We start from the raw sequence: 143,455 nt of genomic DNA, 5'->3' as shown, positions 1-143,455 counted from the left end.
CTGAGGATGGACCCGGGGCTGCCTGCCGGGGCCGAGGGGAGAAGCAGCAACCAGAAGCACAGCCAGCTGTGCCTCACATCCCTCCTGGAAAGCTGCTGTTCATTCACCTGTTGGGGGTTGCAGATGCTGCCTCCAAAGTGATGGAACAGGAGTGGCGGGAGAAGGCCAAGAAGGACCTGGAGGAATGGAACCAGCGCCAGAGTGAACAAGTTGAGAAGAATAAGATCAACAACCGGTGAGAGGAGCTGTGAGGGTGCGAGGGGACTGTAGGGTCATGAGAGAACTATGGGGACATGAGAGGACCTACAGGGATATGAGGAGCTATGGGGACATGAGAGGACCTATGGAGACATGAGAGGACCTATGGGGACATGAGAGGACCTACAGGGATATGAGGAGCTATTGGGGACATAAGAGGACCTATGGGGACACGAGAGGACCTATGGGGCATGAGAGGACCTATGGGGATAAGAGGACCTATGGTGACATGAGAGGACTGATGGGGACATGAGAGGACCTATGGGGACATGAGAGGACCTATGGGGATATGAGGAGCTATGGGGACATAAGAGGACCTATGGTGACATGAGACGACTGATGGGGACACGAGAGGACCTATGGGGACATGAGAGGACCTATGGGGACGTGAGGAGCTATGGGGACATGAGAGGACTGATGGGGACAATGAGAGGAACTATGGTGGGGGGACTGTCTTGAGGATGGGTGATTTGGTGGCAAGAACGCGGAGGAAGGAGAAGCCGAACCCACAATGATGTTTCCTCAGTGGCCTGTGGAACTCAGCGCGCTGAGCTCTGCAGAGCTGGTATGCCGTTAAGCTCTGACCTCCTCACCATGACAGACAAAAGTGAGTCTGCCAGTAAGCAGACGAGGTCCTGGGACCCAGTGGGATGTAAGCCAGGCCGTCCTGGAGCCCAGTGGCCAACAGCTCGACCTGGGCCCCCTGTGGCCATGGTTATCATGACAGAGAACACAGGCCTGGCAGGAAGGGAAGAACCAAGCCGTGTGCAGGATTTTGTTGCTTATAGAAATGATAATGCTTCGACCCAGAAGTGGCTAAAGAATAAAGGGAAGTTAGTGGCCTATATAACTGGAAGGGCCAGGGGTAAGGGCTGCAGACCCAGTGGACTCAGGCACTGAAACAAAGTCCGTCAGTGCTCACTTTTACTGTCTCTCGGTCTGCTTTCCCCTGCGTGGCCTTCACTCTTGGGCATACACCCCTGGGATGGGGGCAAAGGTGGCCACTAGCAGCTCCAGGCTTCTGCTCGATTTTCTTGGCAACTTCAGTGAATATAAGCCTCTTGCTCCCGACAGCTCTAGCTGAAGTCCTCCACCTGACCTTCATTGGTCTGGTGTGGGTCACGTGCCCACCCCAGGCCCAGTGATTGTCTCGGGGGAGGGACTCTCCCATAGACCCAGCTTGGTCGATAGTCCCATTACTTGGGTTGTGCACGGGGTCCGGTCCCACCCAAACCACAGGGACTGAGTGGGGGCAGCTGATGCTTCAAAGGACAATCAGGATGCCCCCTTCCTGGAAGAAGGGGGACAGATGTTGGTCAGGAAAGATAGCAGAGGCCCACCGGAGAATACCTTGCAGAAATGGTCTCAGATTAGAGACTGCCAGCAGCCCCTACCTCTGAGGCTGTGCACATCAAGGTACAAGACTTGCCAGAAAGGAAAAGGCTGGCTCTGGGAAGCCACCAGCTGGAAGCTGCTGCATGCCAGGCCCTGGGCCGGGCACTGCGGAGGCCGAGCTGAGAAGGACGCAGTCTGTGTCCTCAAAGAGCAGAGGAGGGAAACACACGGGTACAGCTGAACTCAGTAGTAGGGCCCTCTGCAGGAAAGCTGTGGAAGCAAGGGATGTGGGTGGCAGAGGGACCTCTGTGCCTAGGGACCTGGGCTTTGGAAGGTGGCTAAGAGTTCACCAGGAGAAAGAGGGCAGGGGGTGGGGGAGGGTATTCTAGACTAGGGAACAGCATGATACGAAAGAAAGGACGTTGTGCTTGGGCACCAGGGAGTGGCGGGAGACAGGGCCGGAATGAGGGCTCCCATGTGCAGGGCCTCGGAGGCGAGGGGCGGGCAGACACAGGCGGTGGGGAGCCACTGAAGGTTTGTAAACAGGGGGACTAATATGATAGGGCTGAGTTTTAGGAAAGGCCACCCACTCGGGTGGGTGGAGGATCCCTGCTCTCCTCTCAGGACTGTGGAGAGTTGCTGAGCCTTCCAGAACTATGCTTCCTAACACGTCTCCAACTGGAGGTACTAACGCTGTCTCTCTTTCTCTTTAACCCTCTGCCTGTCTGTCCATCTTGCCATCCCGTCTTCCCCCACCTAACCCCCTTCCCTCAAGGATCGCCGACAAAGCATTCTACCAGCAGCCAGATGCTGATATCATCGGCTACGTGTACGTGTCTCCTTTGCTCCTCTGCAAGGGCCTGTGTGTGGCTGGCAGTTTCTTGAGTCTCCCCCTTGTGGGGTATAAATGAGTATGGCTGGGCCTGGGGCAATGATCAGAGCAGGAGGTGAGCCCGAGGGGTGGGTACAGGCACCAACCCTCCCCTCCATCCCTCCAGCAAATGTTTATTGAGCATCTTTGAGACAGCTTTGCTAAAATCCAGGCAAAGAAAAGAATGTCCGGCCATCCCCAGGTGAGAGAGGCAAAGGGCAAAGCAGCCCAACTCCCTCCTTCTGAGATGCCTCTTGGAGGGGGGAAGTGGGGTGAGTCTTCTATTGAACAAACATTGAGTGCTGGTGCTGGAGGTATAAAGAATGCACAGCCATTCCCCGCTCCTGCCCACAAGTGCACTGCTCCTCCTTAGAACTTCAGCCTGAATTTGGTCATGAGCCCCTGTCCAGACCACCCGTGGTTCCCTTTCACGTGTTTCTGCTTTGAGGTCTAGTTGGTCCTGTGCCTGATCCAGACCAGAGATGGCAGAGATTTCCTCTTATGCCGCCCCGCTGGCTGGTAGCGACAGCCTGGACAGTGTGCTGGGGATTGTGAAGCCGAAGAAAATAATGCAGTGATGAATGTGTGATGATTGCCACGTGTGTATGTGCCAAATATTTGCTGTTCCTCGCTCTGGATACGCCCTTGGCAGGCCTCTGACACTGTCTGGGCTAACGCTTCTCTCACAGATCATGGGACACACCAGAATAACAGCTTTCCACTCCTTCCTTCCGTCCACTCTCCCATCTGTCCAGTGCCAGTCTCTGGTCAGACAGGAGTAAGACACACACGGTCTGTCCCCCCAACTTGCTCATGATCAAGAGTGTGTTGTGATAAGAGCCACATGCAAGGACACAGTGGGCTCAGGGAGAGCCCGGGCAGGCTTCAGAGGTCAGAGTCCGCCGGCCCTTAAAGTGTGAGAAGGAGTGTGCTGGGTGGGGAGGGTGGGAAGGGAATGGCATCCTAGGTGGGAAAAGCTGCTGGGGCAAAGGCGATGAGATGGGAAATATCTAGCGGCCTGCAGCGCCTGGAGCGGTGGGAATGGGGAGAGAAGGTCAGTTTGGAGGCAGTTGCAAAAAGCCTGTCGTGAGATGTTAAAAAGCTCAGACTTGATCCTGAAGGCAGCGGGGAGCCATGGGAGGTTTCAAGCAGGAGAGTGGGGATGGAGGAAGGGCATTGGCGCTGAGTAATACCACAGGGCGTTCAGTGCTCCTGTTGCACCCGAAGAAATGGTCCAAGGAGCACCCAAGGGAGTCCTGAAGAGAGGAATAGTCTAGACCAGCGCTTCTCAGACTTCCATGTGCCTATGAATCACCAGGGCCTCTTGTCAAAATGGAGATTCTGATTCAGAAGGACTGAGGTGAGGCCATGATTCTGCATTTGCAACAAGCTCCACGGTGATGCCGGTGCTGCTGGACCATGAACCCCACTTTGAGCAACAAGGTTAGAGGCAATCCTCTTGACCCAGAAGAGAGAGCTCCTAGGATCGCTCCCCTCAGCCCCACTGGTCAGCCAATGCCACACAGCACCTTACATTTTCTCAAGCCTACACACACCTGCTACGTTGTTTGATTCTCAGGCCGGTGAGACAGATCAGCAAGGTGGAGGCACTGATCCTCCCTTCCCAGGTTAGGAAATAAGCACACACCAGGGAAGCAAGATCACTAGCAAGGGGCTGGGTCACCTGATCTGGGGCCAGCTCATCCTGAGCCGTGGGGATCACGTGGAGAGCTCCCTGCCATCAGTCAGTGCCTGGCATGTGGCAGAACTGGTCCTGCTTGAGATGCAGGGGGCTTCTAAGGAGAAAGGGGCTTTAGGGACACTTGTTGGCTAAACAGGACAGAGACCCAGCCCTCCCCACCCCAGAATCCCTCATTGCTTTTCTCTTAATGACTCCCATGTTTAGGTTTTGTCCACTAAACTACATTTATTATACTTCGTTTCCCCATTGTTCTTTAATCACTGGCTTCTGTAACTGTCAGCCAGAACTTCTGATGAAAAACCCACCAGTTTCCACCCTAATTTGATTCCAATCAAAGGCAAAGACTCCAGTGGAGCATTCCTCAGCCTGTGGCGCCAAAGAGATAACAGTCATTTGGGGCTAAAAAGAGTTCTGTAGTCAAGTATGCTTGGGACATGGCAGATTCTATATCCATCGTGTACTCACATTCGTGGTGCACATAAGCACATTAAAGGCTTTGCAAGTCTTGTTTTGAAGATCTTCTTTAACTGATTCTTCTATACATTTTTAACCACAGCTCTTTTCTAAAGAACACTTATAGGGTCCACAGAACCCCGAGGCAATGCTGAACCAGAGACTTCAGCTAGGTGGTTAGTTAATGTCCTGCTCAGTTTTTGGAAATGTTGAAAATAGCTGAGATACTGCATTAGTTCCTCCAAGGGCCTTTAGGTGTCAGGAGCCCCAGTTTGGGAACTCTTGATAGAGAGGTAATGAACAGACAGTGCTGGGGCAGGAGGGGTAGGAGGCTACTTGAGCTACAGTGGCAAGGGAAGACCTTTCTGAGGAGGTAAGGCCTGCACTCAGACCTGAATTACAAGAAGCAACAAGCCATGAACAGGTCTGGGGGAAGAGGTGACCGAAAGTACAAAGGCCCTGAGGTAGGACCAAACTAGGCTTCCTCTGAGGGCAAGGCTGTTCCTGGGGGCCTGAGGTCAGAGGGCCCGGGGCTGGGGAGGAGACGTCTAGACAAAGGACCCCAGAGTAGGCTGGACAAAGCAGCCTTGCTCAGTGGGAGCAGAGCATCACTGATTAAGGGGAAAGGCAGACAGCTATGAAACCTCTGTCCTATCTCCACCTGCAGGGCATCTGAGGAGGCTTTTGTGAAGGAATCCAAGGAGGAGACCCCAGGCACAGAGTGGGAGAAGGTGGCCCAGCTGTGTGACTTCAACCCCAAGAGCAGCAAGCAGTGCAAAGACGTGTCCCGCCTGCGCTCGGTGCTCATGTCCCTGAAGCAGACGCCGCTGTCCCGCTAGGAGCCTGCCACCAACATGGCCGCCATACAGGGGCCGGGCCGGGCAGAGGAGGAGCAGCTGCTTTGGCCAGGGGGGAAATGCCTCCAGCAGCTGCTACACAGCCTATTCCGTTCCTCGCCATCTCCCGGGGCCGGGAAGGGGAACCCTCACCCCTCTCAACTGTCATTCCCTCATGGCCCTACGGCCCAGCCCCTCACATCTCCTCTCAGTCCACAAAATTGTGACTGTCCCTCCTGATGTATTTTTTTTTCTTGGCTTAAAGGGTGTGTTGTTAACTCTTTTTACACTTATTTCATTCTCATTTCTCTGGAAGCCACAAACTGGCGTCAGGGCTGTTTGTGCTTAGAACTTTCCCAGCTTCATGGGCTTGAGAGAAGGTAGGGCTATTTCCCTGGTAACCCAGGAGCTCCCAGCTGGCAGAGGGCATCCCAATCTGTCTATGTCTGCTGCCTCCAGCCCCAGGAGGAAAGACAACCTCTCACAGAATGCTTTTGCAAGCTTGATCCTTTCTGATCCTTGAACAAACCCATGACATAGGGATTCTGTTGGTCTGTCATATAGCCACAGACACCCAGAGGGGAAGCAGCTTGGAGGGAAGAGGCAAGACCAGAGGTTCCCGGTGGGTGCTTCCTCTTTGCCTGGGTGAGGGGCTGGTGAAGGTAGCCTCTGCCACAACCCTTCCTTGGGATTGGTCAGGACCCTCTGCCTCTTTCAGCTGTGCTCTTCTGTGGATTTGGGAGAAACAATCAGTGACAACACCTTCCCCTTCAAGAGAGTTGCAAACAGGTTATGTTCAAGCCATTGTGATCTGAACAATGTTTAAAAATATTTAATTGCCAACCGTATTAGTTTCCTAGAGCTGCCATAACAAAATACCACAGCGTCTGGTTTAGAACAACAGAAATTTATTGTCTCACTGTTCTGGAAGTCATAAATCTGAAATCATGGTGTCAGCAGGGCCATGATCCCTCTAAAGGCACTAGGGAAGTATCTGTGTTCCTTGGTGTTCCTTGCCTTGTACAAGCATTACTACAATCCTGAGTTCATCTTCACATCGCCTGCACTCTATACGTGTCTGTTGCTGTGTCCAAATTTCCCCTTTGTATAAGGACACCAGTCATATTGGATTAGGGCCCACCCTACTGACCTCATTTTAACTTGATTACCTCTGAAAAGACCCTATTCCCAAATAAGGTCACATTCTGAGGTACTGGGGTTAGGACTTCAACTAATCTTTTCTTTTTTGGAGTGGGGGGAGCCCACAACACCAACAGTTAAAAATAGTGGCCATCCTCTCTAGAAGTGCCATAGTCCTCACCACTTCATATCTGTTCCTTGTGGAGGCCAAGGGTCACCACAAGTACTGCTTTACATTTATAATCTCTGTCTTACAGCTGAAAGAGCATGGTGGGGGCAAGAAACTTAGCTGGCCTAAGTCATTCAGCTGGTGTTGAAAGTGATGGAGTCACAGATGGAAGGAACCTGAATCCGAATCAACACTTTAGGGATGACTGCAGACCAGGAACACCTGTTTGAGACTTTACATGAATGAGAAACTCATGAGTTGCCTCTCTTCTAGAGGTTGCTCAGGTCCCCAGCCTCCTTTTTTCCTTAGCCATAAAACACTAGGTGCTGCCACAAGCCACTGGCAAGCTTTGGGGATTATGCTTTATGCTCTTTCTGTTACACCACGCTGCTTCTCTAAGCCTCAGTTTCCTGGTCCACAAAATGCATCAAGAACCAAGCTGAGATGGTCTAGATCAGTGGAGCCTTAGGTGCTCTCAGGAGGTGGGATTGGGGTCAGGAGCAGAAGTGGAAGGCAGAGCCCCCTGCCTCTGACAGAACCATGGCAGGCCTCATATGAAGGAAGGTTTTCTACTGAAAGTTTGAAAACTGTTGGAAAGCTCAGTTTTTTGTTTTTTGTTTTCATATAACATCACTGTAGAGACTCTCTACTTTTAATAAGTACCCCAGGGTGACTGTTACCAGGAAAGTTGGAGAATCAGTAGACTATTGGAATTCTAAGAGCCCCTGCAGTCTTTAGTCTGTTTTCTCCTAAAACCAAAGACCAGGGCTTCCCTGGTGGCGCAGTGGTTGAGAGTTCACCTGCCGATGCAGGGGACACAGGTTCGTGCCCCGGTCCAGGAAGATCCCACATGCCCCAGAGCGGCTAGGCCCGTGAGCCATGGCCGCTGAGCCTGCGCGTCCAAAGCCTGTGCTCTGCAACGGGAGAGGCCACAATAGTGAGAGGCCCGCGTACCGCAAAAAAAAAAAAAAAAAAAAAAAAACCAAAGACCAAAAGCCATGGGGGTGAGACTGGGAATGAATTCACCAAACTACAAGTGGATCAGAGTTTATTAAGTAGGGAGTGGTGAAGGTGCAGCACAACTAGAAGTATGCAACACTCAAACTGAACCGAACCTGAGATTCCTGAAAAAAATCTGTCGGTTACGCAATTGGCCACTTCTGCCCCCACTGATACAGGGGCTTGTCAGGGGAGATGAGGGAATAATGCCAGTGGCAGGACCGGTGGTTGCTCCTGGAGCTGGGAACGATCTCCGCGGAGCTTTCAAGGGCAGGCCACCGACTCAGGGTCGAGATTTCATAGTAGATGCAGCCAGACCCATCAAGATGGCTACGACCGTGAAGCCCTGGGCGGCGATTCGGGTGCGCATCATGAGCTGGGAGCGCTGGCTCTGACCCCGGTGGAAGCAGTAGAGGCCGTAGGTAAGGGCGGCCGCTGTGCCCAGGCAGCCTGAAGAGGCGACAAAGCAGGTGGGAAGCACCCTCCGCGCTTTGGGCTCCTGCCCCCAGGGTCAAAATCTCTAAACCGCAGCTGAGGAGAGGGGGGCATGGGGTGGAGCTGAGGTGGGAGGGGCTGGCCAAAGCGGGGGTCCTCCGTGTCAGAATCGGCCCCATCTCAGCGCCCCAATCCCGTCCAGCTCCTGCTCCAATCACCGCCCGGCCCCTCACCGCCCGGCCCCTTCGCTACATCTCTGGTCCACTCTCATTCCAGTCCCCCCTGGCGTCCCCGGTCCTCCCCGATTTCATTCCCCTCTACATCACTGTCTTCTTGGTCTACAGTACCTTTAGCGCCCGCTTGCTTACCTATGGGTACCATTGGGTTCTCGCGGGTCTTGCGAAGAAACTTTTCCTTGAAGCTTTCCGAAGTGCTGTATACACTGGGGCTAAAGCCCTCAATCACTGGGGGCTGCGATGGTTCAAAGGGTGCCTCCGGAGTGACGGGGCCAGGAGTCGCCATGTTTTAGGCTACAGCAGTAGAAGAAAATGCGGACGCTAAACCCCGCCTCCTGATGAGGTCATCAAAGAGGGCGGGGAAAAGGACTTTGCTCAGTGTTGTACGCAGGTGTAATCCCTCATGGCACTCTGGGAGTCGTAGTAATCGGTCTGCTGTCGCTGCGTGGAGGACTACATTTCCCCAAAGCCTGCGAAACCACGCGATCACTAGCCGGAAGGAGTCGCTACACGAGGTACTTGGAGTGAGAGGCACGGAGTCTGAGTTACCCGTGCTGGGGTCAGCGCGATGCCTAAAGCCAAGGGGAAGACCCGGAGGCAGAAGTTCGGTTATAATGTTAACCGGAAGCGTCTGAACCGGAATGCTCGACGGAAGGCAGCGCCGCGGATCGAATGGTGAGGGGACCAAGGTTCAGGAGGCAGGGCGCCTGGGGCGGGACAGCCGGCGAGATGATGGTTACGCGATCGCCCTCTCTTTTCCCGTAGCTCCCACATCCGACATGCCTGGGACCAGACCAAATCGGTGCGGCAGAACCTGGCCGATATGGGTTTGGCTATGGACCCCAACAGGGCAGTGCCCCTTCTTAAGAGAAAGGTAGTGACGTGGTAGGGTCCCGGCCCTTGCCCTCCACCTCCAGCTCCCCCCCGCCCCCCACTCCCGCCATACTTAGCTGGGTTTCAGAACTTAATCCTGTCTATTATTACCTCCCTCACGCCCTTCCTGGGTTTGCGACTTCCCCACAGCCAAGTCGGCCAGGCTGTACTGACTGTGGTTGAGGGTCCCTTCATATTCCCTCCCCCAGCACACATTGGACCTGGGTTGGAACTTCCCCTTTCCTTCTGCACTTACTTTTTTTCCTCTGAAATTAAACTGTTTGGGTCCCTTGGCATCTCAGCCATATTTTCCAGAGTTTATCTTTTTCTGCCCTTAACTTTTCTAATAAGGAGTTTGGAATCTTTACTTACTGTTCCTTACACCTTTCCTCAGTTATCCAGTCGTCCTTGGTCTGAGGCTTCCCTAGGGGTAGTTTTTCCCAGGGCTAATTTCTCCGGAATAATTCTTTTTCTGGACCCGCTCTCAAAAATAGCACCCCTTTTCACTCAGTAACTTCTTTCCTGCTTTATTTTAATTCATTGGCAGTTGTAAATCCTTGATGGTATATTATATTTGTATATTTGCTTATTGTCTGTGCCTCTTTCCGCCAACATAATCTCCTGGGGACAAGAATCTGTGTTCCATTCACTACTAAATCCTGTGCTGCTTAGGATGTGACTAGTGCTCAATAAATAGTCAACCTAATGAATGGGCTTGCTGATTGGATTTGTCCCATTGCCTTCAGACATGTTTCTTTTTATCCCTTCATGCCAGAAGAAAATGGTGCTACTGTTTCTTGAACAATTATGAAGCTATAGCCAAGCACCGTCAGCTTGCTCTTCTGCATAAGATGTCTGACATCTCTCCCTCACTGTAAAGTATAAAGTGCTTTCACGTGCATTGTTTCATTTGCTAACCGCACAGTTAAGTGAGGCAGGCAAGCGGTATTATGCCCATTTTATAGTTAGGCACAGAAAGATGAATTGCTTACTTGAGCCTCTTGGGAACCACAAAGCTTCCAGGGAGGGCATTAGTTCTTTTTGTCATCTATTCTTGCCTTTGTGGAGGGATCCTTGTGGGTAATGCAGCTGTGTTGGGACGGGCAGGAGCCTTTAGAATTTCCCCTCATCCAGGATCTTTTCCTGTGTCTCCTAATCTCACGGTCTGTGTTCTCTGCAGGTAAAGGCCCTGGAAGTGGACGTGGAGGAGGGGCCTAAGGAGCTCATGCGGAAGCCCTATGTGCTCAATGGTGGGTGTGGGCCACATTCCTCTAGGTCACCATCCTGCTCAGTTAGAGCTGGAAAGGACCCTCAGATGTTCTCATTTCACAGATAGAGAAACTGAGGTTCAGAGGGAAAAAGTGAGCTGTTCTAGGGCTCAGCTTGCAGAGTTAGGACTGTGTCCCGGCTGAGACATTTTCAGTCTACTGACTAAGCTCCAGTGTGTGAAGGGAGGTCAGAGATGTTCAGGGAGGATGTAACTAGTGCCTGAGAGGATAGAAGAGAAAACGGTAAGTCTCAGGCATACATTCAGCTTCTTATGAGATTAAGGATGAACCGATTTTTTTAAAGATTCCACCATGTAATCTTTCCAATGATAAATCCAATTTTATGTATATTAAGGCTATAGAGACTGAATATTAAAACAGAAGAGGGTAAATTCTGCAGGGAAGCAGGAATACTCTGGAATATTCTACCCATCCTTCCTCTTTCCTGTCTGTGGTTTTTAACAGTTCTCCTAAAGTTTAAAGTATCTGAATGACCAGACATTTGATGTAGAATTCTGTGAGTTCCCGTCTGTAGTCTATTTTAATGATTCTTGTAAGAGTTACTGACTGCACAGGACTGTATATACAAAATCGTGTGTACTCTCTGTAGTCAAAGCTTATCTTAAAAAGTTTTACTTTTAATTCTTTAATTAAAACAAAATTTAATTGTGGTTTAAAAGCACATAAAATTTACCATCTTAATCATTTTAAAATGTATAGCTCATTAGTGTTAAGTATATTCACATCGTCTTGCAACAGAACTCCAGAACTTTCATCTTGCACGACTGAAACTCTTTACTCATGAAACAATAATGCCCTGTTCCCCCCCCCACCCCGCAACCCATGGCAACCAAGTTAAAGATAATTTTGACGATAAGCAATTTTAGCACCTGACCCCGGATAAGATTTGACTACATTTCCATGAGGTAGCTATTTTTCTCCCTTCATAGATGAGGAATGGGGGAGTATTTACCTAGCTATTTTAGGTGTGAGGCCATTATTGGAGCTTGGCTTTTCCCCTCACAAAGTAGTAGATACACAAAGGAGTAGAGAGGTGCCTCAGGCCCCTAGTTCTTACAGCTCGAGTTCTCATTTATTCACACCTTTCCATTCCACGTATTGTTATTAACTCTTCAAGAAGTTCTCAGAGAGTTTTAGAGCTGGAAGGGAGCCCTGTCCTGTGGACAGGCACTGCATCTTCATCTCTGTCCCCAGGACCTGGCATTAAGTAGAGATTTTTAGTTTGGTGCCTTTCTTTCACCCATCTGAGGCCCAAAGAGTGGTGACTTGCCTTTCAGTTCATTGCTATACTGATAGATGCTTGTGCCCCAGGCAGAGCCTGGGACCTGAGGGGCTAAAAAGAAGTTTCTAGCACTGAATTTGCAGATGGAAATGCTCATCCGATGGTTGGTGTAGCAACTCTTGTGGCTTGGGATTGACTGAGCAGCTCAACTTGTGCAGGAAGCAAAGCCTCATTCCCTGTCTCTTGGCTTCTCTCAACCCAGACCTGGAGGCAGAAGCCAGCCTTCCAGAAAAGAAAGGAAATACGCTATCTCGGGATCTCATTGACTATGTTTGCTACATGGTGGAGAACCATGGGGAGGACTATAAGGTGAGTGGGCTTAGGCCTGGCAGGAGGAACCACTTGGGGCCCTTTGGGAAGGTACCCTGGACCATTCAGGGTCTGATATGCTTGGCTACTGCCTGTTTCCTGAGACTGAATGGAAACAGAGAGGAAAGAGAGACCCTAAGAAATGGATGCCATTGACAGAATGCTTATAATTGGATAGACTGAGTGGCCTGTGGTTCATATCACACTCATTAATATGTTTTGCTTGCATGGTATTTTTATTAATCAACTTGAACTACAGGTGACCCTTGAACAACTTGAGAGTTAATCTGTCTATATTTATAGTTGGTCCTCCAAGTCTCCGGTTCCTCGCATCTAGGGATTCAACCAACCATGGACCATGTAGTGCTGTAGTATTTACTACTGAAAAATATCCGTGTATAAGTCAACCCATGCAGTTCACATCTGTGTTGTTCAAGGGTTAACTGTAGTTGCCATTTTAATTATCGGAGGTTTCAAATAAAAGTCCTTATTTTTGGCTTCTCCTAAAAATTGAAAGATCTGGGTACATTGGACCCCCGTGCCCAGGTGGGATCAGTTGGCAATGGATGGAGAATGAGCTACTCAGTTGGTCCCAGTTCCTGCCTAGTCTCTGAGGGCATTTCCCCACATACACTATGGCTTTTAAGGTGAGGAATCTGAACCTCAGGGATGGGAAGTAGCTTGCCCAACTCAGGGCTAGGATTTGAACCTTGCCTGTCCAGCCTTCTTCAAGTGGCCCTTCTCCCTTCTTAGGCTATGGCCCGGGATGAGAAGAATTACTATCAAGATACCCCAAAACAGATTCGGAATAAGATCAACGTCTATAAGCGTTTTTACCCAGCGGAGTGGCAAGCCTTTGTCGATTCGTTGCAAAAGAATAAGATGGAGGTTGAGTGACTGGTTTACATCTGCCCCAGGTTGAGGCTTCCTCCTGGACCAGAAAAGCTGAGCCAGGGTTTAAGGCAAGGAGAGTTGTGCGGCTACAGATGAGTCTAGCGCACGCGCGCGCGCACACACACACACACACACACACACACACAAAATCTCTCTCACACTTCCCTTTGGGGAAGACACTGTCTCCCAGAGGCTTCAATTTATGTTCTTCTGGAGTCTCTGGGAAAAGCCAGAACCTGCTGTTTTCAGAGTGGGTGGTTTGTTTGAATATAGTCTGTGTACAATAAAATACAGTATTTTACTTCTCTGATGGTTTTGTATTTGCCCCTCCCAGCCAATCCCTGGGGCTGCCCCTGCAAAAACCTACTCAGTCAAGGTAAAGAGGCCATTCAGCCCTTTTTGCTCCATATTCACATGCCTTTCTAGGCACAGCCTCCCTCCTCTTCTCCCCTGTTCTGGTTCCACTGCTCTCTGCCTTGGTTTCCTGCATAGCAGTTCCACTAACGCTTCTACAGAAGCCGGCTGGGAACCCTGGGCTGCTTGGGAGGGGCTTCCAGTGCTTGCCTCGCCCCAGGCTGGGGGCTGGTGGACGGGTTCTCCATGGCCCTGGTCTGAGGCCAGCTGTGGCTCAAGGGCCAGAGGGTAAGGAGCTGTATAGCTGCTTCCTGGTCTGTCTTCAAGTGACCTGCCTTTGCTACTTGTCTTTCCTGAAGGGAGTCTGAGGCCCCCAAACTTGCTTTCTGAGACCGTCTGGGGACTGCTGAATACCACTGTGCTGTGTGCCAAGCACTGGGCTACACACTGCATGGCCATTCCCTGGGGCCAGGCCTGCCTAATTCGGTGGCACGGCTGGTATGTAGCAGGATCACAGACAAAGTGTGGGGTGGGTGCTGGGCATTTTCTTGTCTTGATACGTTATCCTCAGCTATTAATAATACAGAAAACCTGTTCCTAAGCTTTCTCCTTAAAGCACGTAAAATTTGTCTCTCCTCACTGCTCTTGAAAAGAAGGGCTTATGTTTTTACATAGAACATTTCACATAAAACCCTGTAAGGTTGTGTGGGATCCTCGTCTTGCAGGTAAAGAAACAGGCTTGAGAGGCGTTAACGTGGGGTTTGAAGTCAAGTCTGCACGATGACTAAGTCTAGACTTTCTCTTGCTGACCTTCTCTTTGGACCCTGAAGGCAGCCCACCTGTCCCACACCATTAAGGCAGGCTGGAAACTAGACAGAAACCACCCCCCATCAGATCCGGCCTGCTAGACTCCAGCAGTGACTGGCCATTGTGAACACCTCAAGCACAGCCTTTATGATTTGAGTCTGCAGCAGAGCTCCTGGGGGCCTCCGTGATTTGGCCTCCTAACTTCTGCCCTTCACAGCATTCCAAATTCAGGCCTTTGACCAGGCTGGGCCCTTAACCTTGTTTCTTCACCCAGTTCAGGTGCCAACTTTAGGAAGTCTTCCATACCACTTTCCTCTGCCCCCAGGCTGGAGTTCCCATGCCCCAGACTTCCTGTAGCAGTGCCTATCACAGTCATAACTACCTTTTAGTCTGGCTGACATTCTCTACCAGACTGGGCTTGAGTGCAGGGACCTTGTCTGGGAATCCCAGAGCCCAGCCCAAGGCAGGTACTGGGGGAATGCTTGTGGAATGGCGCCGCCTGCATTCTGACCTCTGGCATGGAGGCACTCAAAAGATGTTCTTGCTCCCATTTCCACGCCTAGCTTTGGCCCCGACAGCTAGAACTCCTCCCAAGAAAGGGTTTGGGTTCCTCCCCAAAAGTACTGAATTAGGCCAAAGCTGATGTTCCTTAACCCCCCCACCCCTACGTGGACTGAAGAGCCAGGGAACTGGAACTTGCTGTTTGACACGTTGTGTCACAGGAAGTGTTATGGGACCACACTCCATAGCTGCCCCTCACTGGAACTATAAGCACCAAGCACACGTTCCTCAAAATCAGAATTTACGTGAAACCATATCCAAATTTTTTGCGTTTATTGTATACCTTAAACAGCCACCAACACTCCGTTTTATGCAGTTCGTGGGTCCGTGTTCACAGGGCATGGGCTGGGACAGCAAGGCTCCTTTACTTCAGATCTTTGATGGCAATCTTCCCCTTGTCCCTTAATAGGCCCACCTCCTGGAGGCAGCAGGAAAACTTGGAGGTGCCCCTTTTCAGTTACTAGAAAGGACTTAGAGGATGTGGGAGCACACAGCAAAAATGAGAGGCAGACTGCTCAGACTGCCCAGGTCTGAGGTCTGGGGCAGGATGAGGACGACGATGGACACCACAGGCGAGTTTTAGCAGCTGGTTCAAGATGCTGGCAGTTGATACTAAACTAGCATAAGAACAAAATGTTTCTTTCCCAAAGGCAAGTGGAAACATTATTTTGGAGAACCTGGGGTTTCATTCAGACAGGCTAGAGTTGTGAGATTTCTCATTAGCATTTCTCTGTGGAGGATCGGGAGGCCAGGATGGACCAACTTCACCTCCTCCCCAGTCTTTACAGCTGGATACCAATGTGTCAGTGCAAGCTTGCAACAGGCAGTTCTGGGCGCCAAGAAGTGCCAGAGGAGGCTTCTTAGAATAGGCGGCCAGTCCAAGGTGATGGTCCCAGCAGCCTCAGGATCCCTCTTGCCCAGACCATCCACATGTCCAAGCTCTGGGCCAGGCTGGCCTCTCTTCAGAGGGATAGCAGCAGGTCAGAAGCCATGGTTTCATTTAAATAACTCTTAAGAACAGAAGCCCCTAGAGCCAGGGTAAGTGATCCAGGCACAGGTTCAACCAGCAAGTAGGTGCAGAAACTTCCTTCCCGTGTGAAGTGGGCACTGTATTGTCTTCATTAGAATATGAGAGCTGCCCAGCCATTCACTCCCTATTCCCAAGCTCAGGTAGAGTCAGGGCAGTAGGGGGAACACAGCGTCACCCAGACTAGTCAGGAACCTCACTTTGAGATGAACAGCTCCAGGTAATGACTGGTTCCCTAAAGCAGTCATCTGGGCTCCAGAACCAAAGTCACATTCAGGAACAACTAGGTAAGAGCACCACAAGGCCAGGCAGTTAGCTGTTCATAAGAAAGGCCTTTCCCCCACTTTGCCCAATCTGGTCCTGGTAGGAACTGGAGCAGATGAGTACTGTTTGCCACCCAGCCAGGGCAGGCCAGCAGCTCCACACGTGAGGCACAGCCACAGGCCAAAAGAATGTCTATACACTCTGTGCAAGTACCAGGGACCTTCAGTGCTCCTCAGTGGTGTCTTCTGGTGTGCCACTGGGACCTGTCAGTTCTGAGAGTGGTCTTTGAAAGTTGCTAAAGTACATATAAACTCTAGCCAAGTTCACCTCCCCACAGTGGGGACTTTAAAAACCTTACTACATAGTGATACTCATTAGACCAAAGGCAGATCTTAATTAGTAGAAAAGGGTGCCCCCCTCAACAATGCTGGCTCCAAAGGTAACTTTTAAGTACTAGAGGACAAGGTGGAGTTCATAGAACAGAGAAGTAAAGTCTCTCAACCTTCTAATGGTGAAATGAAAAGTGTCAGCAGAGCTTCAAAGTCTACTCTAAAACCCAAGTCATTCCCGAAATATTTAAAATAAAATCATTCAAATCACTTCTTAAAGCAGAAAGTTAATCAGAATTTCAAAGAAAGTGATTCTATTTTGAGACATCTACAGCCCACCTTCCTGGCCTGCCCCTTTTGCACCGGTCAAATGAAACAAAGGCACATAATCTCTATTCTCAATTAAAAAGCAAACTGAGTTGGATATCTCCTTGAAAAAAAGGCCCATTTGTGGAGATGACAGTTCAGTGGCCCCTGACAGACAAAAGACTCCTTTTGTCTGCACTAAAGAGAAGTGTCAATCCAGAGACAGTCCTTAAACTGGCTGATCACTGGAAACAGGAGAATCGTGGAATGTGTACTGGAGAGGACAGCAGAAATTCCGTCCAACTTTGCCTTAGCTGGGCAATCAGCAGGTCTAGAAAGGCTGAGTGATGTACCCAAGGCTACCCTGTTGGTTGGTCTGCTGATTCTCATTTCTTTTTATTTGGGTAACTATGATGAAATTGCCTCTCCCAGAGTCATGTTACCTACACAGACTTTGTGTCCCTTTGACTACTGGGCCAAGTGGTGGAGTTCAAGTTCATATGGACCATTGTGAAGTATTATGACATCAATGACAGCCACAGAGGGTCAGGGGAGTGCGAGCTCTGTCTCCACTGACACATGTAGCTTACCACACTGTCATTCATGATTCCAGTTATTTTCCTCAACGATCCAAATTTTCCATGACAATCATCTGGGGGTTTTAATAACAGCACCTAGAAACAGAGCCTAAACTTTGGCCTGTTCCTTTTATAAATAAATAAATAAATAAATGCAGTTTGGAGGGCAACGTCCCGCTCCACTGACAGTCTTCTTCCCAGGAACACAGGCAGGCTCCTTCCTTCCCCAGACTTATGTAAACATGGGCATTGGCACAGTTAGTGTAAGAGCAGCAGCTTCTGTCTCCAGATTTTGGTGGGGTGGGGGGCTGGGGGAAGCTTTCAATTTTTCTGATTAGCGGGTGAATACCACTTACTCTGTAGTCAAGAGGCTGGTGGGCCAGGCCTCAACCTCGGGGAAGCAGGGAGGTTTCAGAAAGCTCCTTGCTAGGATCTCTAGGTTCGTCCTTGAGCTTCTTATCTTCATGGCTGGGAAATACATCTCCAAGTTAGAAAAAAAACATAGAAATCACTTCTCTTTAAAAAGGATGGCCCTGGGGCCAGAGAGGGAGGGATTGCACAAGGCCATGAGCCAGCTGGGGTTGGAGGATAATGCAGGAGTGGGGGTCTGAGCTCACAGCGTACTGCCCAGAACCTGCCCACATTAGAGGGGTGTGAAGTCACCAGGAGGGAATGGTCTAGACTGGGCATACTTCGGACACCTACAATGGTCCTCAACCACTGGGACATATAGGGCGGGGAGAACTAAGCCTGCTGAGCAGCTCACTGTACAGGTCAGAGGACGAGGCTGCCTTCCCTGGTGAAAGTGGGATTCACTCCCAGCCCAGAATGGGCAAGACACCATTCTCTCCCACCCTCAGCCTCACCCATCTCCCTGCTTCAGCCTCATGGCTAGCTCACCAAGGCTTCCATATGGTTCCTGGCCTTGCCCAGGCCCTGCTCTTGAGAGGGCGAGGAGGGGAGAAGGGAAGTGCTGCCACATAGCCTGTGCCCCAGGCCCCGGCTGGGGATGAAGAAGCAGGAGGAGCAGAACTGGGGTCCCAGGGCTGGCTGGTGAGCAGGTGGGTACCAGCCTAGGAGAGAAGCTCCAGGAGCAGTCTCCAGATGTGCACGGTGCCAGGATTTTCAAAGCCGGCTCCTGCAGGGGCAATGCTGGCTGCCAAGAGGAAGACTTCCCGCTGGTTATCGACAGCCTGAAGGCCCAGCTCCTGCTGCAGCTCCACCACACTCACGGCCTCGCTCAGGTCCTGGGATGAAACAGAGATGTCAGGCGGGACTGACAGTGTTTCCCAACAACCCACCCTTGTCATCTATGAAATAAACTGTTCTTCGGCTCCCTGGGGGAACACTGGGGCCTAAGTTCTCTCACGGCCACTTGGTCTAAACTCTCTTCCTCATCTCTGACTTTCTTGGTATCAATCTCTTTCCACCCCGTCATTCTTACCCACAGCCACTGTGCTAAGAAAGAGCACTTCCTCTAAGTCAGGCATTGTGATAGGCACTTAATCTTACTTAATTCTCACAGTCCACACTTAACGGATGAGGAAATAAGCTCAGGGAGGTGAAGTCATTTAGCCAATGAAACAGTGATAAGTGGCAGAGCCAGGTTTCAAACTCAGGTTGGCTTGATAACCAAGTTTATAACCTTTATAGGAATCCTAGCTGAGTTTCCTAAACTTAATGGTGGAGAGAGAGATCTTACAGTAAGGTCACTTCCAGACAAGGGCCTTACCTTCCCTAGACTTCTAGAAACCCAGTGACAAGAAAAAGAAGCCACTACACAACATGGCTGGTGATGGTACATTTTAATTTCAAGCCTAGCCCAAGATTAAAATGATTCTTCTTGGAGCAATTCATAAGAGTGCTGGGACCTCAGGTTCAAAATCACTATAAATTATAGTTTATATACAAGATGATGATGTGATTCACTGTCCAAACTGGCGTACTTCTTTTTATTTTAATTAATTAATTTATTTTAACGTCTTTATTGGAGTCTAATTGCTTTACAATGTTGTGTTAGTTTCTGCTTTGTAACAAAGTGAATCAGCTATACATATACATATATACCCATATCCCCTCCCTCTTGCATCTCCCTCTCACCGTCCCTATCCCACCCCTCTAGGTGGACACAAAGCACTGAACTGATCTCCCTGTGCTATGCAGCTGCTTCCCACTAGCTATTTTACATTTGACCCCTCTAGGCAGTCACAAAGCACCGAGCACCAAGCTGATCTCCCTGTGCTATGCAGCTGCTTCCCACTAGCTAGCTATTTTACATTTGGTAATGTATATATGTCACTGCTACTCTCTCACTTTGTCCCAGCTTACCCTTCCCCCTCCCCATGTCAAACTGGGGTACTTCAGAGACTCAAAGTAGGTAGTATTAATAGTTATACGAGAGCAACAGGCATAAATGGGGGCTGTCCCAGGCAGACCAGGACATATGGTTACCCTATTTATAAATGACGGTCAAGTATTTCCTGATAGGCAGAGGGAATTTGAGGTCAAAAATGGACAGCCTCTCTCCAAGCCAGGCTGGAAACATGCCCCACAGCTATCAGGACCATGGGCACAGGCCACATGAAATATGACAGGACTCTATACTGTGGCAGAGAATGGCATCTTAAGTGTGTGATGCCGAGAGTTGCTCGGCCAGGAGAGGTAGAGTGAAGAGCAGGAACTTTGAGGAAGATCTAAGCTCAACTCCTGGCTTTGCCACATACCAGCTGTAACTTTGGGCTAACAGCAAGGCCTATAGTGGGGTTTTTGTAAGGCTGGAGTGAGGTCACGATTACCAGGTGCTTAGCATGCTGTAAGCACACAATAAATGTTAGTTCTTCTTCTTATTTAATCTGTTCAACTTCTTATCACTTCCTAGCTATAGCTCTCTGATCTAGAGTCAGAAATCATATGGACATAGAAGAGTGGAAAAGGTGCAGGTTTTGGAGTTAAGACATTCCAATTTTACTATTTTCAAGGCGTACAAAATTTCTCTGAGCTTCAGATTCCCCATCTGTAAAATGGAAAGAGTATCCCATATCTTGCAGGGTGAACAGAAGCATAATATGAAATGTTATTTGAAACCACACCTGGGAAATAGTGGACACTTAATAATAATTTTTCTCATTTCTCTAGGATGACAAATGACAGGCAAAGAGGAAGGCAGAGAGAGGATGCGGATTAGGAATGGGAAAAGAGTACAGGTAGCAGAGGTGGGGGACAGTTTCTCAGCTAAGCGTTGCAGGTCATGGGCCTGGGCCCGAATACCTCTCCAGTGCTCCCTGCCCCTGCTCAGGCATCTGTGGACCAAGCCCGCCTGGCCTGAGCCAGCCTCCCATGGCCCTCACCTGCTTGTTGGCCACGATGACGACAGGCAGGTCAGGGTCCTTGTCCAGTAGCTTGTGCAGCTCCTGTCGGGCCCAGGGCAACCGCAGCCGGTCAGCCGAGTCCACCATGAACACCAGCACGTCCACTTCATTCACAAACTCCTTCCAGTAGAAACGCAGATTCTGGCTGCCACCGACTGAGGAGAGGCCAGGGGCCAGCTCAGAGCCTCCCTAGGCCCTGGCTCGCTACATATAGCCTGACCCCACCCCACTTCCTGCCTTCCAAGGCTCCACTGGCCAGGAGCAAGGGTAAGTCCACAGGTTCCAGAGCCAATCAGACCTGGGTTTAGCTCCAGCTCTGACAACTAGGTCGCCCTGCGCAGGTCGCTACCTCCAAGCATCAGTCTCCTCCTCACTGAACTTACCTAACAGGTTGCAGCAAGACCCAAAGGTACCACATGCAATGCACCTTTCACAGGACTGGTGTATACTATATGCTCAATAAATAGTACTCTGGTTCTTTCTCCTGGGCTGCCTTGCCTCCTCCCAAATCCTAGCTTCCTCCTGGGTCAGTGGCAGCTGTGGTCAGCAGCCAGGACTCCCTGCCCTGCCTGTGCACAGCCATTCTCCATTTGGCTTCTCTTGTTCAGTCTAGTCGCCCCATTTTCTTTCCTTGGAAACACCATACTCAATAGTGTCACCAAGTGGCTGCCCAAGTAGCACCCCCAACCTGGGTTATTCCTGTTCCCCTCTGTCCCTCTGCAAAGTCCCCACTGGTCATCCTGCATCCTAGTGTTTCTGGTTATACTTCTGACACTTGTGGGCTCTAAGCTCTTTGAGAGTTAGAGCTATTTATCTCTGGATCCCCCCAAAGCCCTCAGCACAATGCCTGGCACATAGCAGGCACTCAACAAGTATATACTGAGTGCTTACTAGGTGCCAAGCACTGATCTGGGTGCTGGAGATACAGAGGTGAGCAAGGCAGGCAGGGGCCCTGCTCTCAAGGAGCTCCCTCCGTAACCAGAAACAACACAGCAGTAACACATAAACACATTCCACAAAGGAAGGAAGTAAAACAGAAAAAGTGAAAGGGGTGGGGTGAGGTGGTTGTATGTGCTGGTGGCTTTGGACTGGTTGGTCTGGGAAGGTGGTCTAAGGAGGCAGCATGTGAGCTGAGTCTGGGATGACGAGAAGGAGCTAGTCATGAGATGAGGCAGAGAGAAGCAGAGCAAGATCCATGTGTTTGAGAAACAGAAGGCTGAGGCACCGCCAGAAGGGGAGAGGAAGAAGCCATGACCAGCAAGGCTGCCCAGGGCTGGACCACACAGGGCCTGTAAAGCCACAGTGAGTCTGTGGGGAGCCCCTGAAGCATTTTAAGCAAGAATGACATGATCTGATACGGGTTTCTGAAAGATACCTATGGCCAACATTGAGGACAGAAGTGGAAGCTGGAAGACCAGCAAGGAGACTGTTGTAGTCCTGACAGGTGACCATGGCTTGGACCAATTAGGCAGAGATGGAGGTGGGGAGAAGTGAACAGACGCAGACTCGACTGGAGGATAAAGCTGACAGAACTAGCTAATAAAATGGATATAGGAGGTGTGGGGAAGGCAAAAGTCGTCAAAAATGCACAAATTGCTCACTCTCAGCTGGGCTGCAGGCCAGGCACTGTAGGAGACCACAGTGAAGTGTGTGCTGTGGGAGGGGAAAGCCCCAGGACTTGAATGGGAGATCTGGGTTTGAATCCAGGTTGGGTGACCTTACTGAGCCTGGGATGTTAACAGGGCAGACCCCTGGGTAACATGAAAACACCAAACCCCTTCTTCCAAGGTGAAGGGAGGGGGATACTGTCTCTGCCAGACAGAGTGGGCCTTAAGTGCAGAACCCCCACTTGAATTTTCTGTGTCCCTGGCACAAGAGATGGAGACAGGGAAAGCCTGTTGAAAGGACTAAATCTCAGGTGAATGTCAACGTTTGCTACAGTCAGGGAGAAAAGATGTAGCCAGGGCAGGCTAGCAGGCAAGGCCCTGAGACCAGAGGAACTGGACCCATTCAGGCCAAAAGCCAGGTCCTCAGAGTCTGATCCCACCACTTTAGGACTTAACTAAACCCACCTAGTCTTTATGGTCTGAGTCCTTTGGCTGGCAGGAAGGCTACCTGTCCATCCCCACTGAGTCTGTGGCTGGACACAGGTGGTTAAGTACTGCTGCGCTCTCAATACCCTCTCTCCCATCCTCTCCTGGGATCCCAAGAGGCCTAACACTGAGGGCAGGAGGATGCTCAGACCCTCTCCGATCACTCACTCAACAAGCTCTCCCAGGTACCTGATTGGGGCTGGGCCCTAGAGGCCAGAGCTGGAGCGGATTTATCGGTGCCCCAGATGCCTAGTCAGGGACACAGGGTGGTATGTGGCAAACACTGCAGCAGGAGGAGCTCTTAATCTAGCCTATAGGGGTCAGAGAAGGCTTCAGAGGGATATCATGCTTGACTTAAATCTTGAAGGATGACCAGCAGTTTAACAAGGGAAGAAGGGCTTTCCGGACTGGGGGAACAGTGTGCATGCAAAGCACAGAAGATTAGAAAAAAAACAGCAAGCACCCTTCAGAAACAAGCACTGCAAATGGTGCTTAACATCGAGAGCCCAGAGCCAGATAGTCTGCATTAGCTGACCGGCAAGCTGCGTGCGCTTGGATAAATTATTTTACTGGGCCTCAATAAATAAAAAAAAAATTATTTTTCTGGGCCTCCTTTCCTCACATATAATGAAGGTGGTAACTGTTTCCGGTTTTATGGAGTTGTTGGGAGGGTTTTTTAAGTGATGTCTGTCAAGGGCTTGGCATACTGGAAACTTTAGTTGTTAGTATCTCAGTTTTAGGCATGTGGGCTGCAGTAAGGGTGAGGGACAGGGGTCGACCAAGCCAGAGTACAGAGCTTGGACTATATCCTGTGTCGCAGGGAAGCGTGGGAAGGACTTTCTACAGGGGCGTGTCCTGCTTAGATAAAAAGCCACAGCTTGGGTCCAGCTGAGATGATGGGGAGACAGCAGGAGACACGGAGGGAGGGTCTGCTCACTCTCCAGCAGGTCCACCTCGAAGTTCTTGGTGGGCAGCCGCACGGAGTTGAAGCCCCAGGTGGGGATGTGGCCTTCCAGCGGTGGCTTCCCGGCCAGAACGCGCAGGAACGTGCTCTTCCCAGAGCCATCCAGCCCCAGCACCAGCACCTCGCGCTGCTCCAACTCCTCCAACGCCGGCTCCTCGTCCGCTTCGTCCTCGGGCTGTGGGGTACGGGTCAGGCTGCGGTTGGCACCCTCCCGCCTGACCCTTCCCCATAGAAGACCGGAGGCCCAAAGCGCCCATCCCCGCCCTGCCGCCGTTAAAGGGGCAGCCAGGCCCGCTCTGCTGCAAAGGGACTAGCGGGGCCTATGGAGTCCTGAGTCTCAAGACCCGTTCTTCAGGTTTTTCCTGAGTGACCTCGGGCAAATTCCTACCCCTCGCGGAGCGTCAACCTCCTCAGACTGACAATCCCCACATCCCACAGCGAAAGGAACAACCGAGTCGGGGTAACGCGCAAATGAACCGCGCGGGCTGGGTAAGGGGGCGGAGGGCCTCTCCCGGCATCCTCCGGCCCGCGCGCACTGCGCAGGCGCCGGGCGGGCGAGGGCTGGGCCCGGCGCGGGCCCGGCGCGGGCCCGCCAGGCTCCGGCTGCCCGGAGGAAGCCCTAGGCCTACGCCGGCGCATCATAGCACACTCCCCCAAACGCCCACCCGTTCCTCGGTTCCGGGACTCCCGGCCGCCCGACGCGCGTCCACCCGCGCGAGGCCTGCGGCGTCAAGCTCCCGCCCCGCAGGGCGGCGGTCACACCCCTCGGCTGCGCGCGCGGAGGCGCAGAACCCCTCCAGGTACTCACGTCCCATTCGTCCCACTCCGGAAGGCAGGCAGGCTCCGTGCCCCACCAGGCTTCGCCTCCGTCCCAGCGCCGCTCCCGTCCGCGGCCGAAGTAGGTCTTCCAGAGGATGAAGATCACCGAACCGAGCACGGCCGCCGCGCCACCCAGCGCCAGCACCAACGGGCTTAGCGGCCGCGGCGCCATCGGGCCGGGCGAGGGGCGCGGGTACCGGCTGCACAGGCCGAGCCAGCCGGCCTGCCGAAGATGGCCCCGCTGCGAACTGCCTCGGCCGCGCCCACCCACCCAACCGAGACCCGCACTACAAGCCCCACAATGCACCGCCGCTGTCGCGACAGGCCGTCCGCGCCCTGGCGGCTGGAGTGGGGGCGCTGGCCGGAGCGCGGGGACCTCCTGCCTACTCTGCAAGGTGCGATGTGGAGCGAGAGGCTGTGTCTGGGCAGGACAAGAGGCGGTGATACTGGCATCTACCGAGCACTTGCTGTGTGCCAAGGGGTTAGCTCACAGCTGTTCTAGGTTACCCCTTAAAACAGTGCCTCTTAGAAGGGAAAACCGAGGCCCAAGCCACACCGTAGTGCTTTGGTGAAGCCTGCATTCAAACCCAGGCGATCTGTTTCCTGCATCCCTCAAGATCTCGGAAAGGAATTCTATGGGATGGCAGGTTATGGAGTGCAGAAACAGGACTGGAACCCAGGTCCACGACTGTTAGTACGCCCTACCCTGCCTTGGCTGCTGCCTGGTTCCCAGGGGTTCTGCTCTCTTGTGGTCTCTTGGCATCCTGATGAAGCAGGCAGGTCCAGGAGTCTGTTTAGACCTGACCACTTTGTCCTCCGTGACCCCCAGTGACTGCCAAAGTTTCCAGATGTAACACAAGGAGGAAAAGCAGGAGAAACGGGCCTGGGCACTTAAGAGGAGGACCCTGTGAGGAGAATGTAAACCACCTCAAGCCATCTTATACAACAGGGAGGACTCTAGGCTTTTTTCTAGTCATCCCCCGGTATGCTCAGATCTCTCCTGTTTCCTCTGACTTTGGTTGCTACCTCTCCTTTCCATTTTAGCCCTGCATTTACTATTCTTTGACCCACCCACCCAGAGAAGCTGTTCTCACCAGGGTCTCTAACAAACCACTTGTTGGTAAATCCCTTAGTGGCATCTAGTTCTTATCTTGCTTGACCTCCTGGCACCATTTAACACCGTTAAATCTTTTTTTTTTTTTTTTTTCAGTACGCGGACCTCTCACTATTGTGGCCTCTCCCGTTGCGGGGCACAGCCTCCGGACGCGCAGGCTCAGCGGCCATGGCTCACGGGCCCAGCCGCTCCGCGGCATGTGGGGCCTTCCCGGATCGGGGCGTGAACCCGTGTACCCTGCATCGCCAGGCGGACTCTCAACCACTGCGCCACAAGAGAAGCCCTTTTTTTTTTTTAATTTTATTTTTGGCTGCATTGGGTCTTTGTTGCTGCGCACGGGCTTTCTCTAGTTGTGGCGAGTGGGGGCTACTCTTCTTTGTAGTGCGCGGGCTTCTCATTACAGTGGCTTCTCTTGTTGCAGAGCACAGGCTCTAGGCACGCAGGCTCAGTAGTTGTGGTGCACGGGCTTAGTTGCTCCGCGGCATATGGGATCTTCTCGGACCAGGGCTCGAACCCATATCCCCTGCATTGGCAGGCGGATTCTTAACCACTGCACCACCAGGGAAGCCCCAACACTGTTAAATCTTAGCAGATGTTTTAATCTTCTTGGGCTGTCATAACAAAATACCACAGACTGGGTGAAAAACAGTAAGAATTTAGTTCTCACAGTTCTGGAGGCTAGGAAGTCCAAGATCAAGGTATCAGCAGATTCAGTTCCCAGCTAGTGCCCTCTTGACTTGCAGGCAGCCACCTTCTCACTGTGTACTCATGTGGCAGAGAGAGTGAGCTCTGCTCTCTCTTCCTCTTATGTGGACGCTAATCCCATAGTGGGGCCCCACCCTCTTGACCTCATTTAAATTTAATTACCTCCCAAGAGCACCACCTCCAAATACTATCATTACTATTACACTGGGGATTAGGGCATCAACATAATGTATTTTGGGGGGATACCACCATTTGGTCCATAACAGCAGGTTTATAAAGAATGCTTCTGCTCCCCAAGTTTAGAACTAATGGAGAAGACAAAGAAGATGTTCAAATGGAGAGAAAAATGTCATCTTTGTTGTCAATAAATGCTGAATTGGAGAAAGTGGCTTAGACGTGGGGCCGAAATAGACTTGCTGATACTTTCTCCTGAAACAGATGGACTACCCACCAGATCAGTGACTCAAGTCATCACGCAAGGGCAGGAGTTTTATACTAAGAATATTAACTGCCAGTATGGCAGAGGCCCCAAATAGTCAGAAAGGGGTAGGCACTGAAGTGAGAACAGAAACTGTCTAGGAACCTTACAGGGCCAGGCCCCTCCCGAGCAGTCAGAAAGCATCCTGATCCACCATCTGTACAGATGGGCAGGGCAGAAGAGCCCAGAAGCAGCTGGGTTGAGCATACCTACTATCTTCTCCCAAACTCCGCATTCAAAGAAGTCATTCCTCTGGAGAGAAGTAATGCTTAGCAAGAGAGCCTAAGAGTATGACTCCAGTCCTGTGTTTCAAACTGTAGTTTAAGACCATTAGTGAATTGTGAAATCAATTTATATCATATATATGTTTTATACATAGATATATATATATATGGAATACAGTGGACAATAACACCCTCTCATGAAACTTTTGTTTTAAGGGTGTGTGTGTGTGTGTGTGTACTGGGGTACCATGTAAAATATCTATACCTTCTTCATGCTTTTTAGGAGATTTTCTCAACCTGATCTTAATATCAATACTTGCTTATTTGGTCTTTCTTTGGCTATATCCACTCTGCTATTCACCCCAGACTTTGAGGTCTTTATTTCATCTATGACATTTTTCATGTCTGACTCTATAGTTGGTTCTTCTGTATGACTTCCTGTTCCTCCTTCATATTTCCCCAATCCTCTCTTTTCCTTTTTAGAATAATACTTAAAATGGGTATTTCATTTCCTGTCCTGCCTAGTCCATGAACTCTGCTGTGTCTGGTTATGGTTGCCCTGTATGTTGTCTTTCTCTTGATGGGTGTGTGTCCCTCAGCTGTCTCTTATCTGCCCCTGTGAGCACCTATTTCTTTGGGGCCAGGACTGAGTGCCTGGGGGAGGGGGCAAAGCCCAAGTGTAGCTTGAACTTTTCCTGGTGAGTTGAGAAGGAGACTCGTGTACAGTCTATACCTCCTGGTTTATACTGTCCTGAGCAGACATCTGCATCCCTGAAGTACCTCCCTGTACCTCTCTCTATCCAGGTAGGACTCTTACTAGAAGCTGCCACCCATGGTTGCCATAACCTAGTGCCTAAGGTATCAGGAGGGCGGAGAGGAGTGGTGGAAGAGAAGCTAAGGTACAGGCCAGTTCACTGCCTTGTACTTGTTTTTGACTTCCCTCCTCACCCAGAGGCTGTAAGCCACCCCACCCAGCCAGTGCCTTCTCAGCCTGCAGTATTAGTATGGTGACAGCTGTAGGGCTGGCCAAGGTCTGCTCCGGGCAAGGGGGGGAAGAAGAAAGTGTGTGTCTATCAGAAAACTCTGATGGGGCTGTGTCCTATTCTGCTCTGGGCTGCCATTGTCCACACCCCAGCCCGGCCCTCTTCTGGTAGCCGCAGGGCTAGTTTCTCTGATCTGCCAACTTCCCTGTGACTCCTGGGTATCCCCCTGACCTGGGGCTGGCTTGCGCTATCTGCCAACTTGTCAGCTTATCTCCACCTCCTAAAAGAGAAAACTGAAGCCTGGAGAGAGGAAGTGACTTCCCCAAGACCACAGAGTCAATAAATGATGCAACTGGGGTTTGTACCAGGTCTGTGTGATTGCAAAACCATGCTTTAAATATCCTAGATCCCCCTTTACAGTTGCTGGAACCTAGGTCCACTCATTTTATCATACTTTTCATCTGAAAAAGAAGCAAAACTCAGAGTTTGGCTCTGAAGTCTCTCATATGTACTGGAGGAGAGAAGAGTAGCAGGGTTAAAAGTTATTAGAGCATAATAGAGTTATGTGAGGAGCAGTTAACAAAAGGCCTTCATAGGAGGTGAGGCAGCTGACTGAGAAATGTTGAGTGTGATGAGAACTCAGGAAGGCTTCTACTGCATGAGGTACAAAGATGATTAAAGGGGATCCCACAATAATTTTCTTGGTGCTCTTAACCAAAAGGGCAGTGGCCGTAATGGCTCTAAGGCAAGGAGGGTGTCCCCATGCCACAGGGTCCAGTTGCTGGCTATAATACCCTAAGCATCAATGGTGGTCCCATGTTTTTGGGTGAATATCCCCAGGGCATTCTTTTCCTTTTCATAAACAAAAAGGATTTCAAAACCATGCTTTAAACATCCTAGATCCCCCTTCACAGTTGCTGGAACCTAGGTCCACTCATTTTATCATACTTTTATCATACTGATAATTTTATCATACTTTTATCATACTGATAATTGCAATGTCCAAGAGCAAGTGGGTTCATCAAACTCTCCTTTAAGGCCTTGGAAACTATGTTGTCTGGTTCTCATAAAATTGGGTCCAGGTTTTTATTGTTTAGTAAAATATTACAGAGGTTTGGCCATAAGAAATTTGAAATCCAATTTTGGCAATAACCAACTAGCCCAAGAAAACCTCCCAGTGGGCACTTAGTTTTGGGTTTTAGGAAACTTAGGACACCATGAAGTCTGTCTGAATCTTGAGTGTAGCCCTTGTTCTGATATCAGATATCCTAAATATCAAACCTGGGTTCGGGCAAACTGCAATTTTTCTTTTGGTGAACTTCGGTCCCTTTGAGGCTAAAAGCTTTAGCAAGTCGATGCTGTCTTTCTGTGAGAAACCTTGAGAAAGAGAGAAAAGAAGTAAATCATCTACATATTGCAACAAAGTAGAACCTCTAGGGGACTTTATATCATCCAGATCAGCTTCTGGGATTTGCAAGAAATAAGAAATAATGTCTCAAGTAGAACCTTGAGACATTACTGTCCAGGTGAATTGTTTTTCTTCCCAAGTGAAGGCAAAAAGGTAGGTAGGTAGCTTCATGAACAAGAATACTAAAGAATGCACTGCATAAATCAATTACAGTAAAGAATTTACATCTGGTGGGAATGGATGTTAGCAACATACAAGGATTAGGAACAACAGGGTGTGGAGAGATAACAGCGATGTTTGTTGCCCTGAGGTGCAGCACAAACCTCCACCCTTGACCCTTAGGTTTTCTCACTGGTAAAATGGGAGTGTTACAGGGCTACTGCAAGGGATAATGAGGCCTTGAGCCTTGTAACTGTTATGGGTCTTATGCCCTGAAGAACTTCTTATAGGGTGTTAACTAATTCTGGGGAGAGGTTTTGAGGGGTCTATATGAATCTTGATGGGAGGTACGCTATGAATTTTGCCAACATCAGTTGGAGATTTTGCCCAGAAGGGGGATGGTAGCTGATTCAATAGGCACAAATGATCTGTGTTTCTAGAATAAGCTCTAATACTGTCAGAGATGGAACAAATAAAAGATGTCAAAGGATCATTTAATTCACCTGGTGGGTGACTTTGATGACTACTGTCAAATTCTAGAATTATTTCCTTTTTTGGGGAGAAAGAAATTCTGGCACGATACTTTTTTATTTCTTGGCCACACCACACAGCATTCAGGACCCAGACCAGGGATAGAACCCATTCCCCCTGCAGTGGAAGCATGGAGTCCTAACCACTGGACCGCCAGGGAAGTCCCTGGTGTGATACTTCTGTAAGAAGTCTTGGCCTAATAAATGGATGAGGTGGAGGGACTGAGGAGAAAGGCATGTATATCTTTCAAAGGGTCTAGACAAAAAAGAATAGGTTCAGGGACAGGAAGCGCTTGAGGTTCATTAGAGATCCCCACTGCTTGAACTGTATTAGTACTCCGAGGCAGGGGCTGCTTTATAGTAGTGGGGTTGAGCACCGAGACTGTGGCTGCAGTGTCAGTTAGGATGAGAAGAGACCCATCCCAAGTCTAGAGGAGTGTTTCTCCAAGCTGATTAAGAGGGAGGATTGGGAAGTGGCCCCGTAGTTCCTTGGAGCCCTGTCAGTGAGAATTGGGAAGAAGTTGGAAAGGCTGGTTAGAGGGATAATGGTGCCTGAAGTGCTTGAGTCTGTAACAATCTCTTTTCCATGTCCTGGCTCTTTGCAGTAATAGCAGAAACTGGGAGGGTGTTGATTTTCTTTAGGGGACTTCATTTTTGGAGTTGAAGATTAAGAATTTTGGTGGTGACTCACCTACAGTGTGAGAGCTGGTTTGCCAGATTACCTAAATCTAGAGTGGATATAATTTCCCACTTCATCCTGGTCCTTTATATTAGAAGGGAAAGGTCCTGGTTCAGCCCACTAATAAACAGAGTTAAAAGTTACCCATGGGGAATCAACATCTGAAGGAAGATGAGAATTTTCTTAAAAAATAATCTGAAGTTGACTGTAATAGTCATGAACAGGTTCATCAGATTTTTGTGGGCAAGCTTGAATTTTGTCTCAATCAATAGGCTTTGGAAAAGCCCTAGAAATTGCTCAGTGAAGTCACCTAGCAATTGAACAAGCCTGATCATATAATCAATTAGTGGGCTGCTCTCCCAGTTGTAATTCTAGAGCCCTTTCATGATTTTCCCAATTAGGGGTTTTTATCTAAGGCTGGGCCACTGACAAGCATATTAACTAGCTGATATAAGTTGGAGAAACCAGGTTCATAAGTTTGAATGACTATACTTTTAAATTCCTCAGCAAACCTGGGAGGACCTTCAGTTACTTTGGGAAAATCTTTTAACTATGGCTCGCAGTTTAATTTTAATCCAGGGAATATAAGAAATTAAGGGTTTTTCTCTGGGTCCTCAGGAGGCTTAATTTTAAAGGGACAGATTTTCCTCTGAACCTTTAATTTTAAAGGTTCAGAGGAAAAGGGGGTAGGGAGAGTTTCAGAAAAAAGGACAAGTTTGGTGAGAGATTTAGCATGGGGGACTCGAGAGTATAGAGGAGGTGTAGGTGGTATAGAAGGGAAGGAGGAAGATGGCGCTGGGAACAGGGCCTGAACATGAAGAACCAAGGGAAAGAGAGATAAGATGGTGTCAGAGGCAGAATGGGAGACAAAAGAAGCCAAGGAAGAAGAGTCCAAGGCTTTGGGAGCCATTTTGTTTTTCTTCATTTGCCGTACTTAATCTTATTTTTCAGAGAGGCAATTTTAGACTCCTGATAACATTGGGAATCCTCAAAGTACCAATTGAAATAGGCATACAACTCAGTTCTGGAAAATTTTTGAGCCATTTTAGTCCAATTTGGTTTTAATGAAATTAAGTTTGTGGATTTCGAAAGTTCCTCCAAATGGCCTTTGATATTCTAAATTGCCTTTGGTTGGGTTGGTCCATTTGTTGAAATGTGCATGAAGAATGATGCAGTTTTTAAACATAAAATCATTCAGAGTCACTATAGGGAGGACACCCTCAAACTATTTAGGTAACTGATATCCTATTTCTTACAGGTTTTTCTCTAGAGTAAAAACAATTTTCAAACAGCTCAAACAACTTGAAAGCTGATACCATCCAATTCTAAGGAAACAGGTTGGTCCCAGAGAAGCCAGGCCAAAGACTTTCTCAGTCAGTTTCTAGAGAATAGCCCCTATTCCTAAGGAATGGGCTGACAGCTGAACTGGCACAGTTTCAGTGAAGCAGCTCTTGTTTCCCATAGGAATGGGCCCACAGCTTCTCAGCCAGCTTCAATTGAAACATTCTGATCTCAAAAATCAGACCAAAGTGCAAAAAAAGTACTCGCATACAGAAAAAGACCTTAACCAGAAAGACGAAAGCTTTAAGTAGACCCCCCAAAAGCCTGGAGAGCTTCAAAGGCAAAGAGAGTGTGGGCTTGATCCAGGAGAAAGACCAGGGCTGGTGAGAAAAGCAGTGAGTGACAGTGGGCTCAACTGTGGTACTGCATCTGTTTGCTCACCAGTCCTCGAACCAGCAGGGATCATCTCTGGCCCCCATATGGGCCACCAAAATGTTGACCTAAAATAAAAAGACTGCCAGATATTTCTCCAGCCAAGGTGGGTTTATTCAAGATGAGCAGAGAATTGCAATTTGGGGCCTGCAATTGTGGGAAGCCATGTGCAAGTCCTTGCATGGCAAGGGAAGGAGAACTCTTTTATAAAGGGGAAAAGGAAGCTGGGAGGGCTACAGTAAACAAAGAGTCCATGGCTTTTCACTGGATGAGTCCTTGTCAGGAAGGAAGAGGAATCTTTCTTTTTTTTTGCAGTATGCGGGCCTCTCACTGTTGTGGCCTTTCCCGTTGTGGAGCACAGGCTCTGGACGCGCAGGCTCAGCAGCCATGGCTCACGGGCCCAGCCGCTCTGCGGCATGTGGGATCTTCCCAGACTGGGGCACGAACCCGTGTCCCCTGCATCGGCAGGCGGACTCTCAACCACTGCGCCACCAGGGAAGCCCAAGAGGAATCTTTCTTATTCCTTTTGGGCTCTGTTATCATCATCACAGAGTGTGAGAGCCCCCTGCTTCTGGTCTCCTGACTATTTAATTAAGGTTTCTCTTTATTAATTTTTTTACACTGGAAATAAATACCCAGGAAGTTCCCTCCTCTCCCCAACTCTCAGTAGGGGCTATAGGGACCCCTAGTTGGGAACCATTGTTACATGCAAAGAAAACTGGTCTTAGAGTCAGCAAGACCTGAACAGGGCACAGCATAGTGGTATCCGAAGGATCTGGGCTCAGTTTCCGGACCCACTCTGACCTTCATCATGCCACATAACCTCTTTGAACCTGTTTCTTCAACTGTAAAATGAGGATAATGATCGTGCAGACACTGTTGGTGGCCTATCCAACAGAGCCATCCCTCTGTTTTTCTTGCTAACAGAATCCCAACTTTATTTATTTGGTATGTGCTCAGCCTTGGGAGGAGTCATGACTTAAAACTAAGATGATTGGAGCCTTCCAGTTCTTGTTGATCAGTTTCAGTGTAGGGGTGAGCATCTGGCTCAGTTCTGGCCCAGGGGTTGTAGGTAGAAGACTGCTAGCCTTCTAGGAAGCAATTTTCTCCCTTCCCACAGAGAGTGCTGTCATGTGAGGAAACTCTGCTTTGTGAGCTGGAACGACCACAGTTCAAACGTGAGGTCCAAGCCTGCAAATGAAACCCAACTTGCTGAGGGAAGGCACAAAAGGGAAGGGAAAACCCAGGTCTCTGAGGATATTATGGAGCTTCCAAACCAATCCGAGGTCTAATTTCCTACAGACTCCTAAATAAACAACAAATACCTTTAGGCCATTGTTAGTTGAGTTTTTCTCTTGACTGCAGCCAAACGCATCGTAACCAATATAATGATCCTTATGGATCAGGCAGTGTATGTAAGAGTGTCTATTCTTGTGCACACGATGTAGGCACTCAAGTGATGTTAACTTCCTCACCTCCTTTGACCCTTCATCCTGCTCACCCTATTGAACCCCAGCCCTGGGTGAATCCAGGGTGTTCCTGCTTCCAGACCGTTAAACTATGCTCCTGAATACACACAACTAGACACATTGGCACAATCAGTTACTCGTGGTGACCAGCCTCAACTGGGTCATCCACACTTTCCAGTCAGTTTCTCCTCCTCCACTCTCTGAAATGGCAATTTCAAATCTTTACGTTCTTCTCTCTTTGCCCCTCACCTCACCTCCCCCTCTCTGCTCACAGACAGAAGAGACAGCTCACCTTCTACCTCACCGACAACAAAAAAGCCAGTAGAGGGGGCCTTGCCAATCTTCTCCACCAAACACACTGAAAACTTCCTTCTTTCCGAGGCCAGCCCCTCACATGTCACATGCTTTGGACCCACCCCAGGGTGGTTTTTAGGTCTCCTCTGCCCTAGTCTGTCCTTCCTTAGAACATTCCACCATATACTGTACCAAACAAACATATTCAAATGTACTCACGTCCCATGTTAAACATTTAAATAATTTAAAAGTTTTTCTTTAAAAATTACTTAGCTACAGATAACTTGTCTAATTTTTTTTTATAAATTTATTTATTTTATTTATTTATTTTTGACTGCGTTGGGTCTTTGTTGCTGTGCGCGGGCTTTCTCTAGTTGTGGCGAGCGGGGGCTACTCCTTGTTGCGGTGCACGGGCTTCAGTAGTCGTGGTGTGTGGGCTCAGTAGTTGTGGCGCACGGGCTTAGTTGCTCCGCGGCATGTGAGATCTTCCCAGACCAGGGCTTGAACCCGTGTCCCCTGCATGGGCAGGCAGATTCTTAACCACTGTGCCACCAGGGAAGTCCCAACTTGTCTAATTTGTGATTGACTATTGTTTTTTTGCTTTTTGTTTTTTTTTGGGGAGCATTAAGTTGCTCATTGGGAGTATTTTTCAAGGTGAGAAAAATCTAGCTCTCAATTTGTTTTCAAATGCAACGGCATCTTTATGAGAGTTAAATATTATCATAAAAGAAGTTGATGTAATACTCTGTTGTGCGGACATTTAATTAAACATATTAGTTTTGATTCTGCAGTTTTAAAAAAATCTTGGAGCCAATCATTTACCTTTTAGCGTTCAAAGATGTTTTTGTGGGTCTCTGAAAAACCTGTAGGCCCTAGGTAATTGATCAAATGCCAGGTGCCCCTTCCTGCATCTCAGGGCTCTTAACCCCTTACTCACCTGCATCTTGCACACTTCCCTCTCTGCTGATTCTTCCCAATGCATTTAAATGTGCTCCAACTGCCGTCCAGATAAACCCCAACCCTAATAAAACCTAGCTTAACAAAATCACCCCAGGGCCCGTTGCACTAACCTTTCTAACTCTCCCCTCTCTTCCCCTCCCCACCCAAGGCCAACTATGGACTTGTTTACACTATGTCCACTTCCAGGTGGCCCCTCACCCCCATGGCTCTCAGGGGAAAGACCAAAATCCATACCTTGGCCTATAAACCTTGAGCTGGTGGGGGCTCTGCCACCTCAAGGACTCTGCTAATTGCTCCCCACCCTCCAATTCTCCTCAGACACAAGCTTTCTCCTGCCTCTGGGCCTTTGCCCTTGCTTTGGTGCCCCACGTGGAGCACCCACTTCCACCTACTTCCTTGCCTCTGTAACTCGTATTTCTCTGGGCACCCTCCCCTGATGTTCCAGAGTCAGTCCCCCTATTACATAGCACTTGGTGCTATTGCCTCCTGATATCTGGCTTTTAATTATTCATAATCTCTCATTCGTTGTCTGTCTCCTCGTATTAGTTTGGTAGGGCTGCCATAACAAAGTATCACAGAGTGGGTGGCTTAAACAACAGAAATTAATTTTCTCACAGTTCTGGAGGCTAGAAGTCCAAGATCAAGGTACCGGCAGGTTTGGTTTCTTTTGCAGCCTCTCTTCTTGGCTTGCAAATTGCCACCTCTCACTGTATCCTCACATGGCCTTTTCCCTGTGCTTGTGTAACTCTGGGGCCTCTTCCTCTTCTTATGAGGACACCAGCCTTATTTTAACCTAATCACCCCTTTACAGCCCTTATCTATAAATACTGTTAAGTTCTGACGCACTGGGGTTTGAGATTTCATCACATGAATTTTGGGAGGACACAAGTCAGCCTATAACATCCAGGGACCCTTCCCAGTGTATCCTGAGTACCACGCATAGTACCTGACACAAAGTAAGAAACAAAAACACATTTTCTAGCTAACCAACTGCCTAACTTTGTGACAGTGGCCGGGTTCCTTCTGTTCTCTGCACCTTAGTTGCTTCATCTGTGATATTAGGCGGGAGAAGTTTGTCTCTAAGGACAGTCTGACAGCTGACCAAGCATCCTTATTTTTTTCAGTGAAATCTTTACCCCTCACCACGAGAGGGCAGTGTTACTGATCTTTGTTTCTTCCTTGGGAATGCGCCTTCAACCCTCTAGCCCCAGGGACGTTAAAGTGGAGGAGCTGAGGCCAAGGATAGCCAGCAGCGAAACTATCAGCTGGGCACTCAGCCCGTCTTGAATTTCAACTCTGCCGCTTCCTGGCTGAGGTATCTTATCCAAAGTTCCCTTGAGAGTGTTAGTTTCCTCTGCTGCGAAATGGGCAACGGAAATGGACAATGCCTAAGCACTACTAGGTGGAATGCCTTATCTGTGATATTATAGGGGGCAGATTTCCAGAGTTCCAAGTCTAGAGATCCCAAAAATGCAAATGCCCCACCTGCTACTATCCCAGTGACCAAGTTTCAGTCCGCTGATGGGTCGTGAGAATGTTGGCAGATCTATCTAGGGAGTGGACCTTTCTGAGGGCTTGTACTGGCCAGAGAGCGCAGACGTCTAGAGGAAGGCAGGTGGGCAGAGTCTGGTTCCAATCTCTGCCCGTCCCCCATGAAGTAGAAATGCAGAATGATTTGGGGCATCCTGGGTGGATGTAAGAGAGATTCTGGTCAATTTCAGAGGCTCCAAGTTTATTAAAGTATGAAGTGCCCAAGGAGGTGCAAAAAGAAAATTCCGAGTCAAAAGTATTTAGAAAATTAGTTTCGGGACTTCCCTGATGGCACAGTGGTTAAGAATCTTCCTGCCCATGCAGGGGACACGGGTGCGAGCCCTGGTCCAGGAAGATCCCACATGCCGTGGAGCAACTAAGCCCGTGCGCCACAACTACTGAGCCCACACGCCTAGAGCCCATGCTCCACAATAAGAGAAGCCACCCCAATGAGAAGCCTGCGCACCGCAAAGAAGAGTAACCCCCAACTCGCAGCAACTAGAGAGAGCCCATGCACAGCAATGAAGACCCAACGCAGCCCCCCCCAAAATAATAAAATAAATAAATACGTAAATAAATAAAATATTTTTTTAAAAAAAGAAAATTAGTTTCGTGGTAAGTGTATGTTGTAAACATACATAAAAAGGCAACCAGATTCCCTGGTCAACCACACACAGGGACCCTTGACTGTTGTCTGTCCCCAGATAAGAACCAACAATCAGACCTCAAAGACCAACCTCCCAAGGATGCTGCCACTCTTGGGGAAATAAAGTGGCTGTGACAATTAAAAGTAGGCTTGGCTAAGAACCAAAACCAGAGGGACTTCCCTGGCGGTCCAGTGCTTAAGACTTCACCTTCCAATGCAGGGGGTGTGGGTTCGATCCCTGGTCGGGGAGCAAAGATCCCACATGCCTCGTGGCCAAAAAACCAAAACATAAAACAGAAGCAATATTGTAACAAATGCAATAAAGACTTTAAAAGAAAGAAAGAAAGAAAAAAAGAACCAAAACCAGAGTGAGAAAAAAAGCACAGAAAAGGCAGTGGAGGGGAATCTCTATTGCCACAAGAGATCCACCCCCGGCACTGAAAAAAACGGCCTGAGATCAAACAGCTCTGAAGGTGCCCTTCTTGGGCCTCATGGATTCAGCTGTGACTGAATCCTCTTTAGCTATGCAACCAGACCATTTAGAAAAGTAGTTTACTTACAAAGAAGGGTTCGAAGGAAGTCCAGGCTTTAGAAGAATAAGCTCCCTAAATAAAAAATACAACACCGATTTAAAGGGGAAAACCCTGTAAGCTTGCAAAGGCTAAAAGTTTATAGCTAGTCTGCTCTTTGGGGAAAACAGCAATTTTCTCAAACGGCTACTATCTGCCAACATCATGTCACAGCTTCAGACATCAGTATCACAAGAGTCAGGGATAAAGTTGTCTTAGTTAAGAGTCAGTAACTTCCAGAAAAGCCTTCAGTTTTCATTAATTTGGGAATAAGACTGAAACAAGGTGATCCTGTCCTGCAATTTATATAAAGGTGCAAAGTGCTCTTTCCTCCCCTTCTGACTAAGATTGTGATGTGTATGCCTTCCTTGTGATGAAGGAGGGCAAGGTGTCAGCTTTGTCCCCACAGAGGGCAAAAATTATGGCATATTTTAAAAGTTGCAAATTTACAAAGTAACACTTTTTTTAATGAGAATCTATTTTAATTAATTTTGGGCTGCGTTGGGTCTTCGTTGCTGCGTGCGGGCTTTCTCTAGTTACGGCAAGCAGGGGCTACTCTTTGTTGTGGTGTGCCGGCTTCTCTTGTTGTGGAGCACGGGCTCTAGGTGCGCGGGCTTCAGTAGTTGTGGCTCACGGGCTCTAGAGAGCAGGCTCAGTAGTTGTGGCACATGGACTTATTTGCTCTGCAGCATGTGGGATCTTCCTGGACCAGGGCTTGAACCCGTGTCCCCTGCATTGGCAGGCGGATTCTTAACCACTGTGCCACCAGGGAAGCCCTGAAGTAACAATTTTTTTTTTTTTTTTTTTTTTGCGGTACACGGGCCTCTCACTGTCTTGGCCTCTCCCATTGCGGAGCACAGGCTCCGGACGCGCAGACTCAGCGGCCATGGCTCACGGGCCCAGCCGCTCCGGGGCATGCGGGATCTTCCCGGAACAGGGCACGAACCCGTGTTCCCCGCATCGGCAGGCGGACTCTCAACCACTGCACCACCAGGGAAGCCCATGAAAGAATACTTTTAACACGAGAAAAAAATCACACTGCAATGTAATTGTGCTATTTATAAGCTAATCACAGAATTTAGAAAAGACTCTAATTACTGGCATATTCAAGTTTAAAGGTGCATGAAGAAAGCCTCTCAGTCCCGCCAGTAGGCCTGGCCAATGGTCAAATGCTGAAATCTAAAAGTCCCAGCCCCAAGCCCCTATAGCCCTCTTGAAATGAGCCTTGATGGCAAACTTTGGACATGTGGATAGATTGTTTTTCAACTTCATTTACTTCCTCAACTTTATTGCTTTGTCATATTTGTAAACCCTTTAAGAAAAAAGAAGTCTTCAGGGTATGACAGTTGAGCTGGCACCTCTCCAAGTGTCACTTTCCTTAGTGTAAAAGGGAAATAATGTTACGACCACCTTACCTAGCAGAGGCTGGTGCTATTTGCTTCCCCTTTTGGTTCTGCTACTAGTATGAACCCTGCCTAACCCAGCTGTTCCTGGAAGAGGGTCCCTGCTCACTTCATCTCTTCTTAGTCAAAGTGCCTTCGCATCTCTTCAACTTCCCCTCCGTGAAACGGGTTTGAGGGTGTCACTTTACTATGCCACCTCCATCTGCCCTCAGCCTGTCACAGACCCAGGCATAAAATGCTAGTCAAGGGTAGCTTTTCGTATGGGAGCTGGCAGTTTCCACACACGGAGCTCTGGCCCTACCAACCTGCAGTGCAGCTAAGATCCTGGGGCTTTCCCGACCATGGACTACAACTCCCAGCATGCATCGAGCCCCCGCCAAATCTCGCGTGAAATGACTCGGCCTCAGGAGACTTTATCGGGAAGGCTGTGGGCCAGCCCCCTGTGGTCCCTCCCTGTTTGGTGTCTGGGGCCTTCTGTGTCGCCACGGGCACAGCGCCGCTCACACCATGGCTTGGGTCCCGAATGCGCCACAGCCTCTCGAGAGACGTGGGTCCTCGGAGCCTCTTTAGTGCCGGAGCTCGGGCCGCAGGCGGCTCCGCGGCGGCGGAAAAACAGGTAATCAGATGAGCCGGACCGGACCCTCCTTGGGGCTCGGTCCTCCACCGGTAAGGAGGGGCGTGCCCCCGTCCCCTCCACCGAGGCCCTGGCCCGGGTCCTCGTGGTGCTTCTCTCCTCTCCCCTTACTCAGGCTCAGATCTTTGCCGGACCGCTCCGTGCATCTCTCGTCCCGCCTTCTGGGGTCCCCCCGTGGGGTATCTCTGTGATCATGCCCCGGCACCGGGCTTCGCCTCTACTTTACTAGGCCGGCCTTGTCCTGGACCCCCCCATTTCTCGCCCATACCTCCCAGGCCTCCTACTTGCCTTGCCCCGGGGAACTTTCGGCTTGTGCCAGGCCCTGGCCCTAATCGCCTTAATCTTTCTTATCCTCGCCGGGTGGAAGAGGCGGTTCAGTCAGCCCAGGCGTTTCACATCCTGGTGGCATTGTCCTGTATCTTATGAAGGAGAAGTCAGAGCTCTGCGGGGAGGGGGGAGGGGATGGGCACTGGGAAGTGGAAGGGGAGGTGTCGGGTCGGGATGCTGCCTGGACCCTGAGGATGGCCGACTTTGGTTTCAGTGATATTCTTTAATGAGGAACTAACAATTTTGCCTTCTGAGCTTCATCAGGATAGAGGGGGGAGTGCAGCAAGCTGAAAAGCAAGTAACTTGGCTTTCTCGGAGCTTTGTTTGAGCTCCCCTGTAAAATGGAGATGAAACTACCTGCCTTACAGATGGGCCACTTGTCTGTAATCTTGGACAAATCACTTCTGCTTTTTAGTTTCCTTTTCTTTAAATTGGGGGTAAACAATGCCTGCTTTGCAAGGGTTGCTGCAAGGGTTAAAACACAAGATAAGTGTTGTATAAAACCCTTATGAATATCAGTCAGTACTAGCAGCAAGGAATGAATTTACCCACTGTGGATCCCTCGTCCCTTGCTGTGGGTCAGGTTATTTGGACCCTGAGCCCTAACTTATTTAAAAACGAAATGAGTATAGTATCTCTTGCAAGGTTGTTACAGGAGATACATGAAAGTACAGGAAGGTGTTTGGCAGACTCTGAAGGGCTGTGCCAATGGTGGTTGTTTGTTGTTCTCAGAACCTCTGGAATGGATGGACTCTTCCCGAGCAGCTTTGCTAACTTGCAGCAGCTGAGCAGTGTTCCTCATTAATATCTGTCTGTCAGCATAATCGTCACATCATTTCACTCTGGTAAGGTGACCTTTTCACTGTGTATGGTGTCTGTCGTATCACAGGTGTTAAGATCAGTGACAGGTACAGTGAGACCTTTGATTTTATCCTTTTTTTTCTCCCTCGCATGTTTGTCCCTCTTTTGTGTGTGTTTCAACCTTGTAACCAAGCCATAAAACTCTGTGTGCTTGTCAGAAGAACAGCATTGGAGCTATTCTTTGGTGTTCACTGTAAGAAAATGCCCTTTGTCGTTTTTATTAGGTGGCAGGGACTCAGCTCTGAATTCTGTATAGAAAAAGCACCTGGATCCCAGTCTTTCAATGGCTTCGAGACAACCAGAAGTGCCTGGTAAACTTAATTCTTTTTGGTAAAGTTATGTTTTGCCCTTAACATTTTGAGCTAGACAGAAACTACTTTTTTGAACCACATATTAATAGTAACTCTGTGCCACCAGGAGAGTATTTAGACTTAATAGATTGGCATCATTTAAATATTATCTTATTAACCACCCAGCCAGGGTGTGAACCCAAAAATCTAACTTGAAAGAGAACAGTTATTTCACTTAAGGGTATGACAGATTTGTCACTTTCCTATGTATCAAATAAAAATTTAGAATAAGCTGCGTAGTTCTTAAACCAAAATGATTAAACTCACCCCCTTTTTTTGTGAGGATGAGATAGGAGGGTGGGAGGAATGAAAGTTTGGGCAAAAAGGCACCAGCCTGATTTCAAGACACAATGAACTTAGTCATGAAAATGCTCACTGCAACATTTAGTGAGTCCTGGGTCTGTACAGGGTTATAATTTCTGGGTTAGTGAAGTCATTGATTCCTCCTTGGACTGTTTTAGTGGGAAGGGCTAGTGATTTTTAAAATCTGAATCACTCAATTTTTGATTCTCAGTAAAGTATAGACGATAGTGCCTGTCTCTCAGGTTTGCTGTGAAGATCAAACATAAAATACATGAAAATGTGAGTTAAAGATGAATATACATTTACTGCCCAGAAAATTTTTTGGTCTCTATTTGTGGGAATTTATCTCCTAGTAAATATTAGCTGACTTTATTATTATTCTTAGGAAGGCTATTGGGATGGCTCTTGGGATGAGTCTTTAAGATGTTTCTGAAATTGCTCCCAAATTAAGTGGAGTCATAGGAGTCTCCCTTGTGTCTCCCGATAAGGATCCATTTCTAGTCTCTAACTTCAACTTGTGTTTTAGTTTGTCTTTCATTGTCGTTGTGATGACTGTGAACTCCCTGTAAGCACCCTGGCCGCAGGGTTGCATGCATTAGGTTAATGCTTATAGGGTGGGGAGCATGGAGTGTTGCATGGCGGGTGTGAGAGCTGGCTGAGATCTGTGTTCCAGCCCCCACCTCACACTTGCTAGTGGGGTGTTGCTTAAGATCTATGCCTCAGTTTCCTGAGCTGGAAAAGGGGAAGAATATCTGCTTAATGAGGATTAGGAAAGATGAGGGATGTAAGTTCCTGGCAAGGAAGGGTACTTGTAATTACGATTTGCTTGTGTGTTTGTTTTAATTGAGATAATTCACATACCATACAATTCAGCCATTTAAAATGAACAGTATAGTGATTTTTAGTATATTCACAAGGTTGTGCAACCATCACCACTGTCTGATTCCAGAACATCTTCCTCACCCACAAAAGAAAACCTTGTCCCTTTAGTAGTCACTCCTGTGGCTCCTCCCTCCCCCCAGGTCCTGGCAACTACTAATCCTCTTTCTGTTTCTATGGATTTGTTAGTAATTGTCATTAATCATAATAATAATGGTAACTGCTTGGCCCTCTTGTTGTTTACACGGAATGTCTTTGCTGGTTTTGGACTTACTGCCGAACAGGTTGATGTCTTGGAGAGTGTGATTGTGTAATTATAGCAGCAGGATAACGTCACACTGAAGGCAGGATCTGGACGTTAGTTCTGCTCTGAAAGGATCCACAAACAAACAATATGAACTTTGCTCCCTGATCTGGCAGAGCTGAGTGTGCCCTTGAGGTGGGGAGCCTGCGTCACTGGGGCATTCTGCCAGTCCGTTCCGGTGGACAGGAATGGCAGGATCAGCTGGCAGTGCTTTGTGAGAACCGTTGTCAGTAGTTTCTGTGATGAAAATTGGCTGTGCCATTTAAGTCATATAGAACATTCGAAACTGTTCTAGATGCTGCTGGACAGCATATTATTTGACATATTTCTTGTCATGGTGCTCTTGTTATCTTAGGTGAGTTAGTAAAGACAGAGGATTTTCCACCTCTGGGCCTTCATTTCCTCATGTATAAACTGGGAACAAGATTTCATGGTGTTTTTTTTTTTTTTTTTGGCCATGAGGCTTGTGGGATTTTAGTCCCCCCAACCAGGGATTGAACCCTGGCCCTCAGCAGTGAAAGCATGGAGTCCTAACCACTAGACTGCCAGGGAATTCCCAAGACTGCATATCCTCAGTTTTGCCTGAGTTGAGAGTCTTGGGATTGCCACGGGCTTCTGTGGCCTAAAGAATACAAGCTTTGAGGGCTTCCCTGGTGGCGCAGTGGTTGAGAGTCCGCCTGCTGATGCAGGGGTCATGGGTTCGTGCCCCGGTCCGGGAAGATCCCACATGCCGTGGAGTGTCTGGGCCCGTGAGCCATGGCTGCTGAGCCTGCACGTCCGGAGCCTGTGTTCCGCCACAGGAGAGGCCACAACAGTAAGAGGCCCGTGTACCCCCGCCCCCCAAAAAAATAAAAAAGAATACAAGCTTTGAAATCAGATTGCTTTGGGTTTTGATTCCTTACTGCACTTTCAAGTTATGTGACCTTGCTCAGGTAAATTGAAATTGAATTTTGGTTTCCTAATCCATAAAAATGAATTAGGGCTGCTGTGTGGGCTAAGTGGAGAATCCAGTGTCAGGCAGAGAGGAAGGAATTTGTAGTTACCTTACCTTGACTGGATTAGCTCTTCCAGAACGAGCTTTTCTTGCTCTGTCCCAGAATAAGAGTGTTTCAGAGCTTTCCTGCCTACAGATTAATTTAAAGCTACTGGTATGTTCAGTTGATGAGCCCATCCTGACAGGTGTGTCTGTTCTTAGCTCTTGAGCCTAGTGGGCCTCTAGGCAAGATGTCCCTGCCCATCGGGATGTACCGCCGGGCATTCAGCTATGATGATGCCCTCGAGGACCCTACGCCCATGACTCCTCCTCCATCGGACATGGGCAGCATCCCCTGGAAGCCAGTGATTCCAGAGCGCAAGTATCAGCACCTCGCCAAGGTATCTGACCCCGCTGACTGCTGTTGGCAGGCCCAACCCCTTCGTTCTCCTTCCTCTGCTCCAGAAGCTGTCAGCGGTTCCTGACACCCATAGAATTGGGCAGCCACCAATCCCTATATATGTTATATTTTCTGTAGAGTTGGTAGGCCTTTTTCCTTTTTAATTCAAAACTAGAATGGCTGTGTCTTCTACCTGAAATACAACCTCTCCATCCCTCTCCTCCCCGTCCTCCCCACCCTCGTTTCCACAGTATTAAATCCAAGCTCCTTAGTCTTAGTCTGGCTCTGCATGGTCTAGGTCCTGTCTGCGCTCCCTCCCCTCCGAATCCACCCCCCACCCTCTGTGATCCAGCCATGCAAGTTACCTAAGATTTCTTGTATTTAATAGGGTATTTGATGCCTCTAAGTCTTTGCTTCTCGCTGCTCCGATTGCCTGGAATGTTCACAGTCCCCATCCTATCCTCGTACTTCATCTGCCTGACAGATGGCATCCTTTAAGTCTTAGCTCAACCATCTCTTCTGTGATTTTCCTCCGTCCTCCCAGTAAGACTATCACCCCTCCTTTTGAGGTCTCCAGTGTACTGTGGACCCCTGTTACAATCCCTGTGTTACTTCATTGCCCTCCATTAGCTTCCTGCAGGCAGGGGCCCTGTCTGATTCATACTCCATCTACAGTATCTAGCAGAGGACTTGGCATAAAGTGATTGCAAAAAGATGCTCATTGAGTGATTAAAAATTGGCTCTTTCCTGAACATATGCTGTGCTTTTCCTCATGCTGTCCCTCCTGCCTCAGATGCCCTTCCCCACTGCCATCCTATGTGAGAGCTGCCTCCTTTGTAAGGCCCTCCTGACATGCACACACATGCACACACATACCTCGTTACACACTGATCTGCTCTCACAGCCCTTTTGTGCAGTTGGCCTTCATGGGTTCTGACATGCTTGTTGCAGGCTTGTTTCTGAAGCCTGTGCTTCCTGACTGCAGGGACTGTGTCTCTCTCGCCTCTGACTTTCCAACCACCAAGAATGCCAGAAAGGTGGTCCTGTTGCCTGAATAAGCTAGGCCCACCCAGTTCAGATGAATCCTTTTAAGCGGCAGCTATCGTTTCACTGCACTTTGAGCTGTGTGACAGCTAGGTCCTGACAGCAAGTACCAGTAAGCAGCTATCTAAGCAGACCTGGGTGTGAGCCACCTAACAGTCTGTGCACCAGCTGTGAGCTTGGGCTTCACCCCTGAGCCACAGTGTCTCTGTGTGAGAGATGAAAATACTTTGTCATGGAGGTGCCGTGGGCATTAAATAAAAGAGGACTGGAGGGACTTCCCTGGTGGCACAGTGGTTAAGAATCTGCCTGCCATTGCAGCGGACACGGGTTCAAGCCCTGGTCTGGGAAGATCCCATATGCCATGGAGCAACTAAGCCCGTGCGCCACAACTACGGAGCCTGCGCTCTAGAGCCCGAGAGCCACAACTACTGAGCCCACGCACCTAGAGCCCGTGCTCCGCAACAAGAGAAGCCACCGCACTGGGAAGCCCGTGCACCGCAATGAAGAGTAGCCCCCACTCGCCGCAGCTAGAAAAAACCCGCGCGCAGCAACGAAGACCCAACGCAGCCAAAAATAAATAAATAAAATAGATAAATTTATAAAAAAAAAAAAAAGAGGATTGAAAGGCCTGGCACATATTAGGTGTGGAGCTGATGTTGTGACTCCTGGCTCCGGGCTTAGTTTCCCTTGGCAGAGCTGTATGTGATCCTTCCTTTCTAAAGAGTGTAGTGTTCCCCCCCGCCCCCCCAATACCATTAAGCTCTCAGAACAGGGCGCTCCTTGCTATGAAAGTGCCCCCTACAGCTCTGGGGCAAGTTCCCTATATCAGTTTTCTACTGAAATCTGACCCAGTCAGTTGTTGAGGTGGAAACATTTTGTGTAAAAAGTATTGGCGGTACTAGGGGGAAAGGGCCCCAGCAGCCTGCCTGTGATGCCAAAACAGCAGACTCAAAGGACGGGAGCAGAAAAGAAGCAAGGCTCCTGATAGCTCTTGGGAGGGCAGCCCACTACCCTCTTCATTTATGAAGGCTGCTGCTTGCTTCTCTAGGCAAAGAATGGGCTTCCAGTTTTCTGCTGTGTCCCAGCTGGAACAGCTGACAGTTTGGAACAACTGGCCTTTCTAAGGAGAGCTCAACTTGACTCATTACATGCATTCTTTTGTTTGTCCTAACCATCCATGCCCTAGGCATCCATGTCCCAATCGTCAGCCGTCTTCCAAGTGAGAAAGCAGAGGTTCAAGTTTTGCTCGAGTAAGGTCACAGCTGAAGAGTTTAAATCCTGTTTTGTAACAGGGATACATTTCAATACTTCCTTCTACTCCCCTCCTTTCTGACCATCTTTCTTCTCGATTCCTTTGGAGAAGTAGAGAACAAAGAGTAAAACCCAGTCCTCTGCTTCCAGTCAGTCCTGAGCACGGTGTCAGGTGTTTAGATTAAGGAAGGCAGCGTGCTCCAGCTCTCTCATGTTAAAGCTGAGGAGCTACGTAGACTTTCTGGTTTGTTTTAAAAGACCGTTATTGAACCCTTAGAGCAGTGGTCCTCAAAGTGTGGTCTCAGGGACCAACAGCATCAGCATCACTTGGTAATTTGTTAGAAACAAAATTCTTGAGCCCTACCTACTGAATCAGCTCTGGGTTGGGGCCCAGCAGTCTGTTTAACAAGCCCTCCAGGGGATTCTGGTGCTTGGCAAAATTTGCGAACCACTTAGCGAATGCAGTGATTAATTAAGCAAAAGCAAGCATGGTGCTTGGTACACGGTCAATGCTTAGTAATAGTTGTTTCTTCTGTATCCTTAGGGGCATATTGTGTTTTGGACAGACATAATCTGGAAAGATAATAGAGCTCAGAGCTTCAAATTCTGGCTCTCCCACTTTTATAAATACAGGCTATTCGTATAATGTCATATCTTTTGTTACTATGGATAATACATATCTAATTGGGTGTGGACAACCAAGCCCCCCTTCACATATTTTCTCCTGTATCTGATGACTCCCAGAGGAGTAAGTTGAGGCGTGTGACTCCCTTGTCTGGCTCAGGTGCCTCCTTGCCCCTCTTGAACAGGTGGAGGAAGGAGAGGCCAGCGTCTCATCCTGTGCCCTGCCATCGGCCATTGATGGTGCGGACAAGGTCCCCGTGGTGAAGGCTAAAGCTACCCATGTCATCATGAGTTCTCTGATCACAAGTAAGCATTCTGCGCTCTCAGAACTGGGGACGGGGAAGAGTTTAGGCTTCCTACAACTAGCTGCGGGAGTTCTGCAGACACACTTGCCTTAACCTGTCCTAACCCGGCCCGGCAGAGGTCAGTCTGGCTGCTGAGTCATCACCAGTGTCGAAGCTACATTTAGGTGGAAGACTTGCCCAACGTTAAGCATCTCAGTTGATTCAGGTGCGCTCCTGCTGCTTCGTTGCTACAGCCTTATTTTCCCATATCCATCAGCGTGACCTTGGGCAAGTTACTTAACTACTGAGGCTGTTTCCTCCTCTGTGAGATGGGGAATCTGGCCGGCAGGTGGAGGGGAGGATTAGATGGCACCAGTGCTCAGTGGCCGGGAGTGGCTGCTGATACTGTTTCAAGCTCTGCTGGAGAAGGAGACACACTGAGACATCTCCCACCGCCCCTGCGCTTATTTTTTTAAATTAAATGGCTCAAAGTTGTTCCTCCTCTTGGATCTTGAGACAAGATTGGTGCCTCAAGTGTCTTTGGTCTTAAGAATGTGTGATTTGTGGTCCTGATAAGACTGGAAACAAGAGAGCTTGAATTTTTTAAAAAAATCTTACAAGTTAACTAAACTTGTTGGTTCCAGAGGGCCCTTCTAGTTGCTTCTAGTGGGAAGTTAACAATTATTAGATATACAGCTCTGCTTGTCAGCAGCAGCCTCTGCCAGGGGCAGGGCACGTAGAGGTTCTCTTCAGTTGGCTCAGTTTTGATGTCGGAAGCCCTTGTTTATCTGCTCTGGAGGGCATCAGTTAGTCTTGGGCAATTCCTGAAGAACTCACCCAGGAACCAAAAGTCCAAACTCTTACTTGGACTTTTTCTTATTCACACATAAATGCACTGTTTGAATCAGCAACTATTGCTTGTATTTTGCAAGCTTGAGAAGGTGTCCTGGCAGTGTTAGGAAGCTTAGTCATTGTTCTTTTAGAACAGTGTAACTTCTTTATTGAAAATAGAGTTTACTAAAAGTATAGAACATTATAGCGCCCCAGTATATATTACTATCACTCAGATACTTATTTGGCTTAGTCATTTCCACATATATGCATATTTTTATATAATTGCAAATCTAATAGACAAACCATTCTATCAGTATTTTTTCAATTTATATTACGATGAACTTTTCATGTTGCTGTAGTCATAAATTAAAAAAAAAAAGCTGCATTTAAAATCCTGGCATTTTAAATACCAGGTATCGTGTTCATTAAATCCTTTCCTGCTTTTAAAATTTTCAAGTGACTACATGGCAAGACTGGAAAACACCTTTATACGTTTAGTGTGTGTGTGTGTGTGTGTGTGTATGTTTCCTTTGCTTCTATTTCTGTTGGAAATAAACTAGTCCCTTAGAAGGGGAATGACTAAGTCATAAAGGACATCTGGCATCTGGACTTTTGGTCCTCAGCTGCCACATTCTTGTACATGGGGGTGTATTACGTAGCGTGTGTACAGATTAAGCAAAAATTCCACTGTCAGTCATTCCCAGGTATAACTGACATTGATGACAAGATAATCGGGTCAGACTGCCCTGATAGTGAGTTGAGTCTGCCTGCTGTGCCAGGCACTGTGGTGGGCAGTTTCACACACAGGAAACATTGGGTCAGTAGACCTTGGTTAGTTCAAGGCACATTCTCTCTGGTTTGGGTCCAGTTGCTACTTTGGTGCCATCTGTCCTAAACGTGGCCCATTTCTCTTTGGTGAAGATCGTAAAGAGGGTGGTGAGTATCTCTGAGGAAACTTTATATTTGGAGAACTTGCACTGTTTCTGAATGTCAGCTGCCTTCTTCATGTTGCATTTCTGAATACAAAGAAAATGTCCTAGGGTATGAATGAGAGGAAGGTAAGGAGTGTTTCCCTGGAGGTTATCAGGCTGTCCCTTTAGGAGTAACCTGCTCTTTAGCTTGCTGTAAGGGAAGGCTTCTTTCTGCCTAGGCTTCGTGTGAGGTTCAGAACTCCTGCCACGATGCCTGTCTGGGCGTCCTTCTCGGGTGGCCAGTGTGTATGCCCTTGCTCCCGGGGAGAACAGTGGATATCTGTGTTCATCTCCTCCAGTTTGTGATGGGAGAGGGGGGTGGGCATGACTGTTATCTCCTCTGTTCCCAGAACAGACCCAGGAGAGCATTCAGCGTTTTGAGCAACAGGCAGGGCTGAGAGATGCTGGCTACACACCCCACAAGGGCCTCACCACCGAGGAGACCAAGTACCTTCGAGTGGCAGAAGCACTCCACGTAAGCTTGTTTCTTAGGAACTTTTAAAAAACAAAACCCTCGGGCTTCCCGGGTGGCGCAGTGGTTGAGAGTCCGCCTGTGGATACAGGGGACACGGGTTCGTGCCCCGGTCCGGGAAGATCCCACGTGCCGCGGGGCGGCTGGGCCCGTGAGCCATGGCCGCTGAGCCTGCGCGTCCGGAGCCTGTGCTCCACAACGGGAGAGGCCACAACAGTGAGAGGCCCGTGTACCGCAAAAAAAACAAAACCCTCATCATTCACAGCTTGAGGTGTGGCTGTGGTTTTGAAGTTACCAGCTCAGCTAGTTGGGGGTGTGGAGAGTGGTGGAAAGAGGCTTGAGCAAGGAATTTAGAGCAGGTTTAGTCCCCCTTGTGGTCGCACTTTCTAGCTGAAAGCTCCCGGGCTCTTGGCCTCGTAGTTTCTGCTTATCCATCTATAAAACTTACTGTTTCCCTTACTTCTAGTTCGGAGGGTCAGATGAGATTCTGAGCTTACACAGGTGATATGTGTGAGCACGTTATGAACAACAAAGCCAACGTGGGTCACTATGTACCAGGGTGATTGACTCTGAGGGCGAGAAATGGGAGTCAGGCAACCTCAACAGAAGTAACACTGGCTAGAAAGGAATGTTATGCTCTATGTTTAGTTTTTTAAAAATTAAAATAAATATAGAATTGGGATGTTTTTGCTTTCATTTTAAAAATTGGAACAAATGGAGAATTTTCAGTAAGGTTAATAATGACCAAATAATTGTATGAATAAAATAAAATAGTTTCAAATGATTTTCTTTCAGGGAATATCACTTTATACTTAATAGTGCTTTTAAGATTTATCAAGCACTCATATTCACTTCATCTTCTTATTAATCCTCTGACATAGATACATCCATGTTTTATAAATGAAGAAGCTGAGGTCCAGGGTTATGTATTTATTAACCAGTCATAGTACCTGAAATCAAGTCTCCTGATGCCCTATTTCCTGTTGGTTTTTCTCCATATTCCAGAGTTGCCTGAGAATCTGGCTCCCGAGGGGCTCACAAGGAGGATCATGATATACAATACATGGAGGAGGAATAGTTGGGGGTTAGTGGCCTGTGGGCAGGGATATGAGACGTTGTGGATGGCTGCATTTTGTAATGAGCATCCCGGATGATGTTTGCACACTAAACTTAAAACCACTGCTGTGGCGGGTCAGGGTTGGTTTGGTGTCCAGCTTAAGCTCTCAGACAAGACAGATCCTTCCGGAGAGGGGCACTGTCAGCCTTTGACACTGAGAACTTTCCAGGGTGGGTGTCAGTCTGAATTCCATTTGCACAGTTCACCCCATATAATGGTGGAACTGAATCTGGCCCACCTTCTGCATCTTGGCCATAGGAGTAGAACATGAGGATGGCTGAAATGCCAGCTCATGTAACTTGATATGTTGAGTGTTGAGAAAATTCATCACGGTCATTTGTTTGAAGTATAGCCTGGGCTGAGCATTGGTGTACTAGACACGGAGCACGGAGACCGTATGGAAGCCTTGACCTAGGAGCAGTGAGAAGTAGGCTTGTCTCCCCTGCTAGACTGCTGGTCTGTCTGTTAGATGTCTGTTTACAACGCTGAGGGCAGCTGGAGTGACTGGTTATGGGAAGGAAGGGCTGCACAGAGGGAGCATTTAGCTGGAGGGGTTAGCGGCCAAGTCTTGGCGCTGAGAGGCTGGGGATGGCGGGGTGTGCGCGGTAGCGGCAAAGAGGGCAGTTGAGGAAGGCCCGCCACTGGGGTTCTGGCTCGTCCACTTATTGGTTGGTCAATGTGGACAGTCGAAAGCTCTGGTGTGGAATTAGTACAGAGATGTTCAGGATATGCTATAGAATGAATACGTTTTTTTAAAAGATGGAACTCTAGTATGGCAGAATCAAAGGAATATCTTCCTATAATCCAAAACTATTTCACCTCTTCATGTTTCCTTTTGCCTGAAGTTAGTGTGAACCAGGTTGTTTATACCCAAACTTAGCTGTTTTGTATTTGCTGTGATTTTTAAAAAGCCTCTCTTCTTACCCATCTGAGCAGAAACTAAAGCTCCAGAGCGGAGAGATAACAAGAGAGGAGAAGCAGCCGGCCTCCACCCAGTCCACCCCAAGCAGCAGCCCCCACTCGTCCCCTAAGCAGAAGCCCAGGTGAGCCCTTCCTGCAGCCCCCACCCCCCCCCAGTAGCCGTGGGCTAAAGCAAAGCCAGTGCCACGTCCAACACTGGGAGGTCAGCCTGTGGCTTCCGAGCCAGGAGGGGGAGCTGACAGTCCCTAGTCCTGGCGTGGGACACTTCTAGAGGTGTAGGAAGAGGATGTGTTACCATTTCATTCTTTCTCTTCCAGAGGCTGGTTCACTTCTGGTTCTTCCACAGCCTTACCTGGCCCCAATCTTAGCACCATGGATTCTGGAAGCGGGGAAAAAGACAGAAGCTCGGCAGATAAATGGAGCGTCTTTGGACCAAGATCCCTCCAGAAGTCTGATTCGGGTAAGGCTGCCGCTTCACGAAAGAGAGCAGTGGTGGGCATTTTACCATGTATGTTGGTAGCTTCTTACTAATTTTGAAATCGTTTGCTCTGTGGTTTACTTCTGTAGGAGGTTTTGCCATCCAGGCCTACAAAGGAGCCCAGAAGCCTTCTCCAATGGAACTGATTCGCACACAAGCCACCCGAATGGCCGAGGATCCAGCAGTGTTCAAGCCACCCAAAATGGACATCCCAGTGATAGAAGGGAAGAAACAGCTGCCGCGGGCCCACAATCTAAAACCGCGGGACTTGAATGTTCTCACACCCACTGGCTTCTAGAGCTCTTTCTGTTCCAGGGACTCTGGATAGAGGTGGCTTAAGCCCAGCTCCCCTTTACCTTGGCTCTGACATAGGAAAAGTTTTGTTTTCTCTTTTTAAAAAACTCTCAAACTGAGGCTAGAGCTGGAGACATAATTGGCTTTTGAGAAACATTAGTGCAAAGCTTGTCCTTGTGTGGAAGAAGCCATTTTGTACTGCTTTAATTTAAAGTTAGGCTAAACCTCAGCAGTGATGTATGGGGACCTCATTACCTATTTTTGTATCACTTACCCTACACAAGAACTTTGATCATTACTTAATAGGTAAATAATATTTGTGTTGTTCCAAAACCAAGGCTTCTTGATTCCTTTACCACTGTCCATGTGCGCATGGACAAATCATGGCATAGAGGCGTTCACTGACTAGTTTAGATGACTTTGGCCCTCTTGGCTGTGCTGGCACTGTGTGCTCCAGCCTTGTCAGTTATGGGGACCCAGGATCTGTTTGAGATCTGGGTATAGTTAAGAGCCAGCCTTGGTAGGGATCCCCTCTGTTTTCTGCTGAAACCGGAATCTCCTTGCTTTTTGGTAGACCTCATGGATCACTTTGTCCTGCAGCCAGTTCTTACGTAGTACCTCTTGGGCCAGTGCTGTTGGAGGGATGCTTCTCTTTTGTGTGTCACAGAACAAACACTAGCCTTACATATCCTTTGTTGCACTTTAAAGTGAGATTAATTTAACTCCCATTTGGTTGAAAACTTCCAAAGGGAGAAAATCCAGTCTACTGGTTTGGTATAGATAAATGGATGTTAAACTTTCTTAAAGGAAGTGGCAACTGCAGTTCGAGTATAGTCTTGCGGTTCATACGAAACTAGTGTCACCCTATTTTGAGTTTCTTGTTCAGGCCAGGGCCTGAAAAATTCTTTTCTGGGAGGTGGAAGAATTAAAAAATTTTCTGCATGCAATCATTTTCCCCCCAAAAGAGCCTCATACCTTTCTAAACACGTACCTCACTGAGGAAAGGGACGAGGGGAACCACCTTTTCATTTCTCCTCACTGTGTACATGTTCAATCATTGTCTGGAACACTGTCTCAAATTCCTGCTGTCTTTTGCTTTGGACAGTATGGTGTCTACACAAGGAGCTGAGCTGACCTTCCCACAGAGATGCCCTGGAGTCTAAAATGATCAGAACAGTTAATTTATTTGTGTTTTCTGTTATGCTTGTATCTCTTAACTTGTTTTGACAATAAAAATCCTTACTACTTTCTCAAATGTGGATGGAACTTTTTTTGGTTCTGTTAAGAGTAGTTATTCCATTCTGCCTGCTTGCAGTCATGAAACCGAAGCGTGATAAACTTGGTATTTTGAAAAACCATTGCTTTTTTATTGTATGTATGCTTTTAACATCAGATTTTTTGTAACACACTCAATCCTTTTGTTTTTACCCCTTTCATTGCATTAGATCTTGACAGACTGGCCACAAAGTCAAATTCATAGGCAATATCACAGGTCCAATATAGGATGTTTGTTTTCCATTAGGGAGAAACAAATATCTCTCTCTCTTTCGAAACAGGTTGTCAGTACCTTGAATGACATAACATTGATGTCTAGAATTTGTTCAGCACACGGATTCTTTTTTCACATCTTGAAATGTTAAACATATAGTGCATATAGTATTACCTGTTTCAAAAGAAGTATAGATAAATAATTTATTAAAAAATATATACACCTTATATATTTAAGCCATATCTGAGAACAGGCTAGGATAGGATTATAAAAAAAAAGATATTTACTAAACAGAAAGTTATTATAGCCTACAGATAAATAAGATAGGTTTGGTCCTATAAGATTTTAAACTACTTTTTATACTTTTAGAACTTCCAAGTAATTTGAGATAGAGTTCAGGAGGTATTCTTGGCGTTCAGTGCTTAGAAGGACCTCAGGGTCTGCTCCAGGCCTGTGGAGAGGTGTCTGCGTCAGGGTTCAGGTCTGCGGCATAGAAAAGCAGGAGCTTCAACAGGTGCACCTTGTCTTGGAGCTGTGGGACGAGCGGCTCCCCCAGCATCTGGACCAGGCGGCTGCGGAAGGCCTCGATCTGTTTCTCCACGTCCACCACTGTGATGTCATCTCCTTGCTGGGGCTTGGGCTTAATCCTTTTGATTATTAAGTCTTTTCGATCGATCACTGAACTCCGTAAGTGCTCTGCAAGAGGGAAAAGGTTAGCGGAACTGTTCTTAACTGCTTTTTATTCCTTTATGACTTGGGAAGATGAAGTCCAATTTTGGTAGGTAGGGTCTAGGCAAAGACTTGATGAGTTACTAGGATACAAGTCAAAGGGCATGTGAGTACCTGTGGTACCTCCATTTCCAGTCCTTTGTTCTTGGTCCTCTTTGGACCTCAAGTTTTACGTATTAAAAAATGTATTTCAAAGTCATTTTAATTTTTTTCAGAGTAGTACATGCGTTGTTTAAGAAAATCAAATTCTACTCAAAGGCTTTTGTCCCCTGTGACCGTTCTCCTCCAGTAGCAGAGTGAAATAGAGCACATTTCCCTGCTTAAAACCCTCCAGATACTTGCCTTTGCTTTCAGAGGCCAAACTCCACATTGTTCTGTGGCCCAGCCTGCCTGCCAGTCTCCTCTAGTCCTGCTCTCCTTCTTACTACCCGGATCTTACCTCCAGTTCTTGAAACAAGCTCTTCCTGCATCATGGCATTTGCACTTGTTCTCTCTATCTGGACTGCTTTCCCCCTAGACCTTTGCATGCTTACGTCCTTCTCATCCTTTGGGACTCAGCTAAGAGGCCCTCCCTGACTAGAGTGAGCTGCTTCCCTCGTTTCCCCAGTGTTCCTCTTCATCACAGCACCTGATTTATTTATTGGGTTGCACTCACCAAAACTATAATTGTTTTTGTTGGCTTGTTCACTGTCAGGCACTGTCACTGCAGCTAGAATGTCAGTCCATGAGGGCTGGGCTCAAGTCTCTGCCTCTGACATCACGCACTGGGAAAGGGGTGTACATCCTCATCTCTTCCATGTTCTTGCTGGTCACCAGAGAATAACTAGGCAACCCCAATTGTGGGGCATCCTACAAAATAACTGCCCTGGACTCTTCAAAAATGTACATATTACGAGAGACAAGTAAAGGCTGGGAGCTGTGTTAGATGACAGGAGACTGAAGAGCATAACAACCAAGTACAATGTGTGCTGTTTGACTGAATCCTGGCCCAAAGCAAAACTGCACACCTATAAAGGATGTTATCGGCGCACATTAGATAATACTAAATCAAGGATAAAATGAGCGGGATGACGCATAGTTGTTATGTAGGGGAATATTCGTATTCTCAAGCTGAAGTATTTAAGCATGAAGGATTATGACAGTGCAACTTACTCTTAACTGGTTCAGCAAGAAAAAGGGAAAGAAAAAAGCGTATAGATGGATTAACAGATAAACCAAATGTGGCAAAATGTTAACAGCTTATGAATCAAGGTAAAGTTTATATGGGTGTGCATCGTACTATGCTTTAAACTTTTCTGTAAGTCCAAAAATAAAATACTGGGGAAAAGTACAAAGGTCTAAAGGTATCTCATTCCAAATCCATAACTCAGTCCCAACAAGGTTCTGGAAGTGTGTAGAATTGAGGGAAAGGAGCTCAAGGTTACATATAAGGCAAATGAAGTGAGAAGAGCCCTGCAGCCCTTCTGACTCCCAGGTGCGCCAGAGGCCACAACAGTATCATTTTCTCTATCTCATTTATAAAATGGGGGTAATGGCACCTTCATTAACAGGGTTATTAGAAGGACTGAACTACAGTGTCCAGAAATTTGGGAAACAGAATAAACTGAAAAGAAAGTACAATAAATACACTGTAGAGTATCCAAAAAGTCTGGAAACATAGGAGGTGAAGCTGCCTTGAGATGTCATTACAGGGCCCTTTCAACATTCAATCAACAAACATTTACAGTGAGCACCTACTCTGTGGAACTGGGCTAGACTTCGGGGATGCAGTGGGATCACAGCCTTGGGCCCAGCCCTCATGGACTGACGTTCTAGCTGCAGTGACAGTGCCTGACAGTGAACAAGCCAACAAAAACAATTATAGTTTTGGTGAGTGCAACCCAATAAATAAATCAGGTGCTGTGATGAAGAGGAACACTGGGGAAACGAGGGAAGCAGCTCACTCTAGTCAGGGAGGGCCTCTTAGCTGAGTCCCAAAGGATGAGAAGGACGTAAGCATGCAAAGGTCTAGGGGGAAAGCAGTCCAGATAGAGAGAACAAGTGCAAATGCCATGATGCAGGAAGAGCTTGTTTCAAGAACTGGAGGTAAGATCTGGGTAGTAAGAAGGAGAGCAGGACTAGAGGAGACTGGCAGGCAGGCTGGGCCACAGAACAATGTGGAGTTTGGCCTCTGAAAGCAAAGGCAAGTATCTGGAGGGTTTTAAGCAGGGAAATGTGCTCTATTTCACTCTGCTACTGGAGGAGAACGGTCACAGGGGACAAAAGCCTTTGAGTAGAATTTGATTTTCTTAAACAAAGCATGTACTACTCTGAAAAACATTAAAATGACTTTGAAAAGATAGAATTGGCTGAATAGAGTGGGATATAGGGAACATGTGGGTTAGGAGCAAGAATTTGGAATTTATTAATACAGGAAATTCAAAGAAGCAAAGGTTGGCAGTGCCCACCTAACCACCATCCAAGGGGAGGAAGTCTTGGCCAGTGGACTTGAACCATTCTGGTCCAGTTGGCAACGCCTTGGATTTTATGCTTCAGTAGAGGAGAGTTCTTACATCGGAGGTTCTTGTGATTATTGTGTGAGGTGATTTATGTAAAGGGTTTATTTGGCACAAGGCCTGGCTCAAGATATTCTGGCTGGTAGTATTATTATTTCCTGGATCAACACTAGGATCAGCTACTATTATTTTATCATAATCATCGTCACTACAGGAATCTCCAATCTAACAGTCACACTGAGCTCTTTATCTTCTCTGCAGATCTTCCATTTATCTCCACGTCAGTACTGGGCGACATCCTTCAGCCTTGGTCACCCATGCCCTGTCACACTGATCTTCAAAGTGCTTCTGATCCGTCACTGCCTTCCCCACTGCACCACCCACACCCTTGTCACCATTATCCCTCCCCTGACCTCTCTGGTCCTCGGCCAAACTATTTATCACACATCAGGCAGAGTGACCTTACTTAAAACCACTTTGATGGGTTCCCTTCACTCTGGAATCAAGGTGAAATTCCTTAACACGAACTCCCTAACAGGCGGGCCCTTCACACCTGCTCCTGTCTAGTACCGTGGTCTCGTTTCGTGCTATTACCCCCTTGCTCACTGTATCCTAGTCCCACCAGTTTGCTCTATGTTCCTTGTACTCATTAAGCAACTTCTTGTCTCAAGGCCCTTGGACATGCTGTTTCTTCTTTCTGGGAAACTTTTCCCTCCCTGTTCGCTTGGCTAACACTCAGCCCAACACTCACGCAGGGCTAACATATCTCAGCCCAAGTATCACTTCTTCAGGGAGGCCTTCCTGGGTTCCTCCATAAACAGTGTAAGTCCTGTTTTGTGCACTTGTACTTTCCTTCACAGCATTTATTTTCATTGCAATTATATGTTACTTGTGTGGTGGTTTGTTTAGGGTCAATCTCTTTACTAGACAGTTAAGCTCTAGGAGGGCAGGGGCCATGTTGGTCTCATTCATTGAAGTTTTCCCAATGAGCCAGGCACAGAGGAGGCATTCAGTAAATATTTGTTGCCTGGATGAATGTATGAACTTAACTGATCTTGCCTGAGTCTGCTTTTCTCCCCTCTGTGGACAGGGCTCCTTGCAGGAAGGCTGTATGTGAGACTCTCCTTGGAGTGAACAGGTGTCTGACTTCCGCATCGCCCTAAGTGGTCCAGCAGAGCGGAATTCAGGAAAAGCATGCATTTCATTCATTTAAATACTATATGTTTAAATTCCTAGAATTCATAGTTTCAAAATATGAGGTTCTAATTATTCATAAGCATCAGGAAAACTCACAGCATTATGGCAATTCATAATTTTGCCGAGGCTGACTTGAGTTGCATGGTTGTGAAACTGGGGTGTGGGGGATTGATTCTCTCAGCCAGAGAATGTGAGCTCAGCCGACAGCCCAGCATCCACCTCTCAGTGGGGCTACTCTGCCCTCTACAGAAACATTTTTACAAGATGTGGGGCTTCAAGATATACTTCTCCCCAGGATCAAGGGTAGATACAAAAGTATTTTAACCATGTATAGAGAGTTTAGAAAGTGGGGGGTCAGAAATTCCTTAGAATCTCACCTTCTAATCTGACCCAGTGATTTCACAGAAAATTAGTTCCTTCCAGTGTGCTCTCACCATATACAGACTTTGGCAACAGACCTGGCTCTGCATTTACTTTCCTCTCAGCCTTTGTTTTCCCATCTGTGAAAGGTGGGTGGTACTCACCTTCACAGGGGTACTGGGTTAGATAAGCCAGTGCATGCGCATTTACCTATGCTCCCTTCCTCTATTCCTCCATGCTAAGAGGTTCCCATAAACATAGGGCGAGCTTAGGCTCCCCAACCTCTTCCCTTCTTCCCCTGCCCTTGGAGCTGGACAACTCCAGCCGACCTCAAAACACACTCAACAATGTCCTCAGCCCACTTGAAGAGGACAGAGATGACTAAGGAGCCCTCACAGTAAAATGCCTACTGACAAGGACACTGACCATTTCAGGGAACCATTCAGCTGTGTTCTTTGTAGTTCTTTGTAGGACTCTGTTTTCAAACTACTGGTTCTAAATATTTTTTTCTCCTTCTTAACTCCTGGTCTCCAAAGAAGCTGGAAACAACGTTAAGGATAAAATAGCATTGGAACACACCCCGTTTATTCTTGGTCAATATACACTGGTCTGAGGCCTTCCTCTCCTTTATTCAAGGCAGAAGAATATTCTGTAATAAAAGTAGATCCCATGTCCATCTTAAATTACTATTGCCCATGACCCAGGTGTATTCCCTGGGATGCAAAACAGAAATGAACAAGAAGTCTTAAAGGTGAACTTTAAGCAAAACCGAGCTGCTTTAATATTAAACTTTCATTAGATCTCCAAAAGAAACAATTACATAAACCTCCATAAGGCATGGAATTTGCCTTTGGGGCTTTGTTCTCAGAAGGACACATACCTTTCTTTGAGCGTGTTAAAAAATGCACAAACCACACAATTACATGTCGTGGCCTTGACAATGCTCTCTCTTATGTTTTAGTTACAGGCGCCTGAAACAGAGAAGACCCTCCTGGCCAGATGACAGGCAGCTAACACTGACTGAGCGCTTTCTACGTTTATCTCACGCCCATTAGCAATCAGTCTTGGCAAGTTATGTATTACCATCCCCGTTCTATAGAAGGAAGAAACTGAGGTCTAGAGACATAAAGTTAGCTGCCCAATGCAGAGTAGGTGATGGAGTTGGGATTTAAACCCAGACCTTCTGTCTTAAATCCAGTGCTTTTTAAAATGTTTCTGTAACAGCTTCCTCAATTCCAGGCCCAAGAGGGTGTAAGGACCATCTTATCTTCCCAAGTGCCATTACTGAGCTAAAATCAACCTCAATATGATCATGGCAGGTAAATTATGTATATATGTATGTGTGTGTGTGTGTGTGTGTGTGTGTGTGTGTGTGTGTATATATATGCATTTTTCCCCCTTACTGATGGAGAATAAGTTGGACATTGTACCCCTCAATACTTGAGAATGGATTTCCTAAGACCAAGGGTATTTACTTTCATAAGCCAGGATAATTATAAAAAAAATGAAACTTAATATTAACACAATACTATTATATAATCTACTTAAAATTTACCAATTGTCCCAATAATGCACATTATAACTTCTTTTTTCCTGGTTCAGGATCCTATCCAGGATCATGTTTTACGTTTAAATATTCATGTGCTTTAGTTTGTTTTTAATCTGGAACAGTTCTTCAGTCTTTCTTTGTTTTTAAGACATTGTGACTTTTGAAAGTACAGGCCAGCTACTTTGTAAAAGCCCTTCAATCTGGGTTTGTCTGATGCTTCCTTCTGATTAGATTCAGGTCATGAATTTTTGGCAAGAACACTACATAAGTGATGAGGTGTCCTTCTCAGGGTATCACATCAAGAGACATGTCAGTTTTCTCCCCTGAAAACTTACTATCTTTCCTTATGTAATTAATAATTACATTAGTTTCCCCAGGGACCACATTAATCCTTGGCTAATCAAATCATTCTTATTTGAAGCAGCTATTCCATCATTATCCTTGTCAATATTTGCCCCCTGAGTGTTAATTAGTATAACTTTTCCAGATCCTCACGGATCACTGGCTTTGCCTGTGACTAGAGCAGAGCCACTTTCACAGACTTAAGAGTGTCTTACAACTTTTGCAAGATGTACATTTTTACTTTGCCACTGATTTGCTCTGTATTTGCATCATATTGACGGATATTTACAATGTCCGAGTCAGTGAGCAATCAACCCAACAAAGACGCTGCAGTGATAGGCCACGGAAAGACGCCAGGGCCAAATCAGGTCATTACTAAATCCTTCTCATGTTAGGATGACTTTTGTTTACCTGCACAGCCTAATAACTGTGAGGACCACTGTAGTATCTGCCATAACAAAAATACTATGTGAATTCTTCTGTTTCACAGCAGTGATTCCGGCTATGTCCTTCCTTGTTCCTCACAGTTACACCAAAGAACAATGGTTTACTGAAGCTAACAAATTAGAGTCCCTTATGTAACTTTAATTCATAATAATGTCCACTGTGAGACTCCCACATCATCTGGTTTGTGACCAAATGCTCCTTACCTCTTAAAACATGTTGGTAACTGGATAACAGAAACTGTAGATGCTCAACCAGTTCATCCCATGTCTGCCACTGGGTTTTATCTGACTGCAGAGATAGTAAAAGCAATTGGTAATAAATGCCTTCCTCAGTTAGAGGTTTTGTACAGTTTTCAAGTCACTTTTACATAATGTAAAAAAGTGTAAAACACGTTTACACTTTTACATAATTTACTTAATCAAGGATTAAGGAAAAGGTGTTCTAGGCCTGGAACTGAAATAGGGAAAAATGTACCTGACACTTGAGCAGTGATGTGGAATTGTTCAGAAAATAGAGGGCCTGGGCCAGAGACAAGGGCAGGCGGGTGGGTGTCTCACAGCTGTGGAGGAATATGATTTCCAGCACTTTGCAGCGCAGAAGGTGGCTCTCCATGGTAGTAAAGAACATCTCTCTGTGTGGAGAAGAGATAGAGAGAGTTCACTATCACAGTTATTGTTTCACGGAACATACACCACAATTCTCCCTGAATGCTCTAACCTTTGCCCTAATCCAGAGAAGGCTAAGAAGGAATACAGTGAAGGCCTACAAAATCACAAAGCTTGTGGACAGGGCAGAAATGGATTTGTTCATAAATTCGCAACTGTCAGAAAGAGGGAAGTCTTTGATATTTGAAAAAGACTAGTTTAGGACACGTTAAGAAGAATTATATCATACTGTAAACAAGAGAATTAATCATGAGATTACATATTTCTGAATGGCCATAATGTGCCAGGTACTGTTTGGCAGAAAAAAGGAATAATAAGAGAAATAAAAGAGGATATTGCTCTCAAAAAGCGGATAGTTGAACAGGGGCAAGAAGTATGCAACAGGAAACCTACATAAAGCGCAGGGCAAGTGTACACGTATGCGAGGTGCCTGTGGCGCTCTAGAGACACAGAGAAGAGAGCACATTTGATCAAGGGGCTGGAAGCAGCCTTCGTATGGAGGAGGTGGCACTGCTGACGGTGGTCTAGGAGTAAAGAAGGCCCGAGGCAGGAGGCATTTCAGTGCAGGGATAAACATGGGTAAAAACAAAGAAGTAAAAGTCATAGCTGGGGCACTGCAGCCTTCTTAAATTTCAAGTCTAGGACTTAAGAGTCCCAGAGGGACTCTGGCCCTTGACTTTGTCACTCTGTGCAGGGCAGGCCTTGGCCAGCGAGGGTGGGCTGGAGCACATTCAGAGGCTTCTGAGCAGGATAGCTGTAAAACGGGGGCTGTGCTTCAGACAGGTGAATCAAACTCATTGTTCTAAAAGCAATGTCAGCTTCCAAAAAAAAAAAAGTTATGAATCTCAGATGCACAGGGTGAATCTCTGGACTGCCTGAAGGTTTTTGCCTGAAGGTTTGTTTGGTGGTTCTTGCCAGGTCTGCTTGTCATAGCAGTTCTGAGGAATAGACGGCTCATGAGCAGATAAGGAGATGGCAGCAACAGAGCTAGCTCTAGATCTCAGAGTTCTTTCTTCTACAACTGCCCCTTTGCAGTTTTGCAACATCTGGAAAAATAGGGTGCTCTTTGTGCCACTGTCACTTATAAAAATGATAAATAACAAAGTATCTACTCATTTTTATTTTCTTTTTTCCCCTTTCCCGTTGCTGTTCCACCAGGCACAGGTATTATTTGTGTAAAAGCAAGGGTATAAAAGCAGAATAAATACTTTAAAACCTTTGCTTCTTACCATTCAAAAGTTTTAAAAAGTCTGTAATATTTGTGAAAATCCATTTTATCTCTCTTTTTAAAAAAAAAAATTTATTTATTTATGGTTGTGTTGGGTCTTCGTTGCTGCGCGCGAGCTTTCTCTAGTTGCGGCGAGCGTAGGCTACTCTTCTTTGCGGTGCGCGGGCTTTTCATCGCGGTGGCTTCTCTTGCTGCAGAGCACGGGCTCTGGGCACACGGGCTTCAGTAGTTGTAGCACGTGGGCTTCAGCAGTTGTGGCACGCAGGCTCAGTAGTTGTGGCTCATGGGCTCTAGAGCGCAGCCTCAGTAGTTGTGGCACATGGGCTTAGTTGCTCTGCGGCATGTGGGATCTTCCCGGACCGGGGCTCGAACCCGTGTCCCCTGCATTGGCAGGTGGATTCTTAACCACTGCGCCACCAGGGAAGCCCCATTTTATCTCTTTAATGTGTTTTTTTTTTTTAAAGTACGACTCTATACCTCCTCTGACAAATTTTCTTTTTTAATACAAAGGACTCCAAATTATTACATTTATAAGATATTCCCCCAATTCTTTTAAAGTTTAATTTCTACTCTGTATTTGGCCTATTACTTTCACAAGACAGTTTTCCTATTTAATAACTTTTTATTTCAAACTGTATTTTCTCTTCCAATTTTTATTCCAGGGCCTGCATTTGTCCTGGTTTTATAACCCAAAATGGCAAACCCAGAAATATCCAAGGGACAAGAAAGTAATTTTAATGTATTGGACATAGTAGGAAATGGAGGTACAATTATCTATAGCAATTCAAATTCAAAATTTAAAAACAAGATACAGAGGAAGGTTAACATCCAAATCCAGCCTTAGCAAGTATAGCTGGTATTGGATTTACTCTCCTGTTATCAATAATTATAAACCTGTACAAAATATATGAAATAACTATTTTCAGGCATTGGACAAGCTACTACAAATGACTATTATTCTTGAGAGAAGGGAAACAAAGGTGGTGAACCCCATGTTTACCCCAGATTTCTTGCTGGGGGCACTTTCTAACTAAGGCAGAGGAAAGCGTGGGTCCCAAACAGAAAGCAGTGGGCTTGTTGGGCAGAGCAAACAGAGACTGGAGTTCAGTAGAGCTGAGGTGGCTGGAATTTGTGTCAAAGAAGAGGGAGCTCAAGAAATATGTGTAAGGGGCCCCCTTGGCACACGGACAGGGAGAAGATCCAAAAGCCTGGGAGAGAACAGCTAGTGAGGAGCTATGAGCTCACTGGGAATTCGGGAGAGTACCCAGTGCTGAAAGACATGGGGTTTCAATGAGCTAGAGGAGAGATCTCATTGAACATGTTGGGCATTCAGGTGCAATCCCAGAAAGACTAAGCTACAAGACTAGTATCTTAAGAAGGGTTGATTTAGAACACCCTTACAAATCCTAGAAACAAGGCTTAAAAGGAGAAAGCTAATCTGCCAGTAAATCACTGTCTGCAAGAATGAAACTCAATACTCTTTAAAGGAAGTCAGCAAATTTCAGACTCTCAACAATGTGGCATTCATAATGTTCAGCACACAATGAAAAATTATTAGACAGGGGAAAAAGCAGGAAAATGTGATTCATAACCAGGAGCAAAATGTCCATAGAAACAGGCTAAGAGTTGATACAGATGTTGGAATTAGTAGACTTTAGAACAGCTATTATAAACATGTTCAAAATTAACCAACCAACCAACCAACCAGCCGACCAACTAACCAAAAATATATATAATCAGTGATTAGATGGGGACACTTAGCAAAGAGAAATGGACACTATAACAATGAACCAAACGGAGACTCTAGAGCTGAAAAACACAATACCTGAAAAAAAAAATCACTGGATAGGCTTAACAACAATTGGGCACCACAAAAGAAAAGATCAGGGAGCATGAAGACTATCCAAAGTGAAAAAGAGAAAAAAAAAGACAAGTCAAAACAAAATAAAACAAAACAACAACAGTAGAAAACACCAGATCCTCAGTGTTCTGTGGAACAGTGTCATACAGCTTAATGTATATGTACTTGAATTCCCAGAAGATGAAAGTTTGTGGCAAAAAATAATGGCCAAGATATTTCAAAAATTGATCAAAAATATCAACTCACAGATTCCAGAATCTCAATAAACCCCAAGCAGGATAAACATAAAGGAAACCACACCTAGTTATAATAATCAAATTGCTGAAAACAAAAAAAAGCAGCCAGAGAAAAAAGACACATGGCATATAAGGGAACAAAAGTAAGAAATTCTAATGACTTCTCATCAGCAAGCCAGAAGAAAATGGAACATCTTTAAAATAAATTAAAAATACCTATCAATCTAGAACTCATATCAAGTAAAAACACCATTCATATATGAAGGTAAAATAAAAACATTTTCAGATAAACAAAAGCTGAGAGAATTCATTACGGTAGACCTGCACTACAAAAAATGTTAAAAGAAGTTAAGTTCTTTAGGTGGAAGAGAAATGATACCACATGGAACTTGGATCTTCAACAAAGAAAGAAGAGCACCCAAAATGGTAGCTATGTGGATCTGATGTGTGTTTTATTTCAGCACCACCTAGCAATTAACTCAATTCTGACACTATTTACCATAGTGTCAGATCCCACAGGTTAAGGGCTCAATCTTACAAGACTGCCCTCCCACTCTCTCTTCAGGTGTCAATTGGAAAGTCCAGGTTGTTGACCTGTGTGCTTCTGAACCACTTAGCTATAGATCGAAGGTTCCCAGAAACCCATCTTAGGTTTGATTAACTTGTTACAGTGGCACACAGAACTCAGAGAAACACTTTACTTACTAGATTACCAGTTTATTATAAAAGGATATAACTCAAGAACAGCCAAATGGGAGAGATGCATAAGGTATGGGGAAAGGGTGAGGCCCTTCCATGCTCTCTGGGTACATCACTCTACAGGCATCTCCACCTGTTTACCAACCTGGAAGCTCTCTGAACCCAGGCCTTTTGGGTTTTCAAGGAAGCTGCATTAGATAGGCATGACTGATTAAATCATTGGCCATTGGTAATTGAACTCAACCTCCAGCCCCTGCCCATTCCCAAGACGTGGGGGTGGGGTGGGGGGAGGGCTGGGAGTGGAGGGTTGGAGTCCCAACTCTCTAATTACACGGTTCCCCTGGCAACCAGCTCCTATCCTTAGGTCACCAAATGCTTTCTGAAAGACCCCTCACTAACATAACAAAGATAACTTGATCACTCTTATCACTTATAAAACTCCAAAAGAGCTCTGTGCCAGGAACAGGATGAAGATCAAATATATATATTTCTTATTATAGGTCATAATATCACAGTTAGGTAGTATAAAGACTTTCCCTCCCATATCTCTGAAATTTTTTTAAAAACAACTAAATGTTTAAAGCAAAAATATGATCCCATCCTGGAGTAAAATGTATGACAACAATAGCACAGAGGATGGGAGTGGGGTAAATGGAAATACACAGTTATACGGTTCTTACATTACATGTTATGATATAATATTAATTCAAGGCAGACTCTAGTAAGTTAAGAATGCATATTGTAATTCCAAGAGTAACCATTGAAAAAAGTAAAACATTTGCTGAAAAAGCATGTGATAAAATTCAATACCTGCTCATGATAAAAACTGAGAAAACTAGGAATAGAAGGGAACTTCTTCAACTTATTAATGAATATCTACAAAAAAACTTAGCTGGCATAATAATTAATGGTGAACTCATATATATATATTTTTTTGCGGTACGCGGGCCTCTCACTGTTGTGGCCTCTCCCGGGGCAGAGCACAGGCTCCGGATGCGCAGGCTCAGTGGCCATGGCTCACGGGCCTAGCCGCTCCGCAGCATGTGGGATCTTCCCGGACTGGGGCACGAACCTGTGTTCCCTGCATTGGCAGGTCGACTCTCAACCACTGCGCCACCAGGGAAGCCCTGAACTCATATTTTAATTAATCAATAATTAATGAACTGAATGCTTTCCCCTAGATCATGAACAAAGGTGTCTGCTTTCATCACTGCTATTCAACATAGTACTGGAAGTTCTAGCCAGTGCAGTAAGGCAATAAAAGGCATACTGATTGGAAAAAAAGAAATAAAACTTTCCCTATTTGCAGATGACATGATGGTCTACACAGACAATCCTAAGGAATCTTTGGCACAAAAGCATTTTCCTTAAAAGAAAAAGCTGATAAGCTGGACTTCATTAAAATTTAAAACTTGCTTTTTGAAAGACCTTGTTAAAGAGGATGAAAAGACAAACTACAGAATGGGAGAAAATATTTGCAAACTACAGATCTGAAAAAGGATTGTATCTAGAATATATAAAGACTCTTAAAAGTCAACAGTAGGAGAGCAGAGTCAAGATGGAGATGTGGGAAGACGTGGAGTTAGCTTCTCCCTGCAACTAGGGCGCCTGCCGGCCGCTGGTGGGGGACTCTGATGCCCAAGGAGATGGGAGGAACCCCAAAGTGAACCGGTAGGATGTAGGGGGACTGACGGGGGAGGAGAAGTGGAAGCCAGACAGGATCGGCATCCCTGATGCCCGGGAGATCAGGAGAGGCAGGCGGGAGGGACTCTCCAGGAAGAGCAGGAGAGGAGGGAGGGCGATTGCCTGGCCCGTCTGGGCCAGGGAGCCTGCTGAGCTCCCAGGCCTGTATCCCCCCCTCCAAAGCCCCATCCAGGCTGCATGGGTCCTGGGGGCATAGGAGGGAGGCAGGGAGATCAGGAGAGGCAGTTGGGAGGAGCCATCTGGGAGGAGTGGGGGATGAGTGGAGGGCGATTGCCCCTCTCACTCAGTATGGGGAGCCTGCTGAGATCCCAGGCCTGTCCCCTGCCCTCCAAAGCCCCCTCCAGGCTATGTAGGTCCTTGAGGGCATAGGAGGGAGGAGGGGAGATCAGGAGAGGCAAGGGGGAGGGGCCCTCCCAGACTGGAGGAGCAGGAGAGGAGAGGAGGGCGTTTGTCCCACCCACTTGAGCCCAGGAAGCCTGCTGGGCTCCCAGGTGAAGTCCCCTGCCCTCTCAGACCAGGAGTGGGGGGCACGCCTGGGCCCCTTCTGTTCCTTGAGCCTAAGCCCCATCCCCCACAGCCCCCAGGGCCTGTTCCAGCCCTGTGGGTCCTGAGCATTGGCCCCACCCACTACCCAAACCTCACCCTTGCTTAGGCCCTGCCCTCTGCAGCCAAAGCCTCCTCTCCCACCCCCCTTTTTTTTCCCTCCTCTTTTTTACTACTGTGGTACTGTTGTACCTTCCGGTTGTTGATTCATCTATATTTTTATTTTTATATTTTTCCTAACATATCTGTTAGTTTCCTAGTCTAATTTTATTTTTTACTTTGTTATTGTATTTTTTTTTTGCCACCCCAGGCAGCTTGTGGGATCTTGGTTCATGAGCCTGCCAGGGTAAGGACGAAGCTCCTGCGGTGGGAGTTCTGAGTCCGAACCACTGGACTAACAGAGAACCTTAGACCCCAGGGAATTTTCATTAGAATGAGGTCTCACGGAGTTCCTCATCTTAGCACCAAGACCCAGCTCTACCCGTTAGCCTACAAAAACCCCAGTGTTGGAAGCCTCAGGCCAAACAACCAGTAAGACAAGAACACAGTCCCACTCATAAAAAAATTTTAAAAAATGAGACGGCAAAATAATATGTCACAGATGGAGGAGCAAGGTAAAAACCTACAAGACCAAAAATATGAAGAGGAAATAGGCAATCTACCTGAAAAAGAATTCAAAGTAATGATAGTAATGATGATTCAGAATCTCGGAAACAGAATGGAGGCACAGACTGAGAAAATACAAGAAATGTTTAACAAAGGTCTAGAAGAAATAAAGAACAAACAGAGATGAACAACACAATAACTGAAATAAAAAATACAGCAGAAGGAATCAGTAACAGAATAACTGAGGCAGAAGAACGAGTAAGTGAGCTGGAAGACAAAATGGTGGAAATAACTGTCGAGGAGCAGAATAAAGAAAAAAGAATGAAAAGAATTGAAGACAATCTCAGAGATGTCTGGGACAACACTAAACACACCAACATTCGAATTATAGGGGTCCCAGAAGAAGAAGAGAAAAAGAAAGGGTCTGAGAAAATATCTGAAGAGATTATAGTTGAAAACTTCCGTAACATGGGAAAGAGTCACTTAAGTCCAAGAAGCAAAGAGAGTCCCATACAGGATAAACCCTAGGAAAAACACACCAAGACACATATTATTCAAACTAACAAAAATTAAATTCAAAGAAAAATATTAAAAGCAGCAAGGGAAAAACAAAAAATAACATATAAAGGAATCCCCATAATGTTATCAGCTGATTTTTCAGCAGAAACTCTGCAGGCCAGAAGGGAGTGGCAGGATATACTTAAAGTGATGAAAGAGAAAAACCTACAACCTAGATTACTCTACCCAGCAAGGATCTCATTCAGATTCAATGGAGAAGTCAAAAGCTTTTCAGACAAGGAAAAGCTAAGAGAATTCAGCACCACCAAACCAGCTTTACAACAAACGCTAAAGAAACTTCTCCAAGCGGGAAACACAAGAGGAGAAAAAGACCCACAGAAACAAACCCAAAACAGTTAAGAAAATAGTAATAGGAACATACATATCGATAATAACCTTGATTATTAAATGCCCCAACCAAAAGACACAGACTGGCTGAATGGATACAAAAACAAGACTCATATATATGCTGTCTACAAGAGACCCACTTCACATCTAGGGACATATACAGACTGAAAGTGAAGGGATGGAAAAAGATGTTACAACAGACAAGGAGGGACACTACATAATGATCAAAGGATCAATCCAAGGAGAAGATATAACAATTATAAATATATATTCACCCAGCATAGGAGCACCTCAATACATAGGCAAATGCTAACAACCATGAAAGGAGAAATCGACAGTAACCCAATAATAGTAGGGGACTTTAACACCCCAGTTACACCAATGGACAGATCGTCCAAACAGAAAATAAATAAGGAAACACAAACTTTAAATGACACAATAGACCAGACAGATCTAACTGATATTTATAGAACATTCCACCCAAACGTGGCAGAATACACTTTCTTCTCAAGTGCACATGGAACATTCTTCAGGATAGATCACATCTTTGGTCACAAATCAAGCCTCGGAAAATTTAAGAAAATTGAAATCATATCAAGCATCTTTTCTGACCACATGCCATGAGACTGGAAATCAATCACAGGAAAAAAACTGTAAAAAACACAAATACATGGAGGCTAAGCAGTGCACTACTAAATAACCAAGAGATCACTGAAGAAATCAAAGAAGAAATAAAAAAATACATAGGAACAAATGACAATGAAAACACGACAACCCAAAACCTATGGGATGCAGCAAAAGCAGTTCTAAGAGAGAAGTTTATAGCAATACAATCTCACTACAAGAAACAAGAAAAATCTCAAATAAACAATCTAACTCTATACTTAAAACAGCTAGAGAAGAAGAACAAAGAAAACCCAAAGTCAGTAGAAGGAAAGAAATCATAAAGATGAGAGCAGAAATAAATGAAATAGAAATGAAGAAAACAATAGCGAAGATCAATAAAACTAAAAGCTGGTTCTTTGAGAAAAACAAAATTGATAAACCCTTAGTCAGGCTCATCCAGAAAAAAAGGGAGAGGACGCAAATCAATAAAATTAGAAATGAAAAAGGAGAAGTTACAACAGATACCGCAGAAATACAAAGCATCGTAAGAGACTACTACAAGCAACTATATGCCAATAAAATGGACAACCATGAAGAAACGGACAAATTCTTGGAAAGGTACAATTTTCCAAGACTGAACCAGGAAGAATTAGAAAGTATAAACAGAACTATCACAAGTAATGAAATTGAAACTGTAATTTAAAATCTTCCAACAAACAAAAGTCCAGGACCAGATGGCTTCACAGGCGAATTCTATCAAACATTTAGAGAAGAGCTACACCAATCCTTCTCAAACTCTTCCAAAAAAAATCCTGAACAAAATACTAGTAAACAGAATCCAACAGCACATTAAAAGGATCATACACCATGATCAAGTGGGATTTATCCCAGGGATGCAAGGATTCTTTAATATATGCAAATCAATCAATAATGGTACACCACATTAACAAATTAAGGAATAAAAACCATATGATCATCTCAATAGATGCAGAAAAAGCTTTTGACAAAATTCAACACCCATTTATGATAAAAACTCTCCAGAAAATGGGCATAGAGGGAACCTACCTCAACATAATAAAGGCCATATATGACAAACACACAGCAAGCATCATACTCAATGGTGAAAAACTGAAAGCATTTCCACTAAGATCAGGAACAAGACAAGGATGTCCACTCTCACCACTCTTATTCAACATAGTTTTGGAAGTCCTAGCCACGGCAATCAGAGAAGAAAAAGAAACAACAGGAATACAAATTGGAAAAGAAGAAGTAAAACTGTCACTGTTTGCCAATAACATGATGCTATACATAGAAAATCCTAAAGATGCCACCAGAAAACTACTAGAACTAATCAATGAATTTGGTAAGGTTGCGGGATACAAAATTAATGCACAGAAATCTCTGGCATTCCTATACACCAACAACAAAAAGCAGAAACAGAAACTAAGAAAACACTCCCATTTACCATTGCAACAAAAAGAATAAAATGCCTAGGGATAAACCTGCCTAAGGAGGTGAAAGCCTTGCACTCAGAAAACTATAAAACACTGACGAAAGAAATCAAAGATGACATAAACGGATAAATATATCATGTTCTTGGATTGGAAGAATCAATATTGTGAAAATGACTATACTACCTAAAGCAATCTACAGATTCAATGCAACCCCTATCAAACTACCAAGGGCATTTTTCACAGAATTAGAACAAAAAACTTTACAATTCGTATGGAAACACAAAAGACTCTGAATAGCCAAGGAATCTTGAGAAAGAAAAATGGAGTTGGAGGAATCAGGCTCCCCAACTTCAAACTATACTACAAAGCTACAGTAATCAAGACAGTATGGTACTGGCACAAAAACAGAAATATAGATCAATGGTACAGGATAGAATGCCCAGAGATAAACCCATGCATATATGGGCACCTAATTACGACAAAGGAGGCAAGAACATACAATGGAGAAAAGACATCCTCTTCAATAAGTGATGCTGGGAAAACTGGACAGCTACGTGTAAAAGAATAAAATTAGAATACTACCTAACACCATACACAAAAATGAACTCCATATGGATTAAACACTTAAACATAAGGCCAGACACTATAAAACTCTTAGAGGAAAACATAGGAAAAACACTCTTTAACATAAACCACAGCAAGATCTTTTTGACCCATATCCTAGAGTAACAGAAATAAAAACAAAAATAAACAAATGGGACTTAAACTTAAGAGCTTTTGCACAGCAAAGGAAACCATAACCAAGACAAAAAGACAACCCTCAGAATGGGAGAAAATAATATTTGCAAATGAAACAACAAAGGATTAATCTCTGAAATATACAAACAGCTCACGGAGCTCAATATGAAAAAAGCCAAACAATCCAGTTTGAAAATGGGTGGAAGACCTAAATAGACATTTCATACAGATGGCCAAGAGGCACATGAAAAGATGCTCAACATCACTAATTATTAGAGAAATGCAAATCAAAACTACAATGAGGGGCTTCCCTGGTGGCGCAGTGGTTGAGAGTCTGCCTGCCGATGCAAGGGACACGGGTGCGTGCCCCGGTCCGGCAAGATCCCACATGCCGTGAAGCGGCTGGGCCTGTGAGCCATGGCTGCTGAGCCTGCGCGTCCGGAGCCTGTGCTCCGCAACGGGAGGGGCCACAACAGTGAGAGGCCCGTGTACTGCAAAAAAAAAAAAAAACAAACTACAATGAGGTATCACCTCATGCTGGTCAGAATGGCCATTATCAAAAAATCTAGAAACAATAAATGCTGGAAAGGGTGTGGTGAAAAGGGAATCCTCCTGCACTGTTGGTGGGAATGTAAATTGACACAGCCACTATGGAGAACAGTATGCAGGTTCCTTAAAAAACTAAAAAGAGAACTACCATATGACCCAGCAATCCCACTACTGGGCATATACCCTGAGAAAACCATAATTCAAAAAGAGACATGTACCAATGTTCATTGCAGCACTATTTACAATAGCCAGGACATGGAACCAACCTAAATGTCCATTGCCAGATGAATGGGTAAGGAAGATGTGGCACATATGCACAATGGAATATTACTCAGCCAAAAAAAGAAACAAAATTGAGTTATCTGTAGTGAGGTGGATGGGCCTAGAGTCTCTCATACAGAGTGAAGTAAGTCAGAAAAAGAAAAGCAGATACCATATGCTAACACATATATATGGAATCTAAAAAAAAAAAGGTACCGATGAACCTAGTTGCAGGGCAGGAATAAAGAGATAGACATAGAAAATGGACTTTAGGACATGGGGTGGGAGGGCAAAGTGAGAGTAGCATTGACATACATACACTACCAAATGTAAAATAGTTGGCTGGTGGGAAGCAGCAGCATAGCACAGGGAGATCGTCTCGGTGCTTTACGATGACCTAGGGGGGGATGGGAGGGAGGCTCAAGAGGGAAGGGATATCGGGACATGTGTGTGCATATGGCTATTCGCTTCACTGTGCAACAGAAACTAACACAGTATTGTGAAGTAATTATATTCCAATAAAGATCTATTAAAAAAAACCAAACTCAGTAAAAAAGCAAACAATCTATTTAGAACATGAGAAAAAAATATTTTAGTGAAGATGTTATACAGATGGTATTAAGCACATGAAAAGATGTTCAACTTCATTAGCCATCAGAGAAATGAAGATGAAAATCACATTGAGAATCCACTACACACCTATCAGAATGGCTAAAATAAAAAACAGTAACAACACCAAATGCTGGCCAGGATGCAGAGAAACTGGATCACTCATATACTGCTGGGGGGAATGTAAAACCGTACAACCACTCAAGGAAACAGTTTGGCAGTTTCTTAAAAAAATTAAATAAGTTACTACTATATAATACAAAAATTGTACTCCTTGGCGCTTATTCCATAGAAATGAAGACTTACATTTATTCAAAAATTTGTACATGAATGTTTATAGAAGTTTTATTCATAATAGCCCCAAACTGGTAACAAGACAGATATCCTTCAGGAGATAAATTGTTAAAGAAAAAAAATCAAAGGTACACCCACACTATGGAATACTATTCAGCAATAAAAAATAATCAACTATTAATAGATACAACAACCTGAATGGATCTCCAGAGATTTATGCTAAGTGAAAAAGCCAATCCCCAAAGGTTACATACTGTATGATTCCACTTATACAATATCTTGAAATGACAAAACTATAAAAATGAAAAATAGACTAGTAGTTGCCAAGGGTTAAGAAGGGGTGGCGGTGGGAGGGTATAGTTCTAAAAGGGCAAAATGAATAATCCTTATGACTATGGAAATGTTCTCTATCTTGGCTTCTATCATTCTTTGTTTTTATTTTTAAAAATTGAAAAAAATTTTATTTTATTTATTTTTATTTTTGGCTTCATTGGGTTGCTGCACACGGGCTTTCTCTATTTGCTGTGAGCGGGGGCTACTCTTTGTTGCAGTGCGCGGGCTTCTTATTGCGGTGGCCTCTCTCGTTGCGGAGCACAGGCTCTAGGCACGCAGGCCTCAGCAGTTGCGGCACGTGGGCTCAGTAGTTGTGGCTCACGGGCTCTAGAGTGCAGGTTCAGTAGTTGAGGCTCACGGGCTTAGTTTCCCTGTGGCATGTGGGATCTTCCCAGACCGGGGCTCAAACCTGTGTCCCCTGCATTGGCAGGTGGATTCTTAACCACTGCGCCACCAGGGAAATCCATTCTTGATATCCTGGTTGTGATACATGCACTAAAGTTTTGCAATATGTTACCATTGGGCAAAATTGTGTAAAGAGTACGTGTGATCTCTCTGTATTATTCCTTACAACTACATAAGAATGTACAACTATGTAAAAATAAATTTTTAATTTAAAAAAGTTAAAAAGACTTAGGAAAGATAAAATGGAATAATAGAAAATAATCCAAAAGAAGGCAGAAAAGGAGGTAAAAATGAACAAAGAACAAAAGGGACAAATAGGAAACAAACAGCAAGATGACAGATATAAAACCAATAATTAAATTAAATGTAAATGGAATAAATAACTCCAGTTAAAAGGCAGGGATTTTCAGCTGCGTAAAAAAGCAAATCTGACGATATGCTGTTTACAATAAATATACCTTTTTTTTAAAACTTTTTTTTATACTCAGACAAGAGCTGCAAGAATAGTACAAATAATTCCCAAATACCCTTAGTATTTTTCACTCAGGTTCCCCAAGTGTTAGACATTTACCATATCTTCTTTATCCTTCTTAATAACTCTTTCTATTTTTTTTCTCTAAACTATTTGATAGTAAGTTGCAGACATGATGCCCATTTATCCCTAAATACTTGCAGTGTATAATTCCTAAAAACAAGGACATTCTCTAAGATAACCACGTACAATGATAAAAAAAAATCAGAAAATTAATCTTAATGCAATACTATTATATTAAGCATAGACTTTAATCAGATTTTTTAAATTGTCTTAATGATGCTATTAATAGCAAAAGAAAATCCCAGATTATGCATTGCATTCAGTTGCCTGTTTTCTAATGTCCTTTGATCTGGAATAGCTCCTCAATCTTGCTTTGTCTTTCATGACATTGACATTTTGGAAAAGTGCAGGTCAGTTTTTTTCATAGAATGTTTCTCATTTGGGATTTCTCTGATGTTTTCCCATGATTTGATTGAGGTTATGCATTTTTTGGCAAGAGGACTGCAAAAATGTTGTGTGTATCATATCAAGGGGCATATGATGTCAATTTGTCCCATTGCTGGTGTTAATTTTGATCACTTGACTATGGTAGTATCTCCACAGTAAAGTTATTATTTTTCACTTCATAATTAATATCTTGTGAAAATATACTTTGAGATTATGCAAATATCTTGGAGTACACAAACTTTCACAGTTTTAGTACACACTCATACCTGAATTTACTCTTATTATGATGGCTTCCAAATGGCATTTTTTCCCCTAATTCATCATTTCTTCTTATATTTATTAGCTGGCTTTCTAATATAAGGAAGAGAGTCCATTTTCTTCCTTCCTATCAGTATTAGAATCATGGATTCTTATTTTACACAACAGTTTATATAGTTCTACTGTCAATATTTATTTGGTACTCAAATTATCCCAGATTTAGTCAGTGGAAGCCCTTTAAGCTTCTTTTGACATGCTCTGAACATTCCTTGAACATTTCCTCACCTTCTGGAACAAGATGTTCTAGGCTCATTTTATACTTTTCTTTACCTCAGCTCTGGAATTAGTCATTTCCTTAAAGAACTCTGGTTCCTTTTAGTATAAACTAGTATTTAGAAACAAAGATCTGAGTACTAGGTATGCTCACTGCTACTAGGCTGTAATTGTTTCTATGCTCTCTCAGTGGGTAAAGGTAGGAAACAGACGTATGAATTCACACACACACACACACACACACACTATATATATATATATATAAAACTCACTCACACATCTACATTTATTCCTATATCTATCTATATTTATTAGAAACCACAAGTTCATGTTGATACCTCCAATTCCAATCCAGCACCACAGGGTTCCTTCTATCCTTTCCCCTTTTCATATGTGTAACTCTCTTCTCTGACAGTGAGAAACTTGGCTCTCATTATCCACAATACATTTATTTGTTTAATCCTAGAATACACATAAGATAGTTTTTGAATTGTTAACTCATACTTTCTGTGAAAAAGAAAGTTACTAACTAGAGTTTAATATTTACTTACACTTCATTTTGTCTTTAGCCTGAGGGCGTTTAGTCCAGATACTGTGTTTTACCTTACTTGGACAGACTAGTGGTTTCCAGGGGTTGGAGAAGATGAATAGTTACCCGTAAAAGGTTAGTATAAGGGATCTTTGTGGTGATGGAACAGTTCCATATATCTTGATTGTGCTGGTGGTTATATGAAGCTACAAATGTGATAAAATTACATAGAACTACCCTCAAATGAGGACAATCTAGGTGAAATGGATGAAATCTGAATATGTTCTGTGGATTATACCAATGTCAATTTCCTTTTTGTGATACTGTTATGGTTATGCAAGATGTAATCACTAGGGGAAAGAGGGTGAAGGGTATACAGGACCCCTCTGTACTAGTTTTTGCAACTTCCTGTGAATCTATAATTATTTAAAAATAAGAAGTAAAAAAAAAGTTGCTTGGGCTTGTCCTCCCTCCCATCCCCCACCCCATGGCCCCAATTATTCATTTAAAACACAGGTTAATTTGTGTCTGTTTGTATTGCATGTTAGGCTCCCATCCAACTTCCTTGCTGATTTATTTTTCTTTTTTTGAGTATATAAAACATTAATATGGTTCTAAAAGTCTAAAAGTTATAACTATACAAAGAAGTATACTCAGGGAAGTATTACACTACCAATGCTACCATTAAGGTCATTCCAACTCCAGCTCAGCACCTTATCTCCTTTCCAGCCCATTGCCATCTATCTACCCCTGTATGTAAGCAATTTGATTAGACTGCCGTTTATCTTAACTTGGTTTCTTTTTTTGTAAATTATTATAATCATGTATATTTTAAAATGTCTCCTTCTTAGAAAAAGATATGTATATTTATTATGCATACTCTTTTGTATTTTGCTTTGTTTACTTAACAATATATTTTGGAAAATAGATCATAAATATTTTGCTCCTATTTTTAAATTTTACTTTTTTACAGCTACATCTTCACTGTGTAGATGTACCACAGATATTCAACCACTGCCCTGTGTATGGGCATTTGGGTCATTTCTAGTATTTTGCAATTACAAACATGCTGTTGTGAATATCCTTGTGCATATGTATTTTTATACTGTTAAAAGTGTACCTTCAGGGGGCTTTCCTGGTGGTGCAGTGGTTGAGAGTCTGCCTGCCGATGCAGGGAACACGTGTTCGTGCCCCAGTCCAGGAAGATCCCACATGCCGCGGAGCGGCTGGGCCTGTGCGCCATGGCCGCTGAGCCTGCGCGTCCGGAGCCTGTGCCCCGCAACGGGAGAGGCCACAACAGTGAGAGGCCCGCGTACCGCAAAAAGAAAAAAAAAAAAAAAAGTGTACCTTCAGGGTAAATTCCTAGACATGAGATTGCTGGGTCAAGAGGTACATGTACCTTTAATTTTGTTAGATATTGTAAAATTCCCCTCCATAAGGCTTGTACCATTCTGCAGTCCCACCAGCAATGTATGAGTACCTACCTGCTTTCTCAAAGTCTCACTAATGTTGTCTTTTATAGTACTTTAAAATTTTTACTATTTAGATAGGTTAGAAATTGTACCTCAGTGTAGTTTTAATTTAAATTTCTTTAAATATGAATGAGGTTGAACATTATAAGAAAATAAAATCACAGATCACTATCTCTAGTAAACATAGATGCAAAAGCCCTTAACAAAATATTAGCAAATTCAAGCTGTCAATAAAAAAAGGATAACATATCACAGTCAAGTAGGGTTTTTTATTCTAGGAATGCAAGGTTGTTTTAATATTAGGAAATTAATCAATGTAATTCATCACACCAATGGAAGAAAGGAGAAAAATTTTGACTATCTCAATAGAGGAAAAAAATTTCACAAATTTTAATACCTATTCTTCACAAAAACACTCAATATATTAGAAATAGAAGGAAGTCTCCTCAATCTGACAAGGGGTACCTATGAAACACCTACAGCTAATACTACTACTAAATGGTCAAAGACTGAATGTTTGCCCCCTGAGATCAGGCATAAGGCAAGGATGTCTGTTCCTATCACTTCTCCAACATTCTATTGGAGGTATTAGCCCATGCAATAGGGTAAGATAAACAAGCAAAAGGCATACAGATTGGAAAGGAAGAGGTTAAACTGCTTTATTTGCAGACAAAATATTGTGTATGTAGAAAATTCTAAGGAAACTACAGAAATATTCCTACTAGAATAAATGAATTCAGCAAGGTTGCAGGATTTCTATATGCTATCAATGAGGCACTGGAAAATGATAGGTCACATGGGTTATGGCTTTGTCAACACTCATGGAAGGATATTTATGTAAATTAGTTTGTATCATTTAATTGCATGTAAATTATACCTAAACTTTTAAAAGTTAAAACAACCAAGATAAAAGTATATAAAGTATCTTCTGGTATAATTTGGGGTGGTTGCCAATATGCCCTTTCTGAGAAAGTTTTAAAGTAGGGCCAGGTTTTATTTAAAATTTTTTTGTCTATGTTAAGCCCAAATTTGTCTACAGTTACCCATTCCTTAGATTTCCCATCTCTCACCAGAATCTGGGTATAAATGAATGAATGGTATGGGAGTTGGACCCAAATGAAATATCCTTAACAAAGTGATAGCGCAAGCATGGCATTTATGAATGCTTCCTTTTGGCTGACCACTGTAATGTATTGCCTTCTTTGAACTGACCTTGGATTTAAGAAGTCCTGGGGGGCTTCCCTGGTGGTGCAGTGGTTGAGAGTCCGCCTGACGATGCAGGGGACACGGATTCATGTCTCGGTCCGGGAAGATCCCACATGCCGCGGAGCGGCTAGGCCCGTGAGCCATGGCCGCTGAGCCTGCGCGTCTGGAGCCTGTCCTCCGCCACGGGAGAGGCCACAACAGTGAGAGGCCCGCGTACCGCAAAAAAAAAAAAAAAAAAAGGGCTTCCCTGGTGGCGCAGTGGTTGAGAGTCTGCCTGCCGATGCAGGCAACACGGGTTCGTTCCCCAGTCCGGGAGGATCCCACATGCCGCGGAGCGGCTGGGCCCGTGAGCCATGGCCGCTGGGCCTGCGTGTCCAGAGCCTGTACTCCGCGGCGGGAGAGGCAACAACAGTGAGAGGCCCACGTACCGCAAAAAAAAAAAAAGAAGTCCTGGGTTTAAATCTGGATTCTGAATGTGATTAACTGTGTAAACTTGGGTTATTTAACTACTTAGAGTATATTTCTCATTTGTTAAACAGTAATAACATTATAAAGTTTTATGAAAACATGAGATAATTAACATGACAATGACTGGCACATTGTAGGGACCCAATAAGTGTTTGTCTTAATCTTAGCAGGATATTTTAATTAAATCTTTATTACAATTCTATATGGTATGACATTTTCTTCCAATAGAGGAACCAGAACTGTACAAGAATAGTCTTGGCTGCCAACTGGCAGCTTAGGGGATGGGGATGGGAAGCAGACATGGACCTGATGGAGATAATTTCCCCTAAGGGCCACCACCGTACAATGGCTTTCTCATAGTTATCTTCTGTACCAGCAACTGTTCATGAATTCATATTCATTCCAGTTTATTTTTCTTCCTTCAGATTTCTAAAATTACTGGTTCAAAGGAGGAATCACAGGCCCTAGCCAAGAGCTCTATTTCCTTGTCTCTTCCTGATGAAATGCTTTACTAATTAATGCTTAGAGAAACTGAATTCCTTATTCTTAGTATCTCGGCTCATTCTAAAGGTGCAACCCTATTCATTCTTGGGTCACCTCTTTTTCCCCTAATATTGGATATGCCTATTTCATTCATCCATCAAGACTTTAGTGAACAGTTATACCAGGCTCTATGGCTGAGGGTCAGAGAAGACGGTCGTGCCTCACAGCTGAACCTTGAGAGATGAGTAAAGGTATTAGACAGATGGATAAAGTGGGAAAATTTAGGCTCCATTTTAAGGTACCCTGCCTCTTCCCAAGAAATTATGCCTTAGTTGCAAATAATAACAACTGGTTGAGAACCTCTTTCTTTCAAAAGGTTAAAGAGACAGGAACTATCCCTCTACCTCTTTTTTCCTAATTTAACTACCATTTGGAATTCTCTTTTGAAATTATGTTCCCAGACCAAAACAAAAGACAAACGAACAACAACAACAAAAAAACTAAGACTCACCTCTGACTCCTCTCAGGAATGTCCAGCACAAACCCAAACATCATTTCAGCAATTTTATTGGAGCTGCATGTGGGGGTCCTATCCACCTCTACGGCTATGGACAGCATCCTCTGCAGCTGGCATACAATCCTGAGTCCAGAACACAGAACACAAATGAGCGGGAGGGTCTGGCAATGAGCTACCCTACTGGCTGGGATGAGGTCCCCACCAGTGTACTAAAGGATCTTGTAAAGCACACACTAGGGTCAGGGAGAACTACTCAAGCATCAGCATGCTTTTATTAGCAATTTCACCTACCTGAATCCCTTTTGCCAGATCATACTATCTGAACCTCTCAGAACCTGGGGTTGAGCTGTAAAAGCAAGCTGCTTTTAAATTCAAAAAGAGAAACATACAATCTTAAGGATCTAGAGAACTTTAAGGATCACCTAACCTATAACTTCTCTATTTCACAGATGAAGAAACAGGTCCAGAATGACTAACAATTATTTGAATTTCTTTGATAGGAGAAAATACATATTTACCATATAGTCTTCTCCTGTTACTAGTTCCTTCACAATAATCTTTTATTAAGTTCAGTCTCAGAGTTTCAGCTGGTGAAACGTGACCCTCTCTCTCATCAGACCTAACTGTGGGAGACAGCCAGGCTGATGTGGCAGGAGGAATCTGGGCAACCCCTCAGAAGGTGAGCCTGGCCTTGAAGCTAGCCTCTTCTAACATGCACTATTATTTGTGAGGGAAGGAAGGGCTCTGTTTTCAGAAAATCTGTAGCCAGTGACACAATAGGTGGAACAGGGACTCTGGCATCAGATTCTGGCTCAGCAATGATAAGCTGATCAATTTTTGACAAATTACTAAACTGCTCTCAGTCTAAGTTCTCTCATCTCAAAAAAGAAGAAATAATACCACCTATTTCATAAAGTTGTGCTGTTTAAGATATCTGGCAGACAGGCACTCATTAATGGTAAACAGCAGTGTCTACTGTTGTTGTTAAGATCATGATCACTTTTAGGGGGACCCTATTTTATTCTACTAATATCTACTTACAATAAATTTATTACTATTATTATTATTATATTAGCTTTCATTTAAGGAACAGTGTCTGCTTCTCTCTTGGGTCTATATACTGAGTTCTCGGATAACCCTACTTCCCTACTTTAGGACCTTCCCCAATCTGCTCGAGCAAATATTTCATTGTTCCAAAACATTCTCCCTTTAGATACAAGATTGTCTCCTAAATTAGTGAAAACCCATAGTACTTATATGAAAATCAGGTCAGTGCAACTAGATTATTATACAGCGTTGTGAATTTAGGCACAAATGCTGTATTTGAAATATCAAGTGTGACTGTCATTTTTAACATAATTGACATGGAATAGCAGGTTACTTGTGCAAGGGCAGCTCCAGCCCCCAAATCCTGGCATTTCTCAAAAAATGCCAAGACCACTTTCAATCCCATTTAAAAAAATGCCAGGAATCTCTTTCCAGTGTGGTCTGAGGTAATAGGACCTGCCCTGGTCTGAGCCATTGCTGTTATAACCTGTTGGAACCTGCAGGTTGAACTGCTCTTCTTCTTCCAGGACTGGAGGAGAGACCCAGGTCCTTGAGGACAAGAGGCTGCTGGAACACCCACTACGCATGACTCCTCTTCTGTCAGTGGACAGATGAAGTGGTGAGTAGCTGTAACCCTGTGTTGTCTCTTGGAATCTAGGAAAGGGAGGGCACTGTCCTCTGGCTTTTGTTCCATTTTGGCTTTGTGAATTTATATTCACTTAGTGAAGTCCTGTTCATCTAGGGGGAAAGCATCTGCTTTTGTTTTACCTTTGGAATTAGGAATTTAGCCTTTAGTCAAACTAAGATAGTTTTTAGTAAAAACCAGCCTATGTTATAAGAGCTTGTTAATTTTGGGGGAACTCCTCTTAGGGGGTGGTGCTGTTCTCTAAAACAGTAGATCCCAATAGCCCCAGGAAAGATAACTTCTGCCTGCTCCTTACAGCTGATTGGTGTTCTTTGTGAGGTTAGGTTGGGGAGAAGGGTGGCTACTGCTGGCCTTCAAGATTCCTGTTCCTGGAGAGGTTTGATTCTCCTTTGGGGACTGAGTTAATCTGTCTTCAGTTACTGCTTTGACCAACCACTTGATGACATCCCTGCAATGGAAAAAAGATAAGAAAGAAAAAGTTTAAACTTCTGTCTTACTATATGGTGCTCAGAACTGCAACTTTAACATGGGCTCCTAGACCTCTAGATTTCCCTAAAGGCAACACAGAGGGTCCTTAGGCTACTTTCAATATTTAAAAAGTCTAATGGAAACCCTGCATTTAATTGCAGTAAGGTTACAAAAGGTAAGTAAAACATCAACATTTTTCTTTAAGTTAGAATTATTGAAAGGTATCTCCAAGGTCAAAGAGCACTATCTGTGGCTTCCTGACCAGGAACATTCCTTGACAAAGTGGAAAGTTGGACTGGATGACTTTGTTGGCTTTCTATTATTAGATGTCAGTTATTAATGCTAATAACCAAGGTTTAGAGTATGTGCAGTGGAGTCAAACCTTACACAGGGTGTAGGCTCACAAAGTTAGTAAGGTAAAAACATCTCATATAGTCAAAATTACTTTTGATGATCACTTAGGTAACCCAGGTAAAAATGATGGATTGAATATACACATCTAATTTTGTTCCCTCCTAAAATGTCACTAATACTACAGTAAATAATTTTTTAAAAAATCCACAAAGAAGGGAAGAAAAGGAGGGCAGATAATAACAGTAAAAATATGGAAGCTGGAAGGAAAATGAAGTATATTCACAAAACAATATTCTACAGTAGTGGAAATGAATATGCTACAGTGGATAGGTATGGACAAATCTTAGTACTCTATAATAGTAAGTGAAATATAAAAGTACCAATTGATTACATACAACATGATACTCTTTTATATACAGCTAAAAGGAGCTAAAATAAAAATATATACTTTACAGGAACACATATAGATGCAATAAAACTATATAAAAAGGAAAGGAACATGATGAACATTCAGGATGCCAATTACTTTGGGTGCAAGAAGGTGCAAAAAGTGGATGATGGGGGATGGATGTAGGTAATTGTCAAGGTCCTAGCCTTTGATTTAAGGGGTTGGGTAAGAGATGCTGATTACAAAATTCAAAGTAACCAATTAACTAAGTAAATAAGGCAAATGTCATGTTTAGATGATGTTTAATCTAAGTCTATGACTTTGGCAATGGGGTAAATTTTAACTGACTTGGCAGAATTAAGAAAGCTGAATCCTAAGCCAGCAGTAGAGAAGAGCAATCCTATTTAATCCTATTCACCAAAAAATGGAAAAAAAAAACCTTCAGTAAGTGCTGCAAATGGCAGTATGAGGTTTCCATGAAGTTAGGGTAAAAGCGGGTAAATTGAAATAAATATGATGGCTTGTAATCTGTTTAAGAAACTTTTAGATCTTCTCCCCCAATGCTGAAGACTACAGGTTAACTTTGTGGAGAGGTAAAACAGAGGGTCTCTGGACTGGGATACCAGGCACAGCTGGGAGGCAAAGGCATCAAAGCAAAAACAGGGGCTCTAAGTGAACCTATGCATGCTCATGCTCGGTGCAGAGATCCTTGCCACCTTCCCAGAACTGTCTTCCCAAAACCTGGCATCCTGGTCTTTATCCTTCATGTAGGAAATCTGAAGTCTTTTCTGAAAAACTCATCCAGCCCAAGAGGAAAGACCTAAAGACACTGACGAAGTATTTTCTAAGAAATGGACAGCCAGTTCCACCCACAGGGAAGCTCAGAAATGACAAGTCCTCACCTGTACTCAGAGCTTCCAAGAGCTTTTGAGTCACCCTTAAACGTGGATAGATTACAAAAGTTTACCAGACATCTATGGACATATTCTAACATGAGAGATAAACACCAAAAAGCCAAACCAACCCTCCTTTCTCCTCAAAAAAGCAACTTGGAGAAAACAGACATTATACAGGGAATTAACAAAAACAAAAGCTATCATTAGTATAATCAAAGATATGAAAAGATACGGATCCATGAAAGAAAAAGACAAGAACAGAATTCTATTTATTATTTTTAAAAAGGAACATTTAAAGAAAAAGAGCTCTTGGAAATTAAAAACATGATAATAGGAATGAAAATTCTATTTTCCAAGAATGAAGGATATGAAATGGCCCATTGAATGCCCAGCATACTAGATGAACATAGATCTAAAACAATATTTTGGGCAAAAAGAGGATTCTATAAACAGCCAGAGAAAAAAATCAAGGCACACACAAAGAATCAGTAATCAAAGTAGCTTATGGCTTCTTTACAGCAATTCTGGAAGCTAGAAGACAATGGAAGATTTCCTTTAATATTCTGTAGAAAAGATATTTCTAACCTAAATATCTATACTTACTTATCAATCAACGTGTGGGAAGATAAAGATATTTTCAGACATACAAGATCTCTAAAATTTTACTTCCCACATACCTTTCTAAGAAGCTACTGGAGACTGATCTATCAAAAACATGGGAGTAAACCAAGAAAGAGAAGATATGAAACAGAGATCCAACACTGGAAACAGGTGAAGGGAATTTTCACATTTATGATAAAGACTGGAAAAGAGGACAACCAATCCAGATTGAAGGAGGTCAAAACGTTCCACCACAGATCTTCAAGAAGAAGAACTTCATAAGACTAACCCAGTGTGAATAAACATCTTGATGGGATATTTAAACCAAACGGCAGAGAATCTAGGGTTGACTTCTGATATGCACAAACAATACGAGGAAACTAAAAATGAGGCAGTTATTAACTCTAAGGAAAACAAAAAAGGTATGAGTGAAAGAAAAAGTAATTACAGTTTAGTACTTGGCTCAACTCTGACTAGCACACATAGTTATAGTGATGGAAACATTGGATACTGATCTAAACAAAATTATGATATAACTCTATTAATGGCATGGGGGCTGGGATGTGTGTGTGTGTGTGTGTGTGTGAGAGAGAGAGAGAGAGAGAGAGAAAGAGAGAGAGAGAGAGGAGGTAGAGAGGAAAAAGAGCTAACTCCTCATCTTTCATGTGGGGAGTTAATAGATAATAGCTAACAATGAAAAATCAACAATTAGCAACACAAGCAGTTTATTTAGCCATAAAGAGGTAAAAATCCAAAGAATCACTTAAAAGAGTTGAAAGTAGTTACCCCTTGGGAAAGGAAAATGTGGGTGAGGGGATCTGGGGACTAGTGTATTTCTTAAATCATGTAGAACTAGATTATTCTTTGTATGCACAGTTAAAAAAAGAAAAGAAAATCCCTTAAGGGGTCATATGGAGACTGACTTACCATCACTTTCTTTTTAAAAACTTATCTTTGAGGTGTAACATATAAAATAAATTGCACACTGGTTTTTGTTTGATGAAATTTTTTTATTTTAAGAAGGAAATGGAAAATTTTATTTGAGCTAAGCTGAGGATTATAACCCGGGAACAGCCTCTCAGAAAGCTCTGACAACTGTCCCACCCGTTAGAGGTCAAAGCACAGTTATATACTGTTTGATGAGTTCTGATAAATACATGCACATATCCGTGTAACCACAACCTCAATCTAATAGCCCTCTCTTATTGAATCAAATACAGCTGGTTTCCGCTCCAGCTGGAACTGATTTTTTTCATTGATAAAGCACAAAATAGAGTATGTGGCTTGCATTTAGAGGTTACCAATGCCTATCTTTAAACCCAAGAGTACAGTGTTGGGTATAGTGAGAGGCTCACACAATGAAAGTGAGTGACTTGTCACTGGATTGAGTTGGGTTCATGTCTCCCATCTCCCAATCCAATGCCTAAGCTCACAAAGCAGAATGGTCAGGAGAGTTGCTCTCACTATTTAAATTGTTATTTTTCAATTTTAAACCCAACTATGCTATCCTGTGCTCTCTGTAGTTTCTCTACTTACTGATTTTCTACCCCCTATAATCATTAACATTTAAACTTTACATAAAATGGTACATCTAGGGAAATGGATATAAGCATGCAAACTAAGGGAGAAAAAGCAGACTGTTACTTAGAACATAATGAAACGTCCCCCTTTTCTAATTAAAGGAGTTATAATAGTCAATATCCCACACTGGCCTGTGAAAACTATTCTTAACAAATATGCCAGAACATATGAGAATGTAAATGTGAGTGAAAAAAAAATCTCAATGATGCACTGAAAAAAGGAATGCTGGTGAGAACCGTTTCCAAAAGAAGCAAAGCTTGTAGTTCCAGGATGAAAATTCTAGCCTGAGATCCCTACCCTATAAACCACATTTCACCCCGTTGGTATAAGGATATGGTAGTTCCCCACTCTGAAGCTTCCAGAAGCTTTGGACCTGATCCTACAAAAAAAGAACACGTGCTTGCTACCTTACTGTACTTTATTTTCAGCCACATGACCTATTATAATAATAGGCTTTTCAGAAAGTAGTAGTGACAAATGAGATTTTATCTTGAGTTACTCAGGGGGATGGAAATAAATTTAGGTTTATAAAAGCTGTGAAAAGTTTTACACAAGTCAAGTTTTCCCCCTGGATCTCACAAGGCCGTCTGAACAATACTGAAATAGACTAAAGGAAGTCTGATGGTCCTCGGGAAAAAAACCACACAAGTTATGGCATCTGACACACAGTTGGTACAGAGAGGTTTTCTTCTAGGACTGTTTATAGTTGTAATAACTATCCCTGTTATACTATCTAGCTACTAGAAAATCTCATCCACCTGATGTTCTCCGGACTTGAGTAGCTGCCCACTTACAGCCCCTACCTCTTGTCATCCCAGGGCTCAGATGGCTGGTTACCTGACATTGTGGGGTTGCTTGTCACAGGATAGCACAGTGCTTGCAATAGATTGCTGCAGGTGCTGTCGCTGCTTCCTCAGGATCTGTTGGAAATCATCTTCCAGGGTTTGTACTACATAACGTAGAAAAAGGACTCGCCCGGGCAGATTCTGTCCCTGGGGGAGAAAAAATGAGAAGTATTTCCTCTCGATCTCCTGGACGACACTGAGCACTGGGCTCTCATAAATACTAAGTCAAGGGAAGGCCCATGAGTCAACGACTGTGTATCTAAAAGAGAGGTTTCTGGGAGAGAGCAAGCAGTCTAGGTCATTATAAAAGAGGGCAAATAGGGCAATCCTAGAGCTTGAAAAGTCAGTCTCTTTCTTTCACTGAACCTAACTATCAGTCTCAGGATAAACCCTAAACTGTGGATATCCGAACAGAGACAGAAAAAATGACTATGCCAAGCTACTAGATCAAGCAACCATGATGTCTATCTCACTGCTATACTTCTAGTAAGATGAGCTGATGTATATCCTTACTGTGAAAGCAAGTCTGAGCTGGGTTTCCTGTTACAGGTGAAATGATCCTAACTGTTGAAGCCTAACTGATGCAGGTAAAGAGCATGGGCTTTGATGGTGCACAGACCTTATTTATTTGTTTGTTTGAAACTCAGCTCCATCCCGTATTTAACTTACCCCGCTGAGTCTCAGTGTCCTTGTGATTTATGTGGTGATAACTCTAACCTTACCAAAGCCAGCGTAAGTGTCTGTCACACAGCAGGCAGGCATGCACAATTCATTGGTTTCCCTTTACTGACAAGGAAGGACTTACTTCTGGCCTTGTGCTATTTGTTTTGTAAATGCCTTATAGTTTCTTTGTCCCTCATTTCCTGCATTATTGTCTTTGATTTTTTCGTAGTGAAATGTTTACATTCCTTTCTCATTTCCTTTTGTGTACATTCTATAGCTATTGTCTTTGTGGTTACCATGGGGATTACAGTTAACATTCTAAAATTATAATACTTTGAATTTATACCAGCTTAACTTCAATAACACACAAAAACTCTGCTCCTTTACAGCTCTGTTCCCACCCCTTTTAGTTGTTGAAGTCACAATACTATATCTTCATATATTGTGTGCCCCAAAATAAACTAATAATTCTTTTAAATGCATTAATCTTTTAAATTATGTAGAAAACAAAATGTGGAGTTACAATAATACTTTAAAAATGTATTAGTTTCTTAATACATTACAGAAAACCAATGTGGAGTTACAAACCATTGTTACAATAATAGCTTTTATAACTGCCCATGTATTTATCTTTATTTCTTCATACGGCTTCAAGTTACTGTTTAGTTTTCATTTTACCCTTCAGGACTCCCTTTAGCATTTCTTGATGAGCAGGGATAGTAGTAAATGAACTCCCTCAGCTTTTGTTTATCTGGGAATGTCTTTATTTCTCCCTCATTTTTTTTTTAAACAACTTTATTGGAGTATAATTGCTTTACAATGGTGTGTTAGTTTCTGCTGTATAACAAAGTGAATCAGCTATACGTATACTTATATCCTCGTATCGCCTCCCTTTTGCGTCTCCCTCCCACCCTCCCTATCCCACCTCTCTAGGTGGACATAATGCACTGAGCTGATCTCCCTGTGCTATACAGCTGCTTCCCACTAGCTATGTATTTTACATTTGGTAGTGTATATATGTCTATGCCACTCTCTCACTTCGTCCCAGCTTACCCTTCTCCCTCCCCATGTCCTCAAGTCCATTCTCTACGTCTGCGTCTTTATTCCTGTCCTGCCCGTAGGTTCTTCAGAACCATTTTTTTTTTTTTAGATTCCACATATATGTGTTAGCATATGATATTTGTTTTTCTCTTTCTGACTTACTTCACTCTATATGACAGTCTCTAGGTCCATCCACCTCACTATAAATAACTCAATTTCGTTTCTTTCTATGGGTAGTATTCCATTGTATATATGTGCCACATCTTTTTTAACCATTCATCTGTCAATGGACACTTAGGTTGCTTCCACGTCCTGGCTATTGTAAACAGACCTGCAATTAACATTGTGGTACATGACTCTTTTTGAATTACGGTTTTTTCAGGGTATATGCCCAGTAGTTTCTCCCTCATTTTTGAAGGACAGTTTTGCTGGATACAGGAATCTTGGTTGACTTTTATTCTTTAGCACTTTGAATATATCGCCCCACTAACTTCTGGCCTCCAGTTTCTAATGAGAAATCTCTGATAATCTTATTGAGGATCTTGTATTGATGTGTCACTTCTCTCCTGCTGCTCACCCTCATTTTTAAAGGAAAGTTTTGCCAGATATAGTATTCTTGGTTGACAGTTCTTTTCTTTTAGAACTTTGAATACATCATCCCATTGCCTTCTGACCTGCAAGGTTTCGCTGAGAATCTGCTGAGAGTCTTATACAAACTCACTTTTTTCTTGCTGCTTTCAAGAAAAAGTCTTTCAAAGAAAAAGTCTTTGACTTTTGACAGTTTGATTACAATGTGTCTTGGTGTGGGGTCTCTCTGGTTTATTCTTACTGGAGCTTTCTTGAATTTGTATGCCCACTTCTTTCCTCAGACTTGGAAAGTTTTTGGTTATTATTTCTTCAAATAAGCTCTTTGCCCCTTTCTCTCTTCTGTTTCTGGGACTTCCCTAATGTGTATATGGTCCATTTAATGGTGTCCCATAGTCCCTTAGGTGCTCATCAATTTTCTTTATTCTGTTTTCTTTTTGCTCCTCTGTCTCAGTGACTTCAAATGACCTTTCTTCATGTTCACTGATTTTTTTTCTCCTGCCTGACCAAGACTGTTGTTGAACTCCTCTAGTGAAGTTTTCAATTCAGTAACTGTATTTTTCAGCTCCAGGATATGTTTGATTATTTTCTACAGTTTTTAAAAATTTAATATTCTCATTTCGTTCATGCATTATTTTCTTGCTTCATTTTGTTGTCTGTGTTCTTGTTTAGCTCCTTGAGCATCTTTAAGATAGTTAAAAAAATTTTTTTGTCAGTATGTTGAGAGATTTGTGTTTCTTTAGGGTCAGTTTCTGGAGCTTTATTTCATTCTTTTGATTGGGTCGCATTTCCCTGCCTCTTTGTATGCTTTGTAATCTTCTTTTGAGATTTAAACATTTGAAAAAAACACCTTTCCCAGTCTTTATCCATTGAGTTCATGCATGGCAAGACCTTCACCAATCAGCTTGGCTAAAGGTCCTGAGACCTCTCAGACCTTTACTGGAGATGTGTTTTCTCTGAGCTTGTGTGTGTGCTTTTATCTGCCTTAATTTCCCAAGTGGCTTGCCCCTACTTCTTCTTGAAAGCCCACAGTCTCTTGCTCCCCCAGTACCTGTTTGTGGAACTGCATACTCTCTGCAGCTCAAAAATGCTGCAGTGCTCACATTTCTTTTCAGCCAGAAAACTAAGCCACTGTTCTCAACAGTGCTCTGAGTCAAGTAAGACAGAAACTATCCTCCTAACAAGTCAGAACACTGGACTCAACGTCCACTCTTCTGTTTCCATCCCAAGGGAGGAGCCAAGGTATGGGAGATTTCCTCCTAGTTGCACTGTGCTATGCTAGGTAGAGGGAGGGGTATGGACACACAAAACACCACAAACTTTCCTATTCCTTTCAATGGAGTACCTTCTTGGTTATGCATTGGCCTGAGTACTACAACTTCTCAACTGGTCTCTAGAGTTTTCACAAAGGTATTCTGGTCCATATATTGTTGTTAACTTGGTATCTCCATTGGGGAATAAGAGCCTGGAGCTTCCTTGTCTGCCCTCTTGGTGGTGTTTCCCAGATCATGCTTCCTTAAAGCCCTGTATTTTTTTGCTCCAATCTGGAGTGATTGCCCTCTAGGTCTACTATTTGCAGTAATCTCAGGACTTCTCTTCCTTACTCTTCTGGATTAGATCTAGTGATACTGGATCCTGTGTCTCCCCCTTTTTTGATTGTTCCCCTATTCTTTGTATGCATATCTTCAAGTAACCTATGAAATGGGGTGTGTGGATATTTTGTCAAGTTTGTACATGTCTGGAAATGTCTTTATTCTACCCTCACAGTTGACTAATAGTTTGGCTGAGTATAGAGTTCTAAGTTGACAATAATTTGTTCCATCCAAGTGCTTTTGGGTTAGCAGACAGAAAGCTGGCAATTAAGTTTAGGGATCCCTAAAGGTCAGAATGCAGACTTTTTTTCTGGAGCACCAACTCTACACTAGCTGCCTTCATTTATGACAGATGGTTCATTCGATTTCTTTTAGACAATGAATCCTCTGATTTTTTGCCTGAAAGGTAGGTAACCTGGCAACTGAGCTTTCTGTACTCAAAAATAGAGAGATTATCAGTTCCATCTACAAGCTTTCAACAGACTTACAGCTCATATCCTACTTCAACCTTCTTATATATTGTGTTTCTGAGTCCAAAAATTCTCTGCTCTAAAGGGCAGATTTCCTCCCTCTTTGGCTACAGCCCTTCCTCATGTATTCTAGCCTGTAGCTTCCTCAGCCTAGCTTCATCAGTAATCACTCTTATATTTCCTTTAGCTCTTCCAATCTTCATTCAAATCTATTGTCTTTCCCCTTATTTTCAGTGCCATAGGTTTATACACTTCTCTATTCATTTACTGTTATTTTAAATGGAATCTGAAAAAGGAGAGGGATAAGTGAATGTATTCAATCTTGAATTGGAAGAAAACACATACCATTTCAATAGGAATGTTTTGGTCGGGATTGGGGGGAGTAAAAGAAAGGAATAATGGCAAAGACGTTACTACCAGATTTACAGTCACTTTTATTTCTAGTTAAAACTTCCTCTGCGGGGCTTCCCCGGTGGCGCAGTGGTTGAGAGTCCGCCTGCCGATGCAGGGGACACGGGTTCGTGCCCCGGTCTGGGAAGGTCCCACATGCCGTGGAGTGGCTGGGCCCGTGAGCCATGGCCACTGAGCCTGCGCATACAGAGCCTGTGCTCCGCAACGGGAGAGGCCACAACAGTGAGAGGCCCGCATACCGCAAAAAAAAACCCAAAAAACCTCCTCTGCAAAAGATTTTTGCTTGCAATTGCTATGTTACCTCTTCCTCCATGACATAAGTGAGCAGCTTCCAGTCCCACTCCACCGTCTTGGCATTAGCTGGATGTAGCCTGAAAGTAAAGTGACATCAATTAGAATTCTGGAGAGTTTAGTGGAAGAAGGGATGGGATCTCGAAGATGATAGAAGCAAGAAGCCTCCTCTTATCCTCAGTGCTCTTGCCCACGCTTTGATACAATACCATGTCATCTGAGGGTAATGTAAGTTCATTTTCTTTGGCTACCCAGTATCCACCTGTCTTTTGGGAAGCATTAGTACCCCAATTTTGCCTTGAAGAAATCAACTCTTTATTATTCTTAGCCCACTGGCTTTACCCACTAGGACCCTGGGATGAAGTTTGTGAAGCATGTCAATCTTGATATTCTATTCCTCAGTTCACAATGATTGGCTCAAAGATGGACTCAGGTCTTATGTTATGCCAATTAAAACCTATAAGACTCAATTTCAGAACTCTGTGTGATTATAAAGGAAGTGGACCCTCTTTTGTACTAAGAATGTTGTAAAAGCTAGAGGCTGAGAAGGTTACCATGTGAAGCCTAGAAACAGCAACGCAGAGCTGAAAAATGGATCCTGGTAACCATTTCTGAACTGAATTAAGTCACATCTTATTCCTAGGTTTCTAGTAACACGAGTCATTAAATTCTCTTTTACCAGCTGTTAAAGCCAGTTTGGATTGAGTTTCCTGTCACTTGCAATACAAATAATACTAATATACTAAGTCACCCTCTCTAATGGTTAGATGAATAAATCTTAGGCAAGAGAAAGTTGTGCCCTGAGTCCAGGTTCCCCAGAAGATTCGCCAAAAGCTAAGGTTCATACTGCTGAATTTTCATGAGAAGCATGTAGGCCTCCTTTAGAACATCCACAGTCTCAGAGCCACTGAGCAGGATTTTCTGGATGATGTGAGCCACAATTTCTCTGGGTGGGTAATGCTGGGGTGACACAAAGTCCATCAAAAACTGCACAGTCCCCAGGGGAAAGTTTTCTTCAATGGTGTTTGCTACCATCCTTAGTCTTCGATGAGGGATAGGTTCTAATTTTTGACCCTTGTTCTGCAGAGATAAAAAGAAATAAATTAGGATGGGTTTCTATAGACATAAAAGCTAGAGGTTCTGGAACAAGTTGAAGACAGGGAAGTTTTCCATGCATTTTAAATATTCATAATTTAAAAAATTGAGACTGGAAAGCCTTATCTAAAAAACTTCTAATGACATGGTAAAATGCTTATATTAAGTTAACAAATAAGAATACAAAGTTCTACATGTAACATGATTTCATCTGTGTTAAAATATAGCATTAGAAAGGAAAGTACAAAAGATTTAAGAGCTAGCCTAAGTTGATTTTGGAATAAGGGTGATAAGATATTTAGGGGTAGCTATGATACTATATCAGATACTGAAACAAAGAGATGAATAAAGATGCTTTAAATATCTTTTATTGTTAGAAGAATTCCATTTTGTTGATTTTTTTTGAGCCAACAGTAAATATTAAGTTGCTTCACCGCCCCCCCCAACCCCCAAACAGTATGTATATAAAGAATGAAAGAGAATGTATGAAAAGTGGTTTTCTATTATCTGGGTGGTGAAATGATGGATGATTTTTCCTCTAGATGTTCTTTTGTAGTTTTCAATTTTTCTGTAATAGACACATCATCAGAAGAAAAACAAACATTAAAAAGTCTGATATAATAACAACAATAATTATAATAATAAGTTTTAACATTCAACTTATCCTCACTTAATTCTCTCAACAACTGTAAGAAATACATGTTATTATTATTCCTATTTTATAGATAAGGAAACTGAGATTTAGAGTGAGAATTTGTCATGCAATAGATGGCAGAAGCTGGTTTCATACAGCGGTATAACTCCATAGCTACCATCTAAACTCAAACTCTCTATAAACAATAAAACCAACAATAATAAATATATTATTGTTAAAACCCCCAATTATTAAAAAATTTAAAGTGTCTACACATAAAAAGGCAACCAGGAAGGAAATACACCCAATTATTAACATTAATAAATGCTGACTGATAGCATCATGGGTAATTATTTCTTAAGCAAGCATTATTTTTAAAATCTAGAATAAGTATTAATTTTAAAACATAAGCCAAACAAAGTTTGATAGTTTATGTATAACAGAAGAACAGTGATGGCTGGAATTGCCCTTCTGGGGAGAGGGCAGTTAGCTTTCTTATGTCTCAGGACACCTGAGGGTAACCCCTGATCTCACTGATAACTCAGGGGAGTTAAGGCTAATGTCTGGTTAGCGGCAGCATGGACACTGGCTAAGAAGTTCTTGGAAGAATTTACTGTATAGCACAGGGAATTATATTCAATATCCTGTAAAAACCTATAATGGAATGTAACCTGAAAAAAATAACGGAATCACTTTGTTGTATACCTGAAACTAACATAACATTGTAAATCAACTATATTTTAATAATATAGTTATATAGTATTAAATATATATTTAATATAATAAATATATTATATTTATTGGCTATAAATGGCTATAGTAAGTATTATTATAGCCATCCTAGTCGATACAAAGTGGTATCCCATTGTGATTCTGATTTGCAGTTCCCTAATGACTAACGATACAGAAAATCTTTTGAGAAATGTCTATTCAAATCCTTTGCCCATTACTAATATAATACTGTAAATCAACTATACTTCAATAAAAAAAATAATGTACTGACCAAAACCCCCAATGAATTAGAACAGAATAGAAAATAAAGTGCATCACACTAAAAACAAGTTCTGGGGGGAGAATGACTTAGTGAAGAAGTACTTATAAAAAGCCCAAAAGTAATCAAAAGAGACAGAAAATATTTACAGATGTATTCTAGATGGCTGAGATTCTTTGAGAAGTTAAGAAATAAAGATGAAGAAGAAAAAGCCACTCTGTGTAGCCTAATTGCCACCTTGTAATCCTGTATCTACTGATGGCTTCTTTGGTTGTGTAGCACCTACAAAGCACTACAGCCTTGACTAGGTAAAAAACTTTCTCAAGTCCTCCAGGTGCTCAATAATGGAATGATGTATTGCCAATCAGAGGCAAACTCATAGGAAAAAACAGAACAAGCTAGTGTTGGGGAAAGTCATTCAGAAGGAGGAGACATAAAGCCTACTAGAAGGTAGAACAATTAAAACGAGAAAAAAAAATTCATTCTCTAAGGGCAAATCAATGTGAATGCCTGACACCCACTAAGCTGGATTACGGATTGCTCCAACAGGAGAAGCACCTTTTGGATTCTTGAACAACTTCAAGCCAGTCTTCTTAATGTTGGGAATGTGGTTAGGTATAATGAAAAAAAGCTTCATGTTATGGGACTTAGCCACAATTTTTTTTTTTCTTACACATCTAGTTTAGTTCTTACAGATCGATGAAGACTAATGGGAAGTAGCATTCCCGTTAAAGTCTTAAAATTGAGCTGGAGAGGGTGTTGAGAAAAGGGAACCCTCCTACACTGTTGGTAGGAATGTAAACTGGTGCTGCCACTATGGAAAACAGTATGGAGGTTCCTCAAAAAACTAAAAATAGAGCTACCATATGTCCAGCAATCCCACTCCTGGGCATATATCTGGAAAAAGACAAAAACTCTAATTTAAAAAGATACAGGCACTCCAATGTTCATAGTAGCACTATGTACAATAGCCAAGACATGGAAACAACCCAAGTGCCCATCAACAGATGATTGGTTTAAGAAGATATGGTACACACACACACAAACACACACACACAGTGGGATATTACTCGGCCATAAAAAAGAATGAAATAATGCCATTTGCAGCAACATGGATGGACCTAGAGAATATCATACTAAGTGAAGTAAGTCAGACAGAGAAAGACAGATATTATATAATATCACTTATATGTGGAATCCAAAAAAATAATACCAATGAATCTATCTACAAAACAGAAACAGACTTGCAGATACAGAAAACAAACTTATGGGTACCAAAGTGGAAAGGGAGGTGGGGAAGGACAAGTTAGAAGTATGGGATTAACAGACACAAACTGCTATACATAAAACAGATCAGCAACAAGGATCTATTGTCTAGCACAGGGAACAATATTCTGTATCTTGTAATGATGTGTAATGGAAAATAATCTGAACAAATATATAACTGAATCACTTTGCTGTATACCTGAAACTAAAACAATATTGTAAATCAACTTCAATAAAAAAAATCTTAAAGTTGAATTTCCTCCCCCCAAGTTAGAGAGTAACAATTTTGAAGGTACCAAAGTGTCATGAGTATTATTATCTCTGTAATATGGAAGCTGTAATGAGGGCATCAGGAATTGAGGAAGGAAAGGCAGATGAATTGAGAAGTATTTGATGAAGGCCTATGATGAGCCAGACACTCCGACAGGCACTTTACATATTATCTCCTTTAATGATACTGTGAAGTATGTTCTTATCTCCATTTTATAGATAGGTGAAGTGACTTCTTCAGTGCCAGATTTTAAGTGTGGGGCTGAATTTGAACCCAGATCTGATTCTACACTGAATGGTTCCACAGTGGGAGAAAGATAAAAATGTCTTAACTCAGCTGGGCCTGTCCTCTCATGCATGGACTCCTTGTAGCATACTAACGTCATGCTAGGCCTATACAAAGGACACCTGATCCCCAGAGGAAGATATGTTAGCTCACCTCTCTTGTGTCTTTATCTGGTATTAGTGTCTGGAAGAAGAGGTGATGCACCGGAGGTCGTAAGAAGTACTTCAGTCTATGCAGGCATGGTCTGTTGTACAACCCACCTTGTGGTGTTCGTGCTTGCACCTGGGCAGATCTGGGGTTGACAGGCTCTGACAGTGATATCTCTTTTCTGGCTGGAGTTTCTGTGACAGAGAGCCAAGGAACTTTCTCTAAGGAAGTTTCAGACTGTGGGCTGGGAGAGCAGCTTGGAGAGGATGGAGCTGAGACATCCATAGGGGTGTCATGTTTCTGTACGTCATTTTGCGGAGAGTCAGGCCTGAGTTTTGGTAAATGAGGCAAGTCTCTAAGTGTGTGTGGCATGTCTTCTGGCAAGCATGACATGTCCCCAGGTGAATGTAGCACATCTCCTGATAAGTGTGGGACTTCTCCAGGTGAATGTGGTACACTTCCTGGTGATGGTGGCGTGTCTCTTGGTGACTGTGGTACATTGGCTGGTGACCGTGACACATCTGCTGGTGACTGTAGGACATCAGCTGGTGACTGTGGCACATCTCTTGCTGACTGGGGCATGTCTCCTGATGATTGTAGCATATCTCCTGGTGACTGTGGCATGTCTTGCAGGTGTGCCACATCTTGTGGATACGTTATGTTCTGAGGTGGGCCTGGTACATCTTGAGGTAGGCCCAGTGAGTCTTGAGGTGGGCTTTGTGAGTGTTGAAGCTGCCATGATGAGTCTTGAGGTGGACTTGGCATATTCTGCTGAGCACATGGCACATTCTGAGGGCATGGCACATCTTGAGGAGGGCATGGCCCTTCTTGAGGTGGGTGAGGCAAAGTTTGTGGTTGGCACTGCATGGTTTGTGATGGGCATGACAAGGCTCGCGGTGGGCATGAGGAGGCTCGTGGTGGACATGGTGAGGCTCGCAGTGGGCATGGCAAGGCTCTCAGTGGGCATGGCAAGGCTTGTGGAGGGCAAGGCACATCTTGCTGTGGGCATGGCAAGGGTGCCCTTTGATTGCTACGGCTACCATTATTGCTTGTTGCAGGGAGGGAGTGAATATCTGAAGATAGCTGTAGGCTTGCCAAGAAGCTGAGGTCACCTTTGAATATGGTTGAGCTACAATTCGGCTCTCCTGGATAAACAGAGTCCCCACTGATGGACATAGGGGGCTGGGGACATTCAAATGCAGTTTCTTCCAAAAGGTCCAAATCCACAGGATCACTGTTAATGATTCTCCGTGCTGCAGGCCGAGAGCTTCTGTCTACCTGCCCTTCCATCACCTCTTTGCTGGAGAGGCTGGCACATGCTTGAAGACTGGCTGGCTCTTTCTGGGAAGGAGCAACGGGTTCTAGAGTCAAGTCAAGAGTGGCAATAGGTCTATTTTCTTCCTCAGATCCTGTTAGGTCAATCACACAGAGTCCATTGCGATCCTTTGCCCTTGGTCTGGTTTCTCTAGTTAAGTCAATGAAGTCCTGTTGAAGGATTGTGAGAAGATAAGAGGTCAAGTAGGGGTCTTGGCTTTATCTAAGAGGACTTAAAGCTTAGCTTTTAAGGATAAAACGATTTCACTTTTTCACTTCACTGACAATTTATATATCTTTATTATTATTATTTTTTTTTGCCGTATGCGGGCTTCTCACTGTTGTGGCCTCTCCTGTTGCAGAGCACAGGCTCCGGACGCGCAGGCTCAGCGGCCATGGCTCACGGGCCCAGCCGCTCCACGGCATGTGGGATCTTCCCGGACTGGGGCATGAACCCATGTCCCCTGCATCAGCAGGTGGACTCTCAACCACTGCGCCACCAGGGAAGCCCCTATATATCTTATATAACATAAGTGTTAGTTTATTTCTTTTGGCTAAAATTTTCCTCTGTCAAAGCTGCCAATTTCTATACCTTCTTAAATTATCCAAATGCCACAAGCACATAACAGAGGACACAGGGGGAAATGTATTATGATCCAAGGTGGACGGGGGAGTAGTAGAGAAGATTTCAACCTTAAGTCAAAGTAAAAAGCAAACTTTGTTTGGAAAAGCAAATACACAGGATAACCTACAACAGAAGCTAAAGAAGGGAAACTAATATGAGAATCTACTTTGTGCTAAGAATGTGTTGAGTGCTTTCACACATCTTTAATTTTCACAATGACCCTGTCAGGATGGCATTATCATCTCCATTATACAGATGGGGAAACTAGAGTTCAGAGGGGTTAGGTTATTTACCTATGGATTATACAGTTATGTAGCAGAGACAGACATTCAAACCCAGGCCTGTTTCCTTCTTTCCCTGTTAGGGCCTAGGAATGTACAACTTCATTCAATGTATAGTCAGCCTATAGTCAGATATGGAGAATAATACACTAAGGGTTATAAAACTAACCATTCTAAGTGTGAGCCTAAACTAATTACAAAAAACCTCCTATATTCACCCCCATTCCTTGGCAAAATGATTAGGCAGTTCACAAAGCCTGATGATGCCAGCCAGAGGTACTGTAAACAACCTCTGTGTCATGAGCCAGGAAAAATATTGCTCTGCCTTCCAGGTGTCTCCTCACTTGGTTGGGTACCATTGCCACTGCTATGTCGGGTACTAATTGCTGGGCTAGCAATGCTCTTGCTGCTACTACAGCTACCATGCTATTTCTTTTAATAGATGTGATGGTCACCACTGTCAACGGCACCAAAGCAGGACACAGGATCCTGGGTGGGTCAAGTGAGAAGCTGGCATGCATCTCATCTGGGAATAGGGATTGCCTGGTGAAACCTAATGCCTCATTCCTAAGAAGCAGCCATAAAGTATCACTGCCTCTCTACTGCTAGCTGAACTCAACATAAATAGCTGCAAAGGTCTGAATTCAACTCCTATTCCATCACAAACTCCTAAAATGCAACATTACCATGTCTCTCTCACTTAAAACCCACCATATGAGCTACAGGATAAAGGGCAAATGCTTTAGTAAAGACTCATAAAGCCCTTCATAATTCAGCCTCTTTGTGATTACTCTCCTCCTCGTGTGCGCAAATCACACAGAACTACTTCAGATCCCCAAATGTGCCATGCTTTCTCAAGTATTTCTATCTTTATGTTTGCTTATGTTCTTTCTTTTGTCTGGAGTGATTATTATCCCTTTGATTGTTTGGAAGTTTCTTGTCTTTCAAGACTCAGCACAGATATCACTGTGTGCGAAAATTCTTCCAGATCACTTCTTGTCCCAAGTTAAATTATTAGTTTTCTCTCTTATACCCCCAATTCATCTGTACAAACCAAAAAGGTTTATCCCAAAGAATTTGATGTTTTTAAATGATATTGAAAATGGAAATAATTTTTTGTCATTTTCCAATTATTCATTGCTAGTATATAGAAATGCTGTTGATTTATGTATGTATATTATCCCTGTATCCTCTGACCTTGCTAAATTCACTTACTAGTTCAGGTAACTTTTTTTGTAGATTCCTTAGTGTTTTCCATATAAGAAATCATGTCTGCAAATAGAGGAGTTTTACTTCTTCCTTTTCAATCTGCATGCCTTTTATTTCTTTTTCTTAACTATTGCAGTGGCTAAGGCATCTAGTATAATTCTCAGCAGAAGTGCTGAAAGCAGACATCTGAGACTTTCATCATTAAGTATAATGTTAGCTGTGTTGTCTTCATAGATGCCCCATATCATGTTGAGAAAGTTCCCTTCTTCTCATTGTTTTCTCAGAGTTTAAAAAAATTTATTTAGGCTGCACTGGGTCTTAGTTGCAACACACAGGATCTTTGTTGTGGCATGTTTAGTTGTGGCTTCTTAGTTGCAGCATGCATGTGGGATCTAGTTCCCTGACCAGGGATCGAACCCGGGCCCCCTGCATTGGGAGCATGGAGTTTTACCCACTGGACCACCAGGGAAGTCCGTTTTCTGAGAGTTTTAATTGGAAATGGTTGTTAAATTTAGTCAAATGATTTTTCTGCACCTGTTGAGATATTTTATGATTTTCCTTTGTACTATTAATATCAAAAATTATATTAACTGATTTTCTAATGTTAAATTAATCCTACGGAAAACTCCACTGGTTATTATGTATTTTTTTCTACATTGTTTTAATATATCAATATTTTGTTATGAATTTTTGCATATTTATGAGGGATATTAGTTTATAGGTTTCTATTCTTGTAATTTCTTTTACTGGTTTTGCTATCAGAATAAAATTGGCCTCATAAAATGATTGGGAGCTATTCCCACCTCCTCTATTTAGGTTGTGTTGGATTGGTACCATATCTTTCTTCAATGTTTATAGAAATCACCAGTGAAGCTATCTGGGCCTGAATTTTGCTTTGTAGTTAATATTTAGTAGACATAAGGCTATTTACATTTTCTACTTCTTGTGTTAGTTCTGTGACTTATGGATTTTGTTATTAAAATTATTAGCATAAAGTTGTTCACAACAGTCCTTTATTATCTTTTTAATTCTATACTCTGTATAGATTTATCCCCAATTTTCTTTTTTTATTCCCAGTATTGGTAATTTGTATCCTTTGCATTTTCTCCCCTGATCAGCCTAGCTAGAAGTTTATCAATTTGACTGATCTTTCCAAAGGACCAGATTTTTCATCCATTCCCTTTATTTCTATTGTTATCATTACTATTTCCTTCCTTCTATTTACTGTGGATTTAATTTGCCCTTCTTTTTCTAACTTTTTAATGTGGAAGCTGATACCTTGATTTTCAAAATCTTTCTTTTCTAACATTAGCATTTAAAGCAAAAAATTTCCCTGTAAGTACTGCTTTAGCTTCATCCCACATTTTTTTTTTTTTTTGCGGTACGCAAGTCTCTCACTGTTGTGGCCTCTCCCGTTGCAGAGCACAGGCTCCGGACGTGCAGGCTCAGCAGCCATGGCTCACGGGCCCAGTCGCTCCGCGGTATGTGGGATCTTCCCGGACCGGGGCACGAACCCGTGTCCCCTGCATCGGCAGGCGGGCTCTCAACCACTGCGCCACCAGAGAAGCCCCATCCCACAATTTTTAATTCACAGTCACTTTATTATCATGTAGTTCAAGCTTACCTTCACCATAGTCAGAAAATAAACCCTGTAAGATTTCAATCTTTTGAAATACACTGAGACTTATTTTATGTCCTAACACATGGCCTACTTGCTGAATGTTCCTTGTACACTTGAAAAAAATGTACATTCTGCAGTTGTTGGATATAAATGCCAATTAGGTCATGGTTGCTGATAGTAGCTTTTGGATCTTTGATTTTCTTCACCTTTGAGGGGATGCAGTTGTGCTATCAAGTACTGACAGAAGTGTATTAAAGTGTCCAGGGGAGAGACCTTCAAGATGACGGAGGAGTAAGATGTGGAGCTCATCTTCCTCCCCATAAATACATCAGAAATACATGTACATGTGGAACAACTCATACAGAACACCTACTGAACGCTAGCAGAAAACCTCAGACCTCCCAAGAGGCAAGAAACTCCCCACGTACCTGGGTAGGGCAAAAGAGAAAAGAAAAAACAGAGACAAAAGAATAGGGACGGGACCTGCACCTCTGGGAGGGAGCTGTGAAGGAGGAAAAGTTTCCACACACTAGGAAGCCCCCTCACTGGTGGAGATGGGGGGTGGGTGGGTGGGGGAGCTTCGGAGTCAGAGGAGAGCGCAGCAACAGGGGTGCAGAGGGCAAAGTGGAGAGATTTCCGCACGGAGGATCACTGCCGACCAGCACTCACCAGCCTGAGAGGCTTGTCTGCTCACCTGCCAGAATGGGTGGGGACTGGGAGCAGAGGCTCTGGCATAGGAGGTCAGATCCCAGGGAGAGGACTGGGGTTGGCTGCATGAACACAGGCTGAAGGGGGCTAGTGAGCCACAGCTAGCCGGGAGGGAGTCTGGGAAAAAGTCTGGAACTGCCTAAGAGGCAAGAGACCATTGTTTCAGGGTACACAAGGAGAGGGGATTCAGAGCACCACCTAAACAAGTTCCAGAGATAGGCGAGCTGCGGCTATCAGGGTGGACACCAGAGATGGTTATGAAATGCTAAGGTGGCTACTGCAGCCACCAAGAAGCCTGTGTGCAAGCACAGGTCATTATCCACACCTCCCCTGCAGGGAGCCTCTGCAACCCGCCACTGCCAGGGTCTTGTGATCCAGGGACAACTTCCCCGGGAGAACACACGGCAAGCCTCAGGCTGCTGCAACATCATGCCAGCCTCTGCCGCCACAGGCTCGCCCCGCATTCAGTACCCCTCCCTCCCCTGGGCCTGAGTGAGCCAGAGGCCCCTAATCAGCTGCTCCTTTATCCTGTCTGGGCGGGAACAGATGCCCTCAGGCGACCTATACTTAGAGGTGGGGCCAATTCCAAAGCTGAACCCCAGCAGCTGTTCGAACAAAGAAGAGAAAGGGAAATTTCTCCCAGCAGCCTCAGGAGCAGGGTATTAAATCTCCACAATCAACATGATGTACCCTGCATCTCTGGACTACCTGAATAGACAACGGATCACCCAAAATTGAGGTGGTGGACTTGGAAGCAACTGTAGACTCAGAGTTTGCTTTCTGCATCTAATTTGTTTCTGGTTTTATGTTTATCTTAGTTTAGTATTTAGAGTTTATTATCATTGGTAGATTTGTTTATTGGTTTGGTTGCTCTCTTCCTTTATATATATATATATTTTTTTTTTCTTTTTCTCTTTTCATGAGTGTGTATGTGTATGCTTCTTTGTGTGATTTTGTCTGTATAGATTTGCTTTTACCATTTGTCCTAGGGTTCTGTCTGTCGGTTTTCTTTTTTTTTTTTAGTATAGTTTTTAGTGCTTGTTGTCATTGGTGGATTTGTTTTTTGGTTTGGTTGCTCTCTTCTTTCTTTCTTTTTTTATTACTTTTTAATATTTTTATTTTTAATTTCAATAACTTTATTTTATCTCTCTCTCTCTCTCTCTCTCTCTCCCTTTCTTTCTCCTTTTTTTCCGAGCCATGTGGCTGACAGAGTCTTGGTGCTTCAGCTGGGTGTCAGGCCTGTGCCTCTGAGGTGGGAGAGCCGAGTTCAGGACATTGGTCCACCAGAGACCTCCTGGCTTCACGTAATATCAAATGGTAAAAGCTATCCCAGAGATCTCCATCTAAACACTAAGACCCAGCTCCACTCAATGACCAGAGGGCTACAGTGCTGGACACCCTATGACAAACAACAAGCAAGACAGGAACAGAACCCCACCCATTAGCAGAGAGGCTGCCTAAAATCATAACAAGGTCACAGACACCCCAAAACACATCACCGGACATGGTCCTGCCCACCAGAAAGACAAGATCCAGCCTCATGCACCAGAACACAGGCATGAGTCCCTGCCACCAGGAAGCTTACATAACCCACTGAACCAACCTTAGCCACTGGGGGCAGTAACCAAAAACAACAGGAACTACAAACCTGTAGCCTGAGAAAAGGAGACCCCCAAACACAGTAAGTTAAGCAAAATGAGAAGACAGAGAAACACAGCAGATGAAGGAGCAGGGTAAAAACCCACCAGACCACAATAAATGAAATAAAAAATTCTCTAGAAGGAATCAATAGCAGAATAACTGAGGCAGAAGAACGGATAAGTGACCTGGAAGGTAAAATAGTGGAAATAACTACTACAGAGAAGAATAAAGAAAAAAGAATGAAAAGAATTGAGGACAGTCTCAGAGACCTCTGAGACAATATTAAACACACCAATATTTGAATTATAAGGGTCCCAGAAGAAGAAGAGCAAAAGAAAGGGACTGAGAAAATATTTCAAGAGATTATAGTTGAAAACTTCCCTAATATGGGAAAGGAAAGAGTCAATCAAGTCCAGGAAGTGCAGAGAGTCCAACATAGGAAAAATCCAAGGAGAAATACGCCAAGACACATTAATCAAACTATCAAAAATTAAATACAGGGCTTCCCTGGTGGCGCAGTGGTTGAGAGTCCGCCTGCCGATGCAGGGGACACGGGTTCGTGCCCCAGTCCGGGAGGATCCCACATGCCGTGGAGCGGCTGGGCCCGTGACCCATGGCCGCTGGGCCTGCGCGTCCGGAGCCTGTGCTCCGCAACGGGAGAGGCCGCAACAGTGAGAGGCCCGCGTACCACAAAAAAAAAAAAAAAAAATTAAATACAAATAAAAAATATTAAAAGCAGCAAGGGAATAACAACAAATAACATACAAGGGAATCCCCATAAGGTTAACAGCTGATCTATCAGCAGAAGCTCTGCAAGCCAGAAGGGAGTGGCAGGACATATTTAAAGTGATGAAAGGGAAAAACCTACAACCAAGATTACTCTACCCAGCAAGGATCTCATTCAGATTCAACGGAGAAATTAAAACCTTTACAGATAAGCAAAAGCTAAGAGAATTCAGCACCACCAGACCAGATCTACAATGAATGCTAAAGGAAATTCTCTAGGCAGGAAACAAAGGAGAAGGAAAAGACCTACAATAACAAACCCAAAACAAATAAGACAATGGTCACAGGAATATACATATCGATAATTACCTTAAATGTAAATGGATTAAATGCTCCAACCAAAAGACACAGACTGGCTGAATGGATGCAAAAACAAGACCCATATATATGCTGTCTATAAGAGACCCACTTCAGACCTAGGGACACATACGGACTGAAAGTGAGGTCCTGAAAAAATATATGCCATGCAAATGGAAATCAAAAAAGCTGGAGTAGCAATTCTTGTATCAGACAAAATAGACATTAAAATAGACTATTACAAGAGACAAAGAAGGACACTACATAATGATCAAGGGATCAATCCAAGAAGAAGATATAACAATTGTCAATATTTATGCACCCAACATAGGAGCACCTCAATACATAAGGCTAATGTTAACAGCCATAAGAGGGGAAATCGACAGTAACATAATCATAGTAGGGGACTTTAACACCACACTTTCAACAATGGACAGATGATCCAAAATGAAAATAAATAAGAAAACACAGCTTTAAATGATTAAACAAGATGGACTTAATTGATATTTATAGGACATTCCATCCAAAAACAAGAGAATACACTTTCTTCTCAAGTGCTCATGGTACATTCTCCAGGATAGATCATATATTGGTTCACAAATCAAGCCTTGGTAAAGTTAAGAAAATTGAAATCATATCAAGTATCTTTTCCGACCACAATGCTATGAGACTAGATATCAATTACAGGAAAAAATCTGTAAAAAATGCAAACCCATGGAGGCTAAACAATACACTACTAAATAACCAAAAGATCACTGAAGAAATCAAAGAGGAAACCAAAAAATACCTAGAAACAAATGACAATGAAAACACGATGACCCAAAACCAAGGGGATGCAGCAAAAGGAGTTTTAAGAGGGAAGTTTATAGCAATACAATCCTACCTCAACAAACAAGAAACATCTCAAATAAACAACCTAACCTTACACCTAAAGCAAGTAGAGAAAGAAGAACAAAAAAACCCCCCAAAGTTAGCAGAAGGAAAGAAATCATAAAGATCAGATCATAAATAAATGAAAAGGGAATGAAGGAAACAATAGCAGAGATAAATAAAACTAAAAGCTGGTTCTTTGAGAAGATAAACAAAATCAATAAACCATTAGCAAGACTCATCAAGAAAAAAAGGGAGGGCTTCCCTGGTGGCACAGTGGTTGGGAGTCTGCCTGCCGATGCAGGGGACGCGGGTTCATGCCCCGGTCCAGGAGGATCCCACATGTTGCAGAGCGGCTGGGCCCTTGGGCCATGGCTGCTGGGCCTGCGCATCCGGAGCCTGTGCTCCGCAACGGGAGAGGCCACAGCAGTGAGAGGCCCACATACCGCAAAATAAAAATTAAAAAAAAAAAAGAAGAAAAGGGAGAAGACTCAAATAAATAGAATTAGAAATGAAAAAGGTGAAGTAACAACTGACATTGCAGAAATACAAAAGATCATGAGAGATTACTACAAGCAACTATATACCAATAAAATGGACAACCTGGAAGAAATAGACAAATTCTTAGAAAAGCACAACCTTCTGAGACTGAACCAGGAAGAAATAGAAAATATAAACAGACCAATCACAAGCACTGAAATTGAGACTGTGATTAAAAATCTTCCCACAAACAAAAGTCCAGGACCAGATGGCTTCAAAGGCAAATTCTATCAAACATTTAGAGAAGAGCTAACACCTATCCTTCTCAAACTCTTCCAAAATATAGCAGAGGGAGGAACACTCCCAAACTCATTCTATGAGACCACCATCACCCTGATACCAAAACCAGACAAAGATGTCACAAAGAAAGATAAGTACCGGACAATATCACTGGTGAACATAGATGCAAAAATCCTCAACCTAATACTAGCAAACAGAATCCAACAGCACATTAAGAGGATCATACACCATGAACAACTGGGGTTCATCCCAATAATGCAAGGATTCTTCAATATACGCAAATTAATCAGTGTGATAAGCCATATTAACAAATTGAAGGAGAAAATATTGATATTTATGAACACCATATGATCATCTCAATTGATGCAGAAAAAGCTTTTGACAAAATTCAACACCCATTTATGATAAAAACTCTCCAGAAAGTAGGCATAGAGGGAAACGACGTCAATATAATAAAGGCCATGTATCACAAACCCACAGCCAATATCGTTCTCAATGGTGAAAAACTGAAACCATTTCCTCTAAGATCAGGAACAAGACAAGGTTGCCCACTCTAACCACTATTATTCAACATAGTTCTGGAAGTTTTAGCCACAGCAGAGAAGAAAAAGAAATAAAATGTATCCAAATCAGAAAAGAAGAAGTAAAACTGTCACTGTTTGCAGAGGACATGATACTATACATAGAGAATCCTAAAGATGCTACCACAAAACTACTAGAGCTAATCAATGAATTTGGTAAAGTAGCAGGATACAAAATTAATGCACAGAAACCTCTTGCATTCCTATATGCTAACCACCAAAAAATGTGGAAGAGAAACTAAGCAAACACTCCCATTTACCATTGCAACAAAAAGAATAAAATACCTAGGAATAAACCTACCTAAGGAGACAAAAGACCTGTATGCAGAAAAGTATAAGACACTGATGAAAGAAATTAAAGATGCTACAAACAGATGGAGAGATATACCATGTTCTTGGATTGGAAGAATCAACATTGTGAAAATGACTATACTACCCAAAGCAATCTACAGATTCAAGGCAATCCCTATCAAACTGCCAATGGCATTTTTCACAGAACTAGAACAAAAAATTTCACAATTTGTATAGAAACACAAAATACCCCAAATAGCCAAAGCAATCATGAGAAAGAAAAACAGAGCTGGAGGAATCAGGTTCCCAGACTTCAGAATATAGTACAAAGCTACAGTAATCAAGACAGTATGGTACTGACACAAAAACAGAAATATAGATCAACAGAACAGGACAGAAAGCCCAGAGATAAACCCACGCACATATGGTCACCTTATTTTTAATAAAGGAGGCAAGAATATACAGTGGAGAAAAGACAGCCTCTTCAATAAGTGGTGTTGGGAAAACTGAAGAGCTACATGTAAAAGAATGAAATGAGAACACTCCCTAACACCATACACAACGATAAACTTAAAATGGATTAAAGATCTAAATGTAAGGCCAGATACTATAAAACTCTTAGAGGAAAACATATGCAGAACACTCTATGACATAAATCACAGTAAGATCCTTTTTGACCCACCTCCTAGAGAAATGGAAATAAAAACAAAAATAAACAAATGGGACCTAATGAAACTTAAAAGCTTTTGCACAGCAAAGGAAACCATAAACAAGACAAAAAGACCACCCTCAGAATGGGAGAAAATATTTTCAAATGAAGCAACTGACAAAGGATTAATCTCCAAAATTTACAAGCCGCTCATGCAGCTCAATATCCAGAAAACAAACAACCGAATCCAAAAATGTGCAGAAGACATAAATAGACATTTCTCCAAAGAAGATAATACAGATTGCCAACAAACCCGTGAAAGAATGCTCAACAAACCCATTAAAGGATGCATTTCTCAATCATTAGAGAAATGTAAATGAAAACTACAATGAGATATCACCTCACACCAGTCAGAATGGCTATCATCAAAAAATCTACAAACAGTAAATGCTGGAGAGTGTGTGGAGAAAAGGGAACCCTCTTGCACTGTTGGTGGGAATGTAAATTGATATAGCCACTATGGAGAGCGGTATGGAGGTTCCTTAAAAAATTAAAAATAGAACTACCATACAACCCAGTAATCCCACTACTGGGTCGTTTTCTCAGACGAGGAAACTGTAATTCAAAAAGAGTCATGTAGCAAAATGTTCATTGCAGCTCTATTTACAATAGCCAGGACATGGAAGCAACCTCAGCGTTCATCGACAGATGAATGGATAAAGAACACGTATACATATATATATAATGGAATATTACTCAGCCATAAAAAGAAACGAAATTGAGTTATTTGTAGTGAGGTGGATGGACCTAGAGTCTGTCATACAGAGTGAAATAAGTCAGAAAGAGAAAAACAAATACCATATGCTAACACATATATATGGAATCTAAAAAAAACACAAAATGTTTCTGAAGAACCTAGAGGCAGAACAGGAATAAAGACGCAGACGTAGAGAATGGACTTGAGGACACAGGGTGGGGGAAGGGTAAGCTGGGATGAAGTGAGAGAGTGGCATGGACATATATATACTACCAAATGTAAAATAGATAGCTACTGGGAAGCAGCCACACAGCACAGGGACATCAGCTTGGTGCTTTGTGACCACCTAGAGGGGTGGCATAGGGAGGGTGATAGGAAGATTCAAGAGGGAGGAGATATGGGGATATATGTATATGTATAGCTCATTTACTTTGTTATAAAGCAGAAATTAACACACCATTGTAAAGCAGAAATTAACACACCATTGTAAAGCAATTATACTCCAATAAAGATGTTAAAAAAATAAAGTGTCCAACTATGATTGTGGCTTTGACCATTTCTCCTTTTCGTTCAGTTAGTTTTTGCTTTGTGTCTTTTGAAATTCTGTTTATTAGGTGTATATACACTTTTAATTATTATACCTTCTTAATGTATTAACCCATTTATCATTATTAGGATTATCATTTATCCTTAGTCTCCAGCAATCCTCCTTGTACTGATGTCTATTTTTCTGTTATTATAGAGCCAATTTAAATTTCTTATGCATACTGTTTGCGTGGTGTACTTCTATCCTTCTGTTCTCCATGTACTTGTATCTTTGTATTTAAAGTGCATCTCATATAAATAGTTCATAGTTGTTACTGCTTTTTCGTCTGGTCTGACAACCTCTGCCTTTTGATTCGTTTTGGGGTCATTTACACTTAATTGGTGATTTATTTGCTTTTATATCTATAATCATGCCATTTATTTCCTATCTGTTCATTGTTCTGTTCCTCCTTTCCCACCCCACTTTGAATTAATCACATATATTTTTTGGAATTCCATTTTAATTCCTTTGTTGGTTTTCTAGCTATATATATATATATATATATATATATATATTTTTTTTTTTTTTTTTTTTTTTTCTTTGCGGTACACGGGCCTCTCACTGTTGTGGCCTCTCCCATTGCGGAGCACAGGCTCCGGACGTGCAGGCTCAGCGGCCATGGCTCACAGGCCTAGCCGCTCCGCAGTATGTGGGATCTTCCCGGACCGGGGCATGAACCCGTGTCCCCTGCATCGGCAGATGGACTCTCAACCACTGCGCCACCAGGGAAGCCCCTCTAGCTATATTTTTAAATTATATTTTTAGTGGTTACTCAGATGATTACAGTATGCAAATTCAACTAATCCAGTATACTTAGAAAATATATTAAAATACTTAAGGTAAAAATGTAGGAACCTTAAAAAATATTCCTCTTGCCTTGTGCCCCATTATTTTTGTTGTCATATATATTTTACATATATATATTATGAACTCATCAATATAGTATAACTTTTATTTTCAGTTATTTGTCTTTTAAGGAAATTAATAGAAGAAAATATTTTCTTTTTACACACATATTTACAAGTTCTAGTTCTCTTCATTCATTTTTGTAGATCCAAGTTTCCATTTGGTGTCGTTCCCCTTCAGCTAAAATTTCTCATAGTGCAGGTCTGCTAGTGACAAATTCTCTTTTTCTGCTTATCTGAAAATGTCTTTATTTTGTCCTTTTTAAAAAATTTTTTTGGTGGCATTGGGTTTTTGTTGTTGCACACAGGCTTTCTCTAGTTTTGGTGAGTGGGGACTACTCTTCATTGTGGTGCATGGGCTTCTCATTGTGGTGGCTTCTCTTGTTGCGGAGCACGGGCTCTAGGTGCATGGGCTTCAGTAGTTGCAGCACGTGGGCTCAGCAGTTGCAGCATGCAGGCTCAGTAGTTGTGGCTTACAGGCTCTAGAGCACAGGCTCAGTTGCTGTGGCACATGAGCTTAGTTGCTCCACAGCATGTGGGATGTTCCTGGACCAGGGATCGAACCCTTGTGCCCTGCATTAGCAGGTGGATTCTTAACGACTGTGCCACCAGGGAACTCCTTGTCCTTAATTTTGAAGGACAAATTTCCCATATACAGAATCCTTGGCTAAAGGTTTCTTTTTTCCTTTATTTGGATATAAGGGAAATGTCAGTCCAATGTCTTTTAGCCTCCAGTTTCTGATAAGAAGTCCGTTGTGTTTTGGTTTTCTTTTTTGGCCACACTGCGTAGCTTGCGGGATCTTAGTTCCTCGACCAGAGAATAAACCTGTGCCCTTGGAAGTGAAACTGCAGAGTCCTAGCCACTGGACCACCAGGGGATTCCCAAGAAGTCTGTTGTTAATTGCATTGTGTGTCCTATATGTAACATATTTTTTTCTGGACAGTCAAGGAGTGGTTTTCTTTGTGTTCATCTTGTCTTGAGTCTGCTGTGCTTCGAGGATCTGTAACTTATTATTTTTTTCCCCACCAAATTTGAGAAAATTTCTGCCATTATTTCTTCAAAAAATTTTTATTACCCCCGCCCCTCCTTTTAAGACTCTAATTACCCATATTTTGAATTATTTGATATTTCCCTACAGATCTCTGAGGCTCTGTTCAATTATTTCCATCTTTTCCCGCACTCTGTTCTTAAAATTGGGTGATTTCTATTGTTCTATCTCAAACATTGCTGTCACTCCTGCCCACCCCGACATCCTGTTTTCTTTTCTAATTTGCTGTTGAGCCCATCTAGTTATTTTAAAATTTTAGTTACTGTATTTTTAAACTCCCGAAGTTTTTTTTTTTTTTTTTGCTTAAAATAACATAACTTTATTGTCTCACAGTTCTGAAGTCCAGAAGTCCAAAATCAAGGTGTCAGCAGGGCCATGCTCTCTCTGATGGCTGTAGGGGAGACCCCTTCCTTGGCTCTTCTAACTTCTGGGGTTTATTAGCAATCCTTGGCATTCCTTGGCTTCTGGATGTGTGTCTTCACATTATCTTGCCTCTGGACGTGTCTATCTCTATATCCAAATTTCCCCCTTTTATAAAATGAATTTCTGCTGTTTATTGTTTCCATTTTCTCTGTTGCGATTTTCTACCTATTCATTCATTGATGCCATATTTTCTTTAATTGGATGAACATATTTATAATAAATATTTTGAAATTTTTTGTTAAATCCAACACTTAGGCTCAGAGTCAGTTTCTATTGACTGCCTACTTTTCCCCCCCTGAGTATGGGTCACACTTCTGCTTCTTTACATGTCTAGTAATTTTTGGTTGAAAATTGAGTATTATAGGTAATACACATAATGATTTGATGGTTTTCTTACAAAAACTGTCTTTTCATTTTTGTTGTTGTTCTAGTAGATAGTTAATTTGCCTGAACTCAAACTGCAAGCTTTTTCTCCCTGGCACAATGTAGGTACTGACATCTTTGTTCTTATGGTTTCCAGGTGCTGCTCTTTCAACGTGGTGGTGGGCGGCAGGGTGGTTCTCTCTTGTGCCTGCCTAAATTTGGCTATCAGCCAAAGATTTGTGCAGCTTTTACTCTAATTTTGGGGTTTGCCCTTCCTGTGATTCTCTTGCTTCTGGGGATTAGGGATTGCTTCCCTAATTATTTGCTGCTCTGCCAACCTTGCCCTCTATCCCCTGACATTTCAAAAGCACAAAATTTCAGCTTTCTGTCACCTAAGTGGCAAATGATTGTGGAATGCAGTTCGTTAAAAGAGCAGCAAATTCACAGATACTGCCCCGTGCAGCTATCTTTCAAGAGTGTATTTCTCTCTAGTGTCTGCCTGATTTTTCCCTGGGCCATCAGGGAGTATTTTGGCAGGTAAAGTAGTTTCACAGATTGGGAGTACAATTCAACTGCCTTGCTCCACCTTGGAGAGAGTTTATTGCTTCCCTCTTTGATCACTCTGTAGCACTCTATACATACCAATATCACTTTAGTGCATATCACAGAGTACCTGCTTATCCTCTCCCCCATTAGACGTAACTTATTTTTGTATCCTGTATCCCTGGTACCTGCATAGTATTCTGGACTCAACAAATGATAAATGAATAAAGTTAATCTAATAATTGTTTATTTATCCTCTCATCTCATTGTCCTCTGATAGTCCTCCTAACTCCTAATTAAGTAATTTGCTTTTCCATCACATGGAAAAGTTTTCACAGACAACAAATTATCTTTCTAATTTTAATAATTATGTCACCAGACAGAAATACAGATGACTAAGGCTCTCCAATAGTTTGTATCTGCAGAATGAAACATAGCAACAAGCCCATAAAGCCCTTGTCCACTCCATTAACCCTATTTTCCAAAACTAGATGCCTTACAACAACCCTGTGAGGTGAATATTATTCACATTTTATAGCTAAAAAACCTAAAACTCAGAAAGCAGAATACTTTTCTTTTGGGTTTCTGGACTTGTTTAAATCAGAAGTCTCAGATTCACCTACACATGCCAAGGTGTTGGTCCAAGGCTTATTTCCTGATTATGGTGCTGAAAATGGTATTTGCTCTTCACTGCAGGTTCAGCTCATGGTTTTGGTTTTATTTTTCTCCTTGGAGAGTTCTGTTAATTCCTGCCAGCCCGGCAAGCAGGAAAAATTAGTTTCATTCAGGATCTAGTTGTTGTTGTTTTAGCAGAGAACCCTTTCAAGTCAGTCATACTGCTGAAGGCAGAAGTTCCTGGGTTCAGGCCTCTTTACAAGATCCCAGTATTAGTTGCTTATCTTTCCCACTAGGACTGAGTATAATGCCGTAGTGACTGGCACAGCATCTGACAAATGGCAACGTGCTCAAGTAACATCAACTGAATAAAAAAATAATAATTTTGAGGGGGAAAGCTGATCTTCCATACCTCACATATGGAACTTCCACTCAAGAAGACTGAAAATAACAGAGATACTTCAGGTTTCTCTCCGCCTATCACTCTTTTCCACAAGGAAAAAGGAATGGCGTCATTACTTGGTGAAACTAGAACCAAGGGCTGAACCAGGAGCCCCCCTTCTTTGTTTTAAGCCCTCTACCCTAAAGATACTATCTGCTTTTTGCCTGGGTAAGTTTACCTTGAAGTTTGTTAGGTAGGAAGGGGTCAACAGGGTTTTAAGTTTAATTTATAGTTTTAGAAAGCCAAAATGGGGCTATAGATCCAGGAAGCTTACGCTAACTAGGCACTATTAGTAACATAGGTATTAGATCAATCTCCATCTATCTGACTTGTATATCCTTTTTCTGTCTCTATGGATTTGCCCATTCTGGACATTTCATATAAATGGAATAATAAATATGTGGCCTTTAATGCCTGGTTTCCTTAACTTAGCATTATGTTTTCAAGATTCCTCCATGTTTTTAAAAAAATATATTTATTATTTATTTATTTTTGGCTGTGTCGGGTCTTAATTGCAGTATGGAGGGCCTTTCATTGCAGTGTGAGGGTTTCTCTCTAGGTGCAGTGTGTGGGGTCCAGAGCATGCGGGCTCAGGAGTTAAGGTGCATGGGCTCCAGAGCACGTGGGCTCCGTAGTTGCAGCACATGAGCTCTCTGGTTGTGGTGTGTGGGCTCAGTAGTTGTGGTTCACAGGCTTACTTGCCCTGTGGCATGTGGGACCTTAGTTCCCCAACCAGGGACTGAATCCATGTACCCTGCACTGGAAGGTGTTTTTTTTTTTAATTTTTAAATTTTATTTATTTTTTTATACAGCAGGTTCTTATTAGTTATCCATTTTATACATATTAGTCTATACACGTCAATCCCAATCTCTCAATTCATCACACCACCACACCCACCCCCCACCGCTTTCCCTCCTTGGTGTCCATACGTTTGTTCTCTACATCTGTGTCTCAATTTCTGTCCTGCAAACCAGTTCATCTGTACCATTTTTCTAAGTTCCACATATATGCGTTAATATATAATATTGGTTTTTCCCTTTCTGACTCACTTCATGCTGTATGACAGTCTCTAGATTCACCCACATCTCTAAAAATGACCTAATTTCGTTCCTTTTTATGGCTGAGTAGTATTCCATTGTATATATATACCACATCTTCTTTATCCATTTGTCTGCCGATGGGCATTTAGGTTGCTTCCATGACCTGGCTATTGTAAATAGTGCTGCACTGAACATTGGTGTGCACGTGTCTTTTTGAATTACAGTTTTCTCTGGGTATATGCCCAGTAGTGGGATTGCTAGGTCATATGGAAATTCTATTTTTAATTTTTTAAGGAAACTCCATACTGTTCTCCATAGTGGCTATATCAATTTACACTCCCACCAACAGTGCAAGAGGGTTCCCTTTCCTACAGACCCTCTCCAGCATTTATTGTTTGTAGATTTTCTGATGATGCCCACTCTAACTGGTGTGAGGTGATACTCATTGTAGTTTTGATTTGCATTTCTCTAATAATTAGTGCTGTTGAGCAGCTTTTCATGTGCTTCTTGGCCATCTGTATGTCTTATTTGGAGAAATGTCTATTTAGGTGTTCTGCCCATTTTTGGATTGGGTTGTTTGTTTTTTAAATATTGAGCTGCATGAGCTGTTTATACATTTTGGAGATTAATCTTTGTCTGGTTTTGGTATCAGGGTGATGGTGGCCTCATAGAATGGGCTTGGGAGTGTTCCTTCCCCTGCAATTTTTTGGAAGAGTTTGAGAAGGATGGGTGTTAGCTCTTCTCTAAATGTCTGATAGAATTCACCTGTGAAGTCATCTGGTCCTGGACTTTTGTTTGTTGGAAGATTTTTAACCACAGTTTCAATTTCATTGCTTGTGATTGATCTGTTCATATTTTCTATTCCTTTCTGGTTCAGTATTGGAAGGTTATACCTAAGAATTTGTCCATTTTTTCCAGGTTGTCCATTTTATTGGCATAGAGTTGCTTGTACTGGTCTCATAGGATGCTTTGTATTTCTGTGGTGTCTGTTGTAACTTCTCCTTTTTCATTTCTAATTTTATTGATTTGAGTCCTCTCCCTCTTTTTCTTGATGAGTCTGGCTAATGGTTTATCAATTTTGTTTATCTTCTCAAAGAACCAGCTTTTAGTTTTATTGATCTTTGCTATTGTTTTGTTTCTATTTCATTTATTTCTGCTCTGATCTTTATTTCTTTCCTTCTGCTAAGTTTGGGTTTTGTTTGTTCTTCTTTCTCTAGTTCCTTTAGGTGTAAGGTTAGATTGTTTATTTGAGATTTTTCTTGTTTCTTGAGGTAGGCTTGTATTGCTATAAACTTCCCTCTTAGAACTGCTTTTGCTGCATCCCATAAGTTTTGGATTGTCCTGTTTTCATTGTCATGTTTTGATTTCCTCTTTGATTTCTTCAGTGACCTCTTGGTTATTTAGTAACGTATTGTTTAGCCTCCATGTGTTTGTGTTTTTTACGTTTTTTCTCTGTAATTGATTTCTAATCTCATAGCATTGTGGTCAGAAAAGATGCTTAATATGCTTTCAATTTTCTTAAATTTACTGAGGCTTGATTTGTGACCCAAGATGTGATCTATCCTGGAGAACCTTCCATGTGCACTTGAGAAGAAAGTGTAATCTGCTGTTTTTGGATGGAATGTCCTATAAATATCAATTAAAGCTATCTGGTCTATTGTGTCATTTAAAGCTTGGGTTTCCTTATTAATTTTCTGTTTGGATGATCTGTCCATTGGTGTAAGTGAGGTGTTAAAGTTCCCCACTATTATTCTGTTACTGTCAATTTCCTTTTATAGGTGGTAGCAGTTGCCTTATGTATTGAGGTGCTCCTATTTTGGGTACATATACATTTATTATTGTTATATCTTTTTCTTGGACTGATCCCTTGATCATTATGTAGTGTTCTTCCTTGTCTCTTGTAACATTCTTTATTTTAACGTCTATTTTATCTGATATGAGTATTGCTACTCCAGCTTTCTTTTGATTTCCATTTGCATGGAATATCTTTTTCCATCCCCTTGCTTTCAGTCTGTATGTGTCCCTAGGTCTGAAGTGGATCTCTCGTAGACAGCATATATATGGGTCTCGTTTTTGTATACATTCAGCGATCCTGTGTCTTTTGGTTGGAGCATTTAATCCACTCACGTTTAAGGTAATTATCGATATGTATGTTCCTATGACCATTTTCTTAATTGTTTTGGGTTTGTTTTTGTAGGTCCTCTTCTTCTCTTGTGTTTCCCACTTAGAGAAGTTCCTTTAGCATTTGTTGTAGAGCTGGTTTGGTGGTGCTGAATTCTCTTAGCGTTTGCTTGTCTGTTAAGCTTTTGATTTCTCCATTGAATCTGAATGAGATCCTTGCTGGGTAGAGTAATCTTGGTTGTACGTTCTTCCCTTTCATCACTTTAAGTATATCATGCCACTCCCTTCTGGCTTGTAGAGTTTCTGCTGACAAATCAGCTCTTAACCTTATGGGAGTTCCCTTGTATGGTATTTGTCATTTTTCCATTGCTGCTTTCAATAATCTTTGTCTTTAATTTTTGCCAATTTGATTACTATGTGTCTTGGCATGTTTCTCCTTCGGTTTATCCTGTATGGGACTTTCTGGCTTCCTGGACTTGGGCAGCTATTTCCTTTCCCATTCTCTGGTCCTTTCTCTCTCTCTCTCCTTCTGGGACCCCTATAATGTCAATGTTGTTGCGTTTAATGCTGTTCCAGAGGTCTTTTAGGCTGTCTTCATTTCTTTTCATTCTTTTTTCTTTCTTCTGTTCCACAGTAGTGAATTCCAGCATTCTGTCTTCCAGGTCACTTATCTGTTCTTCTGCTTCAGTTATCCTGCTATTGAGTCCTTCTAGTATATTTTTCATTTCAGTTACTGTATTGTTCCTCTCTGTTTGTTTGTCCTTTAATTCTTCTAGGTCTTTGTTAAACATTTCTTGCATCTTCTCGATCTTTGCCTCCATTCTTTTTCCGAGGTCCTGGATCATCTGCACTATCATTATTCTGAATTTCTTTTCTGGAAGGTTGCCTATCTCCAGTTCATTTAGTTGTTTTTCTGGGGTTTTATCTTTTTCCTTCATCTGGTACATAGCCCTCTGCCTTTTCACCTTGTCTATCTTGTGAATGTGGTTTTTGTTCCATAGGCTGCAGGATTGTAGTTCTTCTTGCTTCTGCTGTCTGCTCTCTGTTGGATCAGAAGGTGGATTCTTAACTACTGGACCACCAGGGAAGTGTCCCCAACATTCATCCATGTTGTTATTAGTATTTCATTCCTTTTTGTGGATCTGTTGTATGGCAATAGCACTATTCTTTATTCATTCACCAGCTGATAGACATTTGGGGTGTTTCCACTTACTGGCTATTATGAATAATACTATGAACATCTGTAGACAAGTTTTTGTGTGTTTTGTGTTTTGTTTTCAGTTTTATTGGGTATATGCCTGGAAATGCAAATGCGAGGTCATCAGGTAAGTTCATGTTTGACTTTATAAGAAACTGTCAATGTTTTCTAGAGTGGCCATATTATTTTACATTACTACCAGCAATGCACAAGTGTTTCAGTTTCTCTGCATCCTTGCCAGCATTTGGAATTGACACCATCTTATTTTGGCCATTCTGATAGAAGTGTAGTGATAGCTCATTATGATTTTAATTGTATTTTCTTAATGGCAAATGATGTTGAACTTTTCATGAAAATACTTGCTGCGCATGTATCGTCTGTCCATATTGTAATTGGAATGTTTGTTTTCTTAGTATTAAGGTTAAAGTATACTATATGTACCTAGATAAGTCTTTTTGTGATATATGTTATTTGTAAATCTTTTCTCCTGGTGTATAGTTTGCCTTTTCATTTTAACAGCGTCTTTCACAGAGCAAAGTTTTAATCAATTGATTTTTAATCAATTAATTAATTTTTTACATTTTATATTACAGTATAATTGATTTACAATGTTGTGTTAGTTTCTGGTGTACAGCAAACTGATTCAGTTATACATATACATATATCCATTCTTTATCAGATTCTTTTCCCATAAAGATTATTACAGAATAGTGAGTAGAGTTCCTTGTAGTATGCAGTCGTTTTAATCTATTTTTTCGTAATTAATTTTTGGCTGAGTTGGGTCTTTGTTGCTGCGTGTGGGCTTTCTCTAATTGTGGCGAGTGGGGGCTACTGTTCATTGAAGTGTGTGGGATTCTCATCATTTCAGTGGCTTCTCTCATGGAGCCTGGGTTCTAGGCATGTGGGCTTCAGTAGTTGTAGCTCGCAGGCTCTAGAGTGCAGGCTCAGTAGTTGTGGTACATGGGTTTAGTTGCTCTGTGGCGTGTGGGATCTTCCTGAACCAGGGCTCGAATCTGTGTCTCTTGCATTGGCAGGCAGATTTTTAACCACTGTGCCCCCAGGGAAGCACTGATTATCTACTTTATATATAGTCGTGTGTATATGTTAATCCCAAACTCCTAATTTTTCCCTCTCCGCCACCTTTCCCCTTCGATAACCGTAAGTTTGTTTTAGAAGTCTGTGAGTCTGTTTCTGTTTTGTAAATAAGCTCACGTGTAACATTTTTTAGATTCCACAAATAACTGATATTATATGATATTCGTCTTTCTCTGTCTGACTTATTACTTCACTTAGTATGATAATCTCTAGGTCTATCCATGTTGCTGCAAATGGCATTATTTCATTTTTTTTTTTTTTTTTTTGCAGTACACGGGCCTCTCGCTGCTGTAGCGTCTCCTGTTGCGGAGCACAGGCTCAGGACGCGCAGGCTCAGCGGCCATGGCGCACGGGCCCAGCCGCTCCGCGGCATGTGGGATCTTCCCGGACTGGGGCACGAACCCGTGTCCCCTGCATCAGCAGGCGGACTCTCAACCACTGTGCCACCAGGGAAGCCCCTATTTCATTCTTTTTAATGGCTGAGTAACATTCCATTGTATATATGTACCACATCTCCTTTATCCATTCCTCTGTCAGTGGACATTTAGGTTGCTTCCATGTCTTGGCTATTGTAAATAGTGGTGCAATGAACACTGGGGTGCATGTATCTTTTTTAAGTATAGTTTTCTCCAGATATATGCCCAGGAGTGGGATTGCTGGAACATATGGTAACTCTATATTTAGTTTTTTAAGGAACGTCCATACTGTTCTCCATAATGGTTATACCAATTTACATTCCCACCGACAGGGTAGGAAGGTTCCATTTTCTCCACACCCTCTCCAGCATTTATTATTTATCATCATTACTTAAATTTATGTATATATCTTTGGCTGCATTGAGTCTTTGTTGCTGCATGTGGGCTTTCTCTAGTTGCGGCAAGCAGGGGCTACTCTTTGTTGTGGTGCACGGGCTTCTCTTGTTGTGGAGCACAGGCTGTAGGAGCACGGGCCTCAGTAGGTGTGGCACACAGGCTCAGTAGTTGTGGCTTTTGGGCTCTAGAGTGCAGGGCTCAGTAGTTGTGGCACATGGGCTTGGTTGCTCCACGGCATGTGGCACCTTCCTGAACCAGGGCTTGAACCCGTGTCCCCTGAATTGGCAGGCGGATCCTTAACCACTGCATTAAGTCCCTGCAGAATTTATTGTTTGTAGACTTTTTGATGATGGCCATTCTGACCGGTGTGAGGTGATACCTCATTGTAGTTTTGATTCGCATTTCTATAATAATTAGTGATTCTGAGCATGTTTTCATGTGCTTTTTGGTCATCTGTATGGCTTCTTTGGAGAAATGTCTATTTAGAGCTTCTGCCAATTTTCTGATTGGGTTGTTTGTGTTTTTCATATTGAGCTGCATGAGTGGTTTTGTATATTTTAGAGATTAATCCCTTGTTGGTCACTCGTTTCCAAATATTTCTCCCATTCTGTGGGTTGTCTTTTTGTTTTGTTTATGGTTTCCATTGTGCAAAAGCTTTTAAGTTTAATTAGGATCCATTTGTTTTTGTTTTTATCTTTGCTACTCTAGGATGTAGATCCAAAAAGATATTGCCGCAATTTATGTCAAAGAGTGTTTTGCCTATGTCTTCCTCTAAGAGTTTTATAGTATCTGGTCTTACATTTAGGTCTTTAATCCATTTTGAGTTTATTTTTGTGTATGGTGTTAGAGAGTGTTCTAATTTCTTTACATGTAGCTGTCCAGTTTTCCCAGCACCACTTATTGAAGAGACTGTCTTTTCTCTATTGTATACCCTTGCCTCCTTTGTCATAGATTAGTTGACCATAGGTGTGTGGGTTTATCTCTGGGTTTTCTATCCTGTTCCATTGGTCTATATTTCTGTTTTTGTGCCAGTACCATATTGTCTTGATTACTGTAGCTTTGTAGTATAGTCTGAAGTCAGGGAATGTGATTGCTGCAGCTCCGCTTTTTTCCCCTCAAGACTGCTTTGGTTATTCGGGGTCTTTAGTGTCTCCATACAAATTTTAAGATTTTTTGTTCTAGTTCTGTAAAAACTGCCATTGGTAATTTGATAGGGATTGCATTCAATCTGTAGATTGCTTTGGGTGGTATAATCATTTTCACAACGTTGATTCCTCCAATCCAAGAACATGGTATATCTCTCCATCTGTTTGTATCATCTTTAATTTCTTTCATCAGTGTCTTATACTTTTCTGCATACAGGTCTTTTGTTTCCTTAGGTACGTTTATTCCTAGGTATTTTATTCTTTTTGTTGCAATGGTAAATGGGAGTGTTTCCTTAATTTTTCTTTCAGATTTTTTGTGGTTAGCGTATAGGAATGCAAGAGATTTCTGTGAATTTTGTAATCTGCTACTTTACCAAATTCATTAATTAGCTCTAGTAGTTTTGTGGTAGCATCTTTAGGATTCTCTATGTATAGTTTCATGTCCTCTGCAAACAGTGACAGTTTTACTTCTTTTCTGATTTGGATACATTTTATTTCTTTTTCTTCTCTGATTGCTATGGCTAAAACTTCCAGAACTATGTTGAATAATAGTGGATAGAGTGGGCAACCTTGTCTTGTTCCTGATCTTAGAGGAAATGGTTTCAGTTTTTCACCATTGAGAACGATATTGGCTGTGGGTTTGTGATATATGGCCTTTATTATATTGAGGTAGGTTCCTTCTATACCTACTTTCTGGAGAGTTTTATCATAAATGGGTTTTGAATTTTGTCAAAAGCTTTTTCTGCATCAATTGAGATGATCATATGGTTTTTCTCCTTCAATATGTTAATATGGTTTATCACATTGATTGATTTGCATATATTGAAGTATCCTTGCATTCCTGGGATAAACCTCAGTTGATCGTGGTGTATGATCCTTTTAATGTGCTGTTGGATTCTGTTTGCTAGTATTTTGGTGAGGATTTCTGCATCTATGTTCATCAGTGATATTGGCCTGTAATTTTCTTTTTTGTGGTATCTTTGTCTGGTTTGGTATCAAGGTGATGGTGGCCTCGTAGAATGAGTTTGGGAGTGTTCCTTCCTCTGCAATTTTTTGGAATACTTTCAGAAGAATAGGTGTTAACTCCTCTCTAAATGTTTGATAGAATTCGCCTTTGAAGCCATCTGGTCCTGGGCCTTTGTTGGTGGGAAGATTTTTAATCACAGTCTCAATTTCAGTGCTTGTGATTGGTCTGTTTATATTTTCTATTTCTTCCTGGTTCAGTCTCAGAAGGTTGTGCTTTTCTAAGAATTTGTCCATTTCTTCCAGGTTGTCCATTTTATTGGCATACAGTTGTTTGCATCAGTCTCTATGATCCTTTGCATTTCTGTGGTGTCAGCTGTAACTTTTCCTTTTTCATCTCTACTTTTACTGATTTGAGCCCTCTCCCTTTTTTTCTTGAGTCTGGCTAAAGGTTTATCAATTTTGTTTATTTTTTCAAAGAACCAGCTTTTAGTTTCATTGATCTCTTCTATTGTTTTCTTCATCTCTCATTTATTTCTACTCTGATCTTTATCATTTCTTTCCTTTTGCTAACTTTGGGTTTTGTTTGTTCTCCTTTCTCTAGTTGCTTTAGGTGTAAGGTTAGGTTGTTTATTTTAGATTTTTCTTGTTTCCTGAAGTAAGACTGTATTGCTATAAACTTCCCTCTTAGAACTGATTTCCTGTGTCCCATAGGTTTTGGATCATTGTGTTTTCGCTTATGTCTCTAGGTATTTTTTGATTTCTTCAGTGATCCATTGGTTGTTTAGTAACATATTGTTTAGTTTTTTACAGTTTTGTGTTTGTGTTTTTTACAGTTTTTTTTTTTCTTGTAGTTGATTTCTAATCTCACGGCGTTGTGGTCAGAGAAGATGCTCGATGTGATTTCACGTTTCTTAGATTTACCAAGGCATGCTTTGTGGCCCAGTATGTGATCTATCTTGGAGAATGTTTCATGTGCACTTGAGGAGAATGTGTATTTTGCTGTTTTCAGATGGAATGTTCTATAAATATGAATTAAGTACATCTGGTCTAACGTGTCATTTAAGGCCTGTGTTTACTTATTGATTTTCCATCTGGATGATCTGTCCATTGATGAAAATGGGGTGTTAAAGTCCCCCACTATTATGGTGTTACTGTTAAATTCTCCCTTTATGGCCATTAGTATTTGCCTTATACATTGTGTTTCTCGTATGTGTGAGCACAATTGTTATATCTTCTTATTTACAATTGTTATAACGTCTTCTTGGATCAGTCACTTGATCATTATGTTGTGTTCTTTGTCTCTTGTAAGAGTCTTTACTTTAAAGTCTATTTTGTCTGATATGAGTACTGCTTCTCCAGCTTTCTTTTGATTTCCATTTGCATGGAATACATTTTCCTTCTGCTCACTTTCAATCTGTATGTGTCCCTAGATCTGAAGTGGGTCTCTTGTAGGCAGCATATATATGGGTCTGATTTTTGTATCCATTCAGCCAGTCTATGTCTTTTGGTTGCAGCATTTAATCCATTTACAATTAAGGTAATTATTGATATGTATGTTCTTATTGCCATTTTGTTAATTGTTTTGGATTTGTTGTATTTTTTTCTTCCTTTCCTCTTTTGTTCTCTTCTCTTGTGATTTGATGACTACCTTTAGAATTGTGTTTTTTTTTTGGTGTGTATCTATTGTAGATTTTTGGCTTGTGGTTACCAGAAGTTTTGATATAGCAGTCTATATATATATACAAGATTGTTTTAAGTTGCTGGTCTCTTAATTTCAAATGCATTTCTAATATCCTGAGTTTGTACTCTCCTCTTCTCACAATTGCTGGTTTTGATATCACATTTGTGTGTGGATGATTTCCTACCTTTACTTTATTACTGGTGAGCTTTTCCATTCATAATTTTCTTGTTTCTAGTTGTGGGGTTTACTTTTCCACCTCGAAAAGTTTCTTTAGCATTTGTTGTAAGGCTGGTTTGGTTGTGCTGAACTCTTGTAGCTTTTGCTTGTCTGTAAAGCATTTGATTTGTCTGTTGAATCTGAATGAAAGCCTTACTGGATACAGTATTCTTGGTTGTAGGTTTTCCCCTTCCATCACTGTAAATATATCTGGCCTGCAGAGTTTCTCTTGAAAAATCAGCTGATAACCTTATGGGAATTCCCTTGTATGTTATTTGTTGCTTTTCCTTTGTTGCTTTTAATATTTTTTCTTTGTCTTTAATTTTTGTCTATTTGGTTAATGTGTGTCTTGATGTGTTCCTCCTTGGGTTTATCCTGTATGGGACTCTGCATTTCCTAGACTTGAGTGAGCATTTCGTTTCCCATGTTAGGGAAGTTTTTCAGCTATTATTGCTTCAAATATTTTCTCAGGCCCTTTCTCTCTCTCTTCTCCTTGTGAGACCCCTATAATGCAAATGGTGCATTTAATGTTGTCCCAGCAGTTTCTTAGACTGTCCTCATTTCTTTTCATTCCTTTTTCTTTATTCTGTTCTGCAGCAGTGTTTCCACCAATCTGTCTTCTAGCATGCTTATTCATTCTTCTGCCTCATTTATTCTGCTACTGATTCCTTCTAGTGTATTTTTCATTTCAGTTATTGTATTGTTCATCTCTGTTTGCTCTTTAAAGCTTCTAGCTCTTTATTAAACATTTCTTGTATCCTCTCGGTCTGTGCCTCCATTCTTTTTTGAGATATTGGATCATCTTTACTATGATTACTCTGAATTCTTTTTCAGGTAGGTTGCCTATCTCCACTTCACTTAGTTGTTCTTCTGGGCTTTTATCTTGTTCCTTCATCTGGAACATATTCCTCTGCGGTCTCATTTTCTCTAGCTTTCTGTGTTTGTTGTCTCCATTTCTCAGGCTGCAGGATTGTAGTTCTTCTTGCTTCTGGTGTCTGCCCCCTGGTGGGTGGAGTTGGGTCTTGTCCTACTGGTGGGAAGGGTCATGTCAAGGGGTGTGTTTATAGGTGGTTGTGGGCTCAGGAAGACTTTAGGCAGCCTGTCTGCTGATGCGTGGGGCTGTGTTTCCACCCTGTTGGTAGTTAGGCCTGAGGTCTCCCAGCAATGGAGCCTGCAGGCTGATGGGTCAGGCCAGGTCTTGGTTCCAGAATGGTTACCTCTGGAGAGCTCACACTAATGAATATCCCTGGGGTCTCTACCACTAGTGTCCTTGTCCCTGCAGTGAGCCACAGCTGACTCTTACTTTCCCAGGAGACCCTACAAGGCCCACAGGTAGCTCTGGCCCAGGGTCCTATGGTGTCACTGCTTTGCCCTGGGTCCCAGTGCATGTGAAACCTTGTGTGTGCCCTCCAAGAGTGGAGTCTCTGTTTCCCCTGGTCCTGTGGAGCTCCTTCACTCAAGCCCTGCTGGCCTTCAAAGCCAAATGTTCTGGGGGCCTTTCCTCCCAATGCCAGACCCCCAGGCTGGGGAGTCTGACATGGGGCTCAGAACTCTCACTCCTGTGGAAGAACCTCTGTGATGTAATTATTTTCCACTTTTTGGTTCACCCACCTGGTAGGATATGATTGCATTGTGAAAGCACCCCTCCTACTGTCTCACTGTGGCTTCTTCTTTGTCTTTGGATGTAGAATATCTTTTTTGGCGGGTTCCAGTCTTTTTTGTTGATGGTTATTCAGCAGTTTGTTGTGATGTTGGTGCTTTCGTGAGAGGAGGTGAGCTCAAGTCCTTCTATTCTGCCATCTTGTCTCTATTCCAGGGAGTTTTTATATCAACAAGTTTTGAGTTCTTCAGATCTATTTCAAGAAAGTGGATTAGAAATAGAGTAAAAAAATAAAGATAAATAAAGTAGAAATGGTAACCTAGATGGACAAAATGGAAGTCAAAGTCATTGATTCATTCAATCACTCTTTGAGGACAATTGTGCACTAATCATTATTCTAAATGCTTATAGTTGAAAAGAGATACAATCCATTACAACAAAGAAGTTACAGTTTACTGGTGGTAGGGTCATGAGAAAGCAAATATTTGGCCCTTCTTCTTTTCCTTGTCCTTAGTCTAGTTTCACTTGCTCATAGAGTGATGCATATAGAGGCCTTGCACCCAGCCCCTGAGACCAGAGTTCCTCCAAATTTTTTATTTTGATTAAGTCCAATTTATCTTTTTTTTTTTTTTTTGGATTGTGCCTTTGGTGTCATATCTAAGGACTCTTTCTAACCTCAGGTCTCAGCAATTTTCACTTATGTTTTCTTCTATAAGCTTTACAGCTTTACATTTTAAATCTATGATCCACTTTGAGTTAATTTTGGTACAAGGTATGATATTTATATCAAGGTTCTTTTCCTTCTTTTTTTTTGCTTTTGAATGTCAATTGTTCCAGCATCATTTGTCGAAAATACTATCCTTCCTCCATTAAATTGCTTGTACATCTTCATAAAAAAATCAGCTTGCTGTACTTGTGTGGGTCTATCTCAGGACTCTATTCTATTCCATTGATCTATGTGTCAATACCACACTCTTGTGATAACTGTAGCTAAATTGTAAGTATTAAAATCTGATAGTTTGATTCCTCCAACTATAGTCTTCTTTTTCAAAATTGTTCTGGCTAATTTACTTCCTTTGCCTTTCCACATAAATTTTAGGACAAGCTTATCTATGTTTATAAAGAACCATGTTGAGATTTTGGTAGGAATTAAGTTAAATCTATACATCAATTTGAGAGAAATGACATCTTTAGTATGATGAGTCTTCCAGTCCATGAACACAGTATATATTTTCACTCATTCAGGTCTTCTTTCTTTCAGAAGCAGGTTGTAGTTTTCAGTATATGGATCCTATATATATTTTGTTAAATTTATATCTAAGTATCTCATTTTTGTGGATGTGATTGCAAATGATAGTGTTTTCAATTTAAGTTTCTAAATGTTTACTGCTAGCATATAGAAATATGATTAATTTGTGTTGACCTTGTATACAGTGACCTTGCTAACTTATAACCTCACTTATTTGTCCTAGGAGGGTTTCTCTTCCTTCCTTCCGCCCCTCCTCTTATGTTCTTTCTTGTAGATTCCTTAAGATTTTCCATGTAGACAATCATATTATCTGGAAAAAGTTACACTTTTATTTCTTCCTTTACAATCCGTGTGCCTTTTATTTCCTTTTCTTGCCTTATTGTGCCAGCTAAGACTTCCAGTACCATATTGAATAGGGGTGTAAAGAGCAGACATCCTTGCCTTATTCCAGAAAGCATTCAGTCTTTGATCATTAAGTATGATGTTAGTTCTAGTGTTTTGTTTTGGTTTCTGTAGATGCTCTTTATTGGGCTGGGGGAAATTCCCTTCTGTTCCTAGTGTGCTGAGAGTTTGTATGATGAATAGGCATTGAATTTTGTCAAATGTGTTTTCTGCATCAACTGATATGATCATGTGGCTTTTCTTCTTAAGACTGTTAATAGATTACATTAATTGGTTTTAAAATACTGAGCCAGCCTGGAATTCCCAGAATAAATCCCACTTAGTTGTGGTATATTATTCTTTTCATACATTGCTGGGTTTGATTTGCTAATATCTTGCTGAGGATTTTTATATCTACATTCATGAGGAATATTGGTCTATAGTTTTCTTTCTTTTTCTTTTTTTGTACTGTCTTTGGTTTTGATATCAAGGTAATGCTCACCTTATAAAATGAGGGGGGTAGTGTTGGTTTTTCTTCTGTTTTCTGAAAGTTGTGTAGAATTGGTGCTATTTCCTCTGTAAATGTTTGGTAGAATTTGCTAGTGACAATTTTGGGTCAGGAGATTTCTTTTCGGAAAATTTTAAATTACTAATTCAATTTCACAAAGGTTATGGGACTATTCAATTATCTATTTAGCCTTGGGCGAGTTTGTGATTTTGGAGGGGAATACGCCCATGTTAACTAAAGTTTCAAATTTATATGACTACAGTTGTTTGGAGTAGTATCTTATTATCCTTTTAATATCTGTGGGGTCTGTAGGGATATTCCTTTTTCCATTCCTGATACTGGTAGTTTGTTTCATCTCCCATTTTTAATTTATCATTCTTGCTAGAGGTTTATCAAAGTTACTGATCTTTTCAAAAGAAATCTTTTAGTTTGATTTTCTCTATTGTCTTTCTGTTATTGATGTCATTGACTTCCGCTCTAATATTTATTATTTCCTTCCTTCTGTTTGGATTTATTTTGTATGTATTTGTTTAGTTTCTTGAGGTATGAGCTTACATGACTGATTTGAGGCCTTTCTTATATATAAGCACTAAGTGCAATATATTTCCCTCTAAGCACTGCTTTAGCTGTGTCCCAAAGATTTTGATATGTTGTATTTTCATTTTAAATCAGTATAATACATTAAAAACATTTCCCTTAAGATTTCTTCTTTGGATGTGGCACATATATACAATGGAATATTCCTCAGCCATAAAAAGAAACGAAATTGAACTATTTGTAATGAGGTGGATAGACCTAGAGTCTGTCATACAGAGTGAAGTAAGTCAGAAAGAGAAAGACAAATACTGTATGCTAACACATATATATGGAATTTTTTTTTGTTTGTTTTGTTTTTTTTGTTTTTTTATTATTTTTGGCTGTGTTGTTGGGTCTTCTTTGTGGTGTGCGGGCTTCTCACTGCGGTGGCTTGTCTTGTTGCGGAGCACGGGCTCTAGGCACGCGGGCTTCAGTAGTTGTGGCACATGGGCTCAGTAGCTGTGGCTCACGGGCTCTAGAGCACAGGCTCAGTAGTTGTGGCGCACGGGCTTGGTTGCTCTGTGGCATGTGGGATCTTCCCGGACCAGGGCTCGAACCCGTGTCCTCTGCATTGGCAGGCAGGTTCTTAAGCACTGCGCCACCAGGGGAGCCCATATATATGGAATTTAAGAAAAAAAATGTCATGAAGAACCTAGGGGTAAGATAGGAATAAAGACACAGACCTACTGGAGGATGGACTTGAGGATATGCGGAGGGGGAAGGGAGGGCTGTGACAAAGCGAGAGAGAGGCATGGACATAGATACACTACCAAATGTAAGGTAGATAGCTAGTGGGAAGCAGCCGCATAGCACAGGGATATCAGCTCGGTGCTTTGTGACCACCTGGAGGGGTGGGATAGGGAGGGTGGGAGGGAGGGAGACGCAAGAGGAAAGAGATATGGGAACATATGTATATGTATAACTGATTCACTTTGTTATAAAGCAGAAACTAACATACCATTGTAAAGCAATTATACCCCAATAAAGATGTTAAAAAAAAAAAGATTTCTTCTTTGACCTATATATTATTTAGACATGTTAATTTCCAAGTGTTTGGATATTTTCCTGTTATCTTTGTGTTACTGATTTCTAGTTTGATTCCATTATGGTCAGAGGGCATATTTTTTATGATTTCAATTTTTAAAACATCTATAAGGTTTGTTTAATGACTCAAGATGTGGTCTATCTTGGTGAATGTCCCATGTGTGATAGAACAGATGTTACTGGGTGGAGTGCCAACCATCTTTTTAAAGTTTTAAAAAGTTGGCCTAATGATATACTAAGAATAAGGAGAAGAGTGGCTCTGCTCTCTCACGCTAAGAAAGAAACTTTTTAGTTTTCAAATAAGTAGGACCAAACTTTGGAACCTTGGGAAATTTAAAAGTTGCATTAGACCATCAGAGTCCAAAGGATTATAGAGCAGAAGACCCTACTTTTACACACCAGAGTTCGTGAAATCTCACACAACTCAAGATCAACTCATCCCCAAGATAGTAAGTACAGTATAGGCACATCTTACTTGGGGATTTGCTTCCAAAGTAGGCCAGTAAGACAAGAATAGGGCCTATTCAATATTTCTCTTGAAGACAAGCCAGCATAAAGGGGTTACCACTGGCTAACACTGGGTCAATTTGAACAACAAATAAATAGTACTCAAACAAATGATGCTGCAGCAATTGGACATCCATAGGCAAAAATATGAACCTCAACCTAAATCTCAGCCCTTACATCAAAATTAACTCAAAACAGATTATAGACTTAAATATAAAATATAAAACTTTTAGAAAAAAATAAGAGAAAATCTTTGGGCTCTAGGGTCAGGCAAAGAGTTTTTAGACAGCACCAAAAACACTACTTATAAAAGAAACAAGTGAGTAAATAAGACCTAATCAAAATTTAAAACTTTTGCTCTGTGAAAGCCTGTGTGAAGAGGATGAAAAGACATGTTATAGACTGGGAGAAAAGATCTGCTAATCACAGACCCAACAAAGAAATAGTAACTAGAATATATAAAGAACTCTCACAACTCAACAGTAAAAAAAAAAAAAAAAAAAAAAAAATTCAAGTAGAAAATGGGTTAGATATGAACAGACTTTTGGCTGAAGAAGATAGACAGATGGCAAATAAGCACATGGAAAGATATTCAACATCATTAGCCATTAGGGAAATTCAAATTAAAATCTCAATGAGATATCACTATATAACAGAATGACTAAAATAAAAATAGTGAAAACATCAAATCTGGGTGAGGATGCAGAGAAACTGGATCACTCATACAATGTCAATGGAACTGTGTGACTGTTTTTTTAAAAAATGAAACAAACAACTACCATAGTACCAGCAATCACAGTCCTGGACGTTTATACTAAAAAAAAAAATGAAAAATTCTTCATACAAAAACATGTACATGCATGTTCATAGCAGCTTTATTTGTAACAGCTAAAAACTGCAGTTATCCCCAATGTCCTTCAACAGATGCCTGGTTACAAAGACTGGCACATACATACAGTGGAATACTATTCTACAAAAAGGAATGAACTATTGATACACATAATAACTTGGATGAATCTTCCAAGAATCATGATGAGGGAAAAAGCTAATCCCCAATAGTTATATACTACATTATTCTATTTGAATAACATTTTGAAAGGATAAATTTTAAATGAATGTCAGATTAGTGGTTGCCAGGGTTTAGGGATGTGAGTGGGGTGATGGTGGTGGTGGGGGGAAGGTGAATGGGGTTATAGAAGGGCAATATGAGGGATCCTTGTGGTATTGGATTGGTTTAATATCTTGATTGTGGTAGTAAATACAAGAACCTACAAAGGTTATAAATCTATAGAACTTAATACACACAAACACACAAATGAATAAAAGTAAAACTGGGGAAATCTCAATAATATAAGCAAATTGTATCAATATCCAGGATGTGATATTACACTATAATTTTGCAAACTGCTACCACTGAAGAAAACTAGGCAAAGTGTACAAGGGATCTCCCTGTATTATTTCTTACAACTGTTTGTGAATCTATAATTATCTCAATAAAAACAAATAAAGAGTAGTAGAAATTATTTAACCAACTGAATAAAATAGAAATCCATTAATTCATACTAATGATAGGTAGACAGGGTGATGTGAAAGAGAAGGAAATATTCTTCTTTATAGTAGAATGCCAACTAATATAATTAGGAAATATAATGCAATCAGGAAATATAATCACTATTTTACAACCATCATGGTAAGAATTGATTTAGGCAAGAAACATCAATGTATGCTAAAACTAAAGTATAGCAATTTCACGAGGATTAGAACACTTAATAGTCTCAGAGTGTCTCCCTACAAATTTCTTACTAATCAAGAGAAAGATAGCACCTTTAAAGTAGAGAAACCTGGCTGATTCTACATCAATGAAGTGACCAATGTTAACATCACCAATAATGAAACAAACTACCTAATGTTCCTCCTGATGAGATGCACTGAGAATATTACTTCTGTTTACCAAAACACCAGAAAGTTGTAAGAAAAGTCACAAATTAGAAGGTTGTTGGCAGTGACTGGTTTGGGAATCCCATATAAAGATGAAAATGGCTAATTAAAGCCACATGCAATAACACTGCTTAATTGTATAAACATAAGATTGAGGAAAAAAGAAAGGCAAAAGAGAATAACGTGCAATATGATTCTGTGATATTGGGATCTAATAAGAAATATATATTTGGTTTTTGTCTCTGGTTCCTGATACAGAGCTCCTAAAACCCTTGTAGTTTCCTTAGTGATAGAAGAGAAGCATCTTCGTTATTAATAAGCCCCTTTCAACCATATCTGTGTTTGTTAATGACATGACTGATGGCTGAAAGCCCCTAGGTATTTCAGGATTGGGGCTAGTTGCTAGAGGAACCAACCATGTGATTAGAGGGTTAGAATTTTCAGCCCTACTTCCTCAGTGTCTGGGGAGGGGAGAGGAACTCAAGATTGAGGTAATCACCAATGGCTAGGGATTTAATCAGTCACACCCACTGTCATGGAGTCTCCATAAAAATCCTAAACAACAGGGTTTGGAGAGCTTCTGAGTTGGTGAACACATCCATGTGCCAGGAGGGTGGTGTACCCTAAATTACATGGAGACAGAAGCTCCTGCACTTGAGACCCTTCTGAACTTTGCCCTCTGTACTTCTTCATCTGGCTGTTCATTTACGTCCTTTATAATAAACTGGTAACAGTAAGTAAAGTGTTTCCCTGAGTTCTGTGAGCCATTATAGCAAATTATCAAACCTTAGAAGGGGGTGTTGGGAATCCCTGATTTGCAGACAAGTTGGAAAGAAGTGAAGGTAACTTGCACTACATGCAATTGGAATCTGAAGAGGCGGGCAGTCTTGTAGGACTGAGCCCTTAACCTGTGGGTTCTATGATGACTGCAGGTAGTGTCAGAATTGAATGAAATTGTGGGACACCCAGTTGGTATCCAGAGAGTTGGAGAATTATCCCCCAATAAACATATTTGAATAAAAATTTAAAAGTCCCTGGAATAAACTTACTGGGAAATTTCAAGACCTATATTAAGAAAACTTCGATTGTCATATATATAGGCTGTTATATATGGCCCTCACGGTAACCACAAAGCAAAAACCTACAGTATATACACAAAAGATAATATGAAAGGAATCTAAGCATAACACTAAAGAAAGTCATCAGACAACAGGGGAAGAGAGCAAAAGAAAGAACAGAGAAGAACTACAAAACTGCCAGAAAACAATTAACAACATGGTAATAAGTACATACCTATCAATAATTAAATGTAAATGGGCTAAACTCTCCAATTAAAAGATATAGAGTGGCTGAGTGGATTAAAAACAAAACAAAACAAGGGCTTCCCTGGTGGTGCAGTGATTGAGAGTCCACCTGCCAATGCAGGGGATGCAGGTTCGTGCCCTGGTCCGGGAGGATCCCGTGTGCTGCGGAGTGGCTGGGCCCGTGGGCCATGGCCACTGGGCCTGCGCGTCCGGAACCTGTGCTCCGCGACGGGAGAGGCCACAGCAGTGAGAGGCCCGTGTACCGCAAAACAAAACAAAACAAGACCCATCTATATGCTGCCTATAAGACTTACTTCAGATGTAAGGACACATACTGACTAAAAGTGAAGGGATGGAAAAAGACATTCCATGCAAATGGAAACCAAAAGAAAGCTGGGGTAACTGTACTTATATCAGACAAAATAAACTTTAAAACAGATTGTAATAAAAGACAAAGAAGGGCATTACATAATGATAAAGTGGTCAATCAAACCAGAGAATATAACATTTGTAAATATTTATGTACCCAACATAGGAGCGCCTAAATATATAAAGCAAACATTAACAGATGTAATGGGAGAAACTGACAGCAATGAAAAAAACTGTGATATACTTTAATACCCCACTAACATCAATGGAAAAATCATTCAGACAGAAAATCAATATGGAAACATTGGCCTTAAAAGACACACTAGACCAGATTAACTTAATAGATATAAACAGAACATTCCAGCCATAATCAACAGAATATACATTCTTCTCATGTGCATATGGAACATTCTCCAGGATAGGCCATATTTAACAAAATAAAGTCTCAATAAATTTAGGAAGACTGAAATCACATCAAGCATCTTTTCTAACAACAATGGTATGAAATAAAAAATTAATTACAAGAAGAAAACTGGAAAAATCACAAATACATGGAGATTAAACAACATGCTACTGAACAGCCAATGGGTAAACAGAGAAATCAAAAGATAAATAAAAAAATACCTTGAGACAAATGAAAATGGAAATACAACTTACCAAAATCTATGGGATGCAGCAAAAGAAGTTTTAAGAAGGAAGTTGATAGTGATACAGGCTTACCTCAAGAAACAAGAAAAATCTCAAAAGACAGAATTTAATTTTACACCTACAGGAACTAGAAAAAGAAGAAATGAATCCTAAAGTTAGGAGAAGGAAGGAAATAACAAAGATCAGAGTAGACAGAAGTGAAATAAAGACTAAAAAGACAACAGAAAAGATCAATGAAACTAAGAGCTGATTCTTTGAAAAGATAAACAAAATGGACAAACCTTTAGCTAGACTCACCAAGAAAAAAATAGAAAGGGCTCAAATGAATAAAATCAGAAATGAAAGAGAAGTTACAATTGATATCACAGAAATACACAGGATCATAAAAGACTACTAAGAGCAATTATATGCTAAAAAATTGGACAACCTAGAAGAAATGGATAAACTCCTAGAAACATACAATTTCCAAGACTGAATCATGAAAAAATAAAAAATCTGAATTGACAGATTACTAATAAAGAGATTGAATCAGTAGTCAAAAACTGCCCCTCACCCCAAACAAAAGTCCAGGGTCATGGCTTCTTTGGTGAATTCTACCAAATATTTAAATAAGATTTAATAACTATCCTTCTCAAACTCTTCCAGAAAACTGAAGAGGAAGGAATTCTTCCAAACTCATTTTACAAGGCGAGAATGGCCTTGATACCAAAACCAGACAAGAATACCACAAAAAAAGAAAATTTCAGGCCAATATCACTGATGAACATAGATGCAGAAATCCTAGCAAACCAAATCCAACAATACATTAAAAGGATCATACACCATGATCAAGTGGGATTTAGTCCAGGAATGAAAGGATGGTTCACCATCCACAATTCAATTAACATGATATACCACATTAACAAAGGATAAAAATCATATGATTATATCAATAGTTGCAGAAAAAGCATTTGACAAAATTCAGCATCCATTTATGACAAAAACTCTCAATAAAGTGGGTAGAGATGGAAACATACCTCAACATAGTAAAGGCCATATATGATAAGGCCACAGCTAACATACTCAATGGTGAAAAGCTGAAAGTTTTTCCTCTAAAATAAGGAATAAGACAAGGATGTCCACTCTTGTCACTTTTATTCCACATAGCATTGGAAGTCTTAGCCAGAGCAATTTGGCAAGACACAGAAATAAATGGCAGTATTTGTGGACAATATATTATATAAAGTATGATAACTCCACCAATAAACTGTAAGAACTAATAAATTCAGGAAAGTTGCACAGTACAAAATAAATATACAAAAATCTGTTGTATTTCTACACACTAACAATGAACTATCAAAAAAGAAAACAATCCCATTTACAATTTTATCAAAAAGAATAAAATACCTATGAATAAAATTAACCAAGGAGGTAAAAGACCTACACACTGAAAACTATAAGACACTGATGAAAGAAATTGAAGAAAACACAAATGAATGGAAAGATGTTTCATGCTCATGGTTTGGAACAATTAATATTGTTAAAATGCCCATATTACCCAAAGCAATCTACAGATTCAATGCAATCCTCATCAAAATCCTGATGGCACATTTCAGAGAAATAGAACAAAGAATCCTAAAATTTGTATGGAACCACAAAAGACCCCAAATAGCCAAAGCAGTCTTAAGAAAGAAGAACAAAGCTGAAGGCATTGCACTCCCTGATATCAAACTCAGTATGATTTTGGCATAAAAACCGACACATGGATCAATTAAAAAAATAGAGATCTCAGAAACAAACCCACATACATATGGTCAATTAATTTATGAAAAGAGGTAAGACTATACAATGGGGAAGGGACAGTCTCTTTAATAAATGGTGCTAGGAAAACTAGACAGCCACAAGCAAAAGAATGAAACTAGACTACTGATACTATCTTACACCATACACAGAAATTAACTGAAAATGGATTAGAGACCTGAATGGAAGACTCGAAACCACAGAACTCCTAGAAGAAAACATAGGTGGTAAGCTCCTTGACATTGGTCTTGGTGATTCTTTTTGTATGATTCCAAAAGCAAAGGCAACAAAAGCAAAAATAAACAAGTGGGACTACATCGAACTAAAAAGCTTCTGCACAGCAAAGGAAACCATCAGCAAAATGAAAAGGCAACCTACTGAGTGAGAGAAAATATTTGCAAATCATGCATCTGATAAAAGAGTAATACCCAAAATATATAAAGAACTCATACAACTCAATAACAAAAAACCAAATATCTGATTAAGAAATGGACAGAGGACCTAAATAGACATTTTCCCAAAGAAGACATATAGATGGCCAACAGACACATGAAAAGATGCTCAACATCACTAATCATCAGGGAAATGCAAATCAAAACCACAATGAACTATTACCTCATACCTGTTACAGTGGCTCTTATCAAAAAGACAGGAGATGACAAGGGTTGGCAAGGATGTGGAGAAAGGGCACCCTTGTACACTGTTAGTGGGAATGTAAATTGGTACAGCTGCTATGGAAAACAGTATGGAAGTTCCCCCCAAAATTAAAAATAGAACATGTGATCCATCCAGCAATTCTACTTCTGGGTATTTATCTGAAGAAAATGAAAACACTAATTTGAAAAGATATATGCACCACTATGTTCACTGCAGCATTAGTTGCAATAGCCAAGAAATGGAAACAACCTAAGTGTCCATTGATGGATGACCAGATAAATATGTAGTGTGTGTGTGTGTGTGTGTGTATAGTATATATATAAATACATATATATATACAATAGAATACTACTCAGCCATAAAAAAGTATGAAATTTTGCCATTTGTGACAACACGGATGGACCTAGAGGGTATCATGCTAAGTGAAATAAGTCAGACAGAGAAAGACAAATACCATATGATTTCACTTATACGTGGAATCTAAAAAGAAAAACAAACACACAATACGAAATTCACAGGTACAGAGAACAGAATGGTATTTGCCGGGAGGGTTGTGAGGGTGGGCAAAATGGGTGAACAGGGTCAAGAGGTATAAACTTCCACTTATAAAATAAGTTATGGGGATGTAATGTTTAGCATAGTAATTATATCAATAATATTTTATAATACATTATTATTTTTATAATATATAATATGTTATATAATAATATTATAATTATAATGTATTATAATAATATATCAATAATATTGCAGGGCATATTTGAAAGTTGTCAAGAGAGTAAATCTTAAAAATATTCTCATCACAAGAAAAAAATTTTCTTTGTAACTCTGTACGGTGAATGATGGTAACTAGATTTATTAAGGAGGTCATTTTGCAGTGTATACAAATACTGAATCATTATGTTGTACATCTGAAACTAATATAATGGTATATGTCAATTATACCTCAATAAAAAAATGATGAGGATTTTTAGAAAATGTGACATGACACTAAAGTTCATTGATAATGTGTGGAACTTTGGTTAAAAATTAAAAACTTTGTTAATTAACTAGTTGGGAGGAATCCTTTCACAATGCATATGCATATCAAATCACCATGACATACACTTTAAATATCTTACAATTTTGTCAATTGTACATCAATAAAGCTAAAATTTTAACTTAAAAAAAAAGAGAAATGTGACAAAACCCAGAAAAATTCTGGAAAATAATGAGCTGGGGGCTAACACTACCTTAATTTTCATCGTATACCATTCTCTAGTATTTGAATTTTTTGGACTGGTACATGTAAGTTTTTTTTTTTAATTAATAAACTTTACTTTTTGAAGCAGTTTTAGGTTCACAGAAAAACTGAGCAGAAAGTAGAGTGTTCCCATATATCCCCTCTCCCCACATATGCACAACCTCCCCCAATATCAGCATCATGGTGGTATATTAGTTACAACTGATGAACCAACACTGACACATTATCAACACCCAAAGCCCATAGCTTACATTAAGGGTTTACTCTTGGTGCTGTACAGTTTATGGGTTTTGACAAATGTATAATGACATGTATCTACCATTGTAGTATCATACAGAATAGTTTCACTGCCTGAAAGATCCTGCGCTTTCCTTATTCAGGTCTCCCTCTCCATTAACCCCTGGCAGCCAGTAATCTTTTCACTGTCTCCACAGTTTTCACTTTTCCAGAATGTTGCATTGTTGGAATCATACAGTATGTAGTCTTTTCAGATTACGTATTACTAAGTGAAAAAAGCCATTGAAGTTTACACCAAGTATTTTCATGGCTTGATAGCTTATTTCTTTTTAGTGCTGAATAATATTCCACCGTCTGGATGTACCACAGTTTACTTATCCATTCACTTATTGAAGGACATCTTAGTTGCTTCCAAGTTTCGGCAATTATGAACGAAGCTGATATAAACATCTGTATTCGGTCTTCTGTGTGGACATAAGTTACAATTCATCTGGGTAAATACCAAGGAGCACAATTGCTGGTTTTTATGGTAAGAACACATTTAGTTTTGTAAAAAACTGCCCAACTGTCTTCCAAATTTGCTGTACCATTTTGCATTCCCACCAGTAATGAGTGAGAATTCCATTATTCCACATCCTCACCAGCATTTGGTGTTTGTTTTGGATTTTGGGTAGTCTAAAATCCAAATGTAGTAATATTTCATTGTTATTTTAATTTGCAATTCCCTAATGGCACATGATGTTGAACATCTTTTCATACACTTATTTGACATCTATATACCTTCTTGATGACGTATCTGTTTATGTCCTTTGTCCATTTTTTAATCAGGTTGTTTACTTATTGTTGAGTTTTAAGAACTCTTTGCATATTTTCAAAGCAGTCCTTTATCAGATGTGTCTTTTGCAATATTTTTTTTCAGTCTGTGGCTTATCTTCTCATTCTCTTGTCTTTCACAGAGAAGTTTTTAGTAGTAGTGAAGTCCAGCTTAGCAATTATTTCTTCCATAGATCATGTCCTTGGTGTTGTATCTAAAACATCACTGCCAAACCCAAAGTCAACTAGGTTTTCTCCTATGCTATCTTCTGAGAATTTTACAGTTTTGCATCTTATGTTCAGGCCTATGATCCATTTTGAGTTAAATTTTATGAAAGTTGTAAGGTCTGTGTCTAGATTCATTTGTTTGCATGTGAATGTCGTTGTTGCAGCACCGTTTGTTGAAAAGACTATCTTTTGCTCTTTTGTCAAAGATCAGTGGACTATAGTAATGTGGGTCTATTTCAGGGCTTTTTATTCTGTTCCACTGATCTATTTGTCTATTCTTTCATCAATACCACAGTTTTGATTACTGTAGTTTGTAGTAAGTCTTGAAGTCAGGTAGTGACAGTCCTCTGACTTTGTTCTTCTCCTTCAATATTTAGTTGGCTATTGCTTCTCCATATAAACCTTAATCAGTTGACTGATATCCACAAAATAACTTGCTAGGATCTTGATTGGGAGTGTATTGAATCTATAGATCCAGTTCATAAGAACTGACATCCTGACAATATTGAGTCTTCCTTTCTATGAACATGGAATATATCTCCATTTATTTATTTCTTCTTTGATATATTTTATCAGTTTTATAGTTTTCCTCATATAGATCTTGTACATGTTTTATGAGATTTATACTTAAGTATTTCATTTTTTTAGGTTTTAATGTAAATGGTAATATGTTTTAAATTTCAAATTCCACTTGTTCACTGCTGGTATACAGGAAAGTGACTGACTTTTGTAAGCTGACCTTGCATCTTACAGTCTTGCTATTATCGCTTATTAGTTTTCATTGTTGTTGGTGTTAATTCTTTTGGATTTTTTCCTACATAGGTGATTATGACATCTGTGAGTAAAGACAATTTTATTTCTTCTTTCCTAATCTGTATACTTTTTCTTGTCTAATAGCATTAGTTAGGACTTCCTGTACAATACTGAAAAGCACTGGTGAGAGAGGATGTCCTTGCCTTGCTCCTGATCTTAGTGGGAAATTTTTAAGTTTCTTACCATTAAGTATCAGAGGTTTTTTGTAGCTGTTCTTTATCAAGGTGAGGAAGTTTCCTCTTTAATCCTAGTTTGCTGAGTTTTTTTTTCTTTTTTTTTTTTACCATGAATAGGTGTTGGATTTTGTCAGACGGCTTTTCTGCATCTACTAATATGATCATATGATCATATGAAGAAAAAATTTCTTCTTTAGCCTGTTGATGTGGTGGATGACAATAGTTGGTTTTCAAATGTTGAACCAGATTTGCATACCCAGAATAAATTCCTCTTGGTCGTGGTATATAATTCTTTTTATACATTGTTGGATTCAATTGCTAATATTTTGTTAAGGGTTTTTGTATCTATGTTCAATGAGAGCTACTAGTTTGTAGTTTTCTTTTCTTGTAATGTCTTTGTCTGGTTTTAGGGTATTAGGGTAATGCTGGCCTCAGAGAATGAGTTATTCCCCCTGCTGCTATCTTCTGTAGAGAACTGGTATAATTTCTTCCTTAAATGTTTAGTGGAATATACCAGTGAACCCATCTGAGCCTGGTGTTTTCTGATTTGGAAGGTTATTAATTATTGATTCAATTTCTTTAATAGATATAGGTCTATTCAGATAGTCTATTCATATATCTTTTATAACAAAAATTTAAAGTTTAAAAAGTGTTGGTTATCCCCAAATTACCCTATAAATTTAACAAGTTCCAAACAAAAATGGTATTTTTTAAAGGAATGAGTAAGATGATTCAAACATTCCTTTGAAAGTGGAAAGGCTCAAGAATAACTTAAAGGGAAAACAAAAGACAAATAAGGAGGCTTTGCACTACCAAACATCAAGACAACTTCAGAGCTACAGTAATTAAAATATGTAGAAAATAGGCCCCGAATTATCTGGAAACTTAGTTTATGACACAGGTAGTTTTACACATAATTGGGTAGATCATTCAATAGTATTAAATGAGTTAACTCATTATTTGATTGGAGTTTTTCCTTTCAGCAAAATTCTATGCAATTGAAAAGTTAGACCATTACATTTGGCACAAATCTAAGAAATTTGATAATATCCAGGTTTGCCAAAGTATAAGAAAACAGGTATTCTTAAACACTGTCCACATAAGAATAGATATTACATCCACTTTGAGGTATAATTTGGTGGTTATATATCAACTAGTGATCTTAGTTGCAAGAAAAAGGGTAGCTCCTAGAATCTAGAGAATCTGAGAACCAAGTTTGGAGTCTACACAGCCAAAACTGATGCTCTAAACCATAGTGCACAACTGAATATGCGATTATCACTGTCAGTGGGCACAAACACCACAGCTTCCATGGCCAGCTATACCCTGTACCCTACTGCTACATGTAATTGTCATTGCTGCTGCTGTCTTACCAAAATGGAGTCTACCTTACCCTGCTTTTTCCCATCACCAGCTTCCAATTCAAAATCTGGAATAAGTACTTCTGACTGGTATAATCTAGGTTCTATGTCCAAGAATTAGGTGCAAGGGAGCCTGGGAATGTGAGTATCTGGCATTTCAGCTTTTCTTTTTTTAGGAGGAAATAGATTGTATCTCCAAAGGTGGGAGTTTTACAAACATAGTTCTGGGTTTCAGACACTAGGATCGCACAAAGAATGACATTATGCCCACAACTGTGGTATACATTAAAATTATAAATACTTATTACTCTTTAACTCCAGAATTCCATTGTAAGGAACTTGTCCTAAAAACATATTCTTATGACCATGCAAGAGAGTTCATCACATCACAGTCTGTAATAGCAAAAAAATTAAAATCAATAAGGGAGAGGTTCAGAAGGAGAAAAATAAATACCATATGCTAACACATATATATGGAATCTAAAAAAAAAAAGTTCTGAAGAAACTAGGGGCAGGATAGGAATAAAGACGCAGACGTAGAGAATGGACTTGAGGACATGGGGAGGGGGAAGGATAAGCTGGGACGAAGTGAGAGTGGCATGGACTTATATATACTA

The 143,455-nt window shown here is 42.4% G+C and overlaps 6 protein-coding genes across 7 annotated transcripts in view; 3 read left to right on the top strand and 3 right to left on the bottom strand.

Moving 5' to 3' along the window:
- Positions 1–5,774, top strand: part of CLTB (clathrin light chain B) — an 18,423-nt gene extending 12,649 nt beyond the window's left edge. Inside the window, exons 4-6 of one of the 2 annotated variants that reach the window (XM_065873593.1) lie at positions 124–235; positions 2,369–2,422; positions 5,287–5,774. In XM_065873593.1, coding sequence (XP_065729665.1) covers positions 124–235; positions 2,369–2,422; positions 5,287–5,458 — 338 coding nt within the window. In that variant the 3' untranslated portion in view covers positions 5,459–5,774. The remainder of the gene's footprint in view (positions 1–123; positions 236–2,368; positions 2,423–5,286) is intronic. The other variant, XM_065873594.1, reaches the window with a different exon arrangement.
- A 2,272-nt stretch (positions 5,775–8,046) lies between these two features.
- On the bottom strand, positions 8,047–8,757 carry HIGD2A (HIG1 hypoxia inducible domain family member 2A). Its single transcript, XM_065875394.1, has 2 exons — positions 8,567–8,757; positions 8,047–8,213 (listed from the first exon to the last, which is right to left on the bottom strand). Exons 1-2 carry the CDS (start codon positions 8,718–8,720, stop codon positions 8,047–8,049), a joined length of 321 nt encoding a protein of 106 aa, XP_065731466.1. The 5' UTR covers positions 8,721–8,757.
- A 184-nt stretch (positions 8,758–8,941) lies between these two features.
- Positions 8,942–13,382, top strand: NOP16 (NOP16 nucleolar protein). Its single transcript, XM_065874588.1, has 5 exons — positions 8,942–9,109; positions 9,200–9,308; positions 10,488–10,557; positions 12,081–12,187; positions 12,941–13,382. Exons 1-5 carry the CDS (start codon positions 9,003–9,005, stop codon positions 13,082–13,084), a joined length of 537 nt encoding a protein of 178 aa, XP_065730660.1. The 5' UTR covers positions 8,942–9,002; the 3' UTR covers positions 13,085–13,382.
- A 4,227-nt stretch (positions 13,383–17,609) lies between these two features.
- On the bottom strand, positions 17,610–24,778 carry ARL10 (ADP ribosylation factor like GTPase 10). Its single transcript, XM_065875073.1, has 4 exons — positions 24,541–24,778; positions 23,706–23,907; positions 20,655–20,830; positions 17,610–18,554 (listed from the first exon to the last, which is right to left on the bottom strand). The coding sequence occupies exons 1-4, from the start codon at positions 24,721–24,723 to the stop codon at positions 18,381–18,383; spliced, it is 735 nt and encodes a 244-aa protein (XP_065731145.1). The 5' UTR covers positions 24,724–24,778; the 3' UTR covers positions 17,610–18,380.
- A 16,742-nt stretch (positions 24,779–41,520) lies between these two features.
- Positions 41,521–52,740, top strand: KIAA1191 (KIAA1191 ortholog). Its single transcript, XM_065875013.1, has 7 exons — positions 41,521–41,548; positions 44,269–44,447; positions 47,551–47,671; positions 49,805–49,929; positions 51,980–52,086; positions 52,282–52,424; positions 52,532–52,740. The coding sequence occupies exons 1-7, from the start codon at positions 41,521–41,523 to the stop codon at positions 52,738–52,740; spliced, it is 912 nt and encodes a 303-aa protein (XP_065731085.1).
- A 1,918-nt stretch (positions 52,741–54,658) lies between these two features.
- Positions 54,659–100,537, bottom strand: SIMC1 (SUMO interacting motifs containing 1). The gene is made up of 12 exons (XM_065873748.1): positions 100,361–100,537; positions 98,583–99,281; positions 98,402–98,528; positions 97,803–98,296; positions 93,955–94,187; positions 93,118–93,187; positions 88,047–88,201; positions 83,218–83,370; positions 81,224–81,352; positions 61,819–61,975; positions 61,548–61,632; positions 54,659–54,921 (listed from the first exon to the last, which is right to left on the bottom strand). The coding sequence occupies exons 1-12, from the start codon at positions 100,535–100,537 to the stop codon at positions 54,659–54,661; spliced, it is 2,742 nt and encodes a 913-aa protein (XP_065729820.1).
- Positions 100,538–143,455: the final 42,918 nt, after the last annotated feature.

Source organism: Phocoena phocoena, chromosome 3 (genome assembly GCF_963924675.1).
Source record: "Phocoena phocoena chromosome 3, mPhoPho1.1, whole genome shotgun sequence".
NCBI lineage: Eukaryota > Metazoa > Chordata > Mammalia > Artiodactyla > Phocoenidae > Phocoena > Phocoena phocoena.
The sequence above is the reverse complement of the archived record's forward strand: the minus strand, read 5'-3'. Positions and strand labels throughout refer to the sequence as shown.

Excerpts from the sequence above, each read along its gene's own strand:
- HIGD2A (XM_065875394.1), bottom strand. The coding sequence starts at position 8,720 with ATGGCGACTCCTGGCCCCGTCACTCCGGAGGCACCCTTTGAACCATCG. Across the intron at positions 8,214-8,566 it reads GAACCCAATGGTACCCATAG|GCTGCCTGGGCACAGCGGCC; the intron begins GTAAGCAAGCGG and ends TCGCCTCTTCAG.
- NOP16 (XM_065874588.1), top strand. The coding sequence starts at position 9,003 with ATGCCTAAAGCCAAGGGGAAGACCCGGAGGCAGAAGTTCGGTTATAAT. Across the intron at positions 9,309-10,487 it reads TGCCCCTTCTTAAGAGAAAG|GTAAAGGCCCTGGAAGTGGA; the intron begins GTAGTGACGTGG and ends TGTTCTCTGCAG. Across the intron at positions 10,558-12,080 it reads GAAGCCCTATGTGCTCAATG|ACCTGGAGGCAGAAGCCAGC; the intron begins GTGGGTGTGGGC and ends CTCTCAACCCAG.
- ARL10 (XM_065875073.1), bottom strand. The coding sequence starts at position 24,723 with ATGGCGCCGCGGCCGCTAAGCCCGTTGGTGCTGGCGCTGGGTGGCGCG. Across the intron at positions 20,831-23,705 it reads CGAGGTGGACCTGCTGGAGA|TCGGTGGCAGCCAGAATCTG; the intron begins GTGAGCAGACCC and ends GCCTCTCCTCAG. Across the intron at positions 18,555-20,654 it reads TCATCGTGGCCAACAAGCAG|GACCTGAGCGAGGCCGTGAG; the intron begins GTGAGGGCCATG and ends GTTTCATCCCAG.
- KIAA1191 (XM_065875013.1), top strand. The coding sequence starts at position 41,521 with ATGGCTTCGAGACAACCAGAAGTGCCTG. Across the intron at positions 47,672-49,804 it reads CATGAGTTCTCTGATCACAA|AACAGACCCAGGAGAGCATT; the intron begins GTAAGCATTCTG and ends CTCTGTTCCCAG. Across the intron at positions 49,930-51,979 it reads GAGTGGCAGAAGCACTCCAC|AAACTAAAGCTCCAGAGCGG; the intron begins GTAAGCTTGTTT and ends CCATCTGAGCAG.
- SIMC1 (XM_065873748.1), bottom strand. The coding sequence starts at position 100,537 with ATGCATGCCAGCTTCTCACTTGACCCACCCAGGATCCTGTGTCCTGCT. Across the intron at positions 93,188-93,954 it reads CTTCTCATGAAAATTCAGCA|GCTACATCCAGCTAATGCCA; the intron begins GTATGAACCTTA and ends CTTTACTTTCAG. Across the intron at positions 54,922-61,547 it reads TTACCAACATGTTTTAAGAG|AGCACTTACGGAGTTCAGTG; the intron begins GTAAGGAGCATT and ends TCCCTCTTGCAG.